General features: G+C 45.6%; 2 protein-coding genes across 6 annotated transcripts in view; one reads left to right on the plus strand and one right to left on the minus strand.

Annotated features, from left to right (window-relative positions):
• The window catches only part of CHRNA9 (cholinergic receptor nicotinic alpha 9 subunit), a 5,628-nt gene extending 4,667 nt beyond the window's left edge, over window positions 1–961 (plus strand). The window contains exon 5 of the mRNA XM_009935506.2: window positions 405–961. Within this exon, the coding sequence (XP_009933808.2) occupies window positions 405–961 (557 nt within the window). The remainder of the gene's footprint in view (window positions 1–404) is intronic.
• Window positions 962–26,551: 25,590 nt separating this feature from the next.
• On the minus strand, window positions 26,552–107,876 carry RBM47 (RNA binding motif protein 47). 5 transcript variants are annotated; one of them, XM_075420748.1, is made up of 6 exons: window positions 107,792–107,876; window positions 107,496–107,638; window positions 34,737–35,896; window positions 33,178–33,384; window positions 29,852–30,048; window positions 26,552–29,452 (listed from the first exon to the last, which is right to left on the minus strand). In XM_075420748.1, the coding sequence occupies exons 2-6, from the start codon at window positions 107,522–107,524 to the stop codon at window positions 29,198–29,200; spliced, it is 1,848 nt and encodes a 615-aa protein (XP_075276863.1). In that variant the 5' UTR covers window positions 107,525–107,638; window positions 107,792–107,876; the 3' UTR covers window positions 26,552–29,197. The 5 variants fall into 5 exon arrangements, with proteins under 5 accessions (XP_075276863.1, XP_075276864.1, XP_075276862.1 ...); XM_075420749.1 differs by having other exon boundaries at window positions 33,178–33,381; window positions 107,777–107,855; XM_075420747.1 differs by having other exon boundaries at window positions 107,777–107,855.
• Window positions 107,877–144,179: the final 36,303 nt, after the last annotated feature.

Here is a 144,179-nt window from a genome sequence, read left to right on the forward strand (position 1 = left end):
TTGGGAAGTGGGATTTCTAATGTGCCACATGAAGCCAGCAACACTGGGATTTTACAGGCACCAGGAAAAGAGCAAGGCTCCTGATAAACATTAAGTTGCTTTTTGGATGGGTGTATTTTGAGAAATCAGAGGGTTTGGGTTGCAAATATTTACCACGCTAATACAATAGTCACTTACTCGTCTGATAAAGGCATGCCAGTAATGAGTATGAGGTTTTACTTCAATGGCTTTAATCTTTGTTTTTAAATGGTAAGTTAAGTGTGATGTAAGTACAGAGAATCAGGGTGATTAAAAACTGGTTTCACTTGCACTTGTGCTGAGCACTATGTTGTCACATTGTTATTTCTGCATTCAATTTTTTTATTAGGGCAGCATCTTTAATACGATTTTATTTTGTGTTCCAGGAAAGTATTACATAGCAACTATGACCATGATCACAGCTTCCACTGCATTGACCATCATTATAATGAATCTCCATCACTGTGGCTCAGAAGCAAAGCCTGTTCCACAATGGGCCAGGGTGGTTATTTTGGACTACATGTCAAAAATCTTTTTTGTGTATGATGTGGGTGAAAATTGCACAAGTCCGAAAAGAGAGAAGGAAGAAGAATGTAAGTTAGAGGGGGGTGATGGGTGTCAGAGGAGGCGCAAAGAGGTAAAGAGTCGCCTTGCCAACAGGAATGTTGACTGTGATCTCAGCGAGAAGCTCAATGGAAATTTGAATAAAAGCTATGGAGTTCGTGGTGAAAATGTTAAGGAGGCTGTTAATTGCTGCTCTTGTTACAAAATGCTGATTAAAAATATTGAATATATTGCTAATTGTGTTCGAGACCATAAAGCAAACCGGGCCAAAGGAATTGAGTGGAAAAAAGTTGCAAAAGTGATGGACAGGTTTTTCATGTGGATTTTCTTTATCATGGTGTTTTTTATGAGCGTGCTGATCATTGGGAAAGCAGCTTAACTGAAGTTGAATGTGTGAACACATTCCTTTTGTAGATCTGAATACACTGGGTTAGCTTGTTTTGGCGGAGCTCTGGGACAAGGGTGCTTTTGAGATCTTTGTCTTGCATTCTGTAGCAATAAACAAGTTGATTCTGCAGGCTGTGACAGCGTGTTGAGACATTGTTCAGCTGAGGGCTTCGTTAGTGACTGTCTGTGCCTTTGAGTTACAGGAGCGCAGCCCTGGTAAGGCTGCTGGGTAAGCACTCTGCGGTCCATCTTGATGGGTGGTGGCCGTGACTTCAGGCTGAATGGGGTGGAGCATTGCAGCGATGGAGCAGCCAGCCTGGCAGGGAGCACTGTATCCACAGGACCGCATCTCTGCACCTTGTAACCTGACCAGCCCTTTCTCTCCCCCAGAAAAAAAATGTGTATTTGACATGGTGTCAGTTCCTGGAAATCATCCCTTCATGGCATTTCCTTTTTTCCTTTTTTTAGCTTATCTTTGTAACTTACCTTTTCATTACGGCTCTTTCTGATCACTGTTCCTATCATTTCGTAGGCTCTGCATGTCTATCTGCTGTGCCTTTCACTTCTAATACCATCGAGCTTACGGAATATGATGGTTACCTTGATCTTCCTCTTTATCTTTTCCTGCCGCTGAATATTATCCTATTGTCACCATGGCTCCAGTAAGCCAGATTCCCAGGACTTCTTGCTCACCGAGTCTGAGGGCCTCTCTTCCATTCTCTTTCTCTTGAGTCTAATGATAGATGTCTCATTCCTCTGGGCATTTGTGCAAGATGGGCCTTGAAATGCTACTGGAGACTGCTGAAAGAGGAGTCTGACTTTTGTCTCTGCTCATTTTATTGACCTTCACCAATTGTCACCCAATGTGTTCCTTGTCCACTCTTACACCCTCTTTAATACTTAAATTTTAAACTATTTACAGGAATGCCGAGGTTGCTCTGTGCGTTACTCAGCACAAAAGCATGATCTTACAGGTGCTTTGAAATAGTGCCATAATCAACACTCCTTGCTCAACACCTTAATACGCGTATGTGAATGTGTTTTTTGCTGACACCACCAAAACCCCACCTTCTGTGTGTTAATTTCTGCTAACAGTCTCAGACTAGTAGAGCTCTGGAGGAAGTCTGATGTAGTAAAGTGAGAAGCTAGTACCCCAGGTATGCCCTGGCAGATGAATTGCTTTTACAAAGCACCCTGAACTTTGAAACCATGATATTCTAGAGGCAGTGGGAGAGGCAGAATGACACTGTAATGGATCCCAGTCAAAAGTTCGTGTGATAAAACTCATTTTCCTGATTGTTGCAGTTAATAGGAGCATACCTGTGAAGCTGTAACTTAAGAGCAAGGAGTCAAAATGGCAAAGTGATGCAGTGGTTATGCCCAAATTTATTGGAAGAAAGCGAATTGTAATTATTATTATGATGTAAATGATGCATTGAATTGCTAATGGCAGGTTTTCTTTTGTGAAGAATAATTAATGCTGTAAGCTTATCTGGATTCTCATACATAATGCAAGCCTTAAAGTCCAGGTATTAATGTAAAGCTAAACTGGGTGGCTAGACAAGAATAAACTAAGTATGTGGCAAAAGTCTCAAGTGTGTTCCCTGTATATTATCAGTTCACAGTCAACCAGGGTAGCTTTGAATAGTCCCTTTAAGAGACAAGTTGTTCATTTTCAGTGTGCAAAAAATGGTTGTGCCCATTTGCCATGGAGTTCAGGGTTGGGCACTTATACTCCGTGAGGAAACTGATGTGTTCTTTGTTGTGGGAAATAATATTGTCCCAAAAGCTGAGGGAGGAAAGTATTTAAAGGATAAAATATTTACAACATGGGTCTTCAGCATGGAAAATTGATGACCAAGGGTTTGTCCAAGGCTTACGGGGGGCAGAGAAAGTAAGTAGTTACTGTTCACTGTCTCTTCCAATATAGGAACTGGGTACATCAAATATACACAGCGTGTGACACTGGAGGAGTCTGTACAATATGTGAGAAGGCTGAGGAACTCCTTGCAACAGGATTTGTGAATGCTGAAAGATTATATGGATTTGAAGAGATGGGGGAAAAACGTGGCAGGGAAAAATCTATTGGCATACTACTAAAATACAGTCATCAAGTGTTGAAAGGTGGAGCAATATTTTAGAACTTGTAGTCATGAATCCCTTCTGCAGTGCTCTTCATCCCACTGGTGGCACCCGTTGGAGACAGCTTCCAGGTTCAGACAGCCCTGTAGTCTGACTCGGAATACCCTTTTTAGCAATTCAGATTGTGCCCACGGCATTCTGCTCAAAACAAACTGCTGCCGTTCTGGGCTTCCCATGTTTGCAGTCCTGGGTGGATCACAGGCCTCTCCTGCTGGTGCTCTGCAGTATGCTGCATGCTTGGGCGATGTTGAAATTGTACTTTGCACTTCCCTAGCATGTTTTATGTGGAGATATGATAATACTAAAGGATTATTTTCCTTACACAAATATGATTTGAAAATTATTCCTAGCTATTTGAATTTATTAACTATTACATTTGCTTTTAAATTATTTTCTGTTTTCCTTTTCTTTGGATTACCAGACATTCTCAAGTGATTCTCTTCCTTTATCTACATACGGTGAATGTTCTTCTTGCTCTTGTAACAAACACTTTTCTGTTTTTACTCCATAAGAGCCCTGGATTCAGTAAAGAATGTGAGCAGCAGAAGATGGGTGCCAGTAAGATAGGGTCTTGTGTGGCAAGGTTTTGGTAGCGGGGGGGCTATAGGGGTGGCTTCTGTGAGAAGCTGCCAGAAGCTTCCCCCATTCTGATGAAGCCAGTGCCAGCTGGCTCTAAGATGGACCCACTGCTGCCCAAGGCCAAGCCAGTCAGTGATGGTGGTAGCGCCTCTGTGAAAACATGTTTAAGAAGGGGAAAAAAAGATCCGATAAAAGGGCAGTCGAGAGAGAGGAGTGAGAAAGAAACAACTCTGCAGACACCAAGGTCAGTGAAGAAGGAGGGGGGAGGAGGTGCTCAGGATGCCGGAGCAGAGAGCCTTCCCTTGCAGCTTGTGATGAAGACCACGGTGAGGCAGGTTGTTCCCCTGTAGTCCATGGAGTTCCACGGTGGAGCAGATCTCCACCTGTAGCCTGTGGAAGGGACCCCACGCCGGAGCAGGTGGATGCCTGAAGGATGCTGTGACCCTGTGGGGACCCCATGCTCGAGCAGGCTCCTGCCAGGACCTGCGGACCTGTGGAGAGAGGAGCCCACGCCGGAGCAGGTTTCCTGGCAGGGCTTGTCACCCTGTGGGGGACCCAGGCTGGAGCAGCTTGTTCCTCTAGGACTTCACCCCGTGGAAGGGACCCACGCTGGGGCAGTTCATGAAAAGCTGCAGCCCGTGGGAAGGACTCACGTTGGAGAACTTTGTGAAGAACTGTCTCCCGTGACAGGGTCCTCACGCTGGAGCAGGGGAAGAGTGTGAGGAGTCATGATCCCCTCCCTCTCCTGAGGAGGAAGGAGCAGCAGAGACAATCACAGAATCACAGAATGGTAGGGGTTGGAAGGGACCTCTGTGGGTCATCTAGTCCAACCCTCCTGCCGAAGCAGGGTCACCTACAGCAGGCTGCACAGGACCTTGTCCAGGCGGGTCTTGAACATCTCCAGAGAAGGAGACTCCACAACCTCCCTGGGCAACCTGTTCCAGTGCTCCGTCACCCTCAGAGGGAAGAAGTTCTTCCTCATGTTCAGACAGAACTTCCTGTGCTTCAGTTTGTGCCCATTGCCCCTTGTCCTGTCGCTGGGCACCACTGAAAAGAGTTTGGCCCCATCCTCCTGACACCCACCCTTCAGATATTTATAAGTATATATTAGATCCCCTCGCAGCCTTCTCTTCTTCAGGCTGAACAAGCCCAGCTCGTGTGTGGTGAACTGATCACAATCCCCATTCCCCGTCCCCCCGCGCTGCTGCTCGGGGTGGGGAGGAGGGAGAGAAATGGGAGTGAAGTTGAGCCCGGGAGGTATTATCCTGCTCTGATTTGATTGGTGATGAATTAAACTCCCTTTTTGCCCAAAGTCCAGTCTATTTTGTCCGTGACGGCAATTGGTGAGTGATCTCTCCCTGTCCATGTCTCGACCCTCGAGCCTTGCATCATATGTCTTCTCCCCTGTCCAGTTGAGGAGGGGGAGTGATAGAGCGGTTTTGGTGGGAACCTGGCATTTATCCAGGCCAAAACACAGTAGAAGCTGGTACCTGAAATATTATTGGGAAGCCTCATGCTGGGACTCTCAGGGTCACACCTTTGAACATGATAATTTTCCAGGGTAAAAACGTAGTAATGTTGATGCTGCATGGCCACGCTTCTGGTGACAAGGCCGACCCAAGGTCTGTGCTACTGCAGCCATACCAGGGCTACCTGGTTTAAAGCTAACTCAGGAGTTTCTAAGCCATAGGAGCTGTAGTTTAAGTGTCCCTCCAAGGTCTTAAAGTTTAGTTTGTATATCTCTGTATTTAGATATCTCAGTAAGAAAAAAACCTGCTCTAAATCAACCAAGTGTATTAGCAGTCGGAACTATACGTGACAACTCTAGACCTCAGTGGAGACAGGAATATTTAATCTAATTTTGTCTGTCCTGGTCTCCTCCTCTTTGCTTTGTACATCTCATGCTTAGGTCCAGTAATCTTTGAGAAAGATTAAAGCCAGAGATGATGAATAACTGTAATCATAGTAACAGCAAAATAACTATTTATGCACTTGTCTGAGTAACGTTGCAGGCTTAAAATGAAGGCAAGGGGGTGACTTTGTATTTACTGAGGATGACAACAAAGCTGTAAAAATACTGTTTGAGATCAGTGCTGCAGAGGCCTTTGACGAATGAGTTAAGAAATGAGATTTTTTTTGTTGTGTCATCTCTTGGCAGAGAGATCACCTCCCCCCTCTTGTATTGAGTCATTGCAGCTTTAAAATGAGGAGAAATAAAAGCTATCTCCTGTGATGCCTTCACTGTGCTCTCTTCCATGAGCAGGATTACAGAACTGAAGATGAAGTGTGATGGGACGTTGGGGTGTTGAGTTTCCAACAGTGCAGAAAAGTGGGAGATGTCCTTAGCTACCCCAGGAAATCTGTCTCAGTTTGTGGAAACTGCAGCCTGAGGATTCAGGCTAAACCCAAAAGGTTCATCCTGAGCAGTAAATGATGCTTTGAAATAGAGAAGTGGGTTTCCCCATGTTTCAGAAATGCAGATGTTATATCATAAACTATCCACATGTTTTGTCCACGGTGAACAAAGTTTTGTTCTCTGACCCTGACAAAAGTATGACAAGTGTCTGAGTTGTTTCTCGAGAGGCACAGGAGTGTGGCAAGAACTCCTGGTTGTGCATCTTGGTCCCAATTTGAGAAACGGAAGACCTGTAATGTGATTGTTTAGGAGATTGGAAAAGGAGACTGTGGGATGAGCGGGAATTCCTTTCGATTTGTTTATAAACCTGGGAGGAATCCATCTTTTCTTACAAACTTCTGTTACTTGTTGAAGAAAATAATATCTTGACTCTTGTTTTCATTCTTAAAATCTTTTCATCAGCGACAGGATATAGGAGCAAAGATGGCCTCTGGAGTTTGTGTGCAACCACCTCCTTTGTACTCACAGGCAAAGCGGGTAACCTAGAGCTCAGCTAAGCAAGGAGAGCAAGCTGAACATCTCACCCTGTCTGAAGTCCACTGAAAAGGAGAAATCTTTCTTGCTTGTTAGAGACACGTCCAGCTGTGTGGAAGGGACAAGAGGTAGCAGAGGAGTTTGTATCTAGTTTGTGTTGTGCAAATTAGAGCTTCATTGTCTCCAGACAGCTTTTAAGTACTCCAAGTGAAAAATACTGTTTTTACTTTGCTTGCAGTAAGGAATAACTGAGACTGCAAGTACTCAGCTCAGGTTTGTTCTTATCTCCCTAAATACTTTTGTGCATTTGATTCCTGGTCTGTAGTCCACAGACCACTGAAGGTCTGCAAGGCCACCAGGAATACAATGCAATTGTTCTATGAAGCTGTACTGGTTTAACCCATCCTTCCATGTGGCTATGTGTGGGGATTTGTGAGATTGCTTGAGCTCCAAAAGTTGTCCAATTCAGCCACTTGCGTGGACAACAAGGGCAGTGAATTTATCAAAGCATTTATTGTGCTGGTTCTCCTTTGGGTCTTGCAAGCTGTATCAGCTCTTGGGAGCTGTCAGGAGCACAAGGTGTTCCCAAGTCTGTCTCCACCACAGAGGTGTATCTCTCAGGCGGTGCAGCCTGCCTTCTGGTTACTTGGGGTGCAGGGACCGACCTGCAGCAGGCTAGTGGTGAGCGAAGTTCTTCATGCGAGGTCCTAAGTTGCTTCGTCCAGCCATGATGGTGCTGCATCTCCAGATGTAGTTCTAGTCATTGTGTCTGAGAAGGCAACCCAGGGGTACCTTTGCAGCAAGATGAAATACAAATGTAACTATTGAGGGAGGGATGTCTGTTGATGGGGAGCATTAGCAGGGTGGAGAATGTGGTCTGCACTTAGTTCCAGATGCAGTTTTTGCATGGAACTGTTATGCCTTGGTCTGTTCTGAGGCACTCCTTCAGAGTAGAAGTCAACCTAGTGAACATCCAGAAAACACAAATCAAGATTAAAAAACGGCAGCTGCAGTTCTAAAGAGGTTTTTTTTTCATTCTAGTTCCTGAAAACATTTATTTAAAAAGTGATTCAGTACTACCTTCTAAGTAACCTACCTAGAATTATGGACGTTTCTGGGGAACAGGTATTGCTGCTTGCTTCCTGAGCATTTATCTTTGCTGGGTTCTGTGCCTTGACATTCACACAGCTACTTGCAATAAATTTTTGCCTCTGTTTTAAAAGAACTTGACACAGATTTTTGTATGCCATTATTTTTATTCATATCACTCTTCATCAAACAAGATTTTGTCTATAGTGTTGGGAGTTGCTGGGGGCTGCACTCCCCGAACTCTGTCCAGCAGCCCCCTTTGGTTTGAAGAATGCACTGGTTTTAGTTACTCTGAATGCAATGATAGAGCTGGCAGAGGAGTGGAGCAAAAAAATAACACGTGTATTAAAATTGCTTAAACCTAACCCAGATTATTGTAGGTTGAGTGTTTCAGTGAATAAAACAAAGAAAATTTGAATTCACTGTGTATTTACTTGCTATGTGTCACAATTAACAGATAACGTTGATTAATAGTGGTCTTAAATACTGTATAATAACATCATATTCTATTTTTGTTTGCTTGTGAATTCTCCATTAGCATGCTTAAGAAAATGCTAGCAGGAAATTTTTGAGCCAATATAGTGTGAACAAATAAAGAATGATGCTGTGATTAATGCCTGCATCTGCATGGTTCTGTTAGTGTGCCACAGGTAAGTGATAAACCTGGCTTTTTTATTCCTTCTGTATTTTCAGTTCTAGCTGAATGCTACCAAGTTGCTCACTACATTTCAGTGGCAAGAGTGCCCTTTGTTAGTGCTTCACTGTAGCAAAAATGGACTCCAGCAATAAAGTTAAATAAATGGTAAAGTCGTCTGGAGTAGCCTCCAGCAGTCAGAAAAGCCCTTCACAGCTAAAGCATTTGGCTGGAATGTAGAGTCTGCGTTCAATGGTGATGCAAGTGATGATGTGACCTCCATAGGGCTGAAGTTGGTTAGAGGATGGCAGCAGACACATCTGTGTTGCAAGATAATGCTACATGGTGTTTGCAAAATAAGGACGAGGAAAAAGAGAGGGGCAAAACTAACTAAAAAATGAGGTGAAAGCTGTAAAATTACTGAGACTATTGTTCAGCACCTGTGAGTTCACTAGAGCACGTTCTTGCTGTGGCATAGCTACTTCCATTTCACATCCCATTGACCGGCCAGGCTGTGTCCAGGAGTGGACTGCCAGCAAGCCAAAGACAGCCCCTACCCTGGGGCTGTATCGCAGCAGGGGCTCTGTTCTGGGCTAGGGGTTACTGGCTTGGCTGGGGACAAGGGTGCCAGCTTAATCCAAGCCACGGTGATGTGTCCAAGCCTGCACCAGCTTGATGGAAAGGTGGGACCTGAGGACCCACTGCCATTGCCTGCTGGTATACTACTCGCACTCCATCCCTCTGCTCAGATCCCCAAGGGAAGTGTCTGGTGGCCCTCGGTATGAAGATTGTCACTTATACAGTCTGGAAGGTTGGCTGCTTCTGGGCTACTTCATAGCCTTAAGTTCCTTATGGCACTCATGCGTAGCCAAACCTTTTTCTGTCCAGCTCACGCACTTTCTAACAGAAAGCTGATGGATGTGCTTCCTGCACAGGAGACCTGACATGGTTCAGAGCGGTTTCAATGTGTTGTCACCTCCTGCAGGTTGTGCCCCCTTTTGTTTAGCATGTTCATGTTCTAGGTGACTGCCAACAAGAGAATTGTGGTGAATGAAACTTGTGCTGCTTTTATCTAGGTTTTTTTTTAGCATAGCTGGGAAGAGAATAGTGATTGTGAGGCAGTCTCTTTCCTCATAGCTAAAGGATAGGAATTTTTCATAAAGATACTACCACTAACATCACAAACCCAAGGGTAAACTGGCTCTTCACTCCCTTGCACTGAACAGTACTGTAGCGTAAGTGAGCTCGGGGTATGTTGTTCAGACATGGGCAAAACTTGGTCACCTTCAGGTACACTGCCTTAGTTCTGCTTTTGAATGCCACGTTCACTACCCTGCAGAGGTGGTTTGAACTGTAAAAAGAGCATTTCTCAACACCATGGCTCAAAGTGGAGCGGGCTGGACAAGTGCTTATTTGGCACAGCACCCCTGAGGAACTGCATGAATTCTCAGCAGTGCTTCAAGCCAACAAATCTTGTGTCACTAGGAGCATTACGCCGGGACCCTCGGTTCCTGAGACTTCAGCAGCAAACCAGCCTGGATATCCTGCCTGAATGAGCGGGTGTCTCTGCTGTGAAAGTCAGCACCTTGCAAAAGCTCCTGCTGTGGAGAAGTAGTTCCTCACGTAAATCCCGAGACCTCTAGGGGTCATGCAAGTGCTGTTCTGGTTGCTGGGGTGCTTCAAGGCAGAGCTTGTAGGCAATTAAAAATAATAACAATAAAAAAGCTGCTCTTAAACCTAAGTGTTCTGTTTTCTCCAAGATTCAACAAGTGATGTAGGTACATCAACAGGTGATGTAGCCTTGGTGCCCTGTTAGCATGGTTTGTTCCTGTGAAGTCCAAATAGATGAAGAATTGTATCCCACGGGCAAGTGTAAAGACTGCTGTTCTGAAAAGCTTTTTCATGGTTTCCTCAGAAGCGATGCTTTACTTCACGGTGTGACCCAGGGGCTAGTAGTCTTATGAACAGAACTGATTTGAGGTAGTTTGTTAATCCTCACAGTACTGCAGATTGCAGGCTTCATGAGCAGTGGGGACTGGTCCTACACCTGGTCAGGACAGCCTGGCATATTGCTGAGACCAAGAGAAAGGGCCTGCTGAAGGCTCTGGGAGCTATGGCGGGAGGAACTTGAGCCCTCGGCCAGATTGGCAGAGATGTGGCTGCTTAGGTTTTCTGGCTAACTTCATGTAGCTTAGAAAAAAGGAGGCTTCATGCAAATGGCTTTCCTCCGTTGATCTTGCTCTTCTGAATTCTTTACCCCTTTTACATGTCTAGTCCTTATCTTCTCTTCTTAGAGTTGAAAGAATCCTGTTATGCCCTAGATTAGGCCCATACCCATTAGAAAAAACAACTTTAGCATCATGGTACTGTTCCCTGTCCCCCACAGATGTTTCTCCTTGGGTTCAGTAGCCACAGGTGTTGACTGGATAGGGCAACGTCCCTGACACAGAAGAAAGAGGGATTATTTGCTCTCACTATTACTTTACAACTGATCTTACACCCTGCTCACTGCAAACACAGAATATTAGTGTGAAAGAGAGTCCTCTCTCCGTGTAAGACTCTCTACAGCCAGCTAGACTGAGGAGGGGGAAATCGCTGAGGCAGTTCCATAGATGACTTTAACTTCAAAGGATGGACACATTGGTAAATGCAATTTGTAACACTTTTGAAGAAGGCAAAAGAAACCGTGTTCTGGCTGGTTCACTGTTGTTATCCAAGCCTGTGCTTGTTCCTGGAGATGATTCTTCACAAAATGCCAACTGAAACATCCACTGTCACATGAGATTGCAATCCTCTGGAGAATTCCTAGAGTGTGGAGACTGTGCAACTCATACAAGGTAACAGATGTAGTAAGACTGTGCTGGAGGTAATTTCGTCCAGCGCAAATGACCCACAGCACTTAAATTGCAGCCTGGTCCTTGCCTATGCTCTGACCTTCCCCCAGGACACTGTGTCCATTGCACTTGCTTCTGCTCCTTGGAGGTGGCCATCCTGAGCCCAGCCAGGCAGGGGACACCTTCCTCTTCCCTCTCCATCCCAGAGGGACTCGCATCTGAAGGTCTCCATGCATGAGCAGAGGGGAGGAGGCGATTTTGCTTATAAGGCACAATGGCTGCAGACACTACCAGACTGTCATCATCTGGGTGTATTTGCTGGAATGGCGATATGGTCAGCCTGGGGAGCAGGACTTCATCTTGGTGCAGCAGCAAAACATAACTCACCGTTCACTTTCATTGTGCTGCAGCTGTGACTGTTACATTGCTGTTTCGTAGCACGTATGTTCTTTAAAAAAACAACAAACACAAAAACCATCGAGAACAAGAAGGTACTTATTAACCATATTTGTGTGAGTATTGGCTTAAATCCATTAAATACATTCAGCCCTGCCTATAGTGAAGGAGCATGGGACAATTGCTGATTTCAGAAATTCCTGTCCATACAGGACATCTGAGAAGTTGCAAGTGGTCAACTCGAAAGAAGCCTTGCAGGGATGCAGTAGGAGCTAAAATTGCAGGTTTTGCAGATGGATGATGGAGCTTTATCACAGGCTGGAGAGAGCCAAAGGGCAGATTTGCAGTGGTTTGGCATCTGGTTTCAATGAGGTGCTTTAGGATGTTAAAAATGAGGCACTAAAATACCATTATAGCAATGGGACACTGCTGATGGTGTTGCTGGGACTGAGGCCTACTATTGTGGTTTGCCTAGCAGCAAGCACCCTATAGTTTTCTTGCAGGATGCGTGAATAAATTCTTCTTGATGGGGTTGAATACAAGACAGAACACAAAGCAATGCTGGTTTTTTCATTACCTGATACGTTTGGTGAGGATGCTTAGCTAGGACAGTGTGTATTGTTAGTGATTTCCCTATTCCTTCCACTTAACAGCTCTAGTTTTTTTTTCTTCTTCCAAAATAAGCATTACTTGACAAGTTTAGAGAAGGGACTTGTAGAAAGAGGGCATAGTACTTGAACAGCTGCTTTGGCTAAGCTCTGGATCCCGCCTAGGCTGCTGGCATCTGTGGGTGCTTTGTGCCCTGGGAGCAGGACCACAGCCTTGGAGGTGTCCCAAAGGTGTGTTGGGCTTACCTACAGCTCTGCAGTTCGCACATATTGACCCTTCAGGTGCACCCAGGCGTTACTGGTGAATGAACAAACACAGGCCATTTGTATTACAGAGATAAAGATTTCTCTTAAAATGGATTATATCTGCAGGGAAAGGGAATAGAGAATTACTTTAATCCAGGAAGAGCTGTGGGGGGCAGGGTGTGCCCAGGGAAACCCAGAATTTCTTTACTCTTTACCTGGTATGTGAGCCTCCCCTCTTTTTATCACTCCTATAGATTATCCTGTCTCACTGTAAGTAATATCCCTCCAAAGAGCAACTTTATCTATATGAAGTAATTTACATAATTGCATGCTATTGAGACAAAAGGGTTTCACTCTGGTACCAAGCTAGAAGTTCCAAGGTTCACCGCAAAACTGGGTGAAAAAAATATCTTATCAGGGATCTATACAGTCACTTGCAGTTTGATCTTGTTCGCTTAAATACTGTCCAACAACTCTAGATCCCATGTGAAGTGATAAGTGGGTTCATTTTTGTGACCTTATATAACAACTATATGAAGCTTTGCAAACCTTCCTCCATGAGAAGATCAATGCTAACTCCTTTCACTGCAGTCCGTGGCTGTAGCACAGTCTAGCGTCTGTCTTGGCTTTTCAGCTTTAACCCCGTGGAGTTAAATGCCAGAGGTTTATTACATTCTTTCTATCTGGGTTAATTTTTTTGGTCTCCAAATCTACTAATTGCCGTTTGTAAATTTTCCTGGTGGTAAAGGTCACAAAGATAACTTGGCCCCTATAGATTAACCTCTTGGTGCATCTCAGGTTATGAAAGGCGATGTTGAAGTCTGCTGATTAAATTAATTACTCTTCTGAGGTTTGATCATAAAGAAAGAATATTTTGCCTTTGTAGTTCACTGCCATTTAATTTTTGCATGACATCTCAGGGTTAGGAACCTCTAATTTTACTGGGGTGCAATCAGATGGTAGAAACAGCTTTGTCAGACATAAACCTGATCCTGAACTATCTGTTGCACAGGCACCTTCATGAGACTGGAAACCATGCTGTTGCTGTTGTTTACCCTCTAAACCTTCTGTCTTTGCTAGGAACATCTCCAGGCTGATGAAACTGGTGCCTGAAGCTGCACCAGCCAGCACTCAGCGTTCACTCCAGCCCCTGCAGACAACTCGCTTATGAAAGTGGGTGTTTGTGAGGGTCGGATCTGCTTTCCAAAGCCCCACCTGTGTACAAATAGGGGCTCCAGTGCCCCAAACCAGCCTGTTCCTGTTTGAGGGAACCAGGAGCAAGATGGCACCAGGTTTTCTTCATAGAAACCCGGGGTCACCCTGCTCCTTCCACCTGGCACTGCTGGTTACCCTTTGCTCACTGGCACTGAAATGCCTGGGGCCGTCTCTGCTGCTCTTCCTGGAAGTCACACTGGCAGAGTCCAGCAGGGCAGGTAGAGCTGAGTTAATCCCAAGTCCTGCAGAATGGCCCTTCACGTGAGCTGTTGGGAGCACGTGTCGGGGGAGGAGGTGTAGAAGGGGACGCCCTGCATGCTGTCCCCTTCAGCTCATCTTTGCTGAGGTTTTATCACCGTGTTTTATCACTGGGGACAGCATCGCAGAGGTGGCATCGCAGCTTTTCTGGAGCTCTTGTAGGATAGCTGGTCATGGTGGTGTGCTAGAGACCTACTGAGGTTTAGAAGCTCTCCAGAGCAGCTGTATCAGAGAAGACCACTACCTGCAAGGACAGTCAGCCTGGGGGTGTGCACGAGTCTCAGCTGTCTCCTCTTTGTGCTCCAGGGTCCCTATGGACTAGTATCACAGCCTTGCCTTTCCTGCCAGGAGCATCGCCGAGGCAGCTGCAACAAAGACACCGTGTTACCTGTAAAATGTAATTTACGAGTTTAAAACTAGGCAGTAAAGTAAACTTATGGCTATATGAATCACAAGGCAAGGTACAATCCATTACATGAAATGGGAGAATACTGAAATGCTTATGAGGGCTCATCAGAAATAAGTAACAATGTGATTTTTTTCACCTTCAAAGCGCTTTGTAGGTACTTATGTACTTGCACTAGTGAATCAGCTAGATGCCAGTCTGCATCCCAGTACCATACCCCAGCTCAAGCAGTGGGGCCGGGGCCTCTGGTTGCCTGGGTGTGCTCTGTCAGGGTGCTGAGGCTGCAGCCTGGGGCCTGACCCCCCGAAGCCACTCTCCTCTCTGTAAGTCCAACCCTGTGGTGGTTACGCAGAGCGTAGGGAGGAGGAACGTCTGTGTCCTGATGTACTGGGAAAAGCTGATTTCAGCAGTCTCCAGACCCTTTGCTGGACCACGTTTTAGCACAGAATATGAATGCAGTGATCAGATGTACCTTAAAGCAGCATTTCAGGCAGCATGTGGTGGTAGCTAGGGCAGCTTTAGGAAAAAAAAAGAGTCTCCAAGCAAGATCTAAAGGCAATGTTCAAAATTATTCTTAAAAAAATGCATTTGCCTACCTTCCCTTCTCAGAACATCCAGTCCTCATGTCTTCTCCTTTTTCACTCACTCATTCACTGCGTGCCATTTTTCCAAAGCCCAACTTTACAGCTCCTCTTCTCTGTCATTTCTGAACTTGGAAATCATTTGCAGCATGTCCTGGAGGATTGATCTTGGATAGATGAGATTCCCAACTAATGCCAGCCTTGGTTTCACCTTGTGTACACAGCATACTGGATACAGGAGCACTACTATGCCCAGCATGTCCATTACATCTGTCCCGTTTCTGCCAGCTGTCAGGCTATACTCCTAACCAGTACAGTGTTCAGGCATGATCTGAATAGCCTGAACACCTATGGCAACCCCTGGCGCTGAAGATGCTGTTTACCTGCCAATACAAATCGCTTTCTGAAATATTGGGTATGTTGTAAGCTTTAATTGTTCCTGTGGGCAGAGCGTGGCTGTTCTTTCTCCATATGCTAATCTTGAATTGCCTTGTCAAAAGTAGCTCTTTCATCCGTAACTCCTTCCTTAAAATCAATGGCAACAACTACCAGCATTTTTCAAAAGTAATCAAGACCAGATTTTCAAGGGCCCATTGCTCTAAACTGAGTTTAGTGTCTCAAAAGTGTTTTTGCTTAAGTCCCAGGATGAGGGCTAAATCTCTGGAGCAGTCACTGCTGGATGAGTCAGCATGTCAAAGTGAAACACCAATCATTCACCACGCTGTCTCCAAAGATGGATGCTGCTCCCACCTTCCCCACCATGAGAAATTGTTCCCATTCTAGGTTCCAGGCCCAGGAAAGTTGTGTATCCTTTAAATGGAAGCAACCGTGTAACAGAAAGCACGGGGAATGTACAAAGTACCTATGCAAAACAAAAAGGAATGATGTCTGATTGAGCTGCCCTGAGTCTGGCTTGAGAAGGGAGAGTACTTGGCAGAGATGTCTGAGACTGTTACTAAATAAACAGAAAAGGCGTTCACCTCCAGAAATCCCCTGAGCTGGAAGTGCCTGGAAGCTAGGGGAGAGCTTGGGCATGGTAGATAAACTTGCCCTGTTCTTACTCTTCCCTGGCTATAGACTTGTGCCATTTATGGAGACAAAAATCTTGGGCTAGATGGATCCTGCATCAGCCTCAGCACAGCTGCCTGTAAGTTCTCGCTGTGCAGCTGCAAGAGGGATGGAAGTACCTTCCTGGGGTAATGAATTCTGTTGGGCTGTAAATGGTGTGGAAGCAAATGGATACCATGACTCTGCTTCTTCTACACCATTAATCTTGAGCTACTTTGAAACACCGTCTTCTCTCAGCATTCCCTGTAGTAGCAAGTAAGTTAGGTAACATCAAGCCACTTTGTGGTTTGGGCTCAGCAAGCATAGAAACATGACAATTTAAAGTAGGCAGAGTTGTCTCTCTTCTGTCAAAAAAATGCCTCTTACATTGGACCACAGTGGCCATCAAGTGAGGCTCCTTATACTAGGAATGCCCAGCTGGAATCAAAAATCCGCTGTAAGCAGCCGCTTTGGCAACAGACCGCTAACAAGCTGCCATCCAGCACGCTGCCAGGGTAAGTCTTCCCACCAAGTGTCGGCAGCTTGGACCTGCGAGACCCTTCCTGCAGGAGCCGCGGTGAGGGGCCAGGGCTGCAGCACGGGGGGTGACGCTGCTGCCGCCCAACGCAGCACCGCTCACTCAGCGCACGGTCATGTTTGTCTTGCTGGGGATGCAGCTCAAGCGGATGCCTCTGAACAGCTTTTTGGCAGAAATCTTGTCAGGGTTTGCCCAGCTTTATCATTTGCTTGTTCCTGTATCAGTTCATCCTTGACACAGGTCCTTTTATGTCTATTTAAATGTATCTGTTTCTAGCTTTCATCAGTTTGAGCCTTGTGTTTCTGAAAAAATGTGTTTTCTTATGCCAGTCACTAGTTGTCCAAAAGTTGCTTTCTTACTAGAAAATTGTAATCTGATTTATTTACCCTTCAATTAGAGATATTAGCCCATTTGGGCCTGGCCCTCATTTTTAATCAATAGATCCTATAACAGTCATCAAAAGCTTTTTTCCTGCCTGATTGAAGTGGAAAATTAAAAAGTAGAGAATCACCTCTGTTTTCCTTTGCAGTCCTTTGCTTTTTGAAAAGGAGAGCCCTTCTTGTCTATGCTCTTTTCTTCCATCCTCCCAAGTCTCATCTACTATTAAATCTTATCTTTTGGGTTGCCATTATCTTCTCTTTACAAGGAAAGCCTTCATTACATTGAATTTCTCTAGGAAAAACACTAGGCAGCAGTGCCTTAGCCAGCCCTGACATTTCTGGACTGAAATAGCTGGTTGCATAAAGCTGCCCTTTGTTCCCCTTGGTGACCTCTTGCAGGTTTTTCCACCCTACCTCCACTTTTTTTTTTCCCTTCCGCCTCCTGGTTTCATTAAAAGAGTAGCTTTCGGCTTTTATTTCAGGAAGTGTATGTTCCCACGTGTGCTCATGTGCTCCCCTTTTGTACTGCTTTCACGTCAAACACAACAGAAGTGGGAAACTTGTGTGGAACAAGACCTGAGACCTCTAAGCCCTGTCAGACCCCATGGCATTGTCTGGCCAATCACACCAGGGTTGCAATGTCGGACTCCAAGGACCAACGTTCTGGAAGTGCACGTAAATAAAATTTTGTCAGATAATGCACCCCCACACCCCATTCATTGTGGGATTTAAACCTTCTGGGATTATGGATTGACCCAATTAACAAATAGACAGGTAGCAATTAATTAAAAAAAAAAAAAAGGAAATAAGACTGTTCTCATAAGACTGGAATCAACAATAGGAAAATACTGAGGGGCTCTAGGAAAGCTTGCCAAGCATAATTTATAATAAAGCTTTTAGGTTTGCGATGAACTATCAGAAGGCTATTCTGAAACATCTTTCCAGCAGGCATATTCTCTTTTTTTCCCCAGCACAATGTGTGGTGTCAGGATGTTTTAGTAGTCTCTTCTTAAAGACTTGACTTGCAACGTCATTGAGTTACAAGTATTTAAGATTAATATATGCAATCGCTCATCTTATACAGGCCCTTTAAGGGTGTTCTTAAGTTTTGTCAAAGTAAACTTTTAAAGTACTTCTTGTCAGGAATTTTCTGTGGTCATGGTAAGATGAGAAGCAAATAATTTTGTGCAGGTGAAGTCTGAGCTGCACCAGTCTAATCAGACCTGGATTTGATATGCACAGAGGAATGATGCCGCAGGAAACTAGTGCACCTTTTGGGCTTCATCAATTTTTTTGTCTGTTCCTTATTCAAAGGCAACGTAGTCTCTGCGGTTCACAAGGACCAGGTCAGCTTTCCCCGTTCTCAGACACGAAAACCCATTTCTCAAGTGAACTGGAGTCAAACCTCTTGAAGGTGAGGGAGTGCTCGTGATGTCTGTGGGAGCTCTGCCATCGGCAGCATTCCGAGACGGCGACAGGAGGAAGCTGGGGGAGCAGAAGCAGGGGCAGTGCTGGAGCTTTCCCAGGGAGGGAAAGGGGCAGAACAATTTTGTTTGCTGCCCTGATGTGAGAAAGAGCTACGGGTGCTTGATTCTGCTCTCACTGATGGTGCTTGCTGCCAGCCCCACAGCCCTTCCTAAGCCTTGTTTAGCCGCACTCACCTGCCCAGGGCATTGCTACTTGTGGTTTTTTATGTGCTTTTGCCACTATGCCCTCACCATTGCTCCGCGGATGGAGGCAAGCTGGGACGGGAGCAGATGCTGGGCTGCTCCTGGGGAGCTCCCCGGGGCTGCATGGGCTCTCCCCTCTGCCTCCTCCCTGTGCCGGTGCCATGGTTCATGCGGGGACGTGGCAGACCGCAGCGGGAAGCTGAGCCCGGTGAAACACAAGCCCTCGCTCCTCTCCTTCATGCCATCCCGGCTGCGGTGGCTGGCAGAGCCGGCACCGGGGCTGGCAGCAGTCATTCTCCGAGGATGGGCACGGTGGTGGACACCCATGGGTGCTTGGGGTGCATGGCTCGCCTGTTCTTGCTTCGGGCTGGTCGAAGCTGAGCCAGCCCTGGTCTGGAAACATGGATGCCAAGCTCTCGTAGCACCTGAGACGAGAAACCCTGCTTCGCCTGTGTGAATGCACAGCTGGCACGTCCCAGGGGAGGGCAGCGGTACCTTTACAAAGGTTCTTTCAACTTTTAGCTGTTATCTTGCTTAGGCCAAGGGTTCCTTGGACCCTGAATTGAGCAGACTGTAGCAAAAAGCTGTTTAAACAGTCAGACTAATGCTACCCTAAAGAAAATATCGGTGTGCATTAGCACGTGGGAGCGCAGCCAAACAGAAAAAAGAAACAAAAGCCAAAAGCCACAGTTCTCAAAAATCAGCGGGCATGCCACCCTGAGTGCTGGAGAGGACAACCTCCGGAGGCTGGCACTGTGACAATCGTCATCGCACCCGTCAGTCGTTTGCGGGATCCTTCTCCGTGCTAACAGAAAAATCGCCGTGCGCAGCCTCGTGGGCAGGACAGACCACGCCGGGACCAGCCCATACAGAGCTTCTTGCGCATCCTCCGTTGCCATTCACATTTTCCCAGCCTGTGTCCTCATCTCAGCTGGCAGCGCTGACTAACCACCATCTCGGCGAGGATGCTCACCCGCTCATGACCTAGTGTGCTGCAGAGGCGTGGGCTGGCCTTGTCACCCCGGGGGGTTGCACACCGGTCCCCAGGGTTGGGCTGCAGTCCCCGGGGATGCTCTGCTGGCAGCGGGGAGTGACCGACTTCACCCTGGCCTCTCTGCACCGGGAGAGAGATTCACCCTGCCCCTGAAATGTCGGAGCATGTACCCAGTCTGGGGTGCAGGCAGCCCTCTGCGGCCAGTTGGGCTGAACTGGGTTTGCCTATCCCGGTACACCGGAGTGCCCGGCTCACCAGGCACCCAGCTTTCGTTCCGAAAGCTGATAGCAGTCTAAAGGTGAAGCAAAACTTGTAAAGTTTTCTGCTGTTCAGAGTGATACGATATTAAACAACTTCCTAACTTCTTGCACGCGATTGCTGCTGCTTTTACTCAAAGAGCAGCTGGCTTTTGGAAAGCTGTAATTCATACCCTGGTTGGAAAAGCAACGGTGGGCAACTCTCACTGGCAGTGAGTAGACACGTCCCTAAATGGCACAGCCAGGGAGAAACAGCGAAGCTCACTGAGAGAGTTTTCAAGCTAGGGAAGGGTATTTAGTCATGAACAGCTGCCCTCTCCCAGCATTCACTACGTTAAACCACTCTGTTGTGTTTTTTTTTCTCTTGTGGGCAAATCATTTACTGTAATGTAATGATCACAACCACATAAAATTCACTTCCTTGTGGTAAAAAAAAAAAAAAGGATTAAATGTCTCAGTTTATCTTTCCACATAGGTCACATGGCCAAAGCTGGTTGTAAAATGTTGAAAAACAAGTTTGAGGTGTACCCAGTGCCAAGTGCTGTACATTTCCCTATTCTCCCTCCCCTCCTATCGCTCACAAAGACGCCACAGAAAGACAAGGAAGTTTGCTTTCTCAGGGAGTGGATTTTTTTTTTTTTTAATAAATTTAAAGCAACATTTATTACTCTTAAATCCAATCCTTTAAGACCTCAGTGCTGCCCTAGTCCCAACCCCACAGGCACAACTTGAGAACTTGTCTGAAAGTCAAAATGTGGGACAAAACCAGACATCCCGCTTATAACAAAGCGATTGGGCAGTGTCTCAAAAAACCACGCACACTGTGGGGATGGGGTCCGAGTCAGCCTGAAATTAAGAAACGCTGGGTGAGGTCAGGAGGAGACCCTTGTGTACCGTGTAGCCTCTCGTGCAAACAGCCACACAGTCCCCTGCTGATCTGGGGTCTCTCCACGCCCCTTGCAGCTGGGCTGGGGGCTCAGGCGAAGGCGAGGTGGCTGAGCCTGGCCCAAACCCACCTGCCAGGGAAGGTGAGGAGGTCGGCAGGCTGGGATCGGTGATTGGGAATTTGCCTCCTGGGTAAGGGGTGATGGGCACGAGGGACTTTGGGACTCTGAGGCAGCACGGTGCCAAACAGAACTTGATTTTTCTTCCCAATTGCAAATTATAGCAGATTTAAATGATCTCTTTTTCCCCGAGCAGCAGGCTCATGTCAGTTGTGCTTGAAGCAGCTCCTGGGGTTTCACCGCTCTGGCTGGAGCTAAGCCTGGCAGCTGGTGAGCCTTCATCCGCTGCTTCTGGGCGGTGGCAGTGCTTGTGAATGCTGAAGGCATGCTGACACCGTGCTCAGCCAAAACCTTTGTTATGGGTAAAGCTTAAGCTGAAATGCTTATTCGTGGGTCAAACTCAGCCCCATTGTAGGACCCAGCCTGAGGTCGGTGCTCTGCTGAAATGCTCTGCTTTGTGTGAGAAAAGAGAGAAACCAACGGGAAAAACACATGGCTACTCAGGGTATAACTACTTTATTTAAAGTACAGTTGACAACGCCTTTGTCGGACAGAGTATGTATGGATGCGCACCTGGTTATAATGAAAGCAAGTGCCAGGTTCTGAATGAGCCTCCGCTAGTGCCTACGGGGACAAAGGAACCTTTTTCCCCCAAGCTAAGATGCACTTAATATTGCACCTTTGGTGCCTACTGTAAGGATGTCTGTAATCACTGGTGTTGGTGATAGTGGTCACCTTACTGACAGAGGACTGCTCAGCATCAGAGCCATTTAAACAACATCCCTCTTACTTCAATATCACATACATAAACATAGTTTTGATTTCAGTTACTTTGCATAAGTTTATTTGGCTATTCCGGTCTCTTGGAGAGAATCAGCGTTTCTTTGCTCTGTGTCGTATTCAGTATACTCCCTGGCAAAAGAGAAATAAGCTGCCGGACCCAAAGAGACTGACAGGATTGTTTCTTCCATTTGTTTCTGTTTTGAATGACCCTAAGAAAAAAAAATCCCGATTGGGATGGAATGGGAGCTCTCACCCTGGTCAGCTCTGCTTACCGTCCTCACCATCTGTGTGAGAGCAAGCACGGGGCTGGGAGGTCACCCGGTCTCGGTTCGGTTCTTTCCATTTCCGGCCCACCCTCTTCCCCCTGTGTGCTCTGGGGAGGGCTGGCTTGAAGGTGAATGCAGCACCTGTCAGCAGAAACAGGACCAGCCTCCCTGCAAGTCTCCCTTCAGAGGTGCTGGGAGGAAAGAGGGGTGCATAGCCAATGCACTCACATCACTGCTCTTCTCGGTGCTCAGGTGAGAAATCAGACAAGACAGATATAGGTGTTTTTTCTGCCTTTTGTGGGTGTTGCCTGACTTATCCAGCCAACGTCCTGAATTTGACAAGCCGGTAACGGGGAAAAACCCTGAACAAAGTCAGGTGCATCAGTGGGGGAGACCTGCTCTGCACACCTCCATGGGGAGAACTCCAGTGAGGAGAGACATGTGTCCAAATTAAGGACACAAAACAATTTCTTCTCTGCCACAGGCTGACACCCATCCTCATCTGACCTCATCTTTACCACAGGCCAGGGCCTCAGGATGCCACCCCACCATTGCAGTTTCCCAGTCTGTCTGGGTGTACTGCATCTGCAGTGCTTTCTCCAGATACAACTCCACTGGTGCATCATCAAACATCTCACGACTCAGGCTGCAAGTCTGAGTCAGACATAATACTCTTCCCCATCTCTCATTTTTGATATGTATGCCAAGCCTGATGTTCTTCACCTCGTGCTTCTTGGGGCTCATCTGCAACAGGAGAGCCTCTGGCTGTGCTCCAGGGCCTGCCACAGCACCGCAGGGACAGGGGACGGCCGACAGCATTGCCAGGACACCGCAGGAGGAGGGATGTCTGCATGGAGCATGCTGCAGTCCTCTCGGGCTGTAGCACTCTGCCATGTGGATACGGGGGTGGATGGTCTGCCTTTTGGAAGAGCTTACTGCAATGCTTTGGGTGGTAGCAAGAAACTGTCTAGATGGTGACAGTGGAGGGTTAGTGGAGAGGAAGCCTGGACCACCTGCACGATGCTAAAGGGCAAGGCAATCAGGCATTTGCTTCCTTAGATATGTCCTCGGTGACATGATCACTGATGAGGTCCTGCTGCCTCCCAACACCTTGTCTGCCGGAGCCCTCCCGAGCGCTCTGCCATGCTCGAGGCAGCTGCACCGTTGCTGCTCAGAGGGTTGCAGGGCGACGAGTGCCTCCACGGCACTGCCTGGATGCCACAGCTGCAGCTGCTGACCAGGACCTTGTCCCTCTGCATCCTGCACAGGATGAACCAAGGGATCTGTCTGCCTGGACCGAAGCCGAGCCTCGAGGGAATCCTTAGCTTATGCAAATGGCCAGATAGCCCTCCTGTGAGGGACAGCAGCCGTGAAGTCCAAGACTGGAGAAACTACGGATTCCCTGTGTACAGCCAGTGCACACATAACAAGCTTAATAAGTAATCCCTTGCCATTGCGTGCCCTGTTGAGTGACTGCAAGACACCCTGGTCCGTATCCTATGGGTCTGTTACAGGAGAACTGGTCATTGTAGTTATTGCTTCGAAGTTTGGGAATGAAGCAACTGCTCTCAGTGTAGGCTGGTTTGCCTCTGACCGATTTAAATGCTCCTCTCTCTCTGCTGGTTAGCTTGGGGTCACTTCTGTGGCTTGTGAGGCTGTTTGCAGGGTTTTTTTTCATGCTTCAGAGAGATCTTCTGGCTTACCTGTGGCTTCCCGCTTCCCACCAGCACGGAGATTGTGGCCCAGCTAACGCAGATCTTCAGTGACTTTGCAAAAACACACAAGGACAGGATCAAAGTGCAGCCTGCCTGGCAAAAATTACATGAGTGAGTTTGGAAAGAGGTAAAAAAAAATAAAAGCATATTGTGCCCCACAGCAAAACTACAGCTGAGGACAACCAGAGCATGAAACGTGGCACAGCTTCAGTGTGGCGACCACCCTACAAACCAGCTGCATGCAGATGCGCAGGAACAGTCAGGGTGGGCACCAGCCCCCAGCCCAAGTGAAGTTTGTCACCTTGCCACTGCAAATGCCGGGGGGAAAGGCATTGTGGGGAGCCCCAGGTGGATGGAGGCGAAGCCACGGGGCCCACCGTGGGGCAAAGCATCACCCAGCACAGCCTGTTTAGGTGGAGACGCTGGTGGCCATGCTGGGAAGACGCTGTGGTTTGGTGCACCTGGGACAAACCTGGGCACATCTGAGCATTTTTCCCCCATAGAGTTTTCTGGTGAAGACATAGTCCTTGACTGCTCACCTCCCACATGCAGGATCTGCAGTTTTGCCCGAGCAAGGGTTGTGAGGCAGAACTTCTGTCTACTTTGATTAGGAAACCAATGAACTCCAGTTCTGGCCTGGCTGGAGGAAGAAAATATCTGATCTAATTCATCAGCTTGACAGGAAATAATTTGTACGGAGTACTTCTACAGTACCAAATTCCTAAAAATTTCCATATTCTTTGTGACTGACCATAATTGCATGGCACAGCCTGCCTTTGTGCCACGAGGGAAGGACTTGGTGCCACAAAACTGCCTTTTTCTATTGCCTAACATTCAGCTTCTCCCTGCAACGCCCCTCCGACTGTTCTGTTGCCAGGCAGGACTTAGCCCTGAAACCCGGTCAAGTGTGATTCAGCATTTAATTGACACACTGGAGCATAAAACCCGAATTTGCTGGCTTTTAGATGCACAGTAGAGGTAGTTTCTGTTGTTACGAGGTAGGTCTGGGGTTTATTTGTTTTACAGGTCAGCATGATGGGCCAGTTTCATGGCTGATAATAGGCATACGGGGAGTGGAGAGCTCAGCAAGTGCTCAGGACCCAGCCAGAGCAGACATTAGGGGTGTAACACCAGCCACAGAGAAGCAGATGGGGTACTGTGCATACCTTTTCAGACATATCAAAAATGTATTTTGCATAATGCTTAGATAAATGAGATGTTGCAATATCAGAGTGGTGTTAATCCACTTGAATTTCTTTTTAGTCTGTTTATATAGTAGCTGTATCACAGTTGTGTTGATGGGTGGTGTTTCCTGAAGACAGTCAAAGCTGCTTTTTGGCGATTTAGGTCGATGTCAGCCAGGGAAGTGCGCGTCTGCTCTTCAAGATCATCAAGAAAGACATTCAGAAAGGGAACGGGATTGACTTGGCAGCGTGTTGAGTTGTCACAGTGCCCAAGGCCTCACAGAGCTCCTGACATTCCCAAGGCAGCAAGGTCATCTTGAAAGCACAATTGCATTTCTCTGGCGTTGTTTATGTTAATATCCTGAGAATGACTTGCATATTTGAACCTTACAATGGATTAATCATTAATTAAGGTCTTACAAAACTGGAGTCAGAAACCAGCAGTCTAGGAAAATTAAAAAAAATTATCTTGTAAAGTGTCTGTTTAGAAAAAGCTGTGTAGATCCATTTTTATCTTGGGTAGCTTGAATAAAGGGAAAGAGGAAAGCACCAGAAACACATTTCAGTGCAGCATAGTTCTTCAGCTCGCTTGGAAAATGTTGCTTTTTGTGAAGGGCATGCCTCGCCTCTGAACATCTGTAAAGGGCTGTGGTTTGCTTTCCATCCAAGTGAATGTAGGTGGACCTCTAGTGAGTGGAAAGGTCAGCAACGAATTGTGGGGAAGACGTTAGTCTTTGTATGTGACTTGATGATTTGTCTGACAGGTGGAGTCCTAATACGGCTATGCTTCCTTGAAAGCTGCTTTTAGCATCATGACGATTGCCCATTCCCTGAGCAAGATAGATTGACCTGGTACTGGAAATGATTGCTAGAACACACAGACACCTAAACCAAACTTGCAATGCTTATACAGGGAAAACAGGCAAAATTAGGTGTCTCTCTCCTTACCTCCAAATCCTACAAAAATTTTAAAAAAAGAAAATTTCTTTCCATTTCCTTGACCAAAAAAACACCGGGGAGACCTCCCACGATTAGTATCCTTCGGAAAGCCAAGGCATGTTGGCATAAAATGCCTTGTTCTAATTGCGTTATGAGAAATGATGCTAGAGATAGGAAGTTGCAGACATTTTTGCTTTCCTATGAGGAACGCAGAAGCTCGTGCAGAATTTATCTGGTGTCCTTCCTTTGGGGATTGCTCACTAGTGCTAGTCCCTGCCTTCATGTCCACCACCTCTCCCTTCTCTCTGCCCTGCCTCAGTTTACCTCTGCTCCCTCACACTGCTTTTCTGCCCAGCCTGGATATTTGCAGCACATTTTCTTTGGGTGGACTTACACCAAGCAAGCAGCCAGGGATTCTGGAGGACTTGCAAATACTGCCAAGAGGTGCAGCTTAGCTTGCTGTGCGTATGAAGGGTGGAGCACGCCAAGATGAACACCACGTGCCAGTCCACAGCACTTCTGTCCTGCAGCAAGGACATGCAACAGGGTTAGAGGGGTTTTGTGCACTGAATGAATGGAAAGCACGGAGAGATGCCAGCTCCAGTTCTTCCATCCACATCCAGGCACTGACTCTAAACTGGACGGGAAAAGAGATTTAGGCTGATCAGAGGCTGCCGGAAGAATGGGGAGATGCCCAGTCTGCCTGCTGGGGAGGGCACTGTCCCCTGCAGGTGGTGGGGTGGGAGACCCAGTGGGACAGGGCATCTCCTCTCTCCACAGTCACCTGCGGGGATGCCGGCTGTGGCGTCCCGCTCCCCTCCTGCCCCGAGCACCCTCCTGGAGGGGAGCACAGCCTCGACAGAGTGCCTAGACCTGGCAGTGGGGTGTTGCAATGAAATAACAGTCTCCATTTTTAAAGAATGCTTTATTCACTACATCCTAGAAATGTACCGTAAATGGAGCAAGAACTAAATAAACTCAGAGGCTTCCGACAGTACAGAGAACAGAGATACAATAAAACACCTAAAATATCAGCTCTTCTGAGAATAAGGCACACTAGTTTGTTTTTCTTTTTTTTAATATATATTTTCTTTGAATAGTTTGTTCTTAACCTAAAGATGTTCACATTTCAAGTTATCAGACTTACCTCAGTAGTAGTGTACATGAAATGATTTAGAGGAAAGTGTAAAAGATGGGCACGGGTGGGAGGATCAGCGCGACGCAGCTGCCTGCGTCCCTGGGTCCTGCCCGTGTTCCCAAGTCCTGTCTCCATCCCCAGGTCCTGCCTGCCTCCCCGCATCCCGCCTGCATCCCCGGGTCCTGCCTGTGTCCACGGGTCCTGCCGGCTCCTGCTCACGCCCCGGTGCAGGCAGTACCCCGCCGGTGGCCCAGGGCACCTTGGGGTTTGCCCTCGATGGCTCTTTTCTCTCCCTGCCACCCCTGCGAGTGGCAGGACCCTCATCCTGCAGGAGGGGAGAGGATGGGTGGGAAGGGAGCCATCACCCCTCATCCCTCCTCTGTGGGCTGGCAATGGTGGGGGCTGGAAAGTGGCCGACAGAGACCCAAACCACTAGACAGCCTTTTCCTGGCGCGGGGGTGTTTGTGGCAAAGCCCGTGCACCCATGACGGCATTTCGTGTCGAGCCATGCGAGGCCTTAGCCAGAGGGCCGGGGCAGGGGAGGCAGCGCTGGCCTCCCCCTCGGGGGTTTCCCGCACGGCTTTGCCCAAATCGCCTCCTCTCACCCCAGAAACGGGCCGGGCCGTGGGGCTAAGGTCTGGGCGCGCTTTCAGAAGCGCAGGGAGAGACAGTGGAAGTCTCCCAGGAAGGGGCGCGGAGGGGCAGGGTCAGACCTGATGGTTCGCCTCCTCACAGCCCTTTGGCTGACCGGTCGGCAGGGGCAAGGAGAGCTCAGCTGGGCCGAGCAAGAGCACCTAGAAAAGAACCGCTCGATTTTGAGGCGAGGGAAAAAAGTGTGTGGGAAGGTCACGTCACTGAGCTGGATGCGGTCTGGAAGCGGTTCAGCTGTCAAAATATACTCTCTACCAAACCCCTTCGGTTGGTACTTACACCACAAAAAGCAAAGGAAAATTGTTTGCTCACTCCCTGCTTCGCACCTCGTGTCACCGGAGCGGTGTTTGCAGGGTTGATGCACTTCATGCAACTGGCAAGATATTTCTTTACTGTTTTACTATATTTTACATTCACCGCACTACTAAATAAAAGCCTTTAAACAGGCCACAAAACACTGCAATAATATATTTACTTCTTAATAAAACAAACTTTTTTAGAACATCGCAATAAAAGGTTTCGTTTTGTGGCAAACCACATACCATGTAAATTTGCAACATAAAATGACTTAAAAAACGTATGTTAAAAGATATTTACAAGCTCTATGTCTTAAAATCACTGGGTCTAATCGCTCCCACCCCTGATGTGCATGTACAACTCCAGCTGCGGAGAAGGGGAATGAAGTGTGGAAGGGAGGGAGGCTAGCCCTGTTTCACTAATTCCAGTATCACTACCACCCCTAGTACCTCGGAAATTTCTTACAGAACATGATGGAGCGACGGGTAAGTAACGCTGCGCGTCCTCTCGGCGAGACCGCGCCTGCTCTTGCCGACAGCAGCATACATTCTCAGTCACTACAAAACATCCACTTCAAAGAATAAAATACAGAGCGTTGAAAAAGAGCCTAGACTTTATACTGGATGAAGATCTAAGTCAAGACACCTCACATGAAATATCAACTACTCGTTTCTGCACGTGCTCCGACTACGAGTGGCTTCAATAAATAGAAAATCCAGTTGTTAAGGAAAACTCAGAGCCTTTCCTTTGCTTAACGCAAGCCCGCAAATCACGCTGGGAAGAGGTTTGTGTGAGGAAGCTTTTTTTTTCTCTCTTTCTCCCAAACGGGCAAATATTAATTACTTCTGATTTCAAATAAGAAGGAGCAGATTGTAATAATGCCAGCACAAAAATGCAGAGGTCTTGCACATTTTTGAAATTGCACTTTCCAGTATAAGTTTTTTAAATAAGGTACTTGTTGTTCTTTTCTTAAAAAACTCTAAGGTATGTATTCTTTAAATATTGAATATATTCTTCAAAATATATTGTTAAAACTTTCCCTAGCTGCTCATGTGTGCTTTTTAATATATAGCTGATATATTATTAAAGGCACTACAAAATAGATATCTCTGGAGTGCAGAAGTTACTAAAAAATAACCTTCATACCACAAATATATTGAAAACATAACTGCTAAAAAAAAAAAAAAGACCCTATGCAACCCCACTAGGATGCGTATAAATGCACGTCAGCGGTTGGCTGGGTGCATCGAGGTCCTTTAGAAATGTATGAATACAGGCGTGTTAACATTTTAAAAATAGCCTAAAAAAGTTAGTGAAAACTTCAAGCGTAGAAAATATTTCGAACACGTTTTTCTATGACATTCTTCACTTTCTGCATCAGTTTACCGAGCCCAAACGTTTACTCTTTTGCAGACAGTTCTTTCTTCATAAATAGTAAAGTGTTCCTTCAGTGTGTGTTTCTCTGCTGCCCTCCTCTGCCGAGAGTCTCAGTATGTCTGGTAGACGTCATGGATGGGGACCTGGATGGTGGTGGCTGGGAATGCCGGGGGGATGTAGCCGGCGTATCCCCCGTATGCGGCAGCGGCGGCAGCGGCAGCGGCGGCGTTCTTCTGTAGCGTGGCTATCGTTGCTGTTGCTGCAGCAGGCGCTGCGAATGGCACGTAACTTGTCCCGTAAATCCCAGCGGCAGGGATCCGCTGCACGTTGGGAGCCATGGTGTACACCGGCGTGATGGGGCGGCCCTGAAAGGAAAGCATCAGGTTCAGAGCTCAAAAAAGCACTTATATTGCTGTAATATCCCATTTCCACCCCCTGAATTGCAAACCCCCTAGAAGGGGAGGTGATAATGGGAGGGTAGGCAGCACGTGCCCTGTTGAATGAGAGTTCAGCCATCACGGGGGGCCATTCCCTCCATCCCAGACTTGGAGAGAGCAGTTGTCTGAAGTGCAAGTGTCTAAGACAGGTCAGAAGAACCGCAGGGCTGTCGGGCACCATAACGTCCTCGACAGCATCTCCTGAAGGGGAGCAGGGCAAAAGGCCAGGTGTTCCCCCCACAGTGGGTATGCAGAGCAGGAGGTATGGGAAGCGGGACATATGGGAAGTGGGACGTATGGGAAGCAGGATGTAGGTGCTGAACTCACCTGGAAGGGGGGAGGTGTTGAGACAGCTGGTATTACAGCTGCGGCCGCTGCGGCGGCTGCCACGCTAGCTGGGTCCTGCTGGACGGCTATAGGGTTGATGATGTGCTCAACGGTGTGGATTTTGCCATCTTCCATCATCTTGGTCGGCGGAGCGGCCTGAAACATGGAGTACTGGGCACCGATGGCAGGGATGGCCACTAGGAGAGATCAGAGACATCAGGCACGTTGGGAGAGGGTTTCCAGGACCTCATCTCCAAGAGCTCTGCCTCCTGGCTGTGCTGGCTCTCCTGCAGCAGCCTTGTGTGCTCAGGGGGGACTGGAGGCACCTCTGCCCTCCCCATGGGTGGGAGCACCATGGCTGATGCACGGTGGTGGGCTCGGTGCTGCCTGCTCTGCCCAGCATTTCCCTCCATGCTCCCGGCATGGGTGTCCCAGGGCCAGAACCCTGCTGGGGACCAGGAGGTGCGACCTGGATTTACACAGCCCCTTCTGACCACTGCTGTCCTCCCCTCAGCCAAGAGTGTGGCCTGAGCACAGGGACGGTTGGGAGCGCGTACTGTCCCTGTGGTGTCCCTGCTCCAGCTGTTGAGATTGAGGGACATGCAGCTGCCATATGCAGAGCTGCTCCAGGAAAGAAAAATGTGGTTTGCACTGCAGAAGTTGCAGGCAGCAACTGGTCCAGTCCATAGGCCGTCCTTTGGCCAACCCTGCGAAGTATCAGCTCATTTACTATTATGCATTTCCCAGGACTAACTTGGCTAAATATGTTATATCCCATGTCTCTGCTACAGGATCAATCTAGTTAGTGACACCAAAAAAAGTAATTGCTCTTTAGAGAATTCTCCCTCATGCCAAAATTGGACAGCATAAAATAATTAGAGCTATGCTCTTCCAGACAAAGGGAAAACACTCTGGTCAGAATCATGGTGTTGAGAGGTGGTGAGTTTGTATGTTGTCCAAAATGGAGCTTTGTGGCACTGCTTAGGGAAGCAATGTGCTTTGCTGAATATTCCCAATAATCACAATAATTGGACATGAGCCACCAACGTGTGCTCACAGCCCCAAAGGCCAACCCTATCCTGGGCTGCATTAAAAGCAGCATGGCCAGCAGGTCAAGGGACGTGATCGTGCCCCTCTACTCCGCTCAGGTGAGACCCCACCTGGAGTCCTGCATCCAGCTCTGGAGCCCTCAGCACAGGAAAGACGTGGACCTGTTGGAGCGGGTGCAGAGGAGGGCCACAAATATGATCAGAGGGCTGGAACACCTCTCATACGAAGAAAGGCTGAGAGAGTTGGGGTTGTTCAGCCTGGAGAAGAGAAGGCCCCAGGGAGACCTCAGAGAGTCCTTCCAGTACCTGAAGTGGCCTTAGAAGAAAGATAGGGGCAGACTTTTTAGTAGGGCCTGTTGTGATAGGACAAGGGGTAACAGTTTTAAACTGAAAGACGGTAGATTTAGATTGGACATAAGAAAGGAATACTCTATGATGAGGGTGATGTGATGCTGGAACAGGTTGCCCGGAGAAGTTGGGGATGTGTCGTCATTGTACGTGTTTGTGTTCAGGTTGGATGGGGCTTTGAGCAACGTGACCTACTGAAAGATGCCCCTGCCCCTGAGGGGGCGGTTGGACTAGGTGATCTTTCAATGTACCTTCCAACCCAAACAGTCCTATGATGCTGTGTTTTCCATCGTTGCCGCACAGAGCATGCTGCAGCATTCAGCATTCAGCTGAACCTTACAGATTTCAGCAGTAAGGTTATTCACAAGGAAAACAGAGTAATCGATAAGTGATGGACCAAGACGTGATGTTGGCATCTATGGGAGGGGCAGCCAGCAAGTCAGAAATGAAGCCAAATATGCACATGGGTTTTTTTTCACTGGCATGAAATTTTGCAGTGTGGAAGTGTGTGATACCTCTTACTAGATCTTCTGATCTGGTTTGGAAAAAAAGACTGGGTGCTACTGTGTTCAGAGGCTCTGCTGGAACCATATGAGAGGGGAAGACCCAATAAAGAAATCTGAATCTCAACATGCTTCAAGCGTAGAAATACTTAGACTTGAGCGTCAGGCTTTTGTTTGGCAGTCAGATGAATTAAAGTCACCCGAATAGGCGTGCATTTCAAAGCCCACTTTTCAAGCATCCTTTAGGAATACCTGGAATTCCTGAAGTACCTTTACGAACACACATAGCGGTAATATTTTCTGATCGTGAGTGGGTAGTTTTCTCAGGAAGCCTGATCTTCCTTTGGGAATGGCTTTAATCTTAACAGCCTTCCTTTGTCTCTAGAACTCTTCTCACATTGTCTTATCCAGCTGTTGTGAAGAACTCTTCACAGCCTTCATTAGATGCAAGCTGCAGTTTCCACTGACAGTACGGAGCATGTTTTGGGAAACCACTGCAGCTCTATTATTAAATACTGCTTAGGTCCTGCAGTTACAATTTACTTTGAGAGAGAGATGGGGGAGAAGACCTGGGGACTTCTGCAAGAGGGTTTGCTCCCCTCACCTGCAAGGACCTTCTTCCTCAGGCTGCTTTTCCAAATAAAAATCTTTCCAAACAGGATCTTGAGGAATTGCAGGGCGTCAGCCTTCATCCCGTTCACCTGGGGAGGACAAGGGCTGGATACTCAGCTGAGGATGTGGCAGAAGGGGGCGATCCCTGCCCCGGCCCTTGGACTGGCTCCCCGCAGCTCAGAAGAGCAGAGAGCTCTCCTGAAGGTGCTGCATTGCTGCAAGCCAGACCCTGAGGGCTCCCTGTATTGCTCCTTCCCTATGCCGCTGATGAGGATGGAGGAGCTTCCCTCAGCCAGGGACTTTCCTGCAATGGGAAAGCCCCAGGTCCTTTTCCCAGCCTCGCGGCACCAGAGAAATATGAACTAAGCAAGGGAGAGCTCTGGCCTGGCTGGAAATCTGGGGTGTGAATCTCCCAGGGTGAAATTAGCATTGAAGAAACTAAAAGAGAGGAAGATTGCTCTTAGTCACCATGCTCTAGTGCATGTGACTAGATGGAGAGGAAAGTCCGCTTCCTCCTGAGGAGGTGCAAAAGGGGACAGGAGAGCTGGGCACAGCTTCAGCCCTTTTTCCTTTGGCCTGGAGAGCCCCTAGATGTTCACGTCCCCTGTCCCGCTGCATGTCTCTTGTTTGCAGGTATCTCGGCCAGGGCCAAGAGACATGCAGCGAAGTGGAGCGCTGTGGTCCAGCCCTGGGGCTGTCCCCACAGCCGCGGCCACGGGCTGGCCCTGGAGGGGTCCCCACCTGCCTGACACGGGGCTGTGAGTTGGGGCTCGCCCACCACCTCTGCTTGCCTCCCCTCCTCACACATACTAACCTGCACCGGGCTTAATGGCCACCGGGTTGACCGCAGGTAATTCCAAGTTGGGTACCAGCTCGTATCCTTTCTCTTGCTGCTTTCCTTTGCCTTCGTGGTACCTGCTGTAGATGCCGCGGCCAGCGGAGTATCCCCCCAGGTAGGAGCCCCTGGGGCCGGGGGCTCTGTTGCCAGCTGCACCTCGCCCTCTGCCTCGTATGCTGCCTGCTTATGATAACAACACGGAAGAGGATGGTGAGCAACGGAGAGCGACAGCCCCATGGGGAGCACGAATGGCCCTCCGCTGAGATGGGGAGGCATGTGCTTAGAAATGAGGCTGCTGGAGGTAGTCTGGTCTGAGTCTTAGTGACCTCGCCTAGGAAAACAGAAGAGTTTGGCCTCAGAAGCACCCAGTAAGCCTACGCAAGTTTTGCTCTTGATATTTCTGACCATACATTAACAGCTTATCTATACTGATGCAAATCTTATGGCTGGTGTTATGGGTGTCACGCACTCAGCAGAGAGAGACGGGCTCCTTCAGGGTGGTTTCTGTGCAGTAGGAACAGCTTCTGCTCTCGGCTGTCCTCCAGAGGAGATCCAGCCTCTCAGCTGGCCATGATATACAATACGTTGGACACTGCGGTATTAATGCCCTCTACGATGTCCTTATTTGAATATTTAGACTGTAAGTTAACTCCTTGGTAGTTCATTGCAAGCACAAATCTGGAAACTGAGAAGAAGCTGAAATTCTTCATCAACTAGGGTTAAAAATATTTCTCGCTTTACGTGGGTGCTTTAAGAATATATTCATGCTAAGCTGCCTGTTATGTGGAAATAGATATTAAATTTCAGGAAACTATAATTCCAGTAAGTACAAGATAACTGTAATTATAACACCAGCTATAGCTGCTAGAGTTTTTTATGAATAACTGATTTTTGTTTAATTTTTAATGAATGTAACCAATAACTAATTAAAGTATACATAATAAAATAATTATTTTGCACTCACGTGATTCCTTCTGCTCATAGTTTTCAAATGACTTTAAAAAGGACACAGCACTGGTGTCATTTTAATGCAGAGGGCAAATGACACCTGGAGAGCTCCCAGCTGAGGCTTTCCCTGACATCCCTCCCTTTGGATGACCAGGTCACTGTACCCACACCTCCAGGAGAAGGAAAAGGGAGCACTCTGTCATGATCCCTAATCCTTAGGATCCAGCCCTTTGGAAGGAGGCATCAGAAGCCGGACTCGTTGGACTTCCTCAGACTTCATACAGTGCTCCTAAAAAACAGATCCCTCTATTCCCCATCCCATGCTTAGTCCGTTAGCTCAATCTTAACCATATTTTTGTTGCCTCCCTCATACTAACCTGTACATTAGCAATTATTTATAGATAAATACATTCTATATAGTCATAAATTAAAATAAGACCAAACAGAAATATGACAAAATCACCTATAAAAGAGTGTTTAAGAAAGAAGGGCATAGCACCAGCTGTCCTTGGCTCAGGCAGACCTTGGGTCGCACCAGCCTGAGATCAAACCTGCCCATCATAGCCCCTAATTTTTTGCTTACCAACCTTTCACAAAGTAATCTCTGTTGGGCCCGATCAAGGCATTGTACGGATATCCGTAATATGCTAGTGTGTACGGATCACAAGAGTAAACATAATTAGGTTGCTGAGTTACTTCGGGCGTTGCTGCGGCCCCTCCTTTTGCTGCTTTCTGGTAGCGAGTGTATTGCTCCTTGTCTACCGGCTTGGCCAAGGTGACCTCCAGGCACGAGCCTTCCAGTTCGACACCATTAAGGTTGTTCATGGCGTGAATGGCATCTTCCCTGGTTGTAAAGTGCACGAAGGCGTAATCACGTATTTTTTTCACCCGCTCTACACAGCCAGGGTTAAACTGCCCAAAGACTTTTTTAATGGTGTCCTCTGTGGTCTCAATCATTAAATTCCTCACATAGAGGATTTTAACAGTCTCCATGACATCTTCATCCACATCTATCTCTGGTTCCGCCCAATCAACAGCAATTTGGTGTCCCCACAGCTGGATCCTTCCTGGCATGAGTTTCCTCCTGGCCATTGCCGCTGCTCGATGGCTCTCATACTCCACGAAGGCAAAGCCTCTGTTCTTCATCTTGTCTGCGGCGCTGGCATACACAATGACATCCAGCACACCTTCCGTCACCTTGGCAATCTCTTCCAGGATCTCCTCCCTCTTCTTCATCTTGGGAATGCCTCCGATGAAGAGCCGGCAGTTATCCACGCTGCAGCATACACCCAGCAGCCTGCCGGGGCGGATTTCATAGTTGTTGAGCTCCCTAACGGCACGCTTTGCCTCGTGCTTCTGTGTGTACATCACGAAGGCGTAGCCACGGTTCTTCCCATCAAAGTCCATCATCAGGCGCATTTCATAGATGCGGCCGACAGACTCGAACACAGGGACAAGCTCATCTTCGTAGACATCACGGGGGATTTTGCCCACAAAGACTTCGCAGCCGCGAGGAGGGTGCAGACCCTCCCAGCCAGGAGGAGGACCTCCATACTTGCGTTGCCCATTCTCCTGGATCATACTATATCCAGTGCGCTCCATGAGGGCCAGCAGAGCTGCCTCGTTGGGTGCACCGGCAACGCCTTCAGGGACTTTCGTGGTAGCCACATTGGAGGAATCGTTGCTCATACTTGCAGTGGAGTCCTCAGCGGTCATGGTGTCAAACTCATTCACAGCCTGATAAAGCCTGGGCAAAGGAGAAGGACGGCACTCGTTAGAAGCTGTTAGCTACCACCAGAATCCTAGCCCTCTCTTTTGTCTTCCTGTGGTTGTTCTGCAAGTTCGTTTTTCAAACTGGGGCTAAGGTTGCAGAAAAGCAGACGAACAAGCCACACCAGCCTGAACATTGATAATGCAGGGGGAGCGCATCGTGCACGTAGACACAGCCACCCTTTGAGGGGAGCAGTTGAGGATCATCTGCCCATACCACTCTGGCACCGAGAGCTGCTGCCACAGGAGGCTGGAGTCGCATGAACAGATGACACCAAGCACTTCAAAACCCCAAGACCCTATGGAGGCTTGTCTCCTCTTTGAAAGGGTACGAAGGAACTGACACAGGTTGGGGAAAGGGAAGATACTGCCACAAAGCCAGTGGTTCCCACCTCCAGAGTCCTCTCCTCCCTCTCAGTCATTCCTCAGCTAATCCACCTACTCCTGAACAGCGCAAGTGCCAGATGCCATACTCTGCAGTGAAAGATGGCAAATGCATGAGAAGCACCAGGCACGGTTTCCATCTGATAATAACCCCTCGCTCTTCTAGGCCTTCACAGTAACCTTCGAGGTTGAAACAATAAACACAGTTTAGCATCAGGAGGGACCAATTCTTGTTCTCTTGTGCAAAGGGCAATCTGGCCAGCTTCTGAGTTGCCTGCTGCTTGTGGTACAACGTCTGACATGTTTGCTTTTTCCACTATTATAACAGGACTTCAGAAAAGCTGAAGAGAATCACTCCCTTATAACAGCCAACTTGCTTTAGAGCAATTGGCCAGCACAGCCGTGTAAACCAGCAAGAGGAAGGCAAATCTCAGAAACCTCATTCTGCAGTCGGGCACAGGCACAGAGTGGTAAACGCAGACATACAGGAGGAGATGACGGTGCTAATGACCACAGCTGAAAGACAGTGGGCTTCCTCTCTGAGCGCAGTTAAAGAAGACACACTGGGACTCGGAGAGTAGTTAATTCATTGACTTTTAAAGCTGGAAAGGTCCATCAGACCATTTAATATGAGTGATTTTATATGACATGGACCATTACATTTTATTGTTATTTGCACATTGAATCCTATAACATTTATCTGAGTAAATCGTATCTTCCAGAAGGACCCTGGTTTTAAGGAATCAAAGAGCTGTAGACCCCGCTGCTTCCCTTTAGAGCTTGTTTCCCAATCACTCCCTCGGAAAAGCAAGCATGCTGTATTTCTCATGAGAATTTGTCTGGCTTTTGTTTCCAGCTAGGATTACTGGTTGAACCTTTCTCCAATAGACTTAAGAGTCTTTCAAGACCTCATCTTTCACCTTATGATGATACTTAAATTGTGTAATCAAGGCACAACTCTGTCGTTTTAATAAAACTTGCAGGCTGAACTCCTGAATACCTTCACGATCAGTCATTTTTTCACCTAAAATTTTTCTTGTGGCTCTTTCGACAGTTCTGCAGTCTTTCAGCCTTTTTTACCCTTGCTAGATAGAGGGATAAAGATCATCCCTCTTTCTTCTCCCCGTGTCTCTGGTATCGCCAAGGCTTGTTTCTCCACACCCTCTCACCAGCAAATCACATGGTGTGTTTTTGTCAATTCTAACCCCAAATCCTGTCCAGGAGCATCACTTGCTGGGGTTACGGCCCGCGCGGCAGGCATGCCTTGTGTTTGTTACTCCTAACTGCCGCAACTTTGCATGCAGCCCTATTCCAACTGCCTTTTGAGTAGATCCCACCTACTGAGTGCTACACCATTGGCTCCTCTTCATTGCTTTTTATAACTCCATCAGCCTTTGTATCACCCACTCATTTATTTGCCATGATTTGCATTCATGGCCAATTTGTTGATGGAACTGTCAAAAAACACTGGCCCCTACAGGAAACTCTGCAAATCACCATAAGGAATGCTATGTCGTTGTGTTAGTCAGTGGGACACAGATTTCTCTCTGTCCCACAAGGACTCTGATATATACTCTTCGTTAGAACAATTTGGACATTTTCAGTGCATTGGTTACCATGCAGGCAGGTCTTTTGCTAGTACAGTAGGCTCAAATCCACAGAAATATGGGCTCAAAAATTTAGGCACCCAAGTCTAATTTGTGTGGTCCACAAAACCCATTAAAAACCTAGTAACCTTAGCACCTGAGATTTTTTTCAGTAAAGCTCCTGAGCTGCCCAGGATTGTTCTGGTCTGTATCCTGAGATGTCTCTGCACCAGCCAGGGCAAACACCATTGTGCCTTGTTCAGCTCCTCAGTGCGTTTGGGATTGGGAAACCAGAGCTCTGAGCCTTGGTCTGTGGTAGGGCCTGATCGTGCAGGTCTGTTTGGACCATGGGTGTTACATGCTGACGCTTCTAAGCCATTTTAATTTAAAAAAATGGAGAGCAGAGGGGGAGGCAGAGAAATTGGAGGGCAGTACTAGTGATGTTGATGTCCAGGCAACACTTTAGAAAACATAATTTCTTTGAGGCCAGGTCTTTCATGGAAGGGCGTCAATTTTGATAGCTTCTTGCTTTAAAATGATGTTGATAAACATGTCGCCCTCAGAGTCAAATGTTCTCTCTTCTTAATGTGTCACAGTCAGACATTTTCATTTTACTCCTGGGAATTACTTGACATAATTAAAAAAAATAAGGCAGAGAAAAGCATTTTCATTTTTCACTTGAGAATTTGTTCCTAAAAACGTGATTTCACCTTTCCCTGAATGAAAGCAAAGCTTGTTAAACAAACACTTTACTGGGGAATAATCATTACCTTAACATGGGCCACTTATTGGCAAGCAAATTACTTATCGCCCCAGGTTTGGGTAAGTTTAGAAATGAGTCACTACCATCAGTTTTAGGTCAACTTATAAAAGTCTCTGTATTCTGTTATCTGCAGGGTTCAGTTACTGGGGCTACAGTCTAGAAAGCTACAGACGGGCACCGGGACTGTGTAGAGAGGTGAGATGGAGAAAAGCCTCCCCTGTCCACCAGAAACCAGCTGGTAATTTGTTGGCTGTCCGGGAACTGGCATGTTCTCCAGCAGTTTGCATTTCGCCAGCAGGATGATTTCTAGTATTGGAAGTTGTACTTGAAGTTACTGTGAAGTGCTGATGGCCACCTTTGCTGCAAACACTACCATACACCGTTTTGTGATAGTGAATAATTAAAAATTCTTTGTGAATCTAAAATGCATTTATCCCTATGTAATATATTAGGAATCAAGATTCATGATCAAATGTGTTTATTTTTTTCCTGTGTAGCTCCATAGAGCTGGGTTTCATAAGTATATACTACCTAAGACAATTATAGAGCCCATATAGTCCCACCTGATGTAGCTAAATACACACTTAATAACATTCATTGCCACATAACACAATCAACACCTTCACTAAGTTCAGATATGATCTACCTTGATGAGAAAAAAACCTCAGGTGTATCTGGTCTGAGAGCTTTCTCCTCCTGTTGTTACTGCCTTACAAAATAGGCTGCCAGCACAACCTAACCTATTCATGCAAAAAAGAATCACTATCAAGAAAACTGTTTTCAAAATTACCTATTTCCAAAGTGTTTGATCCTACCAGTGCATTTTTTTTTAGCCTGCAGTGAACTGGTCATGAAAACTTGCTACCATGCGTTGTAGATATACACAGGGCATGAGCTAACACTGTGGGTTTAGTGGCCTTAATAAAGCCAGACTGCTTTCAGTACATCCACCAAGTGTGATTAATGCTAGAAGAGGCAAAAATGTAAGCTACATTAAAATGTAGTGTCTTGTGAAATATAAGTGCTTGATTTCTAGTCTCTGATGAGGAAGGTACACCCGAGCTCGATGACAAAGATTCACAAAAGAGAGACAGACAAAAACATTAGTTGCTAGTGAGAAAGGTTGTGCTCTGGAGACAACTAAGTTTTAAATGACTAATTATCAGGACTGAAACAAGGCTGGCTTCTTCTCTTCTCAGGAGGTAAAGCCTGCACGATTGTTCAGCACCACGTTAGGCAGATGCTAATGGCTGCCAGCCTGCCAGGAGCCAGGCTTGCGAGCCCTTCGGTTCAGCGTCTCTGCTCCGAAGTCCCTCCCTCGTGCAGGTGAACTCTCAGACGTACACGTTTCACTGAAAACATTCAAATTTCACTTCCCCTTGCTTACGAAACTCCTTCCCTGCTGCCAATCACGCAGGTGCAAATAGTTCTTGCCCTAAACATTCATTACCATCTTTTTAACCTATCTTTTTTCACATCACAACTCAGAGTATTAAATGGGAAACTTACTGTGTTGGCAGTGACTGACCTAAAGCTGGTGAGCAGGCTGATTAACCAAGGCACATCTTTTACCAAACAGAAATACAACGCCTTGATTAACAGCAATGTGGGGTCAAAGGCTGATGTCCTTTGTGCCAGGGCAAAGGCAGCTCAGGGCCCCAGCAAAAAAGTGATGCCCTCAACCCATACAGCATTTTATCCCTGGGCTCGTCAAGCTATGGGCAGTGCCCTGTGAAGTTACTTGGCCATCTGCTCCTCCGTTGGTCCCGGGGTGGTAAAACAGGCTTTTACAAACACAGGGACACAGCCGGTGTCCTTGTGGCAGCAACCATGTGTCCGCTCCACTCACGTGCTCCTGCAAAATGGGGTTGTTTATGTTTGCGCCCAATTCATCCCTCTAGTTTTGTGTTACATAGATTTAGCGGCAACATGTGTCCTTCTGCTGGGGACAGAGCCGCTGGCAGTCACACAGCACAGGGACGGGTGCCAGCACCGCGACGGGCAGCCAGAGAGCCCAGGGAGACCCGCTGGTTGGGTCACCACCGGAGGGATGGGGGGGACAGGGACACCCACGCCCCAGCCGCACAAACCCCCACGGAGCTGGCATGGCGTGCCCTCATGGACAGCGTACGGCCGTCTGTTTGCTTCACGAAACCATCGCCGTTTGGCATTTTAAGCCACAGCTGCTGCAGAGGGAAGGTCGGTCGCTGAAATTTTAACTAAATACACCCTGTTGACAGAGGGAAATAACAGCCACTGGCTTAACTGTGACCTTCCTACTTTTTTAGTTGAAATAATAAGGGCAAATGATGTAGAGCAGCAGCTCTGGAAGCACAGCTGCCATTAAAGCTCTTGGTTTTTAAAAGCTGACTTCTTTATTTTTAAAAGCTGACTCTTCTCGTGGCAACTTTAGATAGATAAAATGTACATAACAACAACAGCTTACTACGAACAACTGTATAACTTTATCATGAGCATCAGATATCCACAGAAAAGCTCTTGCTGAGAACTCAGTTTGCCTGTTAGCAGATCTGCCAGCTGAACAGAAAAATGCAGGGACCACGTCAACTCAAAATCAGGTAGCAGCTTCAGCACTGCTTCAAGTGCAATGTGCAAGTTACCTCCCTTTTTAAAGATAACTATGGTATCGTTATACACCAGTTTTCTTTTTCTTGGCCAGACTGTCGTTCCTTTCCTACAAATTATTTGCATAAAGGAGCTGAAGAAAGCCAGTGTCTTTGGGGCTGTTACCACAGCTGAGCCATGGCGTGCCCGACCGCAGGAGCCGAGGCCAGCCTAGCAGTCCTGCAGCCGCAGCCATGGCAGGGAGCTGGCGTGCAAGGTGCTCCTTCCCAGACTAGCGGCGGAACAGAAAGTCCCACTGCTTTTACGAATATGCCTAACGTCTCCACCGGCCCTGCTGCCGTCCCTTGTGCTTCCTGGCAGAAGGCTTCGCCCTCTGTTTGCAATCAGCTTAGGAGACATCCTGCTGGAAGCAGTGTCCTTGGCTCCTCTCCATGCACAGTGCAGACAGAGGCCGGCTAGGCAGCAGGTGTGGTGGAAAAAGGGTCCGATCTTCGGTAAAAAATCCATGCAAAGACTTTGCCTGACTCCAAATCAATTTATATTTCAAGTGTCAAAGGCTAGTCCTCAGTGTGGTTTTCAACAGGAGTTGGATCATAGCTTGGTTCCCTACCTGCTGCCGCTACTGAAATGCAAATGTCTGAAGTTGAATCTTGTGGTGGGTCAGTGCAAGGGAGTGCAGCATTTCAGCACAGATTTTTGGCCAGGGACCTTTTCTGAAAGTCTTTCATGCAGGAAAGGGAAGGTTATTAGAGATGGATGATGTCCTCAGACTTTTAACCAAAAAGGCAATACTTGAGGCCAACAGGGCATGTCGAAGTCTGCAGTGTGTCGGACACATTGCTTTACCTGCATCTGAACTGAAGGACGTTGCTCCAGGCTAAGTTAAACACTTTGAAAAGGTAGATTTTCTTAATCTGCATCATTTTGGCAAAATTCTGCAGAGAAAGTGGTGAATTCAATCAGCAGACCAGAAGGGGTAGGAACGTCGGCTGGCAAGAGATTTGATGAGTAGCTTGTGATGGGAAGCTTGGGAGAGTAATCTCATAGATCAGATCAGCACTAGTTACTGACAACGACACATCTGTCTGCTAGGCAAGCTACCCCTCTGCCAGCATTGCGAAAAGCACTGCGTATTCTTATCATCATGCACATGCCTGAATTACGGCAATCAAACTTGTCCACCTCCATCTAGGTTCACCCAGGAGAAACCTTTTGGCTACGGTGCCGCTTGGGACCCAAGGAGATGCACGCACAGTAACATTTGCTGCACCACACCATTTCCCATGTGTGTTCAGGCGTGAACATGTACAGCAGTGGTTCTCTGCCCACTAGAAGTACTGTTCTTAAATGTGGAGAGAAACAATGTAAAGTACCTAAGGAGTAGCATAAGACTGGCTTACTAAATTCCTAGGCAAGTTGCTGAACAGTGTCACTCAGCATCCTAACCTGGGGCCTATCACTAAGGATCCAGCCATGGATTTCAGTGGAAGAGGTCAAATTTCAAGCTTAAATTTTAAATCTATTCTGGACAGTTAATTATATTCCCCTTGTATGGTGCAGGTTAATGTTCCGGGCCTGAAAAGCAGTTTTCAGGGTGGAGCTACTGCAGAGGGGGTCAGTACATGATTCCCATTTGCCTAAAACTGTCCTAAATGGGTCAGGCACATTAAAAATGGTTGGTTTCATTTAAAACACACCAAAAGCTGTTTGCTTCATCTTTTGACTGTGTTCTTTGTGACAGGTCCTGTTTCTTATTGACTCTTCAGAGAAGGAACACAAAGAAACAGAAAATTAAGGGTGATATTTCCAACAGTACTCAGCATCTGGCCCTACTCTCCCTGGTATCAGTTGTAAGACTCTAAAGGCTTCTCTGCGGTTATATCTAAGGCACTGATGAGCACTACTGAAAATCCTGCCTTAAAAGTCCTGCAGGGACAGGTTATGCCCCTCAGGCACCAATCAAAAGCAATGTGTTTGGCTTTAAAAACTGTATAAAAATTATTATAAATCTGTTCTTTTACTTCTTGCTCCTTTTTAGGAGGAAAACATCTGAAATTATTTCACAAATTAACATCCTAGAATTCCCCAGGTTAAAACTTGCATGCTAATCAGATAATTGAGCATTGAATTTGTAGAGTCAACAACTGGCTACAACTTCAGACTAGGATTTGAGGGTTAAACTTCTTATTTTCATCGCTATCATTAAGAACAATAACAATCACAAACCTAATTCTCCTAGCCATATTACACTAGTTCCCTTAGTCATATTAATCTTACGTCACAGCAATTTTATATACAATTAAAAAAATGGAGCTGAACTTGTGATTCCCCTACGAAATAAAGTCACCTTGTATTGTGCAAACTTCCTGCCTATTCCGTTATCAATCCTCTCTGCATCCTTCTAAGGCATGTTTAATTGGGAGTGTGATCCTGCAAAGGCTGTCAGAGATTCCCCTTCCATTATCCACAAGCACTATCAATGCCCAGTAGAGAACATTTCCAGGATTGAGGCCCCTCAACGATCTGACATCCTGGCCTAGAAACTGCAAAAGATAGTATTCAACAAGATATCAATGATGATATCTGAAATAATAAAGTGAGAAAACTTTCCTGAACCTGGCAGTTCTTGCATGGCTTTTTGATGATCACAAGTGAAAATTCTGCCCATGCATATATGGTTTTGCCATGGCAAGAGTGAAGCGACATTGATGAAAAAGTTAGTGGTGTGCCAAAGCACCACCAACTAAGTCTAGAGCATCCTACCAACACGGTTGTTATTTTCGCTGCTTCTGCAGTGTGATTTCTGTCAATGCAACGTGTGTTTCTTGAGTGTTTTTAAGCTACTGCAGTGCCAAATCAGCCACCTCAGCTTAAACCACTTCTGAAGGAAGTCTGGGTAAGCGAAACCCAGTCTCCTCCCTTATTTTATAACGCACTTTGCTGCAAGTCATTCAGAACTTTGTCCCAACAAGTTGTGTAACACGTATGTTGTACCGTTTGCCCCAGCTCCATCTTTTACCCAGTCCAACTCAAAATAATTTTATAACTCTCAGCTATCTCAGTAGGACCGGGCACTGGCTGAAGCTGAAGTTATTATCCTGCAAGATATTGAAGCCACATGTTGAGGAAAGCTGAGAAGATGCGAGATGGTTTGTGTAACCACTCTTATCAGCTTTCCAAATCAGGAAACAACACAACCCTTCCCTTCTCCCCAAATTCCCGTATTTCGATCTAGTCAACAAAGTCTATTATTACCATGGTCAGACAGGAAAATGTGTGACATATAAATAAAGTGCAGTGTAGTCACTTGGTATGTAACAAGTCTTTCCTATTCTGGATGAGCTGTACTTGATGGGAAACTTTTCGCGGCGTTTGTTTACCATGAACGCAATTAAACAGTGTTCTCTTCAGAGATGCTGGTAAAGATAAGTGTGTCCTCATTAACTGTCTGCTTTAAAAAGCATTCTTTCTAGGAAAGGAAGAAGTGTTTCATTCAGTGTGGACTAAGAGCTTGAAAGCTTTTGCCATAAGAAAGACAGGAAAAATGATCTTCTGCAACTGAGAAACAAACCCACAACTAGACTCATCTGTTAATTATTACACAGGAAAGATGAGACATTCACCTATTTCACTTCTTGCCTCTTCGAAGAAAAATCATATACATATGAACACAGTGATTTAATTTGATGATTGAAAATGTCTGTGAAAGGCTTTGCTGAACTCTGGGGAGTGGGGATATGCGTGCACGTGCCTGTGATTTCTGCTTGTTATTATAATGCAGAACACTCTGTCTGTCTGTCTGTGTAAGCATTATAGTACCATGTTCCACTCTAGAGTGCAACCAAGAGTATCTAAAAATGTTCGTAAACAACAGTTCCCTTTTCAGCCTTTCTGATTTAACTTTTTCAGCTCAGTCTTCTGGAGATCCCAGAGTGAAACGTAATGCATCGCGCCTGTTCATACAAAGCCTACTCAGTCAATTTTATAACAACAAAAATAGCTTCAGACTTCTCAGTTCGCCCTAATCTTACTCACTGTTCTTATTGCAACACCCCCAGTTTTGCATTTACCACGTGAACACCGCGACAACAGGGAGGCCCACCCCGCAACCCTGCTTTCAGCAGGAGGCAGAGATTTCAGGGCAAGCTGCAAGTGGCCCAACACGTACCCTCCCCCTCAGGTCACAGAAATGAAAATCAGCATAAAGCAAACCGCAGCTGGGATGTGAATGTTCGCTGCTGAAACTACATTAAACTCACAGCATTTGGCTTAGTCAGTGGCTGGGTGTTGGTGTTGTTTTTTTTTTTCCTTTGTGCACTGACATTTGACCCCTTTTATAATATGCACCTTGCACCACTGAAACCCAATTAGTTATTTATTAAACTCAGGTACCAATGGCTGACTTGCACACACCACGCTTTTAACTGCCTGGCGTTGCCCGTGCGCAGAGGAGAGGGGCATGAAAGGCAGTCGTCTTTGCTGTGAAATTCTGTCATATCGGCAGAAAGGAGCTGCAAAGTGCAGCAGTTTGTACCTGACCTCTGATCGAAGAAATTTGTACAGACCTTTGAACCTTGGATTGAAGTTGAGAAACAAGGTTTACAAGTACAAGGAAGAGATTTCCAGCACTCGTTACCTGTGCCCAGGGTTAATATTAGAAATTAAAAAAAAAATGTTTAACCAAGGCAGGGGCTCTCTCAGGAGGCACCATTCCTGTGCTGGGTTAATTCAAGACAATTTAAGTCTACTAAAATTACAGCTTGTTTGGAAATATCTGGGGTATGGAATAAAAATTTCTGTGCACTTCAGAAAAGGAAGTGAGATTTGAGACAGATGCCACCTGAAATTCACCTTTTGCTGACCTTAACTTGGATCTTTTTTTTTAAATTAAAAGCTGAAGAAAGAAGACAAACAACATTTGATTCAAAATAATTTCTTCAACAAAGAATGGAGCTGAAATGCAGAATTGAATAGAAATTATTAAAAAGAATAGCAAAATGGTTCCTGCTTTGTTACTTTAATTATTTTTTTCCAACACATTATCTAATCTCGGTTATACAGTGCAGAGCTAAATGAGAAACCCATGGAAAAGTAATCAAACCAACAACATTACAACAAGGTCTTGACAGACAGTCACATGGCCTGTCTTGATGAGCAAAACCAACATATTTTGCAGTCCTGTTAGATTAACTGTGTCAGTTTAACTGCAAAGCTCTCTCAACTCTTTCAGACAGTGGCAGGGTCTTTGGTGCAACACCATCAGCTAGCACCAACACGTGCCACTGTCGACTGTGATGGGTGTGAAGGCCTTCAGAGATCAGCTGTAACAAAATGACTGAAAAAGACCTTTCTGCCCTTTCTGCAACCCAGCCTGTCAGGCCATGGATCAGTGCGAGGGATGGCAGTAGGATTTTGTTGTGACATCCCTCACACGCTCCGAGGACTGGCTGTCATCCATGCTTGGATGTGCAAAGGGAGAAGGAGCACCTTACACACACATTTTGAAGCACGGCTTCAATCCCACCTAGCTGGGGACAGGACACCATTATACACAACTGCTGCATCTGGTCCACATTTGAATGGACAATTCTGTCATTGGTTTTAATCGAACCTGACTTACAACAACTACATTTCCTTTTCTTTTTTTTAAAAAAAGATTTTAGATTCAACAGTTTTTTTCCAGAGTGAAGTTCAAGCTTCACTATTGCTATCAGCACTGACCCCAATAAAGCAATAAATGAACAAATAAATAAATGAGGGTGCACAGATTAAGGTCACATGCCCTATGTCATATACAAGCCTTAAACGTTTCACATGCTGCTTAAGTAGAATATGAATAGAATAAGACCAGAACCTGATTTTCTTAAAATGCTATCAAATTTTCAACATACAGAATAAGTTATATAGATCCATTTGTACTAATAATACTTGCATATATGCCCTGCTTGTTCAACCGTCCTAGTCACCTTCAATCTACAAGCCCAAAATTCTATACCTAAAGCTAATAGCCCACTTTTAAAGCTTGATTGTTATGTCGATCTCTCGAAAAAGCAGAACAAAATACCAGGCAGCACAGACAACTGTACAGACAGACCAATTGAAAACACAAGGTCAGGTGGTTGTAAATGGCTACCTTTCACTTCATTAATTTCAGACAGTAGAAAAAATATCTCTGAGATGATTTTATTTGTTTTCTTCTGTCTACAATACCAGTGATTTAATTTTCACTGTTCTGACATTCACTTTGCTGTTTGCTATGCAAGTTCTTTTAGATATCCACATGTCAAGCTCGTAGTTCTAGCTTAGAAGTAGTTGCTTCCTTCTCAGACAACCCTTTAGGACCCTCTAAAGGAAGACAAAAACCCAAACCCAATACCTTGACAATGACACACTTTCTGTTTCAACTCCCTGATAAATGAAAACCAGATAAAAAGCCCTACAGAGCAAACAAGATTTCCCCTACCTCTGTGGTCCCGCGATCGAAGTGCAACAGGTTAAGAGGACTTGCGCCTTTGCCCGAGCAACCTTTCTTACTAGAGGCAAGAGCTGTGTAACCTGGTTATACAGTTTATGCACTTCTTTATTGGCCAGCGAGCGTTAGCCATTTAAATTCCTTGGGAGTCATTTGTTAAGGGCTCTTAGGCTGAGGCTAAGTGGGTGGGACGGGAGGGAGAGGGGATGTTAGCGCTGCCAGACGCAGAGAGCTCTCCAAAGCGGTTTGAAGATTAATAGAAAACCATCTGCAACGAAGAGATCTTTAGACGGAGGGCTGGCTCCAACCTTCAGGGAAGTGCAGGAAAGAGAAACCATGACATTTTCGCAGGGAGGAGTAATTGGAATAGAAAGATTTAATTCAAAATTCAAAACTTGGAAAAAAGGGAGTGAAACATGTACAAACAACTCCTTCCTAGCACAAGGTGCTGTGCAAATAGCTTGAGTTACTCACAACAGATAAGATAAGAAAAGGGCATATTCTGCTTGACAGCATGTGGTTTTTTCAGCGAAAATTTTTTTTTTTCTTTATATGTGTCTGGCAAAATTTTTTAAGGCTGCATTTGTTTGGAAGAAAAAAAAAAAATGGTCTGCAGCTCCCGGAGCGAGAGGTAGGTCTACTGATCTTGTCACCGGCAGAATGGTAGGAATAACTCCGCCTGTGCCGCGTACCCGCTGTGCACCGTTTCAGCGGCGAACACGGAAATGCAAATGTGTTTGCTTGAAAGAAAAAAAAAGAGCCTGATGCAGAAGTAAAAGCACAGGGGTGGTAAAACATGATTCATGACAGCAGAAACAGTCTGTACATAACAACGGAGCATTAGGCCCCGGGAGCACTTAGGAAAAGCAAACAACACACCTTCTCGAGCAGCCAAGAGGAGGAACCGTGAAGAAACGCTCTCTGGATGATGCATTTGCCCGGTTGGCAAGCGGTGTGTGCACAACCAGCCAGCGGGAGAAGAGGGAGCAGGGCATGCCTTGGGAGGCAACTGACTTTTGGGAAAGAACACAGCCCAGAGAAAACGAAAAGAAAACAGCATCTCACACAGGCAAAACCATTACAGCTTTTAGTCCTTTCCCAGTTTTTTCTACTGGCATAGCCATTCCTTTCTTTTCTGTTTTATTCCAAAAAGGAAAGCTTGGTCCAAATCTCCAGCCAAGCAGCACACAGTCAGCAACACCAGGGCATCCCTGCGTGGAAGGAGAAGTGTCCTAACCTCTCAGTGACAAACCGCACAGGGGTGGATTCTGCAGAGGAAGCGCTGTCAGTTTGTATCAGACAGGCCTGCAGCATAATTTGTTCTTGCGCTCTGGGTGGTTTAATCTGGACATGTAATACTTAGAGACATCCTTGTACCGCAGAGTCAGATGCTGGTCAATAGAGAAGAGAGGTGGGGGAGTCAATGTGTGTAGAGATCAGAGTTCTAAAATTAGAAGGCTCCAAGTTTGAGAGAGAAATGTGGGGGATGGCAAAGACTGGCCAAAGAAGCATCTCCGTGGCAGTTTCTGAGAGCAAATAGGAAGGGCAGCTGTTCTACTTCCACTGCAAACCCAAGGGTGATTACAATCTCTCTGGTCTCGCTTTCTATGCTTGTTTATCCACAGTACTGTGGCGTGTTAGGCGCTGTACAAACACACCCACAGCCTGGATCCTGGTCCCAAGATGCCTGCAGCCCAAGTCTACCGTACAAGTCTTTAATCTTCAGAACTCCTCTCTGCAAATGCTAACTCGTTAGCTACAAGAGCTGCAGAGAAGCAGGTACCGCTCTGCTGGCAGGGAAGGTGCAGCATGGAAATTAAGTGGTTTACCCAAGACTATAGAAGGAATCAGTCTCAAATCCAGGAATAAAATCTAGAAGATTCTGCCAAAAACAGATCCACGCCTCAATCCCACTGATCTATATGAGGAAGTGACCATGAAATATTTAGCCAGTATAAGCTCACAAAACTCCCCTCCACCAGATCAATTAATTTTTCTTAAAGTCAGTGTCCTTCTCTTTACTTTGCGTTTTTCTGTTGGAAAATAAACTAAACTTTTAACCATAAGCGTTGTAAAGCAAATCCTTTCAGCTGCAATCGTGCATCTACTTGAATGCACAGGGAAGACTATTCTGGTGTAAGCGCAATGAAAAAGCACTGATGCTAGCGAGCTGATGGCCGCACTTTCAGAGGGCTCTTCAATATACTGTGTCGGTCAGGCTTATGTAGGAAGGCCGCTCAAACCGCTGACTTTCATTTTATACTTTCACTTTTAGCTCCAGCTTTTTGTTAGTTTCCAGGTTATGTTCCCATTATTGTTTAATGCAATGAACATAGAACCATAGAATCATAGAATGCTAAGGGTTGGAAGGGACCTTAAAGATCTTCTGGTTCCAATCCCCCTGCCGTGAGCAGGGGCACCTTCTACTAGACCAGGGTGCTCAGAGCTCCATCCAACCTGGCCTTGAACACTGCCAGGGAGGGGGCATCCACAGCTTCTCTGGGCAACCTGTGCCAGTGTTTCACCACTCTCATGGTGAAGAATTTCTTCCTAATATCTAATCTAAATCTGCCCTCTTTTAGTTTAGAGCCATTCCCCCTTGTCCTATCACTACACACCCTTGTGAAAAGTCCCTCTCCATCCTTCCTGTAGGCCCCTTCAGGTCCTGGAAGACTGCTGTAAGGTCACCCCGGAGCCTTCTCTTCTCCAGGCTGAACAGCCCCAACTCTCTTAGCCTATCCTCATAGTAGAGGTACTCCAGCCCTCTGATCATATTCGTGGCTCTCCTCTGGACCCGCTCCAACACATCAGCAGATCAAGGTGCTGCAGGGTATTCTGAGGTGCTAGCATCCCCAATGGCAGAGTCTGAAAACCCATTAATTTGTCCTGCAGGCTGCGCTTTTGTAGGGAACCTAAGAAAGTTGGGCACAATATTGCAAGTGTGTCCTCCAGCTTTCCCTGTCATTTCATAACAATCACATGACTTTTTATATGCCTCTTTATGATGACATATGGCATCGTGAGAGTGATACACCTAAGGCAGAGTGGAAAAGTGTTAAAAACAGAGCCATCCGAACAGCAGGGGGGATGGATTCTGTATACGCACACATGTTCCTCTCCTTGTACAGCATCCACTGTGCTGGTGTAAGGACATAAACACATCTTCTCTCCTAATGTACAGCTTGACTGCAACAACGAAGTGTCACCATCCATTACAATAATACCATAAATATTTAGTTGTTTCCTCATTTTGATGATTGACAGCTAAGCAGGGGCCAAACCCTAATGAGGTGAAAGAGAACAGCGCAGAGAACAGTCCATGCAGACCACTCCATGCCCATGTTTCCCACAGACCTTCCATTTCCTTTTATTCTTTCCTGTAGTGGGTTTAGTTTTACCTAAAGAATTGTTCTCCTGAATACTGTGATAGAAAAGGCTCCACATTTGAAGAAAAAATGTGAGAGTCACTGGACTGTGCTAATGCCTGTCGGATGGGGACCTGCTCCCTGCTGCAGAAAAGGCCTTCAAGGAGTCGGTGTGCTTCCCCTCAGCTGACTCTCTTCTACAAGCAGACACACAATCTGACCTCTGCTGATCAGGTGCACTGGGCTGCTCCACTTGATGACAAGCACTAATAAAGCGTTGCTTCTGCTCACTGAGGTTTTTGCAAAGATCAAACCCAAACGCTTTGGGAGATCCCAAGGCTATTTACAGGCTTATCACTTTGTTGGGGTGGTGTCATTATCTGGATGAGAGTGAGTATTTTTGATTATCATGGTAGGAAATAGGCCTTCGAGAGATATTTCAGAGTGGCAGCTTCGCATCCTGTGACAGCGCAGGCACGTGAGCAAGTGAAAGAAGGGAGAGCAAGGAGTGAGCGGTGGTGGATTGGCTTTAATGGTTATATTCGGTCTTCAAAAACTACTGAGAGACTGCAGTGGAACGAGAAGGGAACGTGCTGAGCAAAATATTTCACCAGAAGGACGTATGAATTTAAGAGTGACCTGCAAGGTTTCCAATCTCAACCGCAGAAAACCTTGACAGTTTATCAGTACATTCACACATAAGCCTGTCCTCAGCCACAATACAGCCACAAAAATTAGGTTCTCATAATGTAACAGACAGCCTTTTCTTCCCTTTTCTTTCTTTTCCTTCGCTTTCTAACAAAACCACTTTGTGTTTGGTGGAACAGGTTCCCACATGTTTGTAGAACCATTTTATTGCCTATTTGAATGTTTAAAGAGACAACACCACTTTATTTAAATGAATAACATGTTACTTTACACCTGTTCTTACACAATGTGAGTTAATACAGCACAATTCGTCATTTCCTGACTTTAATAAGTTATTGCAGACCAAAAACTGGGCAGAACCTTCAGAGAACATACAGTCTGTACCACAACACTCTTCTTTTTTTGCGGGCGGATTGTATACAACAAGCACACATATAATTATATATCTCAGAACAGCTTTACTATGTAGTCTCAAGAGATTTTCAGAGGTATTCAGGCACCCAGGCAGACACTTGGAGACAACGGTTTTCCAAGTTCTCTCACACCGAAGCCTCTTCCATGCGCAACCTACATCAGTGCTTTGACCTTTATCTTCCCACACCATGAAGGATTCCCAGTAAATGCCCTTGCAAAGGTGGACTCCTCTTCTGCTCTGCCAGCTCCAGCCACATCCCCCACCCCAGCGTGGAAAGGGCAAAGTCACAGCCCTGAAGGCGGAGTCCCACCAGGGGTAAATTTGGCTAAGGACACCTTGGGCTTTCCCCTTTTGTTTTTAATCTTAGACTTCTCCAGTTCATGGGCAGCAAGAGTTGCCCTGATGACCTTCAAGGTCACTAGACAAAGCTTTTGTTTTGTTTTCAGCAAACACTTTAATTGTCATTCTGCAATGGAAGTCAGCACAGAGGATCACCCTGGAGAGTAGGCTCAGTTTCCCCATGTGCAATTTTGCACTTTTGTTTAAACCTGAAAGCAGGTTTTAAGTTCCAAAATGTAAGAAGACAGGTACCAAATAAACCCATGGAGCACAATAGATTTTAACTAGCACATGAAAAAAGAAGGGAACCAGCAAAACCCAGAGTCTGTTTTTATACAACCACAACCATTACATTCCTGTGGCATGTTTGCTTTCCATTAAAATAAATGCAGGGTGGGTTCTGGATAGACATATCTACAAGGGAGATTAAGATGACAACTGCTTTTCAGTCCCTGGGTAAATACAACACTCTATGGGAAAAAGGTTCAGCCCTCACTAGCCTGCTGTGGCTGCTCGAGACCAGTGTCTCACACCGCAGTCCCACAAACATGTGAAACCGGTGCTGCCAGCGTAAGGCCCCGCTCTGTCCTCCCCACAGACACCCCGCGCAGCCTCTGCTCGTGCTGCCACCAGCCCTTGTGCAGCTGCACCCCACGGACGCGCTGCCCGAACCTGGCGCTGGCCGAGGGGAGGAGGGAGGTGGGAGCAGTCCTCCTGCCAGCACGCCTGGCTTAAGGCATTTGCCGAGTCACCAGCGTTGAGCAAATTCATGGGAAAACAGGGGAAAGGTTTCTCTCGAAGCCTGCTGAATCTGGTTTCACGGCACAGCTCCCGCTTTGGAGAAGCCGTTGAGATTTCACAGTGGGGTAGGCGAGAGCCTTTCTGTAACGCCGAGGAGCTCACTGAACCATCCAGGGAGATCAGAGGGTAGAACAGCAAACTGTTACTCTTTAAAAGTTCAGATCCAGCTAGTGAATTTTGGTGCTGCGGGTATTGAGAGGCTAAAGGTACTGGAGGAATCAAGGAGGAAGGCTCAGCGCGGTGGTGTGAGCTCCACGGGTCACTGAAAGGCACCCGGCGGCCACCTCCTGGGGCTAGCAGGGGTATCCAGCCAGCACAAGCCGGACGCGTACCAACCCATTTTGATAATTAAAAGGTTCCCAGCAAAAAACATTCTTGCTGTTTCCCTCTGCGGCCTTTTTGCAAAGGAGAGGGTCGCAGAGTTTTGTGATACATGTTCACAAGAGGGAGGATAAAGACCTTCAAACTTCTATTCGCAGGAGGCTTCCAGAAGCGGGGTGTGAAAATGAGCATGGTTAGCACACGTAATCCTCATTTCCTCTCTTCCAGCAATTGCTCTGCCCTTTTACAGGTCGCAGGAGAATATGAGAATATTAAGCAAAAGAGCTTTTCCTCCCACCAACAGGCATCATCTCTGGTTAGGGCACAAGCTTTTCTGTTTCAGTTCTTAGTGTCTCATTGAAAATAAGACAATATGCATCACTCGGAAATTGTTTCTAAAAAGAGGTTATCAGAGAAGGGAACTGACACAGTTTCCTTCAGGAAGACAAATTTATTTTTCTGCCTCCCAGTAACATGAAGGAAAAACTTAGACTAGAGGAGACTGAATGAGCTGCGGGGGCATTTACCATATCCATTAACTCCTGTGTCTCTTACATTATGTTTTATTACACGTTCCCAATGTCCATGAATTTTATTACACGTTCCCAACATCCAGAATGCTGATTCATTGTCAGGATTAGAAAAAGCAGATTTTTATGGTGCCGGCAGAGTCTGAACCGCCACATGTGGAAAAGGCATCATTACCAAAGGAGTCTGTGTCAGGTAGACTAAGCTCTATACCAGCCCCACGCTGCCGGAATACCTGGGAAGGGACTTTACGTGGTAACAAGCTGCTGTGACCGAGTCACCGGTGAGTCGGGAGCGGGGTCACAGCTCCTGGCCCATTGCCCCGCCTTGGCACCGGGCTCCATGTCCCCGTGGCCCGCCGTGGATTTGTCCGTGCCGTTACACGCTCTCGCCTTACCTAACCTCACCCCACACCCCGGCTCCTCCTCCGTCAACACTTGCATCCTGCCTGGTCCTCTCCACTGCTGACCTTCGCTACAGGCAGGCAGGATTTGGGCTGCACACCTGCCTCCAGCCGAGCTTTCTGTGTTGTACCAGAAACCAGCTGCTGGCACGCCGCGCCTGAGCCACTGCGGCTTGCTCTGGTCTGGGGCTGATTTCAGCTACGCTGCCAGTCTAAGACATGATTCTACAGCAGAGGAAACAGGACAGATTTGCCTGTTCTTCCACCAAATGTGTTATCTGCAGCTCAGGCAAGCCCTAAAGCTACGCCTATACCGAGCCGCTTGCGTGGTGTAGAAACACAGGTATAACACAGGCGGCTCTTGGTATGAACTTTGCAACCCTGTGGTAAAACCAGTCACGGTAACCAAACATGCTTAGATAGTAAAAGGGCACTTTCACCTCCTCAGCTGCGCCTGGGCTGGGGGCCACCGCCGGTGCGGGGCTCTCGGGCATCGTCCCCATGACTGCCAGAGCTGCCCCAGGTCACCCCATGGGGCAGAGCCGGCCTAAGCAAACATGAAAGCGCTCGAAGGTTGTGTTAATGGGCAGCTCTCAGTAATCACAGGAAGGTGATTTCTTTACAGGACTGCACGTTTGCTATAAAACATTTCTCTAAGAAAGACCTCAGAGCATTGTTGACATAACTTAGTTCTATAGATATTTGACAAGATAAAAGCCAAAGTGTCTGTGATTTCGAGGACCATAATATCTGAAACATTTAGGAATGAGAAGAATGGTCAGAATGGGTGCAATTATTAAATCCATTAGTTAAAATGCTCTTTCCCTTCCTTGGTAATGAAAATGTTTTTACAATGACCTAGGATCTGCCGCTCTCAAGCCACTCACAAAGCCAAAGTGGGAGGTATATCCCATTCAGGACACACCTGAGCCCCACTCTTCCTATATCTAAGGGGAAGGTTTGTATTTTCAACAGGACATATCCAAACTGGCAAGAACCAAACCCTTGAGTTCAGACTCAGAAACTGCATGAAAATGTCCTGAGACAGAAAGATCCCTTTCCTTTGGCTAAATGAGTGGTTGGAGATACAGAATGAGCTCTTCTGAGCAGTATCCACACTCTCACCGCTGCCCTATTTATCTCTCAACGTTCTCCTCTTCTGCAGCGTGGGTGCATGTAGACCCTGTGACTGCCCAGGGTAGGCACTGTGGGCAAGTCCACCTTGCTGGTAGTTGGTTCTCCAAGTCCACCCTGGAGAAGACTTCAGCTAAGATATTGTCTGATCCCAGCATGTTTTGTTCGTTAGCACAGACGTACCCGATGGGAACTACTGTCCTCAACTGTTGGGCATAAATAATGCTCTCCATGCACCTGAGACGTTAGCTGTTTGCAAGGAGGTCTCTGTAACTAAAGAGGAAATTGTGGCTTGTCAGCAGGTTAACCAGGTGACAAATGACCATAATCCCACAAAGATATTCCCATGTTTTGAGAAAACAGTTAAAATCTTCTCAGGAACTTTAAAAGGTCAGTGACTTTACCCTTCTCAAAAACATGCTAGGTAAACTCCTAAAGGAAGCACATTTAATTGGTGGGAATACATACAGGTTGCATTTTAAACGTAAGCATGTTACCAGATATCCAGAGAAAGAGCTTGCTACGGTCTCGGTGCAGCTAAGATGGCTGAAATCTGACCTTTCTAGGCTTGTGTGCTGTCTTCAGAGCACCACTGGAGGCAAGCAGAGACCTACGTTTGAGGACGCTGCCCTTCCTGCTGCATTGCTGGAAATTATTCCAAAAGAAAAAGGAAGACGTTTTTGTGCAGTCTGTCCCAGTCTTACCCCGCTTGATTCACCAGTACACGATTCAGCACAGAATCTCTGAATATGACAATGTGTTGCTGTCTAGTACACAGATTAACGTGGCAACAACCAGGTTGTCACCTGTCCTTCACCTGTCCAAATCCTTAGACTTCCACATCACCCCTGAAGTTTGAATTTTCTATCGGTAAAAGGAACTATTTGCTCTCTTTATGTTTAGGAGTGCATGTGAAGAGGTGGTTGAAATTTTGTCGGTGTGTGAGTTCATCTGAATGAAGCCAATTCACTTCTGGTGCCACATCATCATGTCTGACATGAACAGTGTCACACCAGGGATTTAATTTGACTCCTGATACGTTTCATGGTATGAAACTGGTGGGATATACAAGACAGCGCAACCGAGAAAATACAACTAAAGCCATCAGGTGGTGAGGTTTCCCTTGTCTGGATCTTTGGCCTTTGTAAAATGAAGCACAATCTTTTCCTGAAGATGTGCCACAAGACCAATGAAGAGTAGTAAAGTTATACTGACACTTTAGACTGTTTTTCTTTGGAAACTCTCAATTCTTTCGGGAACAGTTACTGTTAAAAATGAAACCTAAGTAGATTAAAATTGCCTTGCTTGTAATTTCCTAAGTATATTGATGGTGCCAGCAAAAGAAAAGTCATTTCCTTATGCAGTCACTGAGCTACGCCATTTCAGAGAAGAAAAGTGTAATATTTTAGTTTGTCCATTTACTCCCAATAAGACCATTTTATACATATGCAAAGGTTACTTTTAGTCTGTTACAGATCACCTAAAAAGATTAAACATAACATTAAAAGAGCAATTGCGGAGTACAGCGTGACAGCTGCTGTGCATGCCACTTACACCTCTGCGGCGCAGCAGGACACCTGCGATCTGGAAGAACAGGAGCCTCCACAATGCCTGCCCATTTCTGACAGAGATACTCAGTTGTACTCAAAGCACAGTCAGCTTCACAAAAGAAACAACCTTCCTGTCTAAAGCATGAGACAGTCGCTTGCATTTAGTGACTAAGACAACAGATTTCTCTGAAACAAGGACTTTCCATCACCACCTCCTCTATGAATGCTTACACTGCATTTTAGGGCATCTACTACTGCCCAGGAGGCTGAAACAGGTGCCTCACTGTCCAGGGTCCCTCTGACACAGCCTGCAGCCCTGCTAAATACCGTAGGAAATACATCCACGACCGTAATACTGCTGCAGGGTACAGTTACCAACCTTCAGGTTGCTCCTCAGCCGGCCAGCAGCAGAAGGCTTCCGCCCCTCTAAGCCGTCGTGTGCCCCGTGCCACCGTCGCGGTTGCGTCCCCAGCACCCAGCTGCCCACCGCTTCGAGACCTCAGCTGGGTACTGCGTAGGTTGTGGAGAAACAGCAGGATGGACCTTGTGCTTTCAGATGCTCTTTTACTGAATCTACCAAGGGAACCTAAATCATTACAACCCCTAACGACGACCGGAGCTGATTAAAGGGCACTTTACAAAAGGTTCCTCCCTCGGTACACTGTGATCGTGTTTCGTCAAGAGCAACCAGCTTCGCTCCTACCTCCTCTGGACAAAGGTCAGCATGTCGAAATGAGCAAAGTCCAGCAGTAGCTCATGGTTAAACAGCTAAAGCCACTCCATCTTGCTGCAGGTGCTCCAGAAGAAAAGCTGCTGTGACACTCCAAGTTCACAGATACAAACTAGTGTAGAATTCAGCAGGGGAGGCAGTGCATTTCGGCACAGGAGACAAACAGCATTTGCCACTGTAAGTGAGCAAACAGGCAATAAATAGACTCGTTGTCTTTGTCTGGGAGTTAATTTCCCTGTTTGCACGCCCTAACTCTTGCACGCTCTTCCTGGTTTTGCTGAACGCGTGGTGCTCCCAGCCTGGTTTCCTAAAAACCACCCCACGCCCCACCCAAGGCGTCCGAACTCGCGCCGTGTGCTCCCAGTCACAGCCACTGGACCTGCTGCCTGGCTGCAGCCACGCAGCACGCCGACGGAGAGGTCTCAGAGATCACACAGCTCTGGGAAAGCCAGGGCTCTCTCAGAGGGACGAAATTCGTATCTGGGTGAGGGAGAGGCAGGTACAGCCGAGCTTTTTCCCCAGCCAGAGAAGCAGTGGCCGGCTGGGCTGTACAACGTGACCCCAGCAGCCACCCAGCCTGCAGGAACGGGGTGCAGAGAGCGGCAAGGCAGGAACACGAAGGGTGGGAGGATGGGAGGAGCTGGGGGCACTAGATGGAGCTGGAATTGCTCTGCATTCCGATGGCGATACTGTAGAAAACCAGACTTAATAAGGTCTGCTATTCATAGATCAGCCAGTTATAATGATGTTAAATCCTCTAGTCCTTGTCTGTCAAATTCACACTGAGATAAGTAGGAACTAAACATGCTCAAGAGCCTTTGAAGACTGTGTAAGTGCCCAGATATTGGCCTGGGGAGGTCTGACTTTAAATACCCGTGTCTTAAAATGACAACATATGAGAAAACAGTTCTGTCTTTCAGACACAAACTTTAATCATTATATTGCCCAACTCACAGAAACCTTACCAAAATTAGGCAAAAAGTGCACAGTTACATTCTAACCTTGAGTAAAAATCAAATTTCTAAGACTATGCTACACTTTCATTTAATTATGCTTATAATATTTTTTAATTAACCTGGACCCTAAAACGGTCCCTCTGTCTCCAAAATCACTAACTTTAGACTTCCTTAAGTTTACTACAGATAAAAATGTAAAGGTACTGGAATGTCACAGAAGAAGTAGCGAAAACATCTAAAAGTACGGTCTACAGCAGAGAGAGAAAAAAATGGATTTTGGCACTTGTGGAATGGGAGGCCATGTATGGAAAATCCTGGCTACTGTTTTGCTATTTTCAGTTCATTAGTAGCAGCGTTGTCTCCAGAGAGCACTGGTTTCCTTCCTTCCCTCCTTCTCTAGAAGGAGGACAATGCACAGAAAGAATAGTTTGAAGGAGAAATTCTTTTTCTCTTATCTTTTTGCATCTCTCAGTTGCTCTTTATAACAGTGCTTCATTTTCAGGCAATAGTAACACAGGGGACATATTCAGGAAGAGCTGACCTTCTACTAAACAAGCAAGAAACACCTAGGACAGGTAGAAATCTGAAGAGTTGACAATGCCCTTTAATAAGGATGTATAAGGGAACAATCCCACTAGTTGTCTGCCTGGTGGTTTGGAAAGCCCTGACAGATAATGTACTGCACTCCACTGTGCATTTATTTCAGCAATGGGAAAACCCAGTTTATTTATTATCCCATTATAGGACTTTGTTTCTGATGTCCTTACTCTCAAAAGCAGCAAAAGCACCAAAACAATGTTTTGTTTAATATCAAACAATGCTCTTTTTTCTCATCAGAACAGGGAAGCCAACACTTGCTCAACTGCACAGCCAGCATGAATATAACTATACATTTAGACTGGGTTTATAAAAGAAAATAAGGAAGAGTGTGAAAGCAGGGAAAATTTATAACACGAGCAAAGAGAACGCATCACTACCTGTCAGGAGTTTCTCTAAGTGCTTGTCAAGCTGCAAGCACAACGCTCTACAAACCCCGGTGTCAGTTCTTAGCTCAGAAAGAGGAACTGACAGCTGGAGATGTGGTGCGAGGAAAAAGAATATGTTGCAGTTAGGTGACAGACTGGCATGCAAGAGCCTCACCTGACGCTGCTGGGCACAGGTTGCTGCTGGGGGGTCTCGCATCTGAGGTGGGTTCTCTGCCCTCCTGGCTGATTCAGAGAAGTTCTGTCTCTTGTTTTGGCCCAGAAATTACATCCTGGACATGAAAGCTTAACTGAAACTGAATTTTGTGGTTCTAACCATGCATGCTCTCCATGAAAACTATGTTTTGTTTAAAAAAAAATCTCAACAAGCCATAACATAAGCACATAACCCCCTACTTAGCTCTTGTGTCTTGTGGAGGAGCTGCAGACAATCCCTTCTGAAGGAGGATCGCATTTATTCCCACAAAGGGAAGGAGGAGATTCCCAGTGGAGGCAGGACTGGACCACTGCCTGTGCCGCACCTCCATTCGCCCTGCGAGAGAGCAGAGGAGGGTACGTGTGTCCTTACTATTGCTCCAGCTGGTGAAACCCTCTGCCTGCTTTGGTCACCGGAGCAGCTCAGGGCAGTCCCATGCGCTCTGCACATCTGCACCGTGTGCTGGCTCGGTTCGCCTGGTCACTCTCTGCCTAGCATCCACACTGCATCAGTGCTTGCTTTTGGGTCCTCGTTTGGACAGCACCAACCAGCTAGTCCTGAGCAAAGCCCAGATGTGGCTCCAGGGACAGACAAAATGGATTGGCCCGTGCCAGGTGTGGCTGCCTGGGGTGACGCAGCACAATCTTCCAAGAGGATCATTGCACCCACGGGTGTCCCTGTGTGACTCCATGCTGCGGCCAAACGCACACCCTCAGTTTCATCACACCCCTCTGCTACACTTCAGAGCTGACAGCTGACAAATAGCTCCTGATAAATGGCAATTATGCCTTAGGACTGGGAGGGTCGTCACAGGTGCTAGGGAAGACCCAGGACAGATGGTACGTGGATGAGCCAGCCTGCTCCGGAGGAGTTAGCAGAGCACCACAGCTTCTGATATAAATAATAAATTTATATTAATTTAAATTAATAAATTGTCTGCTACCTACTTTTTGTTTTCCTCTCAGCAACACAGCATAGTCAGTAAATGTAAGTGAAAACTTACAAAAGTTACTCTAAACAAAATTTATGTCCAGTAGGCTCAATAAATTTGGAGATCTGAGGCGCAAGCTGCAAATGTTTGGTCTCATAACTCCGAAAGACTTTGTGTGAATCTACTGAAACCTGCCAGGAAAAACCTACCCTGGGCTCAGGTGAGGTAAAGCTTGTTTTACTTCTGGTTGCTTGGAAGTGGAGCAGTTCTCTGAAATGTAGGCCTCCAGCTAAAAGGTTATTTCATTTATAAATGTGAAGAAACTCGCGTCTAGCATTGGAGCATTTTGAGGGAGGTGTAAATATTAATATGCATATCCCCACACTTGCCCCGGCACATGGGCAGTTGCACTGCAAGTGGTTAAAAAAACCCATAAACAAATGAAAAGGCAGCCTTCCCCCGGGAAGAGACCAGCAAGCAGGGGAGACAGAGGCACCTCATGGCACAGCCTGCCGCCGAGGGCATCAAATCACCGAACAACACGGATGAAGTACTGTGCTCTTCTACCCAGCTCATACAGAAAGTGTCCCGCTGGTAGCAGGTGAACAGGAATGTCATATTTCACAATCATATCTTAACAAGGGGGTGACACTTTGGAGATGAGAGGCTGTGCAAAAGAAACAGGCTATTTTTAAAAATCAAGCCAAATGCTCGGAGAAAACCTTCTACAAAGTCTCCGCCAGCACAGCTGTGTTTATGGGTCTATTCAACCAGCGAGTAGCTGGCTCAGATTTTGAGTGCAAGTAATGATTTAACATCGTGACCCAAGCAAGAAACTGGAACACTCCGAGAAACAATTTTGGCGAGGGTGTATTTAATGAGGCAGAGTGTCCTGTTATTTGATGGCATGATGTCATGTGGTGGGAGCCATTTTAAGTGCTGTATAATCATGTGAGAAGCTGCAAAGGGTTGAATGCTTCCCCCTTCAGTACCAGCCCAGTCAACACCGGTCATGTTTCTGTGTGATGCCCCCCTCAGCAAGGCAAAATTGCTGTCTTTGCATGGGACCTATCTGGTGATGGGCCTGGGTACAGAGCTACCGTGCACATGTTCTCCGGACAGCTGGCACTGCGAGCTGATCGCAGCTCTCCTGCCCTTTGCTGTGCATTTTCCTTGCTTTTGGGTCTGGGGAAGGGGTCACATCTTCCCGGTATTTGTGTCTGTTCGTTTTCACATGAGCAGTCAGAGGAATAAATGAGAAATAGAACATGCTTGTGAATCAGAAATAAATCCTGTATGAAAACTGACTTGAACAGATGATCCAGATGGGTACATTTGTTCTGGTGATGGTTCTCCTAAAAAAAACACCTCACTGCCTCTTTAGTCAACCCCACATTAATTTTCTAAGAAAGCCCCAAAATATTTGACCTTATCCATCTCTTACTGACAGAGCTGACAGCAGACTTATACACCCTATAAATTAGCCATATGACTAAAAACTGCTACTCCCAAATATTTTTATAAGAAAACAGGAAAATCTATTGCACATAAAAATACCACCAATGTAATAGTCTTATCTGAGGTCTGAAAAATATCCATTCACAGCCAAAAATATTTAACATTTATAGAATCATAGAATCATAGAAAGTTTTGGGTTGGAAGGGACCCCTAGAGGTCATCTAGTCCAACCCCCCCGCAGCGAGCAGGGACACCACTAACTAGATCAGGTTGCTCAGAGCCCTGTCCAACCTGGTCTTGAATGTTTCCAGGGATGGGGCCTCCACTACCTCTCTGGGCAACCCGTTCCAGTGTTTCACAACCCTCATTGTAAAGAATTTCTTCCTTATATCTAGCCTAAACCTACCCTGTTTTAGTTTAAAACCATTACCCCTCGTCCTGTCACTGCTGTCTCTACTAAAAAGATTGTCCCCATCTTTCCTATAGGCTCCCTTTAAGTACTGAAATGCTGCGATCAGGTCTCCGCGCAGCCTTCTCTTCTCCAGGCTGAACAAGCCCAACTCTCTCAGCCTGTCCTCATAGGAGAGGTGCTCCAGCCCTCGGATCATTTTTGTAGCACTCCTTCGGACCCGCTCCAACATTTCCATGTTCTTCTTGTGCTGAGGGCTCCAGAGCTGAACGCAGTACTCCAGGTGAGGTCTCACCAGAGCAGAGTAGAGGGGCAGAATCACCTCTCTCGACCTTCTGGCCACGCTTCTCCCGATGCAGCCCAGGACACGGTTGGCCCTCTGGGCTGCCAGCGCACATTGCCGGCTCATGTCCAGCCTTTCATCTATCAGTACCCCCAAGTCCCTCTCAGCAGAGCTACTCTCGATCCTTTCATCCCCCAGCCTGTATTGATAGTGGGGATTACCCCGACCCAGGTGTAGGACCTTGCACTTGGCCGTGTTGAACCTCATGAGGATCACACAGGCCCACCTCTCCAGCTTGTCCAGGTCCCTCTGGATGGCATCCCGTCCTTCTGGTGTCTCGACCGTACCACTCAGCTTGGTGTCATCTGCAAACTTGCTGAGGGTACACTCGATGTCGCTGTCCATGTCATTGATGAATAGAGCTGCTTAATTAAAAAAGTAGTTTATTTTGGTGTTTTTTCAATCAGATGAAAGTTAGATCTGAAATGGCCAAATGCCAGTTGCCGAGCTATGTGCAACGGCTCCTCTGTTGGGAACTGCCATCACCTCTAACACCAAAACTCCATCTGCAGGTATTAGAGTATTGAGCATTAGCTGCCTTCCAGAGCCAAGGTGGTCACCTGGATTAAAGAAGAGAAGCAGACAGAGGTTGCACTCATTGACTCGCTCGCAAATCTGTTTGTCAGATCCTTGCAGGTGCCCCCCTTACACAAACTCGCAGATCTTGCATGCTAACAGTCTGAAGGACACAAACCAGTCATATTTACTATTTTTCGCTTCCCTTAAGAAAGAAGTGCCTGCTGTCTTAACACAGAAACTAGTCTATAAGCTAGAATAACCCTTTTAAAATTACTTGGACTTCACTCACAAAAACATAATATTAACTACAAGTAATTTACATAATTACAACTCTGGAAAACCTGAGTTTAAACAAAACAGCAAACTCCCTAGAACCAGATTGGACGAGTAGAAAAAGAAGACACAGATCCTATCTCCCCCAGCCTGGCATGTTAGCACAACACCATGACCAAAACATTGTCAAAATCTGAATTCCTAAAGCACTGTCAAAATCTGACTTCTTCAAAACAATCTTTTTTCCTTTTTTTTTTTCATACATCTCCAGTATATTCAAGAACAAAACCATCAGGCCTCAGAGTTCAGCACCATGATAAACTTAAATGCCAGTTAATAACTTGTCGAGCAGAGCCATTGCGGACTCCGGACACAAAGTCTGATGACGTTGCTGGAGAGTGGTACATGCCCATGACTAATAGAGATCTGCACCATGCAGTGCCATGATGGGGTGCTAATATACAGCCCCTTCCCTTCATCGGGTGGGAGTTTAAAAAGGCTGCTTGCCTCCGTAAGGAAAGAAAGGGAAAAACTCATGACAGCATGAGTTTGCCAGTTTTGCTAGTGTCCATCAGAAATTTTAAGATTTGACTAAGAATGATTATCATGCCTGTTTTGAGATAATTCGCTCTTGACTTCTTTTTAACCTCATTCTCGAGTTTTCCACGAAACGCATCTCTAATTAGACTCCCAACACAGCAAAGTATCCAAGCAAGTGAAAACATTTTAAGTCTCATCTATGTTAACACAATTACAGTGTGTTTAAAACGACACATGTGCTGGCTGGGGCAGACCCTACCTGCCTCTCCCAAAATGTAGCCAGAGGTCTCAGTGACCTCCCTGCCACTGCAGTTAACGCACAGAAGAGCTTTCACTGTGTTTTCATACTGCCTTGAAGACACTCCCAAGTAATTCAACAATTTCTTTATTGAAACTTCCTTGTTTAAATGCAAATGAAGAGCAGAGCTGAGCCTACAGTGTTGAATGAACATAAATTGAAATGCCTTAACCGGATTTCAACTCCATGCCTTCCCTCTTTTCTTCCGTAGGGGAGATGTGTCATCACGAAATTTAAAAGAAAGTTCTCTATGTATCCTGCTTCTGTTTACAAAAGGCTGCTCACCTTTCTATTTGCCATTTTAAAAACTAACTAAAAAGAAACACATTCTTTATCAAAAAAAGTCCTTTACGTCTGTGCAGAAAGCAGTCACTTTGAAAAACGCTCAGTTGCAGACATGTGCATTACTCCAGTTAGTGAGAGTCATAGTATTTCTATCCACCATCAGCATTAACTCATCAGCCATTTGCATCAAAATGTTCTGCAGCAGAAAATGGATTACTACCTAGAGCAAAAAAACTTAGCATATGGAACCGCACTGAATTAAACAGTTGTGCCTGACTCTGTTTTTAATGTGGGCTATCTGTTATTATGCTGGTAGTACAGAATCACAATGATGGTTTTCACCATGGCTGATCAGAAAGAAATTCTTTTATTCAGCCTCACTGGAGAAATTGCACAGCACAAAATGGACCAGGAAGGTCTTCGCTGACTTTAGTCCAGATAAACCCCACTAGGGTTTATCAGAAGAGAACTGTAGCCTGTTGAGCCTGTCAAAATATGTTTCTGTTGGATTTACTGACCATTCCTCTTATCTCCAGATCGTGAAATGGAGGAAGCGTATTGCCTGTAAGCCTCTGGAAACCCTTCCCCCTCGGGTGTGGGCCATCTGATATTTTGGTGCACAGAGAATATCACAGGACACTGAAGCATAATGTCTTTCAGAAGCAGAAAGATGAGGAAAATGGAGAAATCAAGAAGACAGGGTTGTTTAGGCCCTTTCTATTGCTCCTCAGCACTGCCGCCTCAGATTTCCAGTGAGCTGACCTCACTCTGCTACGGGCAGACAGGCAGCTTCTCTGATGTCCAGACGGCTGGACATCGGCCATTCTTGCTGCTCCCCCACTCCCTTCACCCACCACTCTCTCCGTCTGTTTCTGTGATACCGCTCCTCTCCATGAGTTTTTTCACAGGGTTGCCTTGAGCCCCCAGGTGCCCAGAGCTCCTTCCCTGCCTTCCTGCCCTCCCCTCAGCCAAGGGTGACCGGGCTTCCCCATACCCGTCAACATTTTGTGCCCTCTCCGCAGAGAGCTCTTGAATCGGTGGTGCTCCTCTTTTGGGTTAATGTGCTCGATCATCTCATGCTCCTACCTACCATACTGGGTTTGCAGCCACTGTGATTATGCCTATACATACAGCATCACACAGTCCATACAATGTCCCCCTTGCTATGGGGTTCCCACCCGACTGCCAATGCAGAGCTAAGCTTTGTGCTTCAAGACTGATTGACAAGAAGCTTGAAGTGAAAATGAAGCAGTGGTAATACTTCCAGTAACTTCCGCTGTATCTAATCCCCACCATCCGTGCTGATGGTACCCACCACCAAACCAAACAAGCTTTCCATGCAGTAATCCCAGGCACTCCTCCTACATTTTCACGGATATAGGGTACTTGAAGAGACCTGTAGAGGTCCATAGGCACATCCTATAAATTTTTAGTACTGCAGCATGAATTTTCTCCTGGAGACCCATTCAGAGCCATCCTTGCTGTTATGTCTATTTAACAGCTCAGGCAGGCATAGCCCTATCAGAGCATTTACTCATAAGCACAGCCTGATGAAGCCCCTCCAGTATGCAGTACGTAATGGCAACGTAGTTCCCAAGGATAACATTAGCAGGAATAAACATGATGCCAGGTAGGGCAGCGTTGGCAAAATCAAGATTTTAGCTATCAATCCCACCGGCTGACACCAACGGACTGAGTAATTCCATTGAACTCAACATGAAGCTGCGTATCAATGAATTTTCTATTTCAAGGCCTTAGTTTGAGCTTGCTTTATAAAGTTGTCTGCCCACACAGAGCTAACGACAGGTGTGGTGTGCGCATCTCTGGGAGCCGTTCAAGAGGAAGAGCTTCACGATAGCAGTGGCTGCCCCAAGTATTGCTTAGAGAAGCATTAGCAAAAGTGTCATAAACCAGGTTACAAAAAGCTGTTTCTATGCATTGCAGAATGTTTACATAGCAATTTTCCCTTTAAAGCATCCTGAGTTTTCAGGTGAAAGTACTCAACTGAAGTAAAGCTTAGCATGATCGCAGCTGACAGTCTGTCTAAGGGCTGCTGCTGGGGCTGTATTCAGTTGAAATTACAGAAACTGCCCAAAGGAAAGAAGATCCAAGCAAGATGTGCGTTTTTTTCTGGGCACCGTTAAAAAAATACATCACTGCTATAGTGCCACAGCATTGGTCTGATAACACCTTTGCAGGAGGTAGGAAGGACTGGAAGAATGACTGTTCTCCTCAGCTCTTCAGAAAGGACGCAAAGTCAGTGGAGACTTCACGTCTGCAAAACACGACTCCCTTCATTCAACACCAAAAAGGTTTTGGTTTGAACAATGTGTTTTCATTTTTAAGCCAAATACTCCTTAGATACAAGAGAGACAATCTGACGACCTCTCAAACTTCATTCCTTCCAAATAAATGGCACTGCAGCTTTTGCTTAGTGCCTTTTGTTTTTCGCTCTCGTAGGCTGGGAGATGCAGGGAAGAAGACCAGTAAACCCACAGGAGTCAGGATACTGTAGCATGAGAAGTAAGCCTTCATTTGTTCAGCCCCTAGAAAAATTATTTCTACTAAAATTATTGGTTATTACTTATACTTTTGCCTTCCAGCATGTAAGCAAATACTGTTTGATATTGACAGCTGTTGTTAAATGGTGGAAGTAAAGAGAAACCTTGTGACCCAGCAGAGGGGAGGGGAGGGCAGGGCTGCCGTTCATTTGGGTAGATATGTTTAATCATCAACTATATACTGCACTCTGATCTGTGCAACGTCTGATTCCTGATGAGATAAAAGTTCTGAAAGGTACTACCGAAAGCAACAAATTGCATAAAGAAATATTCTCGTTGAAAGTGCACATTGCAACGAAGAAAAAAACTGAATCAAGATCTAAGCATTCATTTCTCATTGACATCATTGGGAACTGCATATACATGCATCCAACACAAAATAATTTTGGTAATTAAAATAATTAAAGTTACTTCATTTCGCAGAAATTATATTTCATGTTGAGCTGCAATTCATGGGTTAACACTCTGTAATTTTAGCAAAATTGAAAAGCTGGGGTTTCAATGCATCACTAGTACTTACGCTCAGCTGGAAACGTGCAAGGGTAAGTTTGCCTGTCTCTAATCACTGTCCTTTGCTTTTTACCTGATCATTTCATTCACTGCAGCAGAAAGAGGAAAACCAGCGTATTGTCACAAAAATGTGCTTCTGAAACTGGCTCTGAAAAGGTAAATCTTTTCCCTCAGAAAACTCTTACTTCTATAAAAGGTGAAAATGCTCCAGTAAAACTCACACTTCTGCCCTAAGGAAACATACTACTTAAATGCTAATGTTTTAAATTGCTCCCAAAGTAACTTGAAAGAGCTATTCTGGTTGTGTGGGTGTTGTACAAGTGGACAGCTATAGTACAGATTTTCCAATATTCAGAAAGAAAAGCAGGGAGCCGCATCTCCATGGAAGGAACGAGACTCTGGCCAGAGACTGCAGAGCCACTTGCTCTTCCATCTCAAGTCCAAAGCATCTGCAGTGGCCTTACTCAGGTGCCATGGGGCTGCTGTGTCAGGGGAAAAAAACAATGACTATGAAGCTCTCCACTCGGGGTATGTTCTTAAACAAAGAGGTCCAGCACAGCAAACCCCACGTAACCTGTCTGATCCAGGAGATCTGTTGTCAAAGCCTTTGTAATGGGGAATCAAGGAAAGCCACTGTGACATCTCACCGGTGGTGTGATGGCTGCTGCACAAACAAGTGCAATAAACAAACGAAAGCTGCTGGAACGATCGCTCGAACGCAGGAGGTCGCTGAGAGCACTGCCCAGATGGTCCTCGGGGCACCCTCCCGGTGACAGCCCCGTCACCCACCCGGGGAGAGCGGGGACCGCGGCTACTTCTGCCACAGCGCGGCACACAGGGCCCTGGCGCAGGCAGGCAAGCTGGGAAGCCCTGATGCTTCCTGGAGAGGAGACAGCAGGGTTTTGCCGTGCCCCCATCGCTCTTCTGTAATTTTGACTGCATGGGGGGTTTTGTTTGGCAGGGTTTCTTTTTTTGCCATGCAAATATTCAGCATCTCTGTTGAGAGTATCACTCCCTTCCAAGGTATCTGAAAAGACTATTCACATTTTAATATATCTCTTTAATGTGGACGTCTCTGGTTCAAATATAAATAGGATATTTGGAAAAGTGTCACGGTGAGATCTTTGTGGGATCCATGATACTTTATTTTGCATAGGTCTAGCAATAACACCTGTGCCACAGGGACTGCCTTTAAGGGTAAAGAGAGCCTTTTTTTAAACTAGCGACTCTGTAACCAGCCCGGGCTAAGCGTTGTTCGCGCTCTCTTCCACCTCATATAGCCAGAAACAGAGTTTGCAGACCAGGCTGTCCTCGTGATCGCTGGGCAGCCCTGCTCCTTTCAGTGTATGTACAGAGGTTTAACCGACAGAAACTTGGTAAACAGCTGTGCTGAAAATCAAGGACGTGGAATGAAACCTGCACGCTTCTTTTTAGCACATAATAATATGCTGTTATTTACTGAAACAGCTAAAGTTGCTCATCATATACAGATAGTTATGATGCCCTTGCCCTGAAACCTGTGTGTCTGACGACGTTTTTCCTTGACTCCTTGATTCAGAGACGGAAAGGGGTTGGCATTGCTCTGAAAGAAGTCCTCTGTAGTGCAAACAGGACTCAAAGACTGAAGAGATTTTGTCAACAGCCCTATTCCTTCCATATAAGCCACATAATCTCCCTTATAGTCACCAGCTGGAACCCTATCTTTGTATGAAAACAGACAAGATAACATTGTCATCACTGTCTTTTGTTTTAGATATTTATTTTTTAAAATTGAGTCTCTGTGAGGTCTGAGATAAGATTTGACCTCTTTCTTTAGTTACTGCAAAAGAAACTTCTACAGCAGTCCAGTTTACTGTCAAATACTGGAACCACCATTTCTGAGAGGAGAAGGTAAGAATCACACATCAGCTATGACACACATGAAAATCACAGGCTTTAATCATAGTCATGCTTTACTTCTATGAATTCACTGGCAGACTGAAACTATGGTGCAGCCTTTACCAAAATTTTTCTTGAATCATATTTCAGTCCTTTAAAGCAGATACTTGTGGGAATCCAGTTGCTTTGTTCTCCGGTAATTTTTTCCCTGCACTTTGCTCTAGAATTTCTAGTACTCCTAAGAACTGAAGCCACACTTGGACTGCTTTTAATAAAGTAAACGTGTTACCACACTTCAGTACCGCCTAACATCACTGAGCATTTACTAAGCATAAATAGTGTGTCATGTGCAAGCCCAGTTAGCAAACACATCAAGACAATCTCTGTCACGTCAGGGAAGGTTGAAGCAAGCAGCAAGCACAGCTAAGGCCCGACACTGATCAGCTGGAAGCAACAAATCAAAATACAAAATCTCTTCCTTGCATTTTGTTTTGCACACGGAACATACTGTAAATAAATTGAGAATACTGACTACACGTTAGTCACTCCACACTGAGCACTTTTCAGGATTACTTGGCAGTTGCTTGGGATGTAAACGGTCATTTCTGGGGAGTCACTATATGTACTTATGTAAAGACACATCCAGACCCACAAAGCACACACAGAGGATGGTTCCTGCATGAACGAGTCAGCTTCTACTGTGTGGTAGAAACCTTCAGTCACTGAGGAAACTTAAAACAATTATTTGCATCTATTCAGCTTCACCTCTCTTGGGGGCATATGCCTACTAGGAACTTAAATTCTGGTACTTTTTCGGTGTCTACTGTCTTGGAACATGGAAAAAATCTTGAAAAAATTAGTCACTTTGCCTATTTTTGCAAAGCTCATTCGAAAATCAGCAAGTATTTTTCATCATGAGTCACTACCCACATCCCTGTTGCAATAATTGGATTACACATTTTCATTAGAAACTGACTCCTGTTTCTACTCTTCAGTTAGAAGATGAGCAGGACCCAGATGTTTTGAGGTTTATTAGAAAACCATGGAGTTATCAAATGCAACCGTGCATTAATTTTGTTTGTTTGAAGACACAACAAAAGCAAAATAGCGAGCTAATCAAGCATGGGTTAATCAACGGGTGCTTTAGATGACACCATGCAGTCAACTAGAGTTGATGTAAGCAAACTGCAAAATAACAACGCTAACTCCTCTTCCGACTTCTAGGAGCGATCCTTTGGCAAACCCTATAACTGAGTGTCGTTGCCCTTCTGCCTCTCAAAGCTAGGAAAATCGAAGTGGAAAACGGTACCTGGGGAGAAGCTGGCATGCTCCCGTGGGCGCTGGCTGCCGCCGGGCTCCTGCTGCCTGCCTCCGGGCAGCCCGGCACCTCCGCGGCCACGGCTGCCTACACGGGTCAATGTTTTACCAGGCTGTGAGCAGCTCGCTGTCCCACCCTCCCTGCAAACACCCCGTGGGGAAGGCAGCGCCGGGGCCACGGGGGCAGAGCTGGTGCCAAAAAGGTTGCCCCTCTTCTACCCGCCCTGTCCTCCGCATAAAAGTACATAGAAAAGCACATAAAAAAAGGGAAACTTGTTAAGAGGGGGACGTAGGGAAAGCATGACACAAAGGGGAAAAAAAAAGGTACATAAATAGTGCTATTAATAGATAATTTGTGGCAGGTAAGTCATGATAACCTTTCCCCATATTGTTCTAAGGCTGGATGCAAGCCTAGGCGTGCCTGGCTGTAAGCTGAGAGGGAATGCTTAATTTATGGGAGTACATAAATTTCCAAATAAATCTTTGGCATAAGAGAGCAGTCATTCAAACAACAGCTAAAACTTCAAAATGACAACAAAAAGACCTGAAACCGCATGATAAAATAATGTAAAGGGAGCCTAAACACGAAGACGGAGGAAAGAAATGGCTGAGGCAGTCTGCAATGTTTTACCTTGCAGGTAGAGGCTCTGCTCCTGCGTCTGGGCTTCTCAGGAGTGCCTCAGAGTTGAAGCTCTACCTGTGCTAATCGGAGCTTTCTCATTCCCAGCAAGTTAACAATTGCAAGCAGAGGGCAGCCAAAATGGGCTGGCAACCGAGCGCGGCGCTGACAAGGTGCCACTGCTGCTCCTCGAGGAGGAGAGGACAGCTGCTGAGCTTGGGAAGGATTCGGAGGCTGGGACTCGGTGGCTGTTCCCAACCTGGGAGACCCATTCCCGACCTGGTACACAGATGCATGCTCATGGAGGAGCAACGGGAAAATCTAGGCTACATTGTGTGTCCTGGTTTTGTGATACTGCCTCGTATGTCCATGGCCTTTCAGTCCCAGTTTGGTGAAGAGTGATTCCTTTTGTCTAATCTAGGATCCCTGACTTGAGCAGTGTGTATTTAAATGCATGTGTTTAAGGAGAAAATCTACATCACTGGCTGCTCTAGCTAGTCAGATTAGCTACCAAACCCTGCCATGCAGTGCAACGTGGAGCATGTCCACATGCCGGTTTTGCTGTTGATCTGGATCTCGTACGGCTTCGCACAGGGACGGGGTTGTCCACGCTCAGTGAGGCTGGGCTGAGGGACACCAGCCTTATCTGGTCAGGTTGGAGAGGCTTTCTCTGCCCACTGGTCACACCGCAGTGTGCTCATGGGTGGCCAGGGGCACAGCTGTGTCCAACTCACCAGCTGGCACGCACGTGTGACGCTGTTTGTCGGTGCAGCAGCCGGCTGCGGCTGGATTCGAGACGATGTGTCACCAAAAGCAGGAGTCAGGACTCCTAGGGGGGCTTCCTCCTAGCCCAGGGCCCAGGGCAAGCCTGCAGGGGATGATGCCTGGCCGGCCACTGCAGCAACGGAAGCCCCGTGTCTGCAGCCTGTGCTGCATGCCCAGTGCACGCCACCCTGCTCAGCTCTCCAAGGTGCCACCGTTTGCTGTGGGTGCTTTCAGGTGTGGTGTTCCCTCCTGCCACTCTGCACTCACTCCACCCCCGCTATTGCCTGGAAAAGCAGAGGCAGAAGGGGAATCTCTCACAGATTTGGTATTTAAAGCCACCGTGGCGGCAGCCTGTGACTCCCTGTTGGCATGAGCAGAGAAGGCATACGGAATTCTCTACTGCTGCTAGACACAATCCTTCTGCTTTAGGACAACCTGCAAGACCTGGCAACATCTTTTGCATAAGCCTTATTGATTCCCAACCCTCAGTTTATATTCTCTCTAGATAAAAAACCCTGACAGCTGCCTTACAGCATCTGCTCTCAGGCTTGTGCAGGACACTTGCCACATGATGTTAGTCTCTCGGTGCCTTGCTGATCCCCCAGCTGTAAGTGGAAATAACAACAACCTGCTATTCCACCCAGCTGCCTGGAGTCTCAGCCGTGGCTATCACCTCCAAGACTTCCAGGCAGAAAGAGGGGTCTTATCTGAAGGAGCTTATCTGCACTTAAGACCCTGCCTAACCAGATCTGGGGAGCAGGAACTGCTCGTAGCAATCTTGCTCCTCTGGTATGGAGAGCTGCTCCCAGAGAGGTGGACTAGGTGGGCGAGGGGGGAGCTCCAGTCATACCGTTTCCCTCTCCTGCTTGGGTAATGGCTCCATGCAAGATCTCTCAGATCTTTCCAACAAAACCTGAGTGGAAGACACTATGTTTCTGAGAAAAAGTCTGCTTCTGGCAAAGTAGTGTTTTGTGGTTGGAGAAGCCTTTCAGCAGAAGACTCTGGAAGAGAGCTGCTCACTCACCTGGATCAGAGCTAGATTTTATCACCACCGTGTTTTATGTCATGACACTGATGGTCCAGTCTTTGGCAAGGTTGGAAACTGAGGATGCAGTGGTGAGTTTTGGAAGTGGAAGAGCAGCACGCTGGTACTCGGGTTATGGAGCCAGCTCAAATTTAGTTTACCTGGCAGCACAGAGAAGGCGGTTGCCTGTTATGGGAAGGTTGTACAAATGCTCACTTTTCCATGGTGCTAATACTTCTGAGAAGCCTGTTAGCACAGTACAGGCCTAAGAGAGTCGAACTATGTGTAGTATTGACCCACTGAGGCCAAAGGACTTCAGAGAAACTGAGTTATCAGTCATAGCTGCCATATGTAGCTACCACAGAAAAAAACGATGGTTTTGCTATCGTACAGCTGAAGTTGTATCATGTCACCCTGGACAAACAGAACAGTGGACAATTTGATGGGTCCTCCCACTAAACCTGCCCTTGTAGATAAGGTGATATAATGCAACAGAAACCAAACAGTTTTTTCATTGTTGCATAAGCAATAAGAAAAATAAAATTATCTTCCCTACAATACCTCTGTATAGCTACCACCTTGTGAAAACTCAGTCTTTCATTCACACAAGCTTGTGCAAGCTTTTTCTGGTTGTCAGAGATTAACCTCTAAATGAAAATCATCCAAAACCAAGTTTTACCTTGCTTTGTAAGAAAGTGATAGCAGTAGTAGTTTTTACAGGGTGTTACATATGAAAGGAAGTTGCGAACATGAATGACTGGATTAAGTACCCTTGTGAGGCATTTCCCTCAAGTGTTGATGCCTTTGGCTCCTCAAAAGCCTGGGATAGACAGAGATAAAGCAATTTCCCAAGGGTCATGCAGCAAGACAGTACTAGGCCTGCAGTCAGCTCTGCAGGTATCATTGCCCACGTTCCTGAAACGAGTGCAGTCGGCTTCTAGCCAAGTCGAATTTAACACGCTTCTCCTTATTTTCTGCTCTCAGAGATGAGCTTTTCACAACTGAGGGCTCAGCGAGAGACGGATGCTTCTCAGGAGGCCAAGTCTGCCCCTGTGTCACCCTGTTCAAAGTTCCCTGCACCACGCTTTTGCAGATAACCAGGGGTGGGTTTCTGATTAACGCACCCCTGACAGGAGAGGCTGTGACCCAGGGAAACTTGGCATTTCAGTCTCATCTCAGCACGCAACCTTTGTCACAGAGCACAGGTTTCAAGGGCAACGTAACACTTGTGTATTTACTTACTGCAGATGGAGGAGGTGCTGGGTTGTACAGCACACAGTCCGTAAAGTCAAACATTAATTCGGTACAGACACCGTCTAACTTCAGACTGGCTTGGGAGCACATACAGTAAAAGATATGGATATTAAAAGTGAAAAAGCACCTAAAATTCACAGGCTTTTGGGCAAAGCGTTTTCAATGAAACATCAACTTACTTACAAAGTGTTAGTGGCCTTAACAACACATAGATCAAACAACAAAACCAAAACGTGGTGATCAGGTAACAGAAGGGGAAATTTCTGTGAATATTAAGCGGGATTTAACTTTGTTCCAGCTGTCTTTCAACAGACACATTTGTATTTCATCCTGCACGACAACACTCGCTTTGGAGAACACTGCAGGCAGATCCAGAGGGGCTGCTGTGGAGGCTTTGAAAACTTCACACTCCCAGTAAAGAAACTCCTGTATCTGAGCACACGGCGCTGTCAGGAATATGTTCAGACCCATCCCTAAGCAGCGTGTTGAAACCACCTCCCCGGGAAATACTGGAACAGCACCGACCGCCTCTGATGGGAGCTGACGTCCCCTCCTCCGGAGAAGGACTAGCAACCGCCTGCTGCAGGAGGAACAGGTGGGAGGGGGAAAGTAATCGCTGTGAGCCACGGAAGATCTTTATCATAGAGGAAAATAGCAGACACATGAAGCATGAATTGAGGCCTGAAGGTCGCACGCATGGGGACACATCTCCAGCTGTGGCCTTGGCCAGGTGTCTGGGCTCTCGGAAATCGTACCTGGCCATGCCAGCAGTGCAAGGGCTACAGCCCTGCCATACCTACTCATCCCTTTGGTCCATAATTGAGTATCTTGTGCTGAAATTTCAGAGCAAAATGCCCCGCAGAGCTTCATTTACTGCAGCATGAGTCCTCAGCCCTGGACAGACAGGGTACTCCTCCAGATGATAAGAAAGAGATAGCGAGGGAACTATTTACCAAATGCTTCTGCTAGCTGATCCCAGGGCTGTTTTGCTATTGGTTTCGCTGGGCAGAGTTGCAGTCATCACTAGTCCCTTGGAGGGAACAGACCTTGCAAAATACGTGAGATATGTAAGAAAACTCGCTCATAATTGACAGAGAAACTGAATGTTGATGGGAAAGAATATTTGCAAGCAGTTTCTGTAGAGCTGATTTGTTAAACACCTGGCCAGCAAAGAACGGGCAACCCCGGTAGAAAATCATATAATGCCAGGCTATAAACGCCCTAAAAGAAGATGTTTTATTAAAAGCCCAAACAATTCCATCCCACCTTTCTTGTTCACTCCATTATTTGCAGCTTTTTTTTTTTGCAAGAATAGTATTTCAAAACCTTATCATGCATAGCTTTTTTGAGAACTGCTGATTTTGACTTTATCTGTGTTTTGTGTGACCACGCTATGCTGGTGATTTAGCAACTTCACACTCCAGACAAATATTTCAAAATATTCCCTTCTTCGTAGCTGTTCAACCGCTTTTACACGTATTGCTGCATTGCATGATGCCACCCCCAGTCGCGCTTAGGAAAGGATCGTGTTGGAAACGCAATGGTTTAAAATCACAGATATGCATTTCCCATGGGTTTGATTTTAGTGCAAAAGTTCCTCAGCTAAGCTGCTTCTGGGATTTCCCTGATGTGACAATTACCGAACAGCGAGAATCTCAGGCTCGGGCTTTGGTGGGGCTGGTTTCGTCAGGATCCTCACTGAGCAGTCACGTGGTCTGAGTGGTTTGGGTGCTTGAGCAACATCCCCGTTGCATCCCTGGTCCCTCGTTTCTGCCTGTGCAGAGCAGGAGTGGAGTAGCAAAAGGACAGGTTGGCAGTGGACCGGGGGGAGATGCCCCAGGGAGCACCCGTGGCACCAGGAGTGCCTGGCAGGCACATCTGCTCTGCCCAGAGAAAATGGCCCCCCCATAGATTACCCAGGCACAAATGTCACCAGAGGAGCTGCGAAGAGCAGAGCGACTTTGTCAGTCAGACCCTTTCCCAGGGAGGCTGGCATGGCAGGCGTGACCTCTCAGACCACACTCAGGCACTGTGAACACCAGCCCCGGGCACTGGGCTTCCCAAGCGCCAAGCGACCTGCATCAGTCGGGCAGGGTCCGCAAGGGTCCCCTCCCAGCAGGCGCCGTTTGCCACACAAATGTGCTGCCAGATGCAAAGGACGGGCAGAAAATACACTGGAACAGAGTAGTTACAGGTTTCTGTGACTGTTACTTACAAGATGTAAAAGTCTGAAAAACCGAACCATCCTAAAGCCTGTATAGTGTTTTACTAATTTTCTCCTTTAAAGGGGTACTACTAGGAAGAGAAACTTCTCCCACTTACATTTCAGTTATGATATTTTTAATTACTTGGCTAAATACCCATATTATGCATATGAATTAAATAATTACAAGCTACAGCTTGATACATGACTTTTTTCCCCCCTGTAGTTCCTTTAAGATAGATAGGAATAAAATTGCTTATTTTATACAGGAGAGTATTTGTACCAAAATCTATGGGCTAGATGCCTATCTATATCTACCTGTTTATCTATTATCTCTCTATCAAGACACAATAGGTTTTAAAATACTTTGGGAAATCCAACTGGGTAAGTGGAGCTGTAAAAAGTAAGAATTTCTAATAAAAGAATATAAATGTGTTGCTAACAATGCCTTAATCCTACTTTATTGGGCTTTAACATTGGAACTGAAATGAACCTGTAGGCATTTTATCAATGAGCAGCCTTCTTAGCATTGTCCTTTGTGCCTAATGTCAAATTTGGGCAAATATTTGACATCTAATGCAGTGCCAAACATTTGATGACATGAAACATCTTCATCAAAATCCACAAGTGCAGCTAGTTGCTTTGAATGAACCCCAGGAGAGAAGTAACATTTCTATTTAAAAATAATGCTTTACAAGATAGTACATATGGACAGTTTATAGCTGAATGGAAAATCTGAGACTGAATCAGTGTTTCCAGCAGACACTGCCAAGCAGATGAATGAAATGTTTTTTGTTCTTACTTGCTTTGCTGAGAATCTCGGGGGAGATACTGATACAGATCTCTGTGAGGCCAGTTCCTGAGGACTGTACCTAAATTTTTGGAAACTGTTACTTACTGCTTAATTATCTCCATGCAACCAAAACTGACGCTCATCTTCAGTACACAGATGCCTTTTACAGCACATCCACCTCATCACCAAATTCAAGGCACAAGGAAATGACATTTGTAGATGAGTGCGATGAAGGCCTGAAGGGCTGAGCCACACAGTGGACCTCTTGCTTTGTGGTTTTGCTATCATCTGCCCGTGAGAGACGTCCATCTGCCTTTTGCTCCTCTCTTCTGGGGGATCCCCAAGGTGGAGAGAGGCTTCCTGAAACAGAAACAGCTCGAAGGGAAGACGGTGCATAGAAGCAGCAGCATGGCTAAGACATGGCTGGAGCTAGAAGGGCAACCACAAAAATGCGAGGAAGATTGGGGATGTGTAGGCTGGAGTCAGGAATCTGATAAAAGGAAGTTAATAGAGAATCAGAGAGATTAACAGGTGTGGTTCGGGAGAAGTAGGAGTTGTGAACTGCTTACAGGGCAGGTGATAGCTGGAAAGGAAGGTGGGGCAGAGCTGGAAGGCATCTTGCGAGTAGAAGAAACGAGAGGAAATCCATCATTTCTGAAGGGAAAGAAAAATAGGATGGGGCAACCCAGCTACCGGGGTGAGGTAGGGTGTTTAAAGTACAACTAGTGAGACATAGTAATCATTGTGAGAAAGGCGAAAATGTATGATCTACAAGGAAAAAATTAAGGTTGAATTGGGAAGAGGAAGCAGTAAATACAGAATTTACAAATGCTGGCTCTAAAGAAATGTGAATGAGTCACGTAAAATAATAATGTCCTGAAAGGACATATCCAAAAGGACAGCTAGTCCCTGGGTGAAGGAAGAGTTGGTGGGTGATCTACTTTCAGCCCAGGCGTTTGGCACCGCTGCACTGGCTGCTGGAAGCCACACTGGCACGAAGGCGAAAGAGGCAGAGTCCACATAGAGAGAGCAGAGGAAGAGCCGGAGGTGACAGCGCAACAAAGCCTGACCACAGAAAAATAGGGAGGTTAGGGCCCAAATTACTTCTGTCCTCAGGCAGGGGTGAAAGGAGGAGCAGGAACTGGAGGGGTAATGGTTCAGGAAGAAAAATGAAACAACGAACCTTTTTCCTGTTTATGATAAAAATAGCCCCAAGCAGATTTTCTTACTTATTAAAAGTCTTCACATAAAAGGAGACTGGAAGAACCAGCAATATCCTCTCTACAATAGCTACATCACACATGCAAATAAAATATGTTGCTAAACTTGGTTTTTTTTCCTATGTAAGGACTAAAACCAGCTATCATTTACTCTCATGCACACACAACCAGTAGTACTTTATGCCTGCAATGTTCCCATCCATTGTATGAAAGCTGGAGAGCTGAGTAACACGATGTTCTGTACCAGAAAACCGCAGCGTTTAGCCAGGCTATCAGTTTCCCAGAGTGGTTTTATGGCATTTCTATTTTTTAGATCTCCCATTAATGCTCAAAGTAGATCTGTTTTTCCATGCAAAGAAAGGATTTAAGCTAAAATCTGTTAATGCCTACTCTGGCAAGCACATGGATGCGTTTTCTGAGATCAGTGGCAAACTGATCTGCAATCCGGCTGTCCTGAGGCTCGCAGCGTGGCAGGTAGGAAAATCCTGATTCAAACTCCCAAGTTATAAAACCCATCTTTCTCCTACACACATTTTAGAATTTGAAAACCTTTCACCAGATTCTGCACAATTCACATCGCAGTCTTTCAGCTTCAGCAGACACCACGTTTTGGGAGCTGACATGCAGAACCCCGCTCTGCTCACTACTGTGAAATCCGGAGCTGTTGGATGCGTGCATTTCAGTGAGAAAAGGTGCTGTCTGTTTTTAAGGACAAGTGCAGCTAGTTGTGGTTGGCTGGGTCACAGTCCGGCTTATCTGCAGGCTACAATTCAGATCTGAGGCTTGGATTTGATTTAGGTTAAGACTGGAATGACACAGTTTGCTCCTATTAACCTTTGCACAAGACAGAGGGACTCTCGGGACCAGTTTGTTCTTGCGAGACTTCTGCTTGGAACAAAACCTCTGCAAGGACAACTGTTTGCATTTGAGTTGAGCCACACCTGTACTAGAGCCAGATCTTTGGCTTTGTAGATTCAAAATGGTCCCCTAACCAGTGAAGATTTAAACACCTGAAATGAAAGGATTCATTTGATTCAACACAGGTTTATTCCATGCGTATATTGAAGAGTACTGAAGTTTTGCCTGTGTTGTGGACATCTAGTTGGGTCGTTTTTATGGTGCTGCACATCAGTCATGGACAACTAGATTTTTTTGTTTCGGAAACACGGGGGAATAGATGTATGGAAACCGTTGTTCCGAAATAACATACATTCAGACAACTAAATGGATGTGAAGACAGTTGTGAAGAGAGAAGACAAATCATATTTTAATGATTACCAAAACTCCAAGGACCAATGGATTATGAGAAAGGTCTTAAAAGATGCCTTAGGAAAGATTGCTAGGTGGCAGTCTGAGAATCACTCAACACGAATAAAATATCTGATTCTGAAACCAAACAAACCATTAGCAGTCTGGAAATGTTGAGAAGTGTGAGAATGGTGTTGCAAACCTGAAAACAGGATTTTTTCATGATTGATTGTACTCTCCTTTTTCTTTTGCAACTCATCGCCTGAATCTAAACCCAAACTTGATTGGTATGTTGGAATAATCCTGAAGTATTTTGCAGTGATAGTCAGTATTTCATATTATAGTTACATACTTCTGGGCTTTTAAATGCTATTAATGGCTTACACTTGCACAGCCTTCCCCTTGAAGGAATCCCAGTTCACTGGGATTTCAGTGTTTTCACCTCCTTTGATATACAGTCAGCTCTGAAGGAGAACACAGTGTTAGATGATTAAAGTTAGAAATTAAAAAAAGCACTTGGTTTCACTGAGGTTACTGGGAGCATTTTGAGAGATAGAACACATTTATCTGATCTCATGCATTAACCAGCTACTCATTCAAAATGTAGGGATGGCTACACTTGGGAAACTGAGCATCTTAGCCACTTCTACAGATTTTCTTCTTACTAAGGTACAGCACTGTCTCCAAGAGTGCCAGCAGCAAGCACCATTCATCCTAGGAAAAGTCAGAAAGCTCTCACGTTGTTGTTAAAAAGAAAAAGGGTCCTAGACCACGAATAGTGTTTCCATACCCCCACCCATTGCTCAGGTAGAAAACAGGGACACATGACTGCTCAAGAAGAAGAGCTGCAGACCATGAGCACAGATCTAACATAAAGAAGAGCAACGTCCCTGCTGCGTTTGATTCGGGGCCAGCCAAGGCTGTGTCTGCAACTTTCCTGTTTGCCACTTATATTTGCTTCACTAAAAATAACAAATTATCTCCTTCTAGACACCGGGTCTGTCTGTGCTGAGGCGAGAAGTGCTACTGCAGTGCCTTTTGCAGAGCTACGGCACGCAGCCGGTGAGAGCCTGCCCTACCAGCCGGCACCACCTCCGACCAGCCTCATTCCTCCCTGCAAGCTCATTTCTGGGTTGGGGCACTGGTTCAAGAGCTGGGCTTGAGAGCTTGCCACTGGGGCGTGTGTCCTGAGGCCCTCCCCTCGCCCCAGCACTGAGTCCCAGTGCGGCTGGGAGGACACTGGGAGAGCGGCAGGCATCTGGGGAGCTCCCCACCACCCCAGCCGCCCTGAGCCGTAACCCAGCACATTTAGGGGAAAGGTAAGGTGTTTCTTCACACCAGGCTTCTCTCAGGAACGAAGGCAATGGCATGTTGGAAAGATGTCACTCCTAGATACAAACAAGTGAGGGCGACTCAGCCAGTACAAATCAACAAATAGCAGCACGGAGGGAAGAAAAATTGCACCTTTTTGATATGCTGCTATTCATAATGCGTGCATTTGACATTTAGACGCTGTTGCGATGGTTGTGACAGTTCACTTATCAATTAAATCCCAGTTACTGAGCCCATTTCTAGTTCTTTGCTGATGCCATTTTATTAATAGGTTGAATACAATTTTGTTTGCTTGCAGTTAAGTAAATCACCAGTGTCAATCAACATTCTCTCACAGTGCTAAAGCCCACAAAAAAACATGCAGCGGGCAGCGCAGTGATAAATATAAGCCTCTGGGATCACACCGTGTATGAGCCTGGAATTCCAGGCTATGAATCAGTCTGCAGATTGTGTGGCAGAGCCTGAAGAGATCTTTTGCAAAAAATGGCACACGGATTAACACTTGCTGAAATTTCATTTTCATCAGCGTGTTAGTCAACGTTTTGGGTGTTAGCATCTTGCTGATTGTACTCTTTGTTAAGGAACAGAAAAGAAACTGGTAGCTAGCAGCTCCTTTGGCATGCAGGTCTCCCACCCCGCTACTGCATCTCTGAGGTGGAGAAATGAGGGACGGTCGGATGTAAAATCCCAGTTGTACCAAGGAATTGCCACTGCTTAAACAAAGCACCCTCCATCCCCGTTCTACTCATGATGCTGCTGGTTGTCATGAGCTGTGCAAGCTTCTGGACTTCTGCAGCCAGCGGAGCAGCTGGTGGGTATCCTGAGGGAGTTGATTTCTAGTGAGCAACTAGTCTGAAGTGTCCCATGCCCTGGGTTAGCAACTCTTGGGTGCTGTGCGGGGTAAGCCAACCCAGAGAATCCATGTCTGTTCTAGGTGCTCTGTTCCTTCCACACCATAAATGGAAATGGAGGCAAGGGGGTTGCATTGCCTTCATTCTGATAAAATCCCTCCCTTGCCATCTGTAGGCCTATATGAAGTACTATATGCAAGGAAAGGAAGAAGATAAATGATGTCCCAGAGGAGTTGAAAGGAATTCTGCACCGACTCTTTAAAAATGCGTATCCTTGGGAAATAGATTTCTAGAAATGAAATTTTCTACTCATTTCATTCCATTTGAGTGAAGAAGGAAATGGTGGGACTACGACAGTTGCTCAAAAAGAGGTTTCAGCCCTTTCATATTATTGGTAAGATTCTTTAAGAAACCTGTGTCACCAAGGTCTTTTTTGCCTTGTGACTCAGATGCAGAAGCAATATCCAAGTTAGATGCCTGCATTTCTAAGCTAAAGAAAAATGACACAGTGCTCAATCATGCAATTTAATGTACCAGAATCCACTGTGTTGCCTGGGATATCAGATTATGATCTGAGACAACCTCTTTTAACCTAATGATTCTGCATTCTTTGTTAAAGCAAATTAGCATAATTCCGCTACAGTCAAGGTAGCTGTACTATTTCACATATGTTCTTATACCATGCTTATCATATGAGGGCATTATGGCAGAGCTTTAAGCAATGTGACTAATTTCAGGATAACTGAAGAAGTTGCTTCATCCCCTCTGAGACAAAACCTAAAAATGCTATAGCAGTTAATACAACTTAAAAAAACACAGATACCCTTTATTAAACTTTCTATAAAAGCCTGTACGCCAGGCAAAACAGACATGTACAGACCCCCAGAAAAAGTCAAACACACCCTAACTCACTGCAGCCACAGACAGGAAAGTCACAGCTTACAACGGTATGCATTTCTGCACACATTTGACACAATTCTCATGCTTTTGTGCATGTATGTGTGCACAAATCTACAGTATCACTTTTGTTGCTTTTAAAAAATTAATTTAAAATAATTGTGAAGATTATTACTTCTAAACATTTAAAAATGCTTATTTAAATAATTTTTTAAAAATTTCCCAAGCAATATGAATAGCAGAGTGATTTTTTTCTGATTTCATAATATATATTGCTTGCACTGTGCCATACTGGCACTCAGATTATAAACCCACAAAACACAGCGGGCCGGAATTAGCTGGTCAGAGTCTCCTCTGCTCACAGCTTCAGACTTTAAGGCAATGGAATTGCACTGATGTAATATGCTCTAACGAAGTGCTCATCATTACTGCGGTATAAAAGAGGGAGATAAATAATGCTTCTTTTTTTTTCTGGTGGTCTGAAGATAAGCAAGTTAATTTAAACTACCGAGTATAATGTTTCCTGCTATATGTTCTCAAGCACAAGAGAAATACAAGTTTTGCTGTATTGCTGTGAAGGATAACTTACTTATTTAGAGGATAAAAGAAGAAGTTGAGGTCATTTGTTAACCCAGAAACTTTGCAAAAAATAGTTTCATAAAAGAAAGCACAGAACTAAACTCTGAGTCTTTCTATGCACAGAAAGAGGGATAAAAGGGAGCAGGAGACACAGAGCAGAAGGTGCTCTCGGCTAAGCCAACCTTGTCAGGCTAGTTTAACAGCGTTAAAAAGCCTTTCTAGGGTAAATAACTGGGAGCACTACAGCCCATGCGGGTAGCGTGGCTTCAAAGAGCTTAGCCTGCATCTCACTGGACCCCCAGCCAACACACACCACCATGCAATGCTCCTACCACTGAGCCCTACTGTCTTCTTCTGCTTCCAGTACCTACAGCCATGGTATTGCCGAGGGAGTGACCTACATCCCCAAGGGTACTGTGGTACCACTGCTCCCTTCCAGTGCTCTCCCCTCCAGCTCAGGCACAGATGGGAAGGCAGAGCACCTTGAATTCAACTACACATCAGAAAATCAGCACAAAATTTGTTCACCACCCAAATAAAGACATTAAGAACAGTGTTATTATTTCAGATTTTTGGGGCCCATATAGCACAGTAACCTGTCCGCAGCAGTGACCACAAACTGAGCTGTACAGAACAGCAAGAGCAGGACAAGTGTATGTGATCTTTCCTGCAAGACCACTTCCAGCCTCCAACCACTTTCTGCTCAGAGCATTCCTTGAGCCTGATGTAGTTTGCCCATTGGTAAGGTCTCTCTTCCCAGTACGTGCCCCCTCTTTCCTCGAATGTCTGCAGAAACTTCTGCAATTATCACACCCTCTGGCAAAGAGTTTCACAGATCCAGTATTTGCTGCATGAAGAAATACCTCCTTTTGTTCTGAAAATGGCTCCTACAGCTTTGTCTAACAGTCATTACCTCTTGCGTTGGAAGAGACAGTGAGTGGCTCACCCCCACCCACCCTCTCCACACCACTCAGAATTTTATAGACCTTAATCAGAGGCCCCCAGAGTGGTCTCTGCCTGAGCCTACTCAGCCAGAAGCTGTCTCACATGTATGTTTTGGCTGCTTGTTTCCGAGGAGTCAGGGAATTTGCTAAAATGTTCTTGTTGCCCAGGCTCCCTGCACACCTTCACTGCAAAGCTTCACCCCACACTCACTGCTTGGACATTGAACATGCTGAATGTAACACTCATGCAAAGCTCGGTGTGGGCCAATAATCCCAAATATTTAATCACTGGTGTCTCCATGCTGTAGCAAGACATGTAGAAATCCACCCTCCCACTTTGGTAAGCGGTGTCCTGGCCACCTACAACACAGCATGCCCCACACAGTTGCCTGACCATGAAGTCAAACAGCTGCCCTCCATAGGCACATCCACAGTCAGAACTGCCCTGCAGGAATGTTCATTCAGGAAACCCAAACTGCTAAAATAAAGCAGATATGTTCCTAAAATTGAATGATCGTTGGAAAAAATAGGGTTCTGCCTTGATCCAGTCTCTGCTTCTCATGAATGTTGTGTGTTATCTTCTCCTTGGATATTGGATTTGTGCAGCCTTTGCAGCTTTGTTGCACAGCTCTCAGATACCCCATCTACTTGACAATTTTTCCAAAGATACCAGCTTCACTGGCTCTTGGTACTCTGTGAAGAAGAAGAAGATTTTGCTTTATTTGGTGTACTACACTTGTGCTATTAAAGCTAAGATCCCCTCATTATTCAGATACACTTGTTACCTTACAGTTATACTACCTGCTATTGTGTTTCCCTTCCATCACATCATTCTGCCAGATTTTCATTGAGCTGATGTTTTAATTTCAGTTAGATGGAAGAGTCAGCCAGAAAGCGGACTTTTTCATGATATGAACATCACCAACGCTGTGACCACTCATATAATTGCTGTAATCTGCAAATGTCTGCTTGTGCTGCTACTGAGCTAAATAACCCAACTGACCTGACTCTGTGAGCTTTTCAGTTGCTCTCTGAAAGCCCAAAGTTCAGGATGAGCTCAGCAGATTTTTTTTAAAAGCTGGCTTCCTAAGGAACGACTTCTAATACTTCAGGTTTTTACTATTTTAACTTCTCTCAGCATGTGGTCTGTAATGGAAATTCTGCCTGATTATGCAAGTCTTGTTCAGGCAACACACTTTCAATTGATTTCATGTCCATTCATCAGAATGATATGCTTTAAAACTGATCTTATGTCTAGTTAGAACACAGTCAAATATGATTTAAACCAAGTGCCTTGCACTTAGCACATGAACCATATGGCTATCTGGTTTTCCTCCTGTATTGGGACAGGAGGGCATTTTTAATTGTTTACAGCTGGGACAGCTCCTCATAACCACATCTGTAAAAACCAGCTTGGCCAGCTATATTCCTCACAGGTCTGCCTGTGCTAAGCCCTCCAGGCATCTGCTCCCCTGCTGAGGCAGGGCCACCCGGCTCTGAGACCTAGCACTGGCATCCTAAAGACGAGCAGTTGGAGCCAGGAACGAATACCTGGAGAATGTGGGGACAAACGTATCAAATACCTTAGGTTAACTGGCAATCAGCTGAAGCTGATGTCTAGGCAAGCTCTGAGTATGTTGGAAAGTCAGGGCTGAAAATGGTAGCTGCAGAGGGCTCACCCCTCTGTAACTTCAAAGTTAAAGAGAAGATGCTGATATTATTTCTCAGTTACTTACTCATTTATTTCTACTGTGTTTTGAGATGTCCCAAAGCAAGTTTACGATGAGAACATAAGCCACAAATAACTCCACACAGCACACTCTATGAAGGTTGACTTCGTCACCATCGCTCCTGCTGGCACGGGCGTTTCAAAAACTCCAGAGTGACAGATGCTGCAGGGGAAGAGATCACTGCTGGACAAGCGCAATGAAGAGATAGCCCTGCTAGCCACCACTCATAGTCTTTCTCTCCAATCTCAGCTGATCACAACACTGCTCTTTTTTCCTGAGACCTGCCTGAGGTGCAGTGCTAAGTGCTCCACATAGCTCCACAGGATCCCTGCAGAGAGAGACTGCTGGAGGAACAGCCTGGACCGGAGAAACACTTATGTACCCTCACGGGCATGGCCCTAGTTCTACAGCAGAACTAGTTCCAAGTTGATAATTACACTTTTATCATATTATGCAAGCATTCACGCCTGCTTTTTCACCAGTGCCCATTCTTCCACTTTGTGATAGCCACTCCTTTTCTCGTTTGATTTCACACACTGCAGGAGCACGGGTCCCATGGGCATCACTGTTCCCTCCACAGCCTCGCCTGGCCCACAGCAGTGATCCCGTGCTTCCTGGGTTGGGACCCGCACGCTGCTCGAGCAGCCTTTCTTCTGGATTCAAATTACGAAGACCAAAAGTTCAGCAGGTTCAATCCTTGCCCAGTCTGCTAATGTATTTATTTGTTCCAGTGACCTGCCAAGTCTTCAGCAGTCCTACCAAACCCATGAGAAGATCCTTGGCTCTCCTCAGAGCTGGCCTGACTTGTGCAAGCACAAAATGAGGGCCTGCTTTGGAGGGAGAGCAGAGATGGGGGGCTAGCGAAGGATCATGAAACACTGTTTGGAGCCAGCAAGATACCGTTAAAGAATGCTGCCCACTTATGCAGAAAAACTGGGTGCCAGCCACTCACCGACCCTGTTAGTCAAGTTCTGCAGCCTGCAGGAAAGGGCTTCTAGAATTAGCTCTCCCAACCTAGAGATTGGGTGAGACACTTCTGATGTCTGAAATGGGTTTGCCTTGGGGTTGTTAAATACCTGCTCCATGTGATTGGGCTAATTAAAAGTTTTTAGCCAAACAAATCCCTGTTTGTGAAGGTATAAAAGCTAAGAGGATTAGATGTTAGTTAAACTAGACATAACTGAGAAACAAAGTTGTTGCTGTTAATTCTTAAAAATGCTACCCCAGTGCATGTGGGTGAAAGAAGTGGATAACAAAATTAATCTGTGAAACAAATCTCAGATGACAGTTAAATCAGGTATATTCCACAGAAAAAAGTGTCTCCCTTGAATTCAATATTGCCACGTAACAGGGGCAGACTTTGTTCTACATGCAGAAGGCAAAACCAGCTTTAATTAAAATTGTTTGATCTCCGGTATTCTTCTTGTAAAGGAAATGTAGGTATTTTCTGTTATTCTACAGGTTTACCACCTTAGCCTCTTGGCTATACAGGTGTACACAAATAGCGTCAAACGCTGGCTAAGGACAACGTAACTCCAGCCTTTCATGAGAAGGATTGCCTGCTGCTAAACTGAGAAAGTGGCCAACTCTCATTCCTGTTGTATTGACCAACTGGGAAGTCAGTGGCTCTGAACAGCTTTCCACCCGGTCCTCCCAGGGGGTCTCGGTTATAAAGAATTGGCTTCTTTTCATTTCCATAGGAATTAGAAGTCTACTGTTTTCTTCCCCTGAGAAGGAACTGCTTACAATAGCATCCCTCATAAGCACAGATTAGGGAAAACAGAATTTAGATCCATAGCACACTTGTGCTGAGCACATATTTCCTCCCTACCAAAAAACCCACCAAAAATAGTCCATTAGAGCCACCAGACTCCTCCTCCCCCTCTGAAAACACACCCCTGTCTTACGCCTGCTCAGAAATTCGTGACTTTATTCCCAGGGAGACTGTTCAGTTCGGCAGCAGCCAGCAGCCCTCACCATCAGCATCTGCTGCTACCTGTCATTTTGCCTTGTTTCACTGCTTCTTCCTGGGTAGACTTGCCACGGATCCCAGGGTTTTATCTTGATGGCTCCGTTCTCCCCTACCAGCCTCATTCTAGAGCACTTGCTAATGCTGGTAGCACTAATTATACTTTTATTTGAATGTAAATGCTTTGCTTGGGGACATAAGTATACACCTGATTTTGGAGCCTCTGAAAGCAGGCTGTGGTGCTGATCAGTGCCAATAAGGAAGAGGAAGATGTGAGAACTACCTCTGCAGAAGTAAATTAAGCTAAATCACGTCAGTGAGCATTTCTGGGCTCTGGAAACCAACTGCACCCTTTGAGGGCCAGAACAGCCCCTGCCACACTTTGGACCCGCGTCATTTCAATACCAGTCGCCCAAAGCAGAGGGCAGATACCAGTTAGCCAGGCACAGGCTGGGGGTTAGGATGAGCTCTGGATCGTTCCTAACACACAGTTTGGGTGCAGCCATTCGGTTTTGGCGGGGCAATCGGCTTCTGTGCCAGGGAGCGATTCTGGGCATGTTTAATTTACTAGCAGAGATGCAGCTAATGGGGAACAGAGATAGAAAACCAACCCCCTTCTTTTACAAGCAAAATAAAGAAATCTTTTCCATCTGGAAATACTCAGGCAGATGATCAAATAATTAGCACTGCAACAAGTTTGTACTGCCTGCAGCTAGGAGAACTGCTCTCTGTGGAAGCAGGAATGTGGTTGAGCCTGCAAAAACTTGATAAGGGATCTATACCTAATATTTTTGGATGGTCTGCGTACGTCACAGGTACGTTTTCACGGAGCATTCAGAATTAAACACCCACATAAATACTCACTGCTCGAACCAGCTGAGGATGGCGAGGCCACCAAGTGTCGGTGCCACATCTTTACTCCTTTTGAGAAGGTGAAAGTGTCAAAAGTAGAGGTGTGTAAAATAACCTTTTTTCTTTCTATCACAAATTGAACCTGGAAACAATGATTCTTTTTTCTTGCCTTTCTTGACAAAATAAAAAAATAAATTTTAGTTTGATTTTTTTTTCTGTGGTGTTTCTTTAAAATTTCCTACATTTTCCACCTAAGATGTTCCAAATTGAAAAGTGGGAATATTTTCCTTGGAATTTATATTTTTACACAGGATCATTTTGCAAACTTGACCCAAGCTTACAAATAGTTCTGTTTTTACAAGGTCTTCATTTTTTGGTAACTGTGCTGTTCACACTTTTTTTTTCCCCAGTTGGAATCCTGATGAGTTTTTTGCATATTCTAAGGAAGAAAAGTACAGGTATGGATTTCTATGCTGAAATTTCATCACATGAATGGGCTGATGCTGGCTGTAGGTATGAAATACACATTTAGTCTACACAGATCTTGCTGATCTAGTAGAAAGATTAAATAACGCATCTCCTGGCCCTTTTACAGAAGGATGATTCAAGCAATCTGTAGGTTCCTAGGCTGCCGTACAAGATCACAGCCTGATCATACATCTATGATAGCATAAATAGATGAATAATAGCAACTGCGTTTTCAGTCCCACCCACATTTAATCGTATTTTTTTAAATCACATAACACCTACACACAATGCTTGGCTTTGACTGACAAACATAGAATGCAAGAAAATAAATATATTGCTTTCTTCGTCTGTATATCTCAGGAGGAAATAATAGATGTGGTTTCTTTTTGTGTGGGTTTTTTTTGTTCTCCTTTTAAGGAAATAAATCTCAGAAAACAGCAGGCAAGTGGTGAAAGCCATTAGTTGCCATGGGATTTCAAAAGGTAAAAGTCCTTGCACAAGTGCACGTGGGATTGGAGTGGAGTGGGAGACAGCTGACCTACTCTGAAATACTGCTGCCTGGCTTCCCAGTCAGGCTGTGGTCGGCTCCAGCACACGCCGTGACCTTGCCGCTTTTGAGAACTGGAAGAGTATTGCCCTTGACTTGAATGGAGGCAGAATCAAGCCCTACCCAGAAAGTTTCATACGCTACGTGTCATATGTGCATGCCAGCATTATGCAATGGGGTGAAAAATGAAAACCTGTCAGGCACAGACCTGGTGCACTCAAGGACGTACTGTTATTTGTTCTGCAGCTTTGCCACTCGAACAGGGATTAACAATGTGCCGTTGATAGCTGCCATGATAAAGTCAACCAAAACGCCTCATTTTTTAACTTTCAGAACATGATCTAAACTTCTGAGGGAAATGGCTTTCTTGGCCTCAAGGTTTTATTAAAAAAAAAAAAGAAGAAAAAAACTGAGAAAGCATTTCCTTTTTCCAGCCTTCTCTCTCTACCTTTCCCCTCCTTTGTCCCCCAGCTAATACAGCAGCAGATTGAATTCACCTCCCAATTCCTTCATTACTTATTTTTCAACCAAGTCGCTAGGTATTCTAAGTCGCCAGCCTTTGCTTTCTGGAAATTCTTTGGTGTATTACTGCATAGCAGAGTGGTGTGACAAGGATAAAGAGATTAGAAGTAATTTCATATAACTCTTTCTTCTATCAAAATCTGCAGAGGGCTTTTACGGGTAACTCCGAGTGTTGCTGAAATTCTTCATTAAAAACTTTCAATATACAGGCAGGAAATCTCTAAGCACCAAGACACAGAGTAACCAAAACAGAGGGAGAGAAGGAATATTAAATCGAATTCTGAACAGGGAGACAATACAAAGGAAGGAAAAACTGCTCAAGTACGACAATAAAAATGCATGTTATCTCCAAGAGGGCTGATGCCAATTCAGCTTTGAAAGCCAGAAAACCACGAGCTCATTTTCACCAGTTTGAAGTGATTAGGCATAACCAGTGCAGACACGGGGTCTCCTTGCCACCATTAGACAGCACAGGTGGCTGTGAGCTGCTGCTTGTCACCGCTGAGAGCTGCCGGGGCTCACACAGAATTCAGGCTGTGTTTTCCCTGGGTGTTGTACCAGCACGCTGTACTTGCACCCTATATGGCCAAAATCTGGCCAGTCGATGAGGAGCTTTTCCTGGTGAGGTGGGCGGGTATGACCCCTAGTTTTGTCAGTGTGGGAAAGCAGGGGGGAAGTACAGAGAGAAGAAGGAATTAAATATGACCTGGCCAACACAGCTTGGCCAGCCAATGCTTGCACTGCAGACCTGATCAAAGCTTTCAAGAAGAAAAGAGAGCAGCTTGCACTCCCTATGATCATCCCATTAAATGAACAGAAGAATGGACAGATGTGAAATGATAATGACAGTCCTGCACTTTTTGAAAAGTTACCATCTTGCAACATCATGTGTTACAAAGCTGTCTTGGTGCACTGCAGGTCCTCCTCAAAGCCAGTGACCTTGCAGCAGAATAGAGAGTGCCCATGAGCATGGGTGCAGGTACGTGAAAGGGAACACACCGCTACCACACCAGGTTAGGAGAGCAGTGTAAATGCTGTGTCTCCCATCAGAGGGGTGCAAGCTCTTCTTCTGCTTTTTTTTTTGGGGGGGGGGGGGGTGTTTTCTCTGTGAATCATCCACCGGCTAGTTTTCATAAGCATGTTCGCAACTTGGGCTTGCTCAGCGCAGGCTGCAGCATGATCTACCACGTCTCAGCCCGCTTGGGACAGGAGGTTTGGTCCTTATCTTCAGCCATTTGCTACATATGAGGGGGGTTGCTCTGCGTGCTTCATTTCTGACTCTGGATTTCAAGCTGGCTGACCAGGGGCTGCCTGTTCCTCCGGTGTCAGCGGTACCCGGTGCAATGGGCATCTTTCATTTGTCTGCTTCTGGTTTAGAATGGTACATTAAAAGAACCGTATCTCTACCAATTCACGCTGGCTAGGACATCTAATGCATTCAGGCTCTGATCTTGCACCTTTCAAGCCACTGAGGCTTCTGCAACGGCTCTAGGGGAGGGGAAGCAGCCCCCTTGCACAGATGTGCCTCAGCCCTAGCCTGTCTGAAGGCAAAGTACAAAGCCGAGAGACAGCACTGTACGGTGGGCACCTCCGAGTCCACAGTGCCATTACCTCAGTCTCCCACCAACCTCCTGTTCCTCACCTGAAAATAGCTTAGCTTCAGGTAACTATCACTTGCAATTCTCATCCACCAGGAGAAGGAGAGCCAGACACCCTAGCAGCACAGGGTGGGTCGCCACATTGGACTCCTGCTTTTACAAACCGCTTTGAATATACAGACCTCTAGAAGAGGTGTAATGTGGTGGTCAGAGCCGTGCTGGACATATTCCCCAAGTGAGGAAATGTCTAATGCTAGGAGACCTAGCAAGGGTAATATCCCAGTCCTCAGCACTCTCCTCACTATTTGTCTTCCACAATGTCTTCCTTTTTTATCCTCCTATCTTTTCTTATCATGCTAAGGACACCAGCCTCATTTATCTTTTCCCAGGCTGTTTTCCCAGCCGTAATGGTGTCAGTGAAAGAGGCTACCCTGGCGAGATGCTGTCACCTGCCCTGCTGGGCCAGGCTCACCAGCTCTCCAGCTTACCAGCGGGGATGCGTGTGGGAACATTGCATCCTGAAGCCAGACCCTCAAGCCTGCACGGTTCAGAGCGTGGGTGGCTCCCACCCATGAGAAGCCAGCGTTCACTCCTACCTCTTTTACCCCACGGACATGTAGAGATGTGGGTAAAACACAGCAACGGGCCACGGTGCAGAAACAACATCTTGGGATTACGCCTTCCCAGCCCCAAACCTAATCAGTCGTTAGTGGGGAGGCTGCCTCTTCTTGTGGGTTCTCCTCCTGGCCCCGCAGCTCCGTGGCTATGCAATGGCAGTGGGCTGGCATCTCCCCACCCCGGCTGCTTGCCTCTAGGCGCACACATCAACACAGACTCTCCAGTCCAGAAGGGACCGAAGCATCACAGTGCTTTCCCTGGGTACCCTCCAACCTGACAGGCCATACCACTGCCCTCATGCCCACGTTTCACTGGTGAAGGTGACAGCGCAGGTCTGGATGGATGCTGCAGACCCGTGCACGGGAGACCGAGCGCTACAACGTGCTGCTCCCGCTGAGAAGTGTCAGAGGTCCCCTGAAGCACCTGATATTTGGAAGCTGGGTGCTGCAAATTGGATGCCGCACTGCTCCGGACCCTTGCGGGAGAAGGTGGCCTCCTTCACTTGCCATGCAGTGCAGAGCGTGGCCCTGCTCCAGCAGAGAAGCTGGGCTCAGGCACTGATGGCAGCTGCTGTCCCCTCCACTCTCTCGGAGGCATCAGAGGTGACGCAGCGCCTGATGCACTGCGAGAAAGGGGAACTTATAGCTAAGGCAAATAAACAGGCTCTTGATTACCGCTTTCTGTCCTCGCTCTGCACATGGATCCTGTGTATCACTGGCCAAGCTGTTTAGAGCAAGCTTTGTACAGATGGTCACCGACTGCATGTTCCTTATTTTTGGGTGGGAACATTTTCTAGTCTGCAATTTGTTTGCAGAAGCAAAGAGCACTTAGAGCTGCAAGTGGACTGGCTGGGAAATGCACTTTGAAAATATAGATCTTAAGCAAATCTAAGTTTTCTGGAAAACAGAGTCAGAAGGCAAGCAGTGTGACTGACTCATACTGTTAGCTGAAGTGAAAAAAAAAAAAAAGAGGCAATTTATTGCCCCTAGGCAAACATTTCATTTCTGGATTCTCTACCCCATTTTTATTGTTAAATTTGGTCAAATTTTTAAATGAATTGCCATTCTAAAGCAAAAATATGTGGTTGCATTATTTCGAAAATGTGGAAAGAACACTTCAACTTATTTGCATATGTTTATTTCTATTTACCCAAAATAACCTGCTAAGCTTGACATAAATCTATAGCTAGAGCTTGTTAATCCTAAAGCACATTATTCAGTGAAGATGAACTTTAAAGAAATTCACCTGTGCTTGGCCCAGGTATCCTAAATTCCACGTTCAAAACCATGGTAAACTTCTTAATTTACATTCTGCATCCTCATTTTTTTAGTAAATAAATAGCAAATGGTTGTTATGCAGATTATCTCATTACTGCTTGTGAAGTGTTTAAATACTATAGATGAACACCATTAAAAAGTCAAAGAGTAGTAATTCTCTCTTCAGAGCAAAGTAACGCAAGAGCATGAACCATTTACATTCTGAACAGCAGGAGAAAAAAAAAAACCTGAAGTAAATTGCTCACTAACCATCTTCCTTCTCATACATATAAGGGAAGGATCCTACAAAAAAATCAACAGTACTGTATGTGTCAAAAAACCAGGATTGTACCACAATAATACATACCAGAAGGCAAATTAGGATTGTGTAGACTATAAATCTGGCACTGTCTGAATTATACACTTCATATTTTTTCCTGAGTCTGTACGCTGTTTCCTTAGCTTTTACATCCTTTTTTTTTGATGCAAACAAAAACCCAACCCCGGATTCCATCATGTGGCATCCTACTTACGCGTGTGTCACCCGGAGGGATAGCACATGAGAGTTACCGCACAGATTTCTGCTCCACAAAGTAACTGAGTAAATCACAGACGCAGGGCAGCAGCCCAGCCTGGCCTTTGCTGGTAGCAGCAGCAAGAGTGAAGAGGCAGGAGCGAGGAGCTCCTTCCAACTTCCCAAGGGAAAGGCGGTGCTGGGAAAAGGCCCGGATTCCCATACCCAGGTGCTCTGGTTCCTTAGATGACCTGCCCCATCTCCCCCTCCTGCCCTTGTCCGACACCAGCGCTCCGGGCTCACACCATTACGTACCTCGGGTCGTTACCTCTCACCCCGAGTCTCCCTGCCTGGCTGGCTCCGTTTGCAGTCCCCTGTGTCAGACCCTGCTCCAAAACGTGCTGTCTCCCTGCCTAGCCACCAGTTCTCAGTCCCTTCCATTTGAGTTATCCCCTCAAGTCTCTCTTTCCATCAGCCTTCTGACTACTCATCAGCTTTTCCAGGCAAACAGTCATCCTTTCTCTCCTACCCCCTTGTCCCTCTCCTCTCTCTTCTCTTCCTTTGCTCCTAGATCCTACCTGTTTTTCACAGCCCCAAGCCCCAGAACCTGTTTCTTTGCTTGCTTTACCTTTAGATGCCCTATATGCTGCTCTTGAACTCAGTGACAGGGAGTCTAGCAGCCTTGCACCAGACTTGCAAATAAGGTCTTGCTTAGACTGGAGCACATGCAGTATGAACAATGGTTTCTGGGACTTGGATGTTGAAAGTTGAAGTTTCCATTAAACATGCAGAAACCATGATTTTCAAAGGTTTCTATCCCGCTTAAACCTGGCTACCTGTGTGCAAGAGTCACCTCCCTGCTAAAGGTCAAGTCACTGCCCTAGGAAGTGGTTGCAAAAATTTGAAAAAAAGCAAATTCTCTAACTTTGATTTTCGGAAATGGTCAAATCAGTTTAGGTTAATCAACTCTTGAGCCTCTATCCAGGCAAATGCAGAACAATTCACAAGCCTCAGGTGGACTAATTGCCATGCAATGTTTCAATCCAGGGATTTAAAGCTTTGTGAAATTACAAGCAAATGAAAATAGTCTCCTACTAAAAAATGCACGGCATCCTAATTAACCAGAGCTGCTCTGTCTTCCTCCTTTTACATCTGCTCGTACAATGGGAACTTTTAGATGCAAAGTTTCATGCACTTGGAGCAGTTACAGTCCCAGATCTCTGTAGGTTCTATTGCACGCAGTTTTCTCCAGAGTGGGCTACAACAGTTACATCTATTTATTAATACTAAAGCTACAGGCCCTTTCGCAGTGCATTTCAAACTGCTTTTCCAAAAGCAGTGATCGGAGCAGAAGCCTGGGACTTGTCACAATCAGCACCTTGAGGTTAGGTTTCCGGCTGATCGGCACCTTCCTTCATCCCCCCCTTCTTCCGGGGACTCTCCCAGCACATCTGCCCAATGCTACCAAAATAGAGGCGTAAGCTAAACACACAGAAAAAAACACTGAGATTTTCCATCGCTCCCCAGAGAGCGGCCATGGCAGATCCTGCTGCAAGACCTCACAATGCAACAGGATATTCAGCTATACTGGCAGAGACTGGTAACCACAAACCAGATATCCACAGTAACCAGAAACAACCCATTTGACCGTACCGTCGTTAACTTGTCCAGGCCCTATTCTGTGGCAAGGCAGGGACGTGATCCCAGGTTTCCTAAGCTTTATACCGGTGCCTTTTCCTGCAAAACCAGTCATTCATATACCTTTTCCTTCTTGCCTGGCTTGTTCTACACCCTATTGCACATATGCATACAATAGTATGTGTGAACTCAGAAGAAACCTTTATTTAATAGTGATTGACATTTGCAAGAGCTTTAAGAATGCAATGATTTTGGCATCAGTTACTTTCCAGGTAAGGATTAACAAACACAGGAGCTAACAAAGAACCGATTTTCTTTGTTTGAAAGAGGCCACATTTCAAAATGGAGGCAGCCTGCAGATTTTTTGCAGAAAGATTCTGCTTTGATTTGGAAATACGGAAGAACAGCAAGGATTGCAACACAAAACAGATAAGATTAGATGAAGAGGAAATGTGATAGAAATGGTCTGGATCTATAGAAGGACCAATAAAATGCAGTTCATCTCACATTGTTCATGTTACAGTGCTTGTTTTGGGACAGAATCGCAGAATGGCAGGGATTGGAAGGGATCTCTGTGGGTCATGTAGTCCAACCTCCCTGCCGAAGCAGGGTCACCTACAGCAGGCTGCACAGGACTGTGTCCAGGTGGGTCTTGAATATCTCCAGAGAAGAAGAATCCACAACCTCCCTGGGCAGCCTGTTCCAGTGCTCCATCACCCTCAAAGTGAAGAAGACACACAGGGGCAGTGCCCCCTTGTCAGAGGTGAGGCAGAAGCTAAGCCCTTCCTGCATTTTGGCATTGTGGCTGGAACCCAGATTTGAACAAAGCAGAAACACAGTGAAAATGGAAGCCTGGTTCCTCCATCTTGCATGTCATTCAGAGCTCCTGATGTTGGCACAGAGGGGTTTCATATCTCCTGCTTTTCCATGGCACCAGCATCTCTGCGCCCAGTTATGTAGCCCTCTGAACGGGCTTGTGCATCCCCTGTGCTCCACAGAGCCGTTGCTCAGCAACCCCTCACTTTGCATCCTTGCAAAGATGCATTCTTGCTCCAGAATCCCCAGCCACGGACCCAAACTCACTGCTGGACACAGGCAGAGCAAGCGGGGAGCGTGGAGGCCCCAGAAACTGGCACCGGTGCTGGAAGGCGAAGGCGGACGTCGTGGCATGGGGAAGCAGTGAGTCAGTGGCAGGTGCTGCACGCTGACTGTCCCATCGCACCATGAGGACGGAGCCCGGCCACCGAGGAGTTTCGATCCCGTGGGTTTGGCCAAGTTTTGCTCTGAACCTGGAACTCGGAAAGAAACTTGCACAACAACGACTAGCAAGCTTATCTAATCCTCTTTGCACCGGCCTTAGCTCTGCAAAGGGTTTGTCCAACCCGTTTGTGGGTATTGCTAGGGCACGACTGCACGCATGGGGACAGATAGCCTCATATCCGCCCTCTGGTAGCACGATTACAGCCCCCAAACTGCAGCAGGACTCTTTCTGATTACTGTGGAGTACAAGAAAAAAAAGAACATACAGTTGCATACATATTAAAAACAAGAAGGTGCCTCCAAAGACACTGTAAACTTACACCCCAGCTTACAACTCCCCCGTTCAGTCTGCGCCTTGGGTACCCACAACATTCATTGAGACCCGTGGTCTTTAACTGATATTCACTATTACCAGTATGAAGCTTTATTGCAAGTCTAACCTTCTAGGCTCACAGATTCATGGCATTTTTCATAAAACTAAGTTTATTACACTGCCCTTAGGTAAGTAGATTGCACCGTCAGCAGTTTTGCTTTTATTTTCTTTGGAGACCCTGTATTTTTTACGTGACTTATTTATTTAGGAAAAACTGTTGTGTCTATTGGAAAATATCAAGAGGGAGAGATGCTCCATGCTAGAAGCAGGTGCATCCCTATCACCTCTTGTATACACACTGCATGTTCTTTAATGGTCTGCCTCCTATGGCACTCCTCAAGCATGCATTTCCAGAGTTTCACAGAAGGAGAGGAAAAAAAAAAAGGCACAGCGAGGGAAAATGATCCCGTCAAAATCATCCCCCTAAACCAGAGACAAAGATGATAACTAAACACTGGCAGCTGACTGACAGTGCCTTGGGAATTAAAAATCCAGCACTGAGACTGATTTGTGTTGATACCTGCTCTGCGTATACAGAGAAGGCTACATCGGTTTGGAAGCAGCAAGGTATTCCCCAAACAGCAGCAAAGTTAAACTTACCAAAGCCTGGTTCTCTGCGCCTCTAGAGGTACGGAGCATTTTTACTGAGTTCACTGAAGTCAGTGATCACTGATACCAGTGTAGAAGAAAGGCTACTATTTGGGCAAGGAGTGCAATAACATATAAATGTATAAAATAAATAGAAAGGTTTGTATATATATGTAAATATACGAATACAAATAACATACTTTTCTTTTCCCTTTTCTCTTTTTTTTTTTTTTTTTTTTTTTGTTTAATAAAGCTCAGTGATCTACAGATGGAAATGCCAGGGTCTGGCTCAGATTTGAGCCTCCTCAGTAAAGCCACAAGCTGAGGCTGGTCGAACAGGCTCAGCCCTCTGCTGTGTTGCTTCACTGGTGGGATGGACACCACAACAGGGCCAACAGCTTGCTCGCAGCAAGCCCACAGCCCAGGGGCTAACAGGATGGCACATAACACACCAGTCTCAAATCCCTGCTGTGTTTTAATGGTGCCTCTCCTGCCGCTAGCATACCACCACAAACTCATCTTTGGGAGATGACAGGAATCAAAAAGCCGCAGTTAAAACTCCAGATAACGCTGTAGCTAGAGGGGAAAAAGGCTCTGGAACTGCTCTGTGAGCAAAAGAGCTGTTTGCCCTGGGCTTTTCTCATTCTGATGAGAAAGCCAACAGCCAAGGCCACCAGTCCCTCCAGTTCAGCAGCACTTGACTGCACTTACTCAAGGCTTCTGGCAGTTCATTCCACATCCCTCTGAGCTGTAGGTTTTATACAGTGCCCCATATATCAACCAGACAGTGAGCTGATAAACTTTCCCGAGGCCGGTGGCCATGGGAATGGCCAGGAATTTGCACAGGAATTTTGACAGTTTTCTTACTTAGACTCTTAAGGTCAGCAGACAGTAAAAGCTAAAATTTTTTGTCAGTCTGTCTTGCTGCTTACCAGGAATGTAAGCTTGCAGACAAATACCTGCATAAACCCAGAATTTTCAAGAGAAATACAAATCGCATGTGGGAAGACTTGGTCTCTGATCTTCTCGGCACCCCAGACAAGGACCTGCAAACACCCGCGGTGAAACACAGGCCAGAGAAAAGCCCTTCCAGCATCAGGCATGGCTTTGGGGGCTGTAGGCTGGCACATTACAAGGCAGTGAGGAGCAGAGCAGCCACAAACGCATTCCGGAGCCGCTGCCCGGCCAGGACCACTTTCCCACTGCCCACATGGCGCAGGAGGCAGAGCAGCCTCCTGCTGTACCAGACACCCCTCGCCACCCCTCCGGCGCTTGCGGAGATTTATTCTGCACACGTACAGTCTGACCTGTGACTCACACAGGTAAGGCGAGACTTGGGGCTTCAGTATGTGCAAGAAGCCTTTTTGCTTATTATTGCTCAATACAATTATTGAAAAAATCACTACGAAAAAATCACTTTCCATTTTCTTCCTTGCAGGACAGCTGTGGCCTGTTTGGACCGTGCCCAGGTCAAAGCTTGCTCCTGGGCCCCGCGGCTGTGTGGCACCGCCGGGTACGTCTGCAGCTGACCTGGGCCTGGGTGCTCAGGGTGAGCAGACAACCTTGTCAGCAGGATCTCCTCACCCTGTTTACTTCGTAAACACTGAGTAAGACACCACACAACAGACACATTCAGATCTCCTCCATCCAACCCGAGGCGCGTCCAGCTTCCCATCCATTGAACATGTGCATTCAGGAGGTCAGATAAGGTGGGTCTTTTCTTGCCCGCTTTATGAGGTGAAGAAGCCAAGGGCAGAGTCAGTTTTCAAGACCCACAGACTGTACTGCAATCCCAAAAGTTTGAATACAGCTACCCATGAGGTCTAACTCTGCCTGCAGCTGTACCTGTGACTATGGTCTGGGAGCTTCAGGCACCTTGTCAGTGCTGTCTTTAATGGGAATACTAATGATAGTGAAACTCTCCCTGTGAGAAGTAGTGCTCACACCAGGATGTGGGTACCAGTGCATGAACTCTGGTGAAATTGCAGCACCAACAGCCAACAGAAATTTTGCTGCCAGAAGCACGCACATGACGTGGACATGGCCTAAAGTCATGTTAATAATGTGAATATTTTATTAAGGTGAGCTGAACATGCTCTTTCGTTGTAAAAACATCTTGTGGACACGTCCCTGCAAGCACATGCATGTCTGACTCAATCTTGCCTCCTTGCCTTTGGTGCCTTTTTTCCCAGCTGTGACTCTTCCGCCCTCCCCAACCCTGAGAGCTCCCACCATCGCACCCTGTCTGCTGCCTGCCCAGTCCTCGTGCCCTCTGTTTCTCACTCCAGCACACGCTCCAGCTTTGAAGACCTTATTTAGCCCCAGTCCCTTTGTACTTCCCTCACTCCAGGTCCTGAAACCTTGTTGCTTCTGCAGCAAGGCTTTCAAACACTCACGAAGCATCTCTGCCTCAGATTTTCCCTAGCTCGTATCAGACTATGCTCCATGAGCTGATCTTTTCCCCCCTTTCTCCCTCCTCCTTCTCTTTACAAGGATCCTTCATTTCTCACTTACTCCCTTCCCTTCCCAGCCCTGCAGACACTCCCCTTCACTCAAGTCCACTGCCTTCCTCCGGTTTTGATTCTCCATTTTTCTCTTCTCACTGTTGCTGATTTATGCTGATGATCCATACCACCCCCTCATCATGTTGTGTCCATCTCAACTATTCCCTTCCTCTGCTGCCCCGATCCTGTTCTTTTACTCGCAAAAAAAGACCGTTTATTTGGCATGCACTGCTCAGACTCCAGGCTCTCTACTGCTGAATTTTCCCTGCACTAACCTTGAAGTGGTCCCATTCAGCACCATCCATTAGCCTCCCCCATTATGTCCCATCATTCAGCCTTTCTGTAATTTCCACTCCATCAACCGCGATGACTTCTCTTTTGCTTTTAACCCTTGTCTTTCTACCAAGTTCAATTGAAAATTCTCCCTATACTTCAATTTCCTTCAATTTGCTTTCCCATAATATCCAGCCCAGCTAATGCCCCTCACCCATATTTTCTGCTGTCTTCTGAAAGACTGCTGAAAGCCTAGCCATCACTTCCAGCTCAGCATGAATAAAACAGAGTCCCTAATATCCCCACTCTCAAGGGATACCCAAAATCTCTTTCCTCTCCTTTCCACAGTGACCATAACCACTCTGTCTGCAAGCAGGGCACAGGTTTTATTTGGGCAACCTTGCCTTCAGGCTACAGCTGAGACCTGTTGATGCTTTCTACCCACACATGAAAGACAATTCCTATTCTATCTGTCCTCGTAGCTAGAACACTTCTCCCGGGTCTCACCCTCACATTAACTCAGTAATGGCGACATCCTTTTCTCTGCTTTCCTAATTGCAATCTTGATCCACTGTTTCATCTTCCAAATACTATTACAAGGGTCGTTTTCATAGCCTGATGCTTTGAGTGTGCCTCTCATTTTTGTGCTTCTGATGACCAGCTCTCCTTTCTCTACCAAATAAAATAAAAGGTGTCCTTACACACAGCGCTTGCGCAGGTAGGCAGAGCTGAACGGCAAATGCATGCCTTTTGCAGCTTTTGAACACCCACTTTTTGCTTCCCATCAAGTGCCTTTCTGTTTTCCCTCATAATTCCTCCCTGGGACTACCTCCCTGGTCCCAGCTGCAGAGAAACTTTGCTTATCTTTCTTAAGTTCCTTTGAAAATCTCTCCCTTGCTGTTGAAATAGTGCTGATGGCATGCTGCGCCTGCTCTGTGCCCAGCTGACCCCTCTCACCATTTCCTTGTGCTCCACCCCGTGTCTAATGCATCTCTTGCCTCTCACCAGGTATTTCGTGCATAAACCCTGCATGATGGTGAGAGTCCTTCTGGTCTGCCTGCAGAGCAGGTACACAGGCAGCAGCAACACCCCGGTCAGGAATCCCGGGTCTATGACAGCACAGTAATTAATGACATTGTTAACGTTACCGAGAAGTCAACTTGCTGAGGCTGAACTTACACCCTGACTTGTGGTGGAGCTTACTAAATTTCTCTGATAAAAGACAGAAATGCAGAGGCAGTATTTCAGTTTATCTTAAAGGCAGAACTCAAGCATGTCCACTGGGTACTCAAAAGGCCAAAAAATTAATGCAAACCCTGAACTGCATCACTTGGGGTGGTGCTTCTCCAGAGTAAAATCTCCCAATGGCCCTCACGTTGGCGAATAGGACAGAGAGCATTTTGGTTGTCAGTGGCTGGTTAAGCCATGCCCACTTTGGAAATAGCTGAAAGTTAATGTTGTCTCATGATTCTTGGTCGAGGATTCTCATGCATTTGTAGTTTCTTTCCGTCTTGTGCCAAATAAGCTCATCTGTGCTGATTTAGTCTCAGCTTTATGACCTAGGTAGGTAAAAGATAAAATCTGGACTCTTAGTATTTTGTAAAATACACTCTTAAAAAATATTGAAAACCTCTCTCCTATTTTCAAATTAAATCTTGCTCATGATCATGACAAATAAAAGACCTGGAAAGGACAAAAATGCCTTCAAATATCAGGTAGTCAGTGATGCAGCTACTAAGAAGTTGCTTTGCTCTGCTGAGTTTACTGTGTCACCAAAACCCTACCAGTCATAGCTATACAAAGCCTGCATTGTGTCAGCAAGGCTATTGAGATGTTCCTGACCTTGGCAAGAGCTAGGTGTACCCAGAAACATTTTATTGAAAAAAAAAATTACAACAGCAGAAAGAAATATTATTTTAGGCCTCTTAATGGAAAGATAAAGGTCAGAGTCCTTCCTTCTGCTAAAGCAGCACGTAAAAATATCCTGTTCACAGGATTCATTTAACAACCTTGAAAATTGTCCCTAAAAATCTCCACATGAAGCAAATTTGAAAGTGACTTGACTACAGTATGAGGAAAGATTTGTGGGTTTAGGTCATTGGTAATTTGGAGATTTCAACTTCCTGACCAAAGAGGCAACTACCTGCACCCGTACACAGGCATGGAGATAGCCCATGATTCGTCTGTCGGATCTGCTTCCTTCCACAAAGAAAACCTGCTCTTTGCATTCATCAGTCATTGATTTCTGATGTTCAACATGAACAGGATCTGGCAACATTTCTTCACTAAAAGCACATACTTTTCCCCTATTAAATTTCTCAATAAATCAGAGAAATGTTGATTTGGGAAACCATGCACAGATGATCAGAGCGAGCGGTTTGAATGGAAGAGCCAAGATTATATTCTTGCTTCACCTGTAAGTGTAGTATAGCATCTGCTGGAGTTTGTCGCTCTAACAGTGATGTGGCCTCCCACGGTAAACAAGCAGGTGCTTGCATATCCACTCCAGAGTAACCCCTGGATCTTCTACTCTAGCTGTTGGATATTAATAAATTTTGAATATGTTATTGCCAACCCAATGAATAGGACTTCAGTACACACTTAAAACCATAAAAATCAATTTCACTGGTTGTCAGAGCCAATAATAAGTCTGTGATGGTAGAAGTAAGAATTGCCATCTATGTTGCGGGGATTAAATATTTTTAATCAGCTACCAAAAAGGCATCATTTCCAGCTTTTTACCCAAGCGGTCTTCCTTTTCATAGAGGGAAACGGCTAACAGTGGAAAAAATATATCCTAACAAGCAAAAGCAAACCCTTCTGCCTTCAGTCAGATGCCCTCACAGCTTTCACAGAAGAGGGTGTAGCATTTCACAGAGGGGTAGCAAAGGAGCGGGGCGGCTCTGCATCTGGAGGAAGAAGCCAGGACCCCAAAACATGGGCAGCCCCAAAACCAGACACCGGTGCCAGAGAGAGCCCTGATGAAGCCAGACAGAAGGTCAAGGTTTCAGACCAAGCTGCCATTGAAACAGTATTCCCTGAAGGCTTTGCCATCTCTGCTGCTTATATTAAATACTTTTATTCCAAGGTTTTCAACGTTTCTTTTTAATCTGGTGTATTGAAGGCAGCACATTCCTTTACTTTCTAAAACTTCAAACAAAGATTTCACATCCCGGGCCGCTGCAGGGACACACAGGAATGATTAGCAACCGTATTTACATGCCAGCCAACTCTAAATATTTCCCTAAGAACACCTCAGGCCCAGAGCCTGTGTCTCAGAAGAGGCCGGCACCCGAAAGCAGGGAGGGAGCCGGGGTCTCCCTGGGCAGGCAGGCGAGGCGGGAGCACCTGCCCTCAGCTCCAGGCGGGATGCACGGCCTTAAACCAAGCCAGGAGAAAAACCTCTCCCGGGACGGGGAGTATGCAGGGGAGTGGCGGGAGAGAGAACGAGCGCACAAGAAAAGTGTTTCTCTCTTCACTTATCTCCCAGACAGCCATTTGCCAGCCTGTAGTGCTCGTGCCACGAGTCTGCCGGACACCCAGCAGCGGCGTATTCCCGGCGTTATCTCCGCTTCCTCTCCGGGAGCGCGCGTTGCCTCCCAGTTTCCCAGCTGTATACCAGTCTCCGCTTAGCACCGCGGGCGACCTCTCGCCCCCGCGGCCTGGCACCCGCGGCGCGTTGGCCCGGGCGCGCAGCCCGCCGGCATTCCCGCTGGCAGCCAGCCTGCGCTCACCGCCGACGCCTCCCTTGCGAAAGACGCCCGAGTTCCCCTTCTCGCATCATGTGGACTTGGCTTGACTGGTGAAGAGTAATTGCAGGCTTGTCCAAATCATCACTTGCAAAGTCTCGGAGGCACACAGCAGCACCGATATTCGGTCTGTGCTAGCCTCAGGCGGCTCATTTTGGCCCCGTCTTGCGCTCCTGCCCTCTGTCAGGTCAGCCCCGCTGAGCTGATCAAATTTAGGAGGGATTTTGCGACTTGTTAGGTCCCAGCCCATCTTTAACTATTCTAATACGCTGGCTTCAGCTCAAAGCTTTATTTTAAATTCCTAAGAAGAAATGAGCTGTGCAGCTTTCCCTCTGAACAAAAAAAAAATCAGCTATTTCTTTTCACGCGAAGAAGGAGTCCCTGGTATTTCTCATCTAATCACACATACCTCAGAGTGAAGGAGATGCTTGACCTCCTGATCGACACATGTGTTTTAAACCGTCCTCAGAAACTTTTCCCAGGTAAGATCCCATTCTTATGCTAATGCCTGCAACAGACTGGCAGACAGCAGCCTATCTCAGAGCCCTCTTGCCACCTCCCTGTCACTTCTGCCACCGCTCCATGGTCTGCGCAAGCTACTGTATTTTAAACCCCAAAAAAGAAGAAACAGCCATAGGAACAAAACGCTCCTTCCAAAATGTACTCCAAAGACATTAGGCATGTCATGCTGTCTTTTTTCTTTGACACGGAGAAACGTACGTCTTTTTATTTAAAACTCTCAGATCCGCAGATCACTTCTCGCTCTATCCTTATTTAATACCTGCTTCTACCTCTCAAATGTCATCTTTCCTCAGAATCACCAGAAATTTATCACGTCGACAGAGTCACGAAAATTTCACCGAGAATCTCTGCAGCCCTCTTCATTTGCCTTTTCCCTCTAAACATATTTTTAAGTGTATTTTCTGAGCGAACTTCTGTTCTCTTACGTTGTCAACCCAATCACAGCAGAGTACACCCTCAAGGAAGGACAGAGGAAGAGCGGAGCAAACCAAGAAGCGCCAGTACCTACCTGGAGCCCGCCTCAGCGCCCAGCACCATTCGCAGCAACGGCGACGTTTCAGGGCAGAAGCCTAACGCATTTTCCTTTCTACTGTGCTGCTAAATAAGAGTTGAGCAACTCCTCACGCTGCTGCTTGGAGCAACAGCTCTCCCAGCCTTAACCCCTTCTCTTGGCTCTTTGCTCTTTTTTTTTTTTTAACAGAGTTTTTGAGCACTAAAACTTGCAATTAGTACCAGCTAAGCTAAAGCCCCTGCTCGCCCCTGCCCTAAGCCGCACATTCCAGGGCTCTGAGCGGGACGCTGAGCTCCTCGCCAGCACCGCGCCGCTCTTCCACTCCCAGACCCGACTTTCTCCCTACAAACTCGATAAGGCTGCGGGAGCTCAGGAACACGCACTGAAACTCGGACAGGGGGAAAAATTGGTCTCTCATCCCCAGCCCGGGTGTTTTTTTTTAATCCTTCCTCCCCCTCCTCTCTTCCTCCTCCCTTTCTCTCCACACTCACAGTAGCGAGGTTGTCTCTTGACTACTCCCTGCCTTAAACTCACCAAACCAGATTTTTACTCCCAACACCTTCCCGTAAATCTGAACTGAAATTTTACCCTGCTCGCTGAGCCTTGGCTGGCTGAGGGCCAGTGCAGCATTCCTGTTGTTTTAAGAGGGCAGATTAAAAAAAAAAAAAAAAAGGAAAGGAAGAAAAGAGGAAGCAAACTTTCAGAGCAGGTTTAGTAAAAATACTGTGTGAGGGAGCGATTCCCTTTTACCTTTAAAGGGCTAAACCAGTGATTTTTTTAGGCAGTGTCACTCATGATAAAAAACCCTTTTCAGCCATCTGCATCCTTCAGGTGGATGGAGATTTGACAAGAAAATAAACCGCTGGTACTCACCTGAAGGATAGCATCGCCGGCGCCAGCATAGCACGGAGAGAAGCCTACACCTTTGCCTGATCCGGTTACCCCAAGGCAGCGGTAACTCTGGTTAAAGAAGTGCCGCATTTTACTCTTTTCTGACCTAAAGTTACATGTGGTTTCTACAAAAGGAACAAAAGAGAACCCAGTTTATAAAAAAAAAAACCCAGCCAAGCCTTCTTTTAACCTCCGGGTGATCCCTCAGACCGTTGTCTTGAAGGCTTAAAGAAACAATGAAGCAAGACTGTAAACTTTCTCACCTCCTTTCACATTACCTGGCTGTGCCTGGCTGTGGGCTTTGATGTATTGAAACAAAGCACAAGACCTGTTTATAGTAAATGAAACCAACCAACAGAGAGATCTAATTCAGACTTGTGACTAAACAAACTGGAACAGGAAGCACACACCAGCAGATTTTTTTTTTTAAAGTAGTAATTCCTGCTTGCATTGTCATGAAACAGAAAAAAAAAACAGAAGAAAGGAAAAAAAAAGTTTTCAGCGTCTCCTTTCAGTCACTTTTGTTCAAATGCAGTCCTTGTTTTGCTGGAAGGCTTAATATAGGCAACGTTTCATCACGTATATGCAAATACTTAACAGAATAACATTTACCACCAGTAGTGGTCTAAAGATCTTATTCATCTGTTTCCCTGGGCAGGACGTTTGCTTAGTCCCCTCCCTCCCTCCCCAAGTTAACATCTGTAACGGATGACTAGATAGACTATCTTCATCTAGGATAGCTGGACAAAGCAAGCCCCCAGCAAACAGTAGATTAGCTGTCCTGCAAGTTAAATCTTTAAAGAATAAAAAATATCGGAGGTTAAAGCTAGTGACAGAAATTCATTCTTCATAATTCTTCCTAGTTTTTAAAATCATTCTCTTTATTCGTAACTAGTTCTTAGGAATTCTTAATTAGGAATTCTTCCTAATTCTTAATTTTTAGAAGAAATATTGAGTTGAGTACACACTACACTGCTTTGTTACTGCTACGTTACCTATGCTTTTTGAAAGCAGCTTGTCCTTCTAAACATGTGTTTCTCTGATTGTAGTCATTATCCAGTAGACAAAAATCCAACAGGTTTTACCTAAGCAAATCCACCTCGACTCCCAAAGAGACTTTTCCTTCAGGCAGAAACCGATGAACCAAACTACTGTTGGGATAACACGTAAAGTCACACAGCCAAATATTGCAAAGTTCAAGGTAGCAGTGTGTTCTCTCAAACCTATTGTAATTCAAAAGCTGATCAAGGGATGTCATTCCAGTTTTAGCAAATGCATCAAGCATAAAAAAATATTTCAGAACTCACCAGTATTAACGAGCAAATAATCATGGGGGGAAATTGTCATCAAATACTTGAAGTAAAATAAGAATTCAGCATTAGCTGCAAACATTTTATGCAGCTAAATTCTTTATGGAAAAATAGACCAGAAAAGCAAATAATGAGGGCCTTAGTAGTATAAAAGTCTCTTGAGTATTCTAGCATAATCTTCCTTAAAATCATGGCCCGTTCGTCCAAAGCGAGGCTTTTCCACAGTGTCTTCATCCGATAAGTTTGCCAATAAAATCCCTGGGAAATCCATCTCACTTCAAGAGAGCTTATGCTCCATTTGCTCCATTTAGAGGAGCAAAGTTGTCATTACTGGCAGAAGTACTTATTTGCCAACACGTACAGACGACTTCTTTTAAATGAGAGTCTTTATAACGCAGTGAATAGTATAGAAAATGGAAAGAGATATGAATGTGCTGTCCTGCATGTCCAGGACACCACTACACTCCCGACAGCTGTGCTTGCACCAGTGCTAAGGCCAACTATTTTAAGGTATGCTGCTACAAGTGTAGCTCTGCCTGCTTTACTGACTCTTCACATGAGCTTGTGGGTCTCACCTCTGACTGACATACCTCTGAAAACCAAAACACTCCTCTGATTGTAACAGCCGCCCCAGTTATCCTACCACGAGACATCCTTGTCAGTGCTGGTCAGACTGGATTCGACATCCTCTCCGAAAGCCAGTTCTTGCCTTTCTGGTGGAGGATTCAAACAGGTTTGCTTGGAAGATGCCCAAGATAGGCAACAGTTTGACATTTTTCTTAGGGCAGTTCAGCTGCAGGTGAAGGGTGTTACAGCACGTGGGGATTTTAGTTAGAGCTAATGCCAGCCCATAGCTCATCCGACAATTAAAATACCCATTACTGCTTGCTTTGTCTCTGTGACAGATGCTTTCCACGAGCCCGGGTGAAACTGCAAGATACCACACCTGTCTGCACACCCCCGCAGGCACAGGGATGACCATGACACATCTGCTTACAGCTTTTTAATGCATTTCCAAACTTTGGTGAGGACAGGGATTTCTACACTGCACAGCTGCCAGCAAAACGGTAGTGCAAAACCTCCCCTATTTATTGCTTGTGGCAACAAACAGAGTTATTTCATACTACACTCTGATTCACAGATTCCAGTTCAAATAACAGGTAAATGTCACCAGGTTGTTCCTGAAGTGCAGTCTTCTTTCTTAGCATATAGCAGCCATTCAGATGACAGTAGCAATTCAGGAAAGTCTCTTCTTGACCACCAAATGCTGGATCTATCACAAGCTGACATGAGATGAACGCATCCTCAAAAGTATGATCAATTGTAGAGATTGTTGCCACTGGAGGTTCAGGTCATCTAAAATTCGACGTTAGATCTCATTGATCTAATGGCAGTCTGAGCCATTTTTGACATCGGAATAATTTTTCTCCCTCTGCACGTCCCAATTGTTCAACTGACAAAGCGTTTTAAGGGGTTGTGAGCTCTTTACATAGGAAGGAAAGAGTGACCCAGCCATAATTTGCTGCAGCACCCTCCAGTCTATGGGTTAAAACGAAAGAGCAGTCACAACCCTGTAGCAGGGAGCAGAGATTTCCTGTTCCTCTGCCAAGCCATAGTAGGGTTTCTAACCAAAAGAAAAGAATTTAATGAGTCCATAGCAAAGCAAATTAAGCTAAGTGTAGCATGATTAGGCTGTGAACACTAATCTTTAAAGGCAGCAGTATTTGATTAAGGAAGGCGTCCTCCAAAACTGATCTTAAAATTGCAATAAAAAATGTCTGGCCATGAACATTCAATGTTGGGGAGCTCGGGTTTTTTTGGGGGGGTGTATGTCTCCCGGTTCGTAATGTTTCTGTCTGAATATGGCTTATTGTGGTGTCAATTGTGTAATACCTATTGTAGGGTTTATCACTACTGCCAAGAGCTGACTTTACTGCAGCAAGAAACTGCATGTTGAAAGTCTGGTGACTGCATTTCATTCAGGAGATTATGAAAAACCTTTTTTTTTTTCCCCCTAATTGGGAAACTATGAAAAACACAAGTTAGAAAGTGTGTTACTCAGGAATAAAATGCTTCTAAAAATCAGAAAACTAACTGAAGAAGAATATTTGTTATTTCTGTAAAAAGCAAAAGTTAAAAAGCCTCTATTTCAACTCTAAATTTTTGTTTAAGCTTTCTAACACGGAATGTTTCCTGATACAGGTTAAATATTTGGATACAATTCAGTAAGCAAAGACAGTCTGTAATTAAGTCAGTCATCTTACAGTGTTTGATTTTTTTCAGAGTTAAAGTTGAAGCTTGATGACTAAACATTTCTGATAGTGGGGTGTGAAACACTGTCATTCCCTACATAAAAGATCTCAGCATGCTTAGTCTGTGACACAGCAACTTCTCCTCCAGAGAGGTATTGTGGGGAGCAGAGCTGGGACCCCACTTCTTGGGAAGAAGGATGAGACAGACAGGGACAGCTAATGAGGAGGCAGCGGAAGGAAAGAGAGAGCCCATAAAAACCCTTGCAGATCTTCAGTCTCCCAGGCCCACCCTGTCTTCTGTCCCATCCGCTCTCCTGGCAGCTGGCTGAGGGCAGCATAGCATCAGGGCAGAAAAATCACCCCTTTGTCAGCACAGCTGAAAGTATCAGAGCTGGCTCTGTCTATAAGTTTAAATGCCTCTCACCAACAAAGCTCCCCATATTGTAAACACTCAGCTTCTCCTCAGAACATACTTACAGATTTTTTGCTACTGGTACCACTCTGGAATTATTAAACTAAGTCCTATCGCTTGGGATGCTCACAGAGATCCTGTGGCTTGGATATAAAGCCTTCTACTAACAAAACAGGCTTGGTTCAAGATCAGTTTCCATCAGGACCAAAAGAGTGTAATATAAGAGAATGAATTTCCTTTCAAAGATCAAATCCAGACACGTAAGTTCATGAAAGGCATCACAGACTTGTACAGAAGAAATTGTTCAGAAATATTTTACGGGTAGAGGAAAAATCTTGTCTCTTCCTCACACAGCCATGAAAACACCTCATCACATTAAATGCAGAAGTTTAATGGAATAGCTCAAATTAGTCTCCATAACCTGAATTGTAAGGATTATAATTTGAATTATTAAGAAATTGTAGCAGCTGACATAATTTCCCTAATCCTCGTCCTCTCATTTTTTCTCACCTGCACTATTTTCTCTCTGATATTTCGATGCAGGCCGATTAGAGCTTCTGTGTCTCCATGGCTTCCCTCCCTCCCTCCCCGTCATCTCCTCCCAGATTGTACGTCTTGCTTTACTGCTTGGTGGTTTGACCATCCTACTCCTCACCTTCTATCTACATGATTTTCAGATTCAGGCTTTTGTTTAAACCTTTCATATCCCAGCCTTTCTCTTTCTTGTCTCTGTTTCAGCACTTTGCCTCTGCCTTGCCATGACTCCAGCAGTGCCAGCCCAGGTCACGCTAATATTTGCTTTCCTACAAGTAACCTCATGTGTTCTTCCACACTGCCCTCACACCAAATACAATCCCCAATCTAAAAGAAGCAGGTAAAGCCACTGGTGCCTTTTCCTTGAGTCCCTCATTAAGACTGCCTGTTGTGGCAGTGGTGAAAAATTCCGAACGTTATGTTTTGGGATGGAGGTGACACGCCAGGAGGTGTGCCATCAGCAGGCACTGGCAGAAGCTGTGCCACCTGCCTGGCTGCCCTGCAGCTTGCCGTCCTCTTTTTGCCCTTCATCTCACTGCAATAACTCTCCTCCACCTCTAAGTCCTGGCTCCTGGTCGCTGTGTTCCCTGTGTAGCCAGTCACGCCCGCGGGAGCCAGGTATGAAGCTTTCTTTTGATTTGGAGGTTTGCACTCGCTGCGCACAGAGATGCAGCCACAACAGCTCCGCGGGCTGCTCCCCTCTGCCCAGGGCCTGCCAGCTAAGAGGGGCTCTGCCCCCCCGCAAGCCCCAGTGCGGGGAGGTCACAGCAACGCCTGTCTTTGACAGCCGTGGCTCTTCTGTCTCTGATGTAAGCTCTTTGCTCAGGGGAGCGGGCACGCTTGGTATGCCGTATGCTCCTGCTGCGTTCGGCCAGGAAACACTCCTTGGGGGCCTCCTGGAGCCAGAGAGGTACATTGGGGTGATTCAGTTCAGGGGTGCCTTGCACGCTGCGCCTCGGCTGCGTGTAAACACGCCCTTAGATAACCCTCGCTGCACCTCCAACCAAACCCACAACTCGTAGGGTGCTGCAACAAGCTGCTGCTTTTTGATGTTGTTAGAGCTCTGGAGGGAAGAGAGCCCTGCACTTTCATATAGCCACGGGAAGCACCTCCTCCAGCACAGAAATAATAATAACGATGTCATTTCTGTTATCATTATGCTGACTGAGCTCTCTCACGTATGCGAAGTGGTTTTCCAGTCCTTGTAATAAAATGAGGACCTGAGAAAGCTAGGGTAAAACCCTCTGAATGTAGTATTGCTCTTCTCTTGCAATTTCTCAGCTCAGAAGAGTGGATAGCTTTCACGGGGGATCTCAGAGACAGAGTTGGGGCCAAACTCTTTTCAGTGGTGCCCAGTGACAGGACAAGGGGCAATGGGCACAAACTGAAGCACAGGAAGTTCCGTCTGAACGTGAGGAAGAACTTCTTCACTCTGAGGGTGACGGAGCACTGGAACAGGCTGCCCAGGGAGGTTGTGGAGTCTCCTTCTCTGGAGATATTCAAGACCCGCCTGGACAAGGTCCTCTGCGGCCTGCTGTAGGTGACCCTGCTTTGGCAGGAGGGTTGGACTAGATGACCCACAGAGGTCCCTTCCAACCCCGAACATTCTGTGATTCTGTGATTCTGTGATCTTCTGCCTTGTGGAAGGTTGAGAATCCACAGGTGAAAACTTCAGTGCTCTCTTCATAGCAAACATACATTTCTCTAGCACAAAACTGGAAGCTGCCACTGGTGCAATCAGAAGCTGGGTAAAATCACAAGGCTGTGTGGTCAGATTTAACCCTGGCTAGGAGATGCACTGAGTACTGGTCTGGTATTTACTCTGAAGTCACTTCTCTTGGAAGGGAAGTGAAACAGGCAAAGTGCAGCAGAAGCAGTTCAGCAGGAAATTATCGTTATGTACCAAAGCAAGTTCTAAGAACAGAACAAAAATTAAGCCAAGTAGAATTCAGCTCTTTATTGAACCTTGTCAGAGGGGAGAAGAAAACAAAAGCAGTTGCCTAAATTCACAATCTCTGTCTCTGGGCATACAGAAGAAGCAAGGTCTGAGAGGCGCCCAAGACAACATCAGATATCACAGCAGCGCATGTAGACACTTGCATGCTTGGCTGGGTGTGAGCTTGTCTAGAAGTGAGGAACAACCAGGAAGGTTTGCGCCTGTGGGAGAGAAGGGGTGTTCACACACATCCCATAATAGTCGTGGGTGGTTAGCAGAAAAAAATGTACTCAAATGACTCAGTGACTTGAAAATAATGGTGAGAGCTGAACGCCTCCGGTTTCCAATGGGCAGAAGTACTCCAGCAGGACACGGGACACAGGCTGTCGGACCATAGCGCAGAAAAAGGAACCCATCAAACAGGAAGGTCACCCCGATACACGAGATCTCTGTCCCACATAAGCCTCATGTTAATAAACGCTTGAATACTGATGTTCTTTTTGACCTAAAGAGATAGGTAAAATTAAAAGGGCCTTTTTTTTTTTTTTTAATTTAGCAAATTGCAACAAAACCAGGAACATTTATTGCAAGGCAGACTACTTGCAAAAATATTTAAGTGCGTGATTTCTTGGACACAGGAGAAATCAAATAATCATGAAATAGTTTATTTGCAGCAACAGATGACACTGAGCCAGGAGGCCTCTTCTGCAGGCTTATGGTAGGACTGTCCGCCTGCCCTGCTGTACACTGCCCATCTTCTTCTCTGTTCTGTGCAGTAGCTCACAGCTTCTGAGCCCTCAGTTGTCTCCAGTCTACCCGCCCACCCAAGAGTAATGTTCTTGACCTTCTAGCCCTAGAAGGATGTGTGTCCAAAGAGAAATTTCAGCAGGACATTATGGTTATCTTTGCATTTTCCTTGACTTTCAGCAAAGCTCTGTGCCAATACTCAAATTTGGAAGCTGTTCTTGCTTCTAATACCCACACTGGTACAGCAGCTTTAAAGCCTCTGACAACGGCCTTCAATAGCAGGTGGCAGATGTCACAAACCAACCTCCATGAGATCCAACTCATTTTCAAAGCAATTCCTTAAAATATTTGCACGGTGCCATGATATGGCAGAATTAAGATTGGGCTCTTCCCCACCTTTCATCAAACATTACTCATGTTTCCTGATCCCAGGAGCTGCTGCCTGCGCCCACCGGTGAGGAAATCCCTAACGCCAAAGCTGGGCAAGTACCAGCATCCAGCTGCGTGTCTCTCACCCTTCAAAAAGGACACAGAAATCAATAACGGGTGGTGAACAAGGCAAAAAAAAAAGGGTGCAGATTACTAGGAGAGCCAAGCATCAGTGATGGGGATGGGAGGAGTAATTAAACATTACAAAATATCCACATACCTTGCTGGTAAATAGTGACAGAAGGCTATGTGACAGGGAAATTTTCAAGGTCACAACATTTTCTCTGTTCTCTTTTTTTTTTTTTTTTTTTTTACAAAAAAAAGCCAAGAATTACAAAAAGAATACACATCACATTGAAGAACAAATTGCACCACAAGCCATCATGAGAGTTGGATTTGCACTGAGTAAGTGTGCAGTTTCATCTCAGGTATAGAAAAGTTAAAAACAGTGTGCTTGCCTGTCAAGCCAGCCTGAAACCTAGAGAGAGGCACCAGCTCAGACAGGAATGATCTGAGGAGAACTGAAATTCAGTTTTGATGATTTCCATGATAATTATTTTACAGCTGAGCATGTGAGACGATGCTGATGATAATTATACAACAGCAGCACAGTCTGTCTTTTTCCAACACTTCCAGAGGACCCCTACCCTTACCAACCCCTGTATATTCATGACAGCAAGACGAACATAGATTTGTGATTTTATACAAAAAACGTATTTATCAGTTCAATTCACTTACTTGTAGTGTCCTGCAGATAGCTAATGATGAACCTCTGTATGTTTCTGGTTTTTCCTCTTATTCAGTACTTCACAGCACATTTTCAGCTTAATCTGAGGGTTCAAACGAGACAGTTCTAAAGAGGAATTGAGTCCTCCCTACCTGAAAATTTATTTAAAATATATATTGAAAAGTGAAATTCACCCAGCCAATGTGAAAACCACAAACTATATATACAAGAATAAAAGACACAGTCCATTAATATTTATGCATTATTTTAGACTCAGTTGCAGTATTTTAAGTAATTCACTGTTATTTATGAAATTAACCTAGAAGCAATGTTTAGGATTGCATATGTCAATTCATACAGAATAAGACCAAGATCAAAACAAACCCAGGACTTGATTACACACACATGGTAAGCAGAAGAATTTGTGACACAGTCACAAACAGGGTCATAGATACAGCTAGTTTTACTTTTGTGTAAGCATAAATAGTAACATAAAAGGTAATTCTTGTATAATATTTCCAGTCAAAGTGTACTCCATCCTGAGGAAGGCCTGTTGGCAAAGCCTATTCACATGCTAAGTTCTGTGGGGAAAAACATGGGCTGTGTTGCGCATTTGACAGCACTTAGCATAACAAGGTCTGGATCCATGACCAAGTCCCCACCAGTCCTACAGTATGACAAGTTATATTAGTGATCATAATAACCATTACCTCCTCTGTAGGTTTCCCCATCAGGAACCCTGATGAAATATTTGGCAGGTTGATTAACGGGATTCACTAGAAGAAAAACTAATGGCTTAGTCTGGTCTTGGTAAGAGAAGGCCAAAAAAATCTGTGCGCCCTTACCCACAACAATCTGTGCGCCCACTTACCAACAAACGCAGTGCTGCTTTGACAGAAGTGCTGTTCCACATACTGTGCTCCAGATCCCAGCCGTACCCGAGGGCTGTCATGGGCAGTGGTGGTTGGAAGCCATGGAGGCTGATAGTAGCAGCATCTGAGCGCTGCCTCCACTTCAGAGTGGGTCTCTACTGAAGTTAAAGCTTTAAACAGGAAGATAAAAAAGAAGGGAACAAGGAACACAGTGCAAGTGGATGGTGAAGACGTGTCCCACCCAGCTGAGGAGTCCAAGGGGGTAGTTAACCTGGAGTGGAGCAGAGTAAAGGGAGGCGGCAGGAAGCAGACATGGAGAAGATGATGAGGCCAAGGGGTTTGCGTTTAACCTAGGAGTTCACAGAGCAATCAGTACTAGCTCATCTGGTCATTCACTAGATTGCATTTCTCTTTGTTAATTAAATTAACCAGAAAGAAACCTAGATCAGAAGGAATTGCTTCAGCTTTATTATTGCAGAGCTATTACTAATCAAAGTAATTGATAGTTGAACATTCCTTCATCTAAATTAAATACAAGCTCAAAACTAGCTTTTATTATCTTGCAATAAGCAGTTTTCCAGTTCCCCTCCCACGTCTGCTGAGCAGTACTAGTTGCTGCAGACCCGATGACTTATGCTGCCTGGAAGCCATCCGGGACTTACCTTCAGCGTCGTGTAATGGACTCCACCATCCCTGCCAGACCACTCCTACAAAAGCAGAGAGTTTATACGAATTTTATAGGCGTTAATTGTTTCTTTTTTAAAATACTATTAGCTTAGTCATTAGTGGTTTGTTAATAATAACCTTGACAAAGCCAAAATATCTACTGGCATTATAGCCAGAATCGTTTTAAGCAGGAGAGATGGAGAGGAATGCAGTGCACTGAGTCAGAATCACCTCCCCTCTAGCCAATGCTGACACGACTGTAGTGTTAGCAGAACCTGCTACTGCGATGGCCAAGGTGCTTTTTGGATTTTGTTTTGTTCTTTTTTTCTTCTGAGTAGTTCTCTGATTTCTTCTAATTCTTTTGTCTTCTACTTTCACAATCTGTACTATGTTTAATTTCTTTCTTTTTTTCTCTTTTTCCCAGACATACCCATCCAGCCCCAGTTTATCGCGAAATTCACCAGTTTAACTTGCAGGTGGCGAAAATCATAGGCACTGCCTAGCACCATGAGTAACGAGCAGTGTGCAGGAGCAAGCGGAGAAAAGTAGAACCAGGCTTTGAGCACCTGTGGAAAGGTTGGGGCCAGACACCACACAAAAACCTAGAGGGCTCCGAAAAGTACCTATTCCCTCCCATCTGCTACCACTCCTTTAGTACAAGCTGAAGTTGAGCCAAGAGAGAAAATCACGTGAGCACTCCCAAATGCAGTTAAGGTCAAGCCATCTAACTCATCCTGAGCAGCCCCTGAGCTCCCAGCTGCTGGGGGCAGCAGGACAGGCATTGCCTGGCTATCGAGGAGCAGCCACCACACGAGAACAAACCTCATCATGCACTTCATCTATGGCGGTGGCACCAGCTTCACGTCATCACACTCGGGTTCACACCTTCATCAAGCAAAGTTTCACCAGGTGAAATATTTCTCCCCTTTAAGAACCAGGATCTTTACTAAAAAATGAAATTTTCATTAAAGCATGCACTTGTTCTTAGTTTTCTTGTAGAAGACAGAAAGAAGAGCGATGCTGACAATGGCTGTACAAAAAGCTAAATCTCTGAGATATGTTGTTTTCATTCATTCTTCTCTAACATAAATCTGTTTCCACTGAAAAGATAAGAAAGCAGTAGTTGCACAATGCATCGTTGGGTTGAATTCTCTAAACTAACTAGGTAACAGGACGCCTATTGCAATCCAGGCTCCAGTTTCAGGCTCACACATTACAGATGTCATAAAAAACATCACTTTGAGCAGAAAGCCTGCCATTAGCAGGTAGCACTGTAGTACAAGTAAAGCGTGATAACACGTGGAAGAAAATCACCAAATATTCCTGAAAATTTTGCATGGCAGGAGCTTTTTGCACACCTATCGATGAGCTCTGCTGGCAGGCGGAAGGATGCTTTTTTCCCTAGCAGATAGTTGCAGCCCTGCAAACACCTGACCATTTCAAAACCAAGCTGGAGTCCTTTTCTCCTTGTGTTATCACAGAGTCATGTTGCTGGAGGAGACTTTGCAAGGTCATCCAGTGCGTCCCCTTGCCTAAGGGGATGATCAGTTATTTTCTGACAGATACTTGTCCATTAATCATCACTGTTAATAATGATCCTGGACACCATGTTGTGCCCACAGTGCTTGCAGTGGGGGCTGTACAGGTGAATGCGATGAGGATTTACTAAGCTCTTGTTGATGTATGGTATTGGAGGAAAAGGATCCAACCCCCTGTTCCTTACCTGTGTTGGCTTAGAGTAACAAAAAAATGCAAAGGAGAGGGGAAGAGGGGAAGGCAATAAGCACGCTAGCAAAGAGCCAGGATTCTGAACATAAAGGTACTTTTTATCTTTTTTTTTTTTAATTAGGATCATACTTTGTAATAGTGATCATGGGAGCAATGCATGACACTTCCAAGCAAAAACCACTCAAATTCCTGCAAGAATTTTTCCAGCGCGCAGTGCTTTCAAGCATAACGGGCTTAGATCCGTAAAACTACTGGTTGTAAACTATCAAGACTATAGCGGAGAGATTCAGAATCCCAGAAAAAAAATTTGCTTGCTGTCTTTTCAGCTTCTGTTTCTGTGGCACCACAAAAACCTGTAACCACCGTGCGTGTGTGCAATGGATCCAAGCGGAAGGCTTTTCCGCGCCCATTGGTGCAAGGTAGGGGCCAAACCAAGAGGTGTCAACAGTTCTGAATAGTCCCAGGAGCTGACCATGCAAGACAATAAATCATAAACAAATATGCTAGATGACAGATCAAATGGCTGAAGGCCTGTCCTTTGCAGAGGCAGAAGGCCTAGAGAGGGAGGAGAGGGAAGGAAGGAAGGTGAAGTGGCTTATTCAGCTTCTTCTGTCATTACAGACAGGAAAAATGTTTTCTTCACACCAACTCAGCAAAAGCATTTCCCGACGTCTTGCTCTCTTCGCTGCTTTTTTATTTTCAGTGAAAGCAGCTTTCTAAAAGGCATTGAAGTATGTGGGTGCTGGTCGAGGGAGTGCATTTCATTGTCTCCAGGCTTCATGCTGACTCTGTTACCAGAGCACCCAGGCGCCTTCCATCAGGGATGCTCCTTCTGCGCCGAGGGTGAGCTTCACTTAGGCAAAGCACCATTGCGCGGAGCAGGCGAAGGGCACAGCAATTGAAGCAGCACAAACCAGCAGCCAAGCAGAGCCCGGGAGCGCCGGCGGCAGGAGCAGAAAGCCAGTTGGGGGTGCCGGATTTAAACCAAACCCTTAGACAGTTTTCCTTCAAGTGTCCAAGTCTGCAAGGTGCTTTCGGGTTTCCCACCTCTCCTCCTGGCGAGTCTGTCACCGGGTACAGCTCTTGACACTGCTCGGCTGCTGTGAACCAGCTGGGTTTTCAACTCCTTAGCACTGCGTGAAACAGCAACGAAAATATTTCTCTGAGTAAACCAAGCAGCAAGGGGGAGCTGGGGCAGGATTCGGCTCTGCTGTTTCTGAAGTGTAAGAGGTAAACAGGGACTTCACTCTGCATAGAAAATCTTAAGCAGGTAGAGCTGATTCTGTTTTTATGGGACTAGTTGTTAATCATTTCTAAATCTTTCCTATTTATGTCTTTTATTACGCTTTTAGTGAGAACAGGTGAAGTCTTGCAGCGCAGTTGCCTAAACTGCAAAAATCTGTTTGCATGGTTTGTAGAACTCCAGGAAAACAAGCTTAAGAAAAAACTGTAAATATTTTTAATTAATGTAAACTACTCCACCCCCTAGTAAGATTGAGGCCCGCGTTTCACCCTTGCTCCCAAGCCCGCAGTGAGCAAGTAGGACAGTGTGGGGTGGGGAAGGGGCGGTGGGTGCCCGGGGAGGGGAGCGCTGCAGGGCAGGGGGCTGTGCTGGCCGAGGAGGGGGACGCACAGCGACCGTGCCAGGGGTGGCTGCTGCACAGCCACCTCGTGCCCCGCTCCTCAACCTTGCTGTTTGGAAACTGCTCGTTTGGAAATAAGAAACACGGGCTGCACCTTTCCGAACCTGCGGTGAAGCCAGTGTCCCTGCACGCCCCGAGACAGAGCGGTATTTCTTGTCCGGGTTGCAAAGTGGTGAACATCCTCTTTGCCTCCCCCACGCAGCGATTTATGCAATTAAGTCCTGTTAGGACACTCCAAACAGACAAATTATTACGAACACACGCAGTGCCCTGGATGACCTGAGTGAAATCATCACAGCAGACTTGTGTTCTGTTTCTCAGGGGTGTAGAGCAGCCCTTCCAAGATGGGATGGCAAATGGCAGCTGCAATAGTTTTTACCCTGCCACCGAAGGACAGTATTGTTAATGCCCGTCTTGCCAGACAAATTTTGCCAGGCTGATTCTGAACTTCAAGTGAACCTGAGTCAACTGCACCTTCATACTTCACGTTATAAACAAATGCTAGGCAGCGGCACCCCATGACCTCGTGTTTCAGGGAGATGGCGATCAGTGAGAAACTCCAGTGAAGAAAACAGCTTCCACCAAATCTCTCCATTATGTGCTGATTCTTTTTTATGTTCTCAAACTAGGTAGGAACTAGGGTTTTTTTCCTTCCCCCCCCCCCCCCCCCCCCCCCCGTTGCTAATGAGCACTTGAGAATTTGATTTAGCTCCTTGGAATGACTGCCACTTACTGCTAGAATGTTAATCTGTCTAAACCCATTCAGCTCCTCTTACTTGGAAGTCAATCACCTAGAGCCTGCATTTCAAAGAGATGCTGGCTAAGGCGGTCACAACAGCAGAGATGTTTTGGGACAACTCCCACAGTTGGGAGTAATCTTGGGAAACTCAAAGCTACTAGACGGCAAACAAATCTGTGTTGATTCCCCGAGATAAACAGAACTGGAGTCATCCGCAACAGAGACCAGGAGAGCAAATGGGGGGGAGACAGGAGGCTGTTGAGGGGCGAACACAGCGCTGCAGATCACACAAGGGATGCTCCACTGGCATGCTGCATCAGCTGAAGTTACACCCAGGGAGGACGTAGGCAAACAAGCACAGAGGAGACACGCCAGGACACAGCCGGAGCTAAGGCTTTAAAGTGTCAGAGGAGGAGTCTGGCTTTGCAGAAATAATTAGAGAGCTGATTTATTTTGTCTTGTACCGGCCGGTTTTTTAACCCCTGTTTGGAGGGAGAGAAATGCATAAAATCCCGTACTAAATGTAGGAGACATGGGCGTCACCTGAGACAGCTGATGACGGTGGTGTCCTGGAACTGTGTGTCTGTGAATCATCCCACCGTGCTTTCTGGAAATGTTTCACTCCTAGCTCCCTCAGCACGCCCAGAAACCCCCGGCTGTCAGACCACACTGGCCAGCCAGAGGGAAAGCCACAGCTGGGGGTGAGTGGGAGAGCCAGGAGCACTGGGCCCTGCCTGGGAGCAGAGGGGACCACAAAATTCCTGACTACCAGAATTCCTCCTGGGCATTGCTCTGCCTTCCTTACATGGGAAGTACCCATGGTACCCCCCACCTCTGTCATCGTCCCTTCACTCCCTGTGCAATTCTCTGAGGGAAAACCTTGTACAAGCTACACCCTTGCAGAGACAGGAGAGATGGAAGATCCACAGAAACCCTGCTGATTTTCTGCTGAAAATTCTAGTGAAATACACACACTTTTTTTCTGTAACACAGGTTTTCTTAGCTGCTCGGTTATAAGCTCAGCGTCAGCTAAACCAAGGGAAAAGATTTCATGATAAAGACACAAAAAGCAATTGCAACAATTTAATAGGAAAATGGTTGCTTTACCGCTGCTGTAGAGGAGCAGACTTATCCCATGATCCCATGTGAAAAAGTATAAAAACTACATGCTGGGGCATACGCAAATATTCAGAGTGGTTATTTCCTCTTTGAACTAAACTTTCAGGTCTTTCTAAATAAGAAATGTATCTTTAGACTAGAAACTTTCTAAGTGAGAAACGCATGAGGAACATAACCGCATGTATTTTGTCAGCATATGAAACCCTTTCTGAACAAAGACAGTTCGAGGTGGAGCTGGGCTTCATCCAGGTACTCCTACATTTGACTGCTGTCATAGTTCTAAAATGGGAGAACATAGAAAATGAAAAGAAAAACACACCATTATTATTATTGATTTGTAAGCAAAATGGAAGACTATGTTGATAAGGCTTAGAAGTAGTACCTATGCTGAGACCTAGTGTCAGAATTTCTTAAGAAGGAACTTGGAAAAGGAACATGACTGGCCTTATACACTCATTACAGAGTACGATCAAAAGTGTATCTTAGCTGTAGCATATAAGCTTGGAGTATGGAGGCACTGTAATAACCTAGTACCTAAGTTTTGAAGCAAACTTTCTAAAAATTACTTATTAGTTAGCAAAAGTGGTCTGAAGGATTAAATGCAGCAATAACAACATGCTTTCAAATTCTACACCAAAAGGTTTTTTTGTTGTTCACTCTGAAAGAGTTATATTTGTGAACTTACTTCTAATTTTCCACAGGCTTCATGAAGGAAAAACTGTGAGAAGAGCAGTATTTTTCCCCTACAAAAATCTCTACAGAAAATGATGGATTCAAACCTCTGCAGTTACCAACAGCAGACCCACCGCCAAGTCCCTCAGGGGCAAGCCTGGTAGCACTAGCAACCTGCTAAGCCTAAAAGCATCAGAGAAAAGCAGCCAGAAAATGGTCAATTTTTTCTCTCTGACTACCATGATTATTCCAAGAACAAGATGTTTCTAGGAATGAACATTTGCTGGAAAACAGAAAGAGCATAAAGTGCAGCCAGGATGCTGAGCTAACGTGGATGGCTGGCTTGGTTTTGTGAAGCCAGAAAAATGTGCCCCTGGTAATTTTGCGACCATACAGCAAAGAAAACAGTTTTTGTGGTGAAGAAATTAATGCCTTCTCCACTTATCAACCTCAACGCTTGGTGAAGGGATGGAGAGATTCTAGGAACCTGTATAAACACACGAGCTTTCTAAACTCCTGTCAATGGAAGAAGCCATTTTTAAAATGAATATGTCCTCAGCTTGTCTTCAGCACAGGTTTTAAGCTTTTTTTTTAAAGTTGTAATAATTTGTTTGATTTGAATTGTCTGAGGTCTAAAGCAAAGCTGGTTTTTGACACACAAGAGTATTTGGAGCTTTTGGCAGTGACAGGAAGGTGATAAAGCAAAGCTTTTTAATGTTTGGATGAAATAACCAGACTTGCCAAAACCTTTGGGAGGTGGTGGATGGTGGAGGAAGAGCGACCTTCAGGCTTTTCTCCGTCTGTCATTGCGGCTGAGTGACAGATGAGCACCTTGCACCAGTGAACCGATGCCTGCATGATGGCCACCTCACATCCCTCTGCATAGGGGCAGCCACCCTGGGCTCTCGAGCATAGAGGGGACGCAGGTCTTCCTGGCCCAGCCAAGCCATGGTCTCCCTGCTAGTGCAGCCCTGTCATCGCAGAAGAATTAAAAGACTTCTTACATTTGGATTACCCAAAACACGGCCATCCTACAGCCTGCTCCAGCCAAGCCATTTGTGTTCATGAGAAAATGAGGCCCATGTACCTACATTTTGCTTGCAAATGATTGGAACAGAGGCTGACTTTGAGTGCACGGGGAGTGTTATTCAATATTTTGAATCATACCTGCATTGCTTTGTTTTGCTTTTGTTTTTCAGATTCTCAGAATTTTCTGATGCTTCTACTTTATCTGTTAAGTAAGCACAGGCACAGATGGTGCTTAAAGCTCTTGCCAGCTGAGCAAAATTAATGACTTAGCCTGTGCAAGAAAAAGCCAGTGGCTTGGCAATTAGATTGGCAAAATAATTCTTTGCTCTCTGTTAGACTATATACTATCAATAGACAATTTTCCTTAGGTACTGCTGTTATAAAGTATGCTGGTAAAGAAATACTTCAGCTGCTACAAACTACCATGGTAAGAGGCTCTGACAGTCAACAAATGTCACCTTCCCAACATAAGCAAGGAGCTGTTTAAACTGTCACTCTGCAAGGATATCTGCAGTACCTAATTTTTAAGATATTTTAAAAGTATGTCAGCCATAGGCTTGATCTTTCAATATTTTGCACGAGACCCATTCCCTGAAAAGCAGAGGTCTGTTGTTAAAGATGGTTGTCAATGACTGGGGTTAAGCTGTAATCTGATTTGGAATTTTTTTAATAAAGTGCCTATTATTTGCAGAAAACTGCTGAGTAAAGCTGTTCATTTATATAATGACACCCTACATTTAAAAACATCATAATAATGTAGAGTTAGGCATACAGTTCACTGTGAGGTCTTGCAAAAGATGTGCACCAAACTCCAGCGCGCAGGACAGGTACAAGTTATGCTCTGCTCATGTGCGTGGCTGTTCGAAGAACTGAAACCGCAGCACAGTCAAAGGTGACTGCCTGCAGTTTGCAGGTATATTCTCCACCCCAAGTAGTTTCAGACGTCCCAAAGAACAGCAAGATCCAGCAGTACTGTCTGAGGTTAAGAGTCTCAAAGGCTTCGTACCGGGAAATTGTCTTCCCAAGTTTCAGCTGACTGAAAATGTGCAGGTACAAACCCCTCCCAGTTAAACTTGATGTCCCCAGCACAAACCCCTCAGCTGGGATGGTTGTCTTCTGCTTATACAAACCTCACATCTGGAAGCTGACCTCACTTATATTACCTAAAGAGAAAGGCATTCTGGAAAAAAACTGCTGCTATGATTTTCTCCAGTGTGTTTCAGCCTGGAGTTTTGAAATCATGGGCCAAATCCCAGCCATTACCAGTGTCAGGAAAGCCCAGAAAACTGCTGTCTCTGTGAAAATTCCTGTATTCTTTCCCACGCTGCTTACCAAACAGTTACTAGCAGACACAAATCACGCTTGTATTTGGATAAATCTTCTGACAGAGAGAACTATTGAGTTTCAAAAAAGCAATACAGACAGAGACTGGTGAAATCAGGAGAAAGGGAAAAGCATGGCTTTAGGAGGAAACTAAAAGCCTGGGAATCCTCTTACTCTAGATGTCCCCTTGCTGGTGGCACTCCAAGCAAGGTCTGGGCTCCAGCCCACACTGGTGAAGCGGGAATAGCAGGCACAGCCCAGCCATTTTCTTCCCTCCCCGTAGGAGCAAGCGGAGCTCCCACCCCTCCAGTCTGGTGGGACAGCTGAGCTTTTCACCACACCCTGGTCTCCTGCCAGCCCCGGGAGCCCAGCACCTTTGTCTCAGAGCAGGTGAAACCTCCCGGGGCACAGCCAGGCTCCCAAGTTCTCCCTGAAGCCAGTGGCTGTGCTCAGGATAGCAGCTCGCCCGACCTGCTCCTCGCTGTAAAGAAACCTTCAAGCCCTTCCCAGAAGGGAAAGGCCTTTAAAAACAAAAAAAGGAAAATACAAAAAAAAAGAAAAAAATTAAACTTGAGAAGAAAATCAGCTGACTCCAGTGGACAACAAATGAAAAATAAAGAGAAAGGGTGCAAAGGTTACAAGCTTGAAAATGGACCCATAGAGGACTGTGGGGAGATACCAAGCAGAGCACCACTGCTCCTTGAAGCTGTCCAGAGAGGCAGTGGCCCCCACCCGGCGTGCTCTGCACAGGGACAGGAGAGGACAAGGTGTGGGCATAGGACCATGGCCACCAAGGTGGCCCCAGGCAGCTTCCTCCTCCTGGTGGCATGCGTGACCAGCCTGGCCAGGGCCAGCAGCAGGCTGAGGAGGAGCTCCTGTGATGCTACTGCTGCCAGATGCTGCCTCCTTCTCTCCCTTACAACGTGACGAGGAAGACTTTTTGTTATTAAGCGCCTAAATGTCCCTTCAAACCCTTTGGCAGGCCTTACAGCAGCCCTTCTGCCCCGGGATTATCCCAGGTGAACCCCCTGTGGTGCCATCCCATGAACTCTGGTGCAGCTGTATGGAACAGTAGGACAGGCCTCCTGTTTTCTTGCTCTGAGCTGGAAAAAGCTATCTGGGAAGAACTGGAAGAGGCAGATACAAAGTTAAAAGCTCTCTTTTCCTTCCCCCTACCCCACCTGATTTCGAGAGCATCAGCACTGGTTTATTACCTTGACGGCAAGGCAGAGCTGCTCAGAAGCAGCAGCTGCTTTTGAATATGAACTCTGACAATGTAATGCCGAGGCCAGAGAACATCCTTCGAATTTAAATCCTCTGTATTTCACAGAAAGCTGTTAACAATACCTATTTGCATGGCTATTTAAGGCAAGTCTATTAAGCTGTACTTAATAGTGCTGTGCAGAAATAACATAACTCACAGCCTTCAGGTTACAGGGAAATAACCTTGTCTTCCTCATAATGAGTCGTATCATATCACAGTGATGTAACTCATTTGGGTGACACGGCAACGAAACCCAAGCGCCCTGCTCCTTTGCCATTGCAGGTGTTGTGCTGTATATGCAAATTGTGCTTACAGGGTTCGGCTTTTCTGCAAGGCCTCTGTGGTTAGGCACTGCTGGTAAACGCCACTCCCTGGGAGCAAGGGTGGAGCAGAGGGAACGGCAGGCACTCCAGCCTCTGTGCCTTCGCTGAACACCTCAGGAACAGCACAGGACACGCTGAGCCTCAAGCCCCGAATGCAAAGGACTGTGATCAACTAGGACTAGACCTCAGGAAAAAAAAACAAAGAAAAAAAAAGTTTAGCATTTCCTTTACAAAAGGCTTTAAACTGATCTTTTTTCTTTTTCTGCAAGCATTCTGTATACCCCACTACATCTTCTTAGTACAACCAGCTCGCTGTTCCCATAAGCCACACGAACAACAGAACTCAGAAATACGGCACTTGTGAAAGGCTTCAAACAAACCAAAGAGGTGAACAACAGCTCAGTAAGACCCACTCTGGTCTGATAGCTCTCTTCATAGATAGACAGGCTTTTGTTTAGCTTCTCAGCATTTTGCAAAGGAATAAAAGGGATCTAATATATAGGAAGTCTAGAAGATGGAGTTTTATTTCTTTTTTAAAAATATTTTTAAAGCATTCCAAAGCATTGACAGGGTATAGATCACCTCACCCACATCAAAGAATGGAAACACAGCTATGCAAAAAAATCCCTCCATTGTAGAAAAACATTACTTTCCAGTGTCGCAAACACATCATTGTGTTAAACAATAGTGTCAAATTCACCAGCCAGAGCAAGCATTTGTAAAGCGTTTGGGGGAACTTCAGTGAAAGAGAAACATGAGGTGTACAAGACCTAGGACACCACTCTTAAATTACTTCTGAGATCTGTAAAAATTACAGTTACAGCTTTTTTTTTGCTTTTTTTTCCCGAAGCTGGGGTTTGTGCAGTCTGTATTCACTCTCCTCAGAACTCTCAGCTGGCTTTAAGCGAACGATGGGCTTATTTTCAATGAACAATAGGGGAAACTTCTAACCAGCAGCATTACTTGGCTTCTTTTCTTTCGTGCTGGTGGTTGATTGTGAATGTGGACAAACCAGCTATTCAAAGTCAGCTCTAGTACGGATTCCACAGATCCAGAGGAGCAACAAAGCTCTTACAACAAATCCTGCAACATCCTATACAAAAGGTGAGAATCTAAATACAGCTAGCATTGTAGTCTAATGGAAAAAGAGCATGTGCTGAGTTTATCAACGTCAGGTCAGACAGGTCCAGGAATTCTGAGCCTTTCCTCCACAAATACAGTAAAATAGCTAATCCATAAAATGGAAGTCTTGAACGGCAGAAACACATGTTGGTAACCCCAAAAATGGCCTATGCCGCAGTGTGAGGGTCTCACACCTAATTCTTTGTGAATTTGGAATGTGATTGCTCAGAATAGGATGCTTTTCCTGGAAATTATTGGTTTAGTTCCAGTTTGGGCAGCAGCTGTCAGTCAGCTTTGGCAGTTCAGCCACTGCTACTTACCAGAGATGTCCTGACAGAAGAGGGGACACTCCCAAAAGAGACAGAAGCTGAATGCTGTGGGCCTCCATAGTAACAAAGAGCATCAGCATTGCCCCTGTTGTACATTACAGCCCACTGCAAAGGCCGTGTAGCTTCTTCTGTAAAGCCACATCTTGCAGGTGAGACCAGTTTTAGAAAACAGTGTGTAAACACATCAAATGTACACGGAGAGGTGAGAGTCCTTCCCTATCTCAAGGTATCGCCCCTAGTCACACGCAATCAGTGGGAGCTTTGCTAAATAAGTGCCTCCACAAATCCTTGAACGAGTCAGGTGTGCTACCATTTCTTGGTTTTCTCATCTATATACTGGTATAATAGTACATTAATTAGTAGTATAACTGTCTTTCCTTGCTTAGGGTGCTGTTATGTGATCCAACATGGTGAAATTCTCTCATATTATAATGCCGACAGAATATTCCTGAATTTTGACTTCAAGTGGCTTAATTATTTTCAAATACTGGCTAGATTTTGATGAGCTACAAAGTACCAAGCGCTTGAGCATTTCTTAGCGTTATGTGAAAGACTTGTTTGGTGCTTCAAATTTGCATCATTGTGTTCCTGAGATGGTGTAAAGCAGTCAGAAAATCCTGTGGAAGAGGCAGCCAAATATTTGTGCACAAGTAATTAATATAAACTTATTTGGGATAACTGGAAGGAATGTCCTATGGGGAGTGGCTAAGGACTTGGGGTTTGTCTAGTTTGGAGAACAGGAGGCTGAGGTGGGATCTCATTGCTCTCTGCAGCTTCCTGAGGAGGGGATGTGGAGAGGGAGGTGCTGGGCTCTTCTCCCCGGGATCCAGTCACAGGATGCGTGGGAGTGGTTCAAAGCTGTGCCAGAGAAGGTTGAGAGTGGACAGGAGGAAGCATTTCTGTACGGAGAGGCTGCTCAAACACTGGAACAGGCTTGCTAGAGAGGTGGTTGATGCCCCAAGCCTGGCAGTGTTTAAGAGGTGTTCGAACAGTGCCCTTAATAACATGAAGTAACTTGATCAGCCCGGAATTAGTCAGGCAGTTGGACTAGGTGATCTTTGTAGGTCCCTTCCAACCGATATTATTGTATTGTATTGTATTGTATTGTATTGTATTGTATTGTATTGTATTGTATTGTATTCTATTCTATTCTATTCTATTCTATTCCATTCCATTCCATTCCATTCCATTCCATTCCATTCCATTCCATTCTTCTATTCACAGCAATGGGTAAACACAGGAATACAGTTTAGTTTTCTAATATTTCACTGCGTGCACAGAAGCAGGCATATATATATCTATTCACTAACTGGGATGAACTAACATGGATTTCCTGGGTCTAATCTAGTGATAGTTTCAAATTCACCTTGCACTGCGGCAGAAAAAAAATCGCGAGGCACAACTCATTCATTTGTCATGGAGTTCAGGATCCTGCGTGGAGGAAGCAGGGCGATAAGCAGGATCAAAACCTTGGACCTCAGGAGGGCTAACTTTGGCCTCTTCAAAGGAGCTACTGGCAGAAATCCCGTGGGCCAGGACCCTCGAAGGCAGGGGGGTCCAAGAGTGCTGGTCGCTCTTTAAACAACACTTCCTCCATGCTCAGGAGCAGTGCATCCCCCTGAGAAAGAAATCGAGCAAAGGAGGCAGGAGACCTGCATGGTTAAACAAGGAGCTTCTAGCGGAGATCAGGTGGAAGAGAAAGGTCCATGGAATGTGGAAAGAGGGGCAGGCCACTTGGGAAGAGTACAGGAATGTGGTCAGAGCATGCAGGGATGCGACGAGGACAGTCAAGGCCCACCTGGAACTGAATCTGGCAAGGGATGTCAAAAACAACAAGAAGGGCTTCTTCAACTACATCACCCGCAAAAGGAAGGCTAGGGACAATGTGGGGCCGCTGCTGAATGAGGCGGGTGTCCTGGTGACGGAGGATGCAGAGAAGGCAGAGCTACTGAATGCCTTTGCTTCAGTCTTCAGTGCCAAGGCAGGCCCTCAGGAATCCCAGGCCCCGGAGGTAAGAGAAGAAGCCCACAGAGAGGATGACTTTCCCTTGGTCGAGGAGGACTGTGTGAGGGATCGCTTAAGTGATCTGGACGTCCACAAATCTATGGCCCCCAATGGAATGCACCCACGAGTGCTGAGGGAGCTGGTGGATGTCATTGCTGAGCCACTCTCCATCATCTTTGAGAGGTCCTGGAGGACAGGAGAGGTGCCCGAGGACTGGAGAAACCCAATGTCACTCCAATCTTCAAAAAGAGCAAGAAGGAGGACCCAGGGAACTACAGGCCGGTCAGCCTCACCTCCATCCCGGGAAAGGTGATGGAGCAGCTTATCCTGGAGGCCATCATCAAGCAAGTGGAGGAAAAGAAGGTTATCAGGAGTAGTCAGCATGGATTCACCAAGGGGAAATCATGCCTGACCAATCTGATAGCTTTCTATGATGACATGACTGGCTGGGTAGATGAAGGGAGAGCCGCAGATGTTGTCCACCTAGACTTCAGCAAGGCTTTCGACACAGTCTCCCATGATATCCTCCTAGGGAAGCTCAGGAAGTATGGGCTGGATGAGTGGTCGGTGAGGTGGGTTGAGAACTGGCTGAATGGCAGAACCCAGAGGGTTGTCATCAGCGGCGTTAAGTCTAGTTGGAGGGCTGTAACTAGTGGTGTCCCTCAGGGGTCAGTACTGGGCCCAGTCTTGTTTAACTTCTTCATCAACGACCTGGATGAAGAGTTAGAGTGTACCCTCAGCAAGTTTGCTGATGACACAAAACTGGGAGGAGTGGTGGATACACCAGAAGGCTGTGCTGCCATTCAGTGAGACCTGGACAGGCTGGAGAGTTGGGCAGAGAGGAACCTGATGATGTTCAACAAGGGCAAATGCAGGGTCCTGCACCTGGGGAGGAACAACCCCATGCATCAGTACAGGCTTGGGGTGGACCTGCTGGAGAGCAGCTCTGTGGAGAGGGACCTGGGTGTCCTGGTGGACGACAGGTTGACCATGAACCAGCAGAGTGCCCTGGCTGCCAAGAAGGCCAATGGGATCCTGGGGTGCATTAAGAGGAGTGTGGCCAGCAGGACGAGGGAGGTTCTCCTTCCCCTCTACTCTGCCCTAGTGAGGCCCCACCTGGAGTACTGTGTCCAGTTCTGGGCTCCCCAGTTCAAGAAAGATGAAGAGCTACTGGAGAGAGTCCAGCGGAGGGCTACAAGGATGGTGAGGGGACTGGAACATCTCTCCTATGAGGAGAGACTGAGGGAGCTGGGCTTGTTCAGCCTGAAGAAGAGAAGGCTGCGAGGGGACCTTATAAATGCTTACAAATATCTGAAGGGTGGGTGTCAGGAGGATGGGGCCAGACTCTTTTCAGTGGTGCCCAGTGACAGGAGAAGGGGCAATGGGCACAAACTGAAGCACAGGAAGTTCCGTCTGAAGATGAGGAAGAACTTCTTCACTCTGAGTGTGACGGAGCACTGGAACAGGCTGCCCAGGGAGGTTGTGGAGTCTCCTTCTCTGGAGATATTCAAGACCCGCCTGGACAAGGTCCTGTACAGCCTGCTGTAGGCGACCCTGCTTCGGCAGGAGGGTTGGACTAGATGACCCACAGAGGTCCCTTCCAACCCCAAACATTCTGTGATTCTGTAATTCTGTGAGTAAAGATCTGGAGAACAGAACAGCAAGATCTGGATTGCCTGAACATTACAAGCAGTGAAAGGCTGGATTTATTGAAGCTGGCCCAAGGAAGCACAAACACTACGTCTCCTACCAGCAAAGCCTCTGCTGGCCCATGAGACTTTCAGCTCTGAAACTGTTGAGCTTGCTGTTCATGCCACCTTGATTGCGTATGGCCCCAGTAGCGGGTACATAGATGCTATATGCTCCAGTACTGAAAGACATAAATGTGGATCATTCTTTTTTTGCTTTTTTCCTTTCAAACCTTTCTCCCTGATTGGCTCTGGCCACTGCCAATGGTTTCCTGAATCCCTGCTCTTCAGGAGACTGGGGTTATACCTGGTTTACAGTTTTGCAACTTCTGAGTAATTTCTAACTGCCTCCTCTTGAACTGGAAAGAAAGAGATTAGGAAGGTGGACTTTCTCTGCCTCTGAGGAATTTGGAAGAGGATTTATACCTATGGAAACCTTCACCTGTAACGCCACCGTCACTGGGGACCTCCAAGTTTAAAAACCCAAACTACTACAATTTGGGCTAAAGCATTGATGCGAATGCGACCATCTGTACAATGGTAAATTTTTGCCGTGACAGGCACAGAGGGGAACGTATGTTTTACTGATTGACCCAGTACAGTGGGTCTAACTACTAATGACTGCTTTGGAAAATAGCTCTGAACTCTGCCTTTTTTGCCACATCCTGGTTCCGCTCTCTTATATTAAAACCCACCACAAAAAACCCTCCAAAGCAGCGGTGTCCAATATTGTGCCTCTTACACGACCGAGATGGTTTCAATATATGAAAAGTGAGGAGCAGCTGACATGCTGCCTTACTATCAGAGGAGAAAGGCGAGTTAACAGATTTTCTGAAGGGACAGGAGTTGCATGGCAACACGCAGCACACTGTTACCTGTAAACAAAAGCAACTAGTGGCAGGGGCAGGCACCAGGCTCTGCGGCATGGGGAGAAAAACTGAGAACAGGGACAACAGTGGGAAGCCAGAACACTCTGTGCAGCACAAAGGGGGAGAAAAAAAACAGCATACATCAAGTACCTGTATGGATTTGCTTTGTGAGAACGTGAAACAAAGGGAAATGCTTTGATGCTCAGCTTTCTGGATCACTAAAAGCATCCTGGGAGTCATTGTAATTGTTAGCCCCAAGTTCCACCCAAACAATAAATACTCTGCCTGCTCTTCATGTTAGGAAGGAGTGGTTTGCTAGTTATGTGGAAAAAAAACGAGAAGGCATGTTGATACAAATGATGCACAAAAAGTGCAGCTGAAAGTTCAGTAGAGATTACTGTTGTTAGGTGCATTTTAAGGTTTTACTTAATAACAAGCGGCTTTTCAATGACTCCTACTAAACCAGCAAAGTCTCGTGAGTGTGTGCATGTGTGCATGCACGTGTGTCTGTCATGATTTAAGGCACGCATAAGTGATTTTAATAGTTTTCAAGGACATAAGTGTATTTTTGACAAAGCCAGCATTGTACTGCTCGTGATGCCAGAGCAGCAGTGCAAGTGCAAAAGGTTACAGGGCCATGTCATGAAACTGCCTTTCTTGGTTAGCTACTTGGGTACCCACCCAAACACAATTAAAAAAAGAAATGCTGGCAGGCATTTTAACTGTGGTTGTTACTTTGAAAACATTAATGCATGACTCGGCTTGAGAAGTCTCAAGGATAAGAACTTTGCTCTTAAGAAAAATTTGAAAATGAGATCAAGTACTGTCTGGATTGGTTATGATTCCCCAAGAGTAATGTTACAAACAAAAATAACCCCAAGCCCAGATATATTATTAATTACCTACCAGGGAGCTAAAGGGCACATAGTAAATAAAGACAATGAAAAGCTGTAGCAAATACACAGCAGTAATTTATCATTTGCAGAGGGAAAAAAAGGATTAAGTACTCTCTGTCATTGAGTAGACCATTGTATAGAGATACTCCATTAAAATATACTAATCTTTCTTATTCTAGCAAGAAATGCCAAATTGAGACTCCACTCCAGATGGAGATAGCCATTCACGACAAGAATCTGTGTCAAAACAGAATACTTTTGCTGTTTTTTTGCTCAGTGTTAAAACCAAGCAGTTCTGGTTTGTTAGGTCTAGCCAGTTCATTGCAAGCTTAGGGAACATAACAACAGATATACTTTTGAGACAGCATTTCTTCAGAAATTTGATGCAGTTGACTGTAAATTCTCCCACCCCAACTTTAGCATAAAAAGATACAGGGACTATCCATCAACAACGATAATTTAAAATGTTAGTCCACGAACATGTATTTTATTGCCTTTAATTTGTGAAATTGAGCTAGAATCAAGTCAAACTCAGAGTTTATCTGACATTTGATGATACATTTCTTATCTTTTAAAATCAAAAATCATAATATACTTATTTATATCTGCTTTATTTTTATTAGCTGTGACAAAAATGCTCCCCGTTTACATCCACACCTATTTTATATAATTAGAACATCAGTGATGAAAATACTTGTCCAAGCCCTTGATATATTTAGAGAGCAAATTTGGGATCCTTACTCTTGACCAGAAAGCAATAAATAATTATGTTACAGAGATGGACAATTACTGATTGCAGACCTTTCAAACCTACATATATTAAATCCATGGAGCAGGATCACTGCTCTTAATAGATGCTAAATCATCGTTTGTAATGTTTTAAGTGGAAGCCTGGAGCTATACTTAAACGTAGAAACAACTTATCCCACCTTTCAGGCTGGAGATAAGGTGGTAGCTGAAAAAATACAAGTGATGAAGGGGAAGGAAAATCACTTTCTTTGTAGTCTGAACAAGGTGGCAGATAAGTTTTACTTCAGGAGTGAGCAAACAAAGGAAGGGCTCCCAGAAAAATGAGTGTGAGGAAGATAATGGTGCACATTCATCCCTGGGTCTCAACTGGACTTTGAAGTAGGACTGAGTCCCTGCATTTCCTGCAGGCACAGTAGCTCAGGCACAGAACCTGGAAAAAGTCAAGTTGTCCTGACTTTAAAAAGGTGCGGACATAAGGTGATCTCCAAAGCAGTGCAATTCCTTCCTAATAGTATCAAATGTAGATCCACATTTTTTTTCTTTGTATTTTCAAATGCCTGCATTTCACTGCCCAGCCTGTGTGTGAGCATGCAGTTATCAGGGTGCAACTGCACCAGATTTACACCTCAAGCTCCACCTTTCTGTTTCCAGCCTAAGATTCTTGCTTGAAGGGTACCAGATAAGTTATGAAAAAAAAGACACCAAGCCCACCGGATCTTCAGTTTCCTACTTAAACACAAATATCCACAAGAGTTTCACAATATTTTTCACTCATCGGGATCTTGGGCAGGCAGACGTGGGGGAGTTCCTAGAAAAGCCTAGCATGGCATATGTGCAGCCACAGTCTCCTTCCATCATCTCCTCGTACAAGAGCGTGGCGATCCCACGTGGATCAGAGTTGGCCCAGCCTCCTATTTTCTTCCTTTTCAGTCCAAGACTTGCACAGCTCCATTGGGACTGCTCCCAGCCTGTCTCCTCTGTGGTTATCCTGTGTGACCCTGATCCATTTCCACCTGACCAAGTAGCTCTAAACAAATAAACACGTTCACAGTGACACATGCTGAAAGTTCACTCTTTTGATTAAAGGAAGAGAAGAATCTGACACTATTGCCTGCTCTGGCGCGGAAAGCTCCAGAATAATCTCGGGCTTTGCCCTTACCCATTCTTTGAAAAGGAGATCTCTCTGTTCCAATCTGACTGAAACAATTCCCAACTATCACAACTCTGCGTGTGGCAAGACCCACACAAACGTATCCCCGCTGAAGTGGTTGCTAACACATCCTTTGACTGTGCGATGAAGTAGGCAGATAAGACAAACTTCATCTCAGTAAAATTCTGCTACTTTTTTATCTGGATTTAGGAGCATGTCAGGCTGATATAACCAGTAGACAGAAGAGCAGAAGGAGAGCACAGCTGGAAATCAAGATGTTCTGCAAACTGTCATGCTGATTCTCATGACTGTGGCTCTGTAGCTTTGAGGAAGCGTTGAGCAAACCACTTGAAAAAGTTTATTTCAGAGGCAGCGCCAGCTGTGAAGTTCTGGATGCATATCTAAGCCCAAACTTTGCTGAAGTATAGATTTGGGTGTTTCCTACCCAGACCGGAGGCTGCTTCTGCTCTACAGTCCAGATGCACACCTAATGAAGGAGGTTGTAGTATAACAGCCTGTCCCAGATGGGAAGCTCTACCAGAGCTGCATGTCACATGTTTATAAAAGGCATTACGGCAAAAAGCACAGTATAAGTATCCAGTTATTGGGATCCCAAATAACTTGATGTTAATTCCTTGTGCATGAATGTCAAACGCTTTCAGGATCTGGCCTGTTATTTTCCCATTTATTACGGTGCCCAGTTTGGTGAATGAAAGATAATATGTCTTGGTCTAACAAATGCTTCAAGAGAGAGGGAAAAAAGATCACTGTGATACTGCACAGTTTCAGAAAGAGTCATGAGGACCGAAGATAATGACCAAACCAGTCAGCAAAACCTAACCAGAGGGAAGTTATTGGATAAACCTGATAAGAATAAGGCCCACATCCTACAGAGAGATTTGCACTTGCTTAACTTAGAGCATGTAAGTTGACTACTTGCTGCCGTTGCTCCCTGGGCCTACTTTCATTCCTACTACTCTGAAAGTACAAAATCATTTGTGGGCACAGGGGCAGGAATGAAATCAAACCCACACAGAGAACTTGTCACAGGATCTGATCCTGACAGAGTACTACGGCAAGACCAACGAAGAGTAAGAAATGAACTTCCATGAAAAAGAGCAAAGGTATTGACCACGATATGACAGCAGGATGAATGCATTTTATTAATGAAATAGATCAATATACAGGTAAGGTAGGGGAAAAATTCTATGCTGAATAGATGTATAAACTTTCTTTTATCCATAGTTAAATACCTATTATCATGCACAGCCAATGAATTTAGGCTGTTGTTTTTATTTACTTTGCTTATGTCGCACTATGCTATTCGTTTAAAAATACTGCAGTAAATAATTAGAAGCTAAACAAAGCTATACCTTCCCTTTCAACCATATTCATGTCTCTTCTACCTGGATCGCACAGCTGTCATGTACGCAACTGTTAATGACTGACAGCTGAAACTCAAAGCACACAACATCAGGGCTTGAAAAACACTATCTAATGACAAGATAGACCTTCTACTCCTCAGCAAAACTAAGAATAAATCAGTAGATAGTAAATGAGTCTGTCATAAATGTGTTACATTTGACCTGTTGTAGAGTAGCATAGACAAAGGGGAACTTGTCTTACTAATGATCGCAGATATTTTTCTTTAGGATTGGGAGAAATTGGCTGCATTGTTCCTACAACTCCCCTTGCTGGACGAGCAGTAGAGATGCAGGGAAAAAGAGTAGAAGAGAGCTGCTCCTTGCTCTCTGTGCTGTGAGCAATTGCCAAGACCAGTCATTTTCCCGAGCTGAATGAAACCTTTCATCATTTAATAAAGGGAGATGTCTGAAAATATCTGCAGCCAGAACTAAAATAGCGCAGTTATATGCCACCAGTCCTTATGGAAGAAAAAATGTTGCCTTCTGGATTGCATGCTTGTTAAATACTGTGAGATGATCCCGTAGCGAGAAAAAAATACCCAAATGCACTGATAATTAGTGATATACATATTAGTCAGTACCAGTCCAGACATTTAGTTTCACAGCACTCAGATGACTAGTTGAAAAAACAACTCAAAAGTCAGCATCGATCTTACAGCTATCGACCTTGCCAATACTATTACCATGATCGGTGGGACCCTGAAAGCTGACCCTTTTACCCAGGCAGCTCTTTGAATCTAGTTAAATTTCAGTTTGTGACCCTCATCGAGGAAGAAACGATGTCTGAGAAGTTTGTGTCTCTATTAGCATTGCGATTTCTGCTTGATTTCAGAAATAGCAGGCCCGTGGGCTTTACGTTTGAAGTGTTCTTAATGGAAAGGTGGTGAAGTGCTGAGCTGCCAGTGCTGAAGACTGACACGTACTATTCACCCAGAGGAAACAAAAGATCCAAAACCTAGCCTTAGCTTTGCCATACTACTTTACAAAACCTTCAGCAAATTAGGTTTTGCTTTGGAAAACTGCATATAAAGCTACTGATGCAGGAATTCTAAAGTGCTGTCATTAGCTCAGGTCTCCATCTTGGTATGTTTTCCTGAGGTGTTCAGATACGTAGGGACCCTCTGCATGCCTGCTGGTTTGAAGTCCTTGCATAAGCACTCTTTCTCTGGTAGAGCTCGCGACGCTTTCTTCCTCCAGTGTGGTCAGGCTAGAGAACTTTATCTTCTTTACCAGGATGCTGCTGAGTGCATGATGAGTTTTTCTGCAGTAAGTGGTATCTTTTTGCCACCTTCTTCTTTACAGGTCTACAAAATCTAATTTAAAAATCTAATTAAAATGGCTTCTGTGCTGCTGTAAAGCTGGGCATATTCATCCCACCAGAGGCATAGAAGAAAGGCTATTTAATGCTAACCATATTATTTTTTCTGCTGTTTTTGTTGTATTTATTAACTACTCAGCAATTTAATGTTTCAATATATTTCTGAGATTTAAATAGAAAATGCTTCTGTAAAACTGTAAGGGGGAGGGGTGCATTATTTAAATTTAATGGTAAAATGTTTCATATCCAGCAAGTTGAGGAATACTTAAACAAAACGATGCCTCTTTCACTCTAAATAAGACCAAGCTCTACGTACACTTTTGTTAAAAGTCCACAGTGAAAGACATGGTAGAAATTAGACACAAAATAGTCACAGAAAAAAACCCCAGAGATTCACAATGCAGCGGCTCCCAGCTGTATGCTACCCTCCCTGAATGCGTGCCACTCTCAGTTCTGCTGATGGAAGAGAATATATGGACATTTTCTGTGGTTGATGCAAAGCCCTGCAGCTTAGCTTGAACCGCCTTGCACAACAGCTTACGTTCAGCTGTCAGACTTTGCTCTGACATGGCTGAGGAGTGTTCGGGTGTGCCATTCCACCAGTGATATCTAGCAGAGAGGCCAACTGCAAATCCCAGGGTGAGAGGTGTGGTGAGAAGGCATTACCTCTAACTCATTTGTTAAATGAATGTACGTCTAAGCCTAGCTTTACTTTTGTGATGGACATATGTGACGTGTCCCTACCAACTATTGGTTACATAGGAGAGTGAGATAAATGGAGAAGCAAGCAAAAGAAAAATAAGGCTGTAGACTACTTCCCATTTGTCCTGGGTACTAGCAAAGAAATCATAGAATCATAGAATTGTAAGGGTTGGAAGGGACCTTAAAGATCATCTAGTTCCAACCCCCCTGCCATGAGCAGGGACATCTTGCACTAGACCAGGTTGCTCAGAGCTCCATCCAACCTGGTCTTGAACACTGCTGGGGAGGAGTCATCCACAGCTTCTCTGGGCAACCTGTTCCAGTGCCTCACCACTCTCGTGGTGAAGAATTTCTACTGAACTTTGCCCCAAAGTGAGCCAGTGACGTGTAGAGCCAACGAGGCGGATGGATGAGCATGTCCCTCATGCAACAATGGCAAGCTAAGCTTAGCTTAGAGTTTGAAAATGCAGTGAGGATCTGCAGTGCGATACTTCCAGTCCACATCCATCACGTATACAGAAACACCTTTATATTGTCGCACATGGGTTTACATACAATGCAAGCAGTGACCCCGGTGTCTTTGTGCCCCATCTTTCGCTGTTCACCAGCCTTCTCTACCCTGCCAGAGTAAGGCAAACAACCCACAGCAACACTGCAAGGTGACTTGAAACGCCTGTCACCTTGCCCGCACCCGGGGGTGGTTTGGAAACAAAGAGGGAAGGTCTGTCCCAGCACAAGCCCAGGCCTCTTGCTAAGGCAAAGCCCCCCCGACCAGTGTGCCCAGACTGGGCCAGGACGTGGCAATGCAGGGCTGAGGACCAGGGTCTCCAGCCCATGCGCACTCCTGAGGACAGGACAATGCAGTCATTGCACGGATGACAGCTCTCAGCTGGCATGCAAGCCGATTACAGCTCCTGCATGTCCAAATGTATGCAGAGTGACTTATTCTTCAAATTTTGTGATGTGTGATGCTGTAGATGACAACAGGGGTTTTTTTTTCAGATTCACAACAGTCTGATTGAACCAGTTAGCACTGAGCGCCTATCTACACAGCGGGCTCTTCAATACCTGAGGAGTTTTCTGAACCAGCTAATGATGCTGTTCCATTTGATTAGAGGTGATGCTGTTTCACAGCAATTGAAGTGATGGCAATGGATCAGAAATCCAGAAAAAAAGCAGATTGGCATGTGGGGCTCGGAGAGGCTCTGGTTAAATTCTGCTTTGTTAGAGACAAGCTTAATGATTTTTATCATATGTAAACATCACGTTCCAAACATGAGAATTTTGGATCTGCAGTTTTCAGTGTGGGGCTGAATCCGAAGGCTAACATCAGGAATTACAACAGTATTTCAGTTGTAGATGAAGTTTGAGCTCTGGACTTCACAAGCTGGCCCTAACTCCACTTCAGCCATGTACTGTGTCTCCCTTCACAGTTCCTTAACAGTGAGCGAGACCTTACCAAAGTGTGTGCTTTTCTGTTCTCAGAGATCACAGCTGTCACTCATTCCTTTGATCCAAGACTTTCAAAGAGGCGGGGAAATTTTCTTCCTTGACTCCAGGGCTTGGATTCCAACAAGGAGACGTATAGAGACACCACAAGAATTTGGATATGTAGTGTTAATGCAATCAGATAACTGAGCTGTCTGATCACATGTTGCCAAATTGACCATATCATCTATTGAATTCGCAGACATCTTTTGTACAGTAAATTTAACATAATGCTACAGAATTTTATTTCAATGTTTCATAAAAAAAATCTGTATTATTCTGGCAAAGTTCAGTTTAGCAATATTGTTTTTCTGCTGCAATATCTTCTTGCGCTAAGAAATAGCAGGCAGTATATTTCTGTTTACAAATGCTTCAATTCAGGTATCAGGATGTAAGTGTGATCTGAGTTCTGCAAGGCAAGCTTAAAGACTCTGAACACTGCCAGGAAATACTAGAAATACAGGAAATTCAGCACCAGAATCAGATCACATTTTAACTACCATTCACTGTTCTCTTGATTGCAGTGAAATTATAACACAACCCACTACCAGAAATCTTTTAGATCATGAATGTAGCCCCCTACCCCATTGCTGTCCTCTCCACGCATCCTGGGAGCTTTCGCATCATGGTGTGTTATTGCCGAGCAGCAGCAGCCAAGTATCAGACCTAAAATGTGTAAAAGAAATATGAGATTTTTGCCATTAAGTTCTGAATGTGTCATTGGACTTCATGCTGTGAAGTTGAAAGACAAACTTGAGAGACTGAAGGTAGAATGTTTCTCAAGAGTAACCTAACATCTGTTCAGAAGACAAGGTTTGGGTTCATCATTGGAATACCACTGAAATTAACATAATTATAATTATTTCTCATTTTCACTGGTACACCTCAAGTCAAAAGTTTTGTTAATTAAGTGGCATGCAACTGCTGGGTGAGTATCCTCCAGCATAACTATAAAACGCTTTTCATTTGTTCTAGCAATCTTTCTCAGTTCTCCCAGCTGCCAGTCACCTGAAGGAGTATATTAAGAAAGGATGCAATTCCACGGAACAAGGGCATGTTTAATTCAAACCCTTAGCTCATACAGTTTTAACTTAAGCTGGGTGAGCTAACGTAGTATTCTGCCTGTCCAGGGCTTGCTATGATCTGTAACAAACTGCTGAAACCAAGGGGAGCTGATCTGAGCGAACAAGACAGGGCTTTAATAAATTAGAAAGAAAGATTAAATGAGGACTCTTTCTGTAACTTAAATATAAATCTATTTGAGGTCTCAGTTCAGAAAAAGGTGCTTAGATTTGCATCCTTTTATTTTCCTTGCCTGTGGTTTAGGGGAATTCAGAGACACACAGGGAACTGCTGTCAGGAAGAATGAAAGCTCCAAATTACCAATAAACATGTTGATATCAAATGATCAAAGTTTCATTCATCTGTTTAACAAGATGAAAACTCAGGGCCCTGCAGTCCTTCTGTTATGATTGATACTAACACTGAAACTTTTAACAACTGAAACAATACAGGAGCAACAACCTTCTGTGTCATTTTGTAAGTTAATGTTACGATGTCCTTTGCTGGCGTAAGAGAATGAATGCTTCACTAAGAATTTACTAGACGTAAAGCTTTGGGAAAAGGAGATAAATGTGCAAATACTCTCAATCTTTTATTTTCTCATTCTTTTCTTAGTATTTTCCTGTTAGCTTCCTTGTGATATTTTGAACAGAAATATTTTTTCTCCTATGAAAAGCATCGCATCTAATTTCAACAGTCTCTCTGGGAACCCATAATGTTTGCGATTGATTATTCAGTTTTGAAATGCTAATGTACACAGTGTTCTTTGGCTTGAACCAGATGAGCATACAGATGCAGAATCAGTGAAATTTTAAATGGAAGTCTGATGGCTGTTTTGATTTAGGACAGATAAGCACACTGCTATTTCTGTTCAGGAAAGTTTTGCTCAGAGAGCCAGCATGATCACGGTAGCACGCAATGGCATTCAACAGCTCTAGCTATTTATGTTAATAAATTTAAACAGTCAGAAAATGCAACCTTATCACCAACATCCACTGAGAAATGCAAAAAAGCAAATAAGCCATGAGGTCAAGTGCAAGATACACTCAGGCCAGTCCTCAGTGAGAACTGCATAAATCCTTTTATGCTAAAACCACAGGGAAGAAAATTGTCTTCTTCGCTCCATGCTGGCCATCCCAATATTGAATTAATGCCTTTGGCCTGCATGGAAAGAATCAAAACCTATTGACAACATGTAAAACTAGTTTTCTGAGCTTGGAAGCTATACGTCTCTGTCTACTTTGACAGTGTGATTGCTTACCTGAGGCACGCACACGGTTCCTGTCCCACAAAGCTATTACTAGATGCATGAAATCAGTTGGAAGGCCGTGTTTTCTAAAGCCTACCCCATTCTATAGTGTACTTAAACACTGCAGGATACAGACTAGGGAAGTACCAGACTTTGTATCAGGTCGCTGCTGATTTTCACTCCCTGAAAGAAACTGGGCTTATAGTGAGGAATACAAAGAGAGGTAAGGTTAGGCACTGTGAGGACAGGTTCCAAGCAGTGTACGTCCTGTCAGACAACCAAAAGCCAAGTTTCAAAGTCATTGGGGTATACAAGTTACCTATTTAGATCAGAAAAAAGCCCCTAATCTGAGATGTGTCAGAAGGCACCCAACAGAAGCTTCTAATTTCGGGTTATGTCCTGAGCAACCTTTAACTCCACCAAAAACACCATGCCTCCTCTTTATCCTCGTAGCTTTGATGAATACTCTTATGTTGCCTCTGCTTGTTTAGTGAATTAAATTCTTTTAATCTCTGGTTGGGAGAACTGTTTCATTTCTGTTTGTTCAAGAATATGAAAACGAAACTGTACCTTGTCAGGACAAAGAATGTGCCTTTTCATTATCTCTGTTTGCTAGGTATTGGAGAAGTCATAACGGTCTTACTAAAAAAACTTGTCAATTCATGTTATTAAAAGACTATTTTGGTATTATTGCTGCAAAATTAAGACAAAGTATTCGGAAGGGAAAAATGGACTATTTCATGCAAGGGCACTTATCAAGCGAGCTGCAAATAGTAAAAAGCTAAAAACAGGAGCATGGCGTGTCTCTTATTCCTATGACTGCATAATAGATCAAGCAACCTCGTCCCAAGCCAACGATTTGATGATGCATATGCACTGCCACAATAGCT

The sequence above is a fragment of the Opisthocomus hoazin genome, chromosome 5 (assembly GCF_030867145.1).
Source record: "Opisthocomus hoazin isolate bOpiHoa1 chromosome 5, bOpiHoa1.hap1, whole genome shotgun sequence".
NCBI classification, from domain to species: domain Eukaryota; kingdom Metazoa; phylum Chordata; class Aves; order Opisthocomiformes; family Opisthocomidae; genus Opisthocomus; species Opisthocomus hoazin.

What these genes read in the sequence shown, in the direction of transcription:
- RBM47 (XM_075420748.1), bottom strand. Translation starts at nt 107,524, where the DNA reads ATGCTGGCGCCGGCGATGCTATCCTTCAG. An exon ending in GGCCATTAAGCCCGGTGCAG is followed by an intron (nt 30,049 to 33,177) that starts GTTAGTATGTGT and finishes GATCTCTCCTAG; the next exon opens with TGGCCATCCCTGCCATCGGT. An exon ending in CAACACCTCCCCCCTTCCAG is followed by an intron (nt 29,453 to 29,851) that starts GTGAGTTCAGCA and finishes CTTTCCTTTCAG; the next exon opens with GGCCGCCCCATCACGCCGGT.